At 49.0% G+C, this 105997-nt stretch overlaps 6 protein-coding genes, 2 long non-coding RNA genes and 1 pseudogene across 10 annotated transcripts; 7 read left to right on the top strand and 2 right to left on the bottom strand.

The window, feature by feature from the left end:
- The first annotated feature begins 5770 nt into the window (after positions 1 to 5770).
- Positions 5771 to 11196, top strand: LOC119237671 (signal-regulatory protein beta-1-like). Its single transcript, XM_054692977.1, has 7 exons — positions 5771 to 5850; positions 6031 to 6160; positions 6338 to 6383; positions 7771 to 8088; positions 8630 to 8959; positions 10209 to 10317; positions 10884 to 11196. Exons 1-6 carry the CDS (start codon positions 5771 to 5773, stop codon positions 10313 to 10315), a joined length of 1011 nt encoding a protein of 336 aa, XP_054548952.1. The 3' UTR covers positions 10316 to 10317; positions 10884 to 11196.
- Positions 11197 to 14974: 3778 nt separating this feature from the next.
- Positions 14975 to 18337, top strand: LOC119237670 (signal-regulatory protein beta-1-like). The gene is made up of 5 exons (XM_054692942.1): positions 14975 to 15075; positions 15899 to 16248; positions 16788 to 17117; positions 17516 to 17623; positions 18333 to 18337. Exons 1-5 carry the CDS (start codon positions 14975 to 14977, stop codon positions 18335 to 18337), a joined length of 894 nt encoding a protein of 297 aa, XP_054548917.1.
- Positions 18338 to 22572: 4235 nt separating this feature from the next.
- LOC119234818 (signal-regulatory protein beta-1-like) lies at positions 22573 to 31625 on the top strand. The gene is made up of 5 exons (XM_037497863.2): positions 22573 to 22704; positions 27018 to 27377; positions 29072 to 29389; positions 29934 to 30263; positions 31519 to 31625. The coding sequence occupies exons 1-5, from the start codon at positions 22635 to 22637 to the stop codon at positions 31623 to 31625; spliced, it is 1185 nt and encodes a 394-aa protein (XP_037353760.1). The 5' UTR covers positions 22573 to 22634.
- A 4359-nt stretch (positions 31626 to 35984) lies between these two features.
- Positions 35985 to 63719, top strand: LOC119234727 (tyrosine-protein phosphatase non-receptor type substrate 1-like). Its single transcript, XM_037497741.2, is given in 12 exon segments — positions 35985 to 36105; positions 45204 to 45263; positions 45266 to 45568; positions 47197 to 47514; positions 48055 to 48384; positions 48785 to 48892; positions 52894 to 53106; positions 57415 to 57774; positions 59470 to 59787; positions 60334 to 60663; positions 61933 to 62041; positions 63167 to 63719. Coding segments are annotated over 11 exon segments (2517 nt in total). The 5' UTR covers positions 35985 to 36035; the 3' UTR covers positions 62040 to 62041; positions 63167 to 63719.
- LOC119234828 (uncharacterized) lies at positions 44192 to 60045 on the bottom strand. Of its 2 annotated transcripts, XR_008552584.1 has the most exons (4): positions 59845 to 60045; positions 54574 to 54903; positions 54133 to 54279; positions 44192 to 46081 (listed from the first exon to the last, which is right to left on the bottom strand). It is a non-coding gene; the product is annotated as an uncharacterized LOC119234828 (long non-coding RNA). The 2 variants fall into 2 exon arrangements; XR_008552585.1 differs by lacking the exon at positions 54574 to 54903 and having other exon boundaries at positions 59845 to 60042.
- A 3139-nt stretch (positions 63720 to 66858) lies between the features above and the next one.
- Positions 66859 to 75586, top strand: LOC119234780 (signal-regulatory protein beta-1-like; annotated as a pseudogene).
- On the bottom strand, positions 69595 to 79625 carry LOC119234835 (uncharacterized). Its single transcript, XR_005122680.2, has 3 exons — positions 79466 to 79625; positions 79025 to 79171; positions 69595 to 70998 (listed from the first exon to the last, which is right to left on the bottom strand). It is a non-coding gene; the product is annotated as an uncharacterized LOC119234835 (long non-coding RNA).
- LOC119234812 (signal-regulatory protein beta-1-like) lies at positions 77930 to 87608 on the top strand. Its single transcript, XM_037497849.2, has 6 exons — positions 77930 to 77999; positions 82296 to 82664; positions 84464 to 84781; positions 85324 to 85653; positions 86911 to 87019; positions 87586 to 87608. Exons 1-5 carry the CDS (start codon positions 77930 to 77932, stop codon positions 87015 to 87017), a joined length of 1194 nt encoding a protein of 397 aa, XP_037353746.1. The 3' UTR covers positions 87018 to 87019; positions 87586 to 87608.
- A 3786-nt stretch (positions 87609 to 91394) lies between these two features.
- On the top strand, positions 91395 to 101553 carry LOC119234738 (signal-regulatory protein beta-1-like). Of its 2 annotated transcripts, XM_037497751.2 has the most exons (7): positions 91395 to 91509; positions 95833 to 96201; positions 97845 to 98162; positions 98706 to 99035; positions 99849 to 99950; positions 100292 to 100399; positions 100991 to 101553. In XM_037497751.2, exons 1-7 carry the CDS (start codon positions 91440 to 91442, stop codon positions 100993 to 100995), a joined length of 1302 nt encoding a protein of 433 aa, XP_037353648.1. In that variant the 5' UTR covers positions 91395 to 91439; the 3' UTR covers positions 100996 to 101553. The 2 variants fall into 2 exon arrangements, with proteins under 2 accessions (XP_037353648.1, XP_037353654.1); XM_037497757.2 differs by lacking the exon at positions 99849 to 99950.
- Positions 101554 to 105997: the final 4444 nt, after the last annotated feature.

Raw genomic sequence — 105997 nt, 5'->3', positions numbered from 1 at the left:
TTTGGGGGTAACTCTTGTAACATTAACCTAATGATTGAAAATCAGTTTTTACCTACAGATTAGGCTCATATGCGCATGGTTTGAAAGTCAAGTAGTTCCACAAGTTCTAATAGGAAAGCTGGAGTCACCTAATATGACCATGTCCTCCTCCCAGAAGCAACTCTTTTCAATGCTTTCAACTGAGTGTTTTAGATTTTACTGCCCTATCTCAGAGAGGATATACTTGTATTGCTATGTTTTGATTTCTCTCTCTTAGGGATTATTTATTGTCTCCCCACAAGGGGTGATGGAGATACACTGTTCAGTTACCCCAACCTCAAACCTCTCACATGCAAACTTTCTATCCTCGTCACCCTATATTTTTCTAAAGATTTATCTATTTATTTATGCAAGAATGGGGTACAGACCAGAGGTGTAGAAGGTGAGAGAATTCACCAAGGACAGAGCAGGGAGCAGAACAAGCAGATGGACAGAAAACACTGCTCGGGGAGCAGCAGGCAAGACAGGAGAGGTCTGCTGCGCCATGTGGGAATCTCCCTGGCTGACTGGGAATTGAACCCGTACTGCAGAGGCTGCAGACAGCTTCATGGCACTACATTCAAGCCCCCTGTTATACTTTTTATGGCCCTTTTCAGAATATTGCCTGAAGGAGTTACACTAGACCCAGTTAAAAGCAGACCCTCCGTATGATTACATTATACACCTTGTGAGGTTTTTGAACTTGTGTCAGGGACTGAAGGGAAATTTTATTCACTGTAAGGAAATCCTTACCAAAGCTTCAGTGACCCACAAGCTCTTGAAACCCATGAACCTTAGCTGGTCAGCCCTGGTCAGTTCAGTCTCTCCCAGGACAGCTTGCGCTGGTCACCTGTAGTGATGACATCTCCATGTTCTGGATCCTCAGTTACAGACACTGCAGGCAAATGTCTTCTTAGACACCTTTCCTAGTTTCTCACTATTGTAGTCCTCAGCAGGCCCTTGGCCTGTGAGCACGTCTTGGTGGAGGGGCACAGACTGGCTACCAGCCACTCACATCCTAGGTCCTGGCCATGGGCGTGTGGGACACAGCTTGTATCCCTGTGGGATTCTCTTTTCCTGGGGCTCCTAAATGGATAGTCACAGAGACCCCAAGAATGGGTAGCAAGCAAGTGCAGAGAGCTCAGGGCTCAAGGGTGAGGCACTATTTCTACGAGGCTACACAAGTCTCTGAACACATATGAGAAGCTCCTGACCTTAAACTTCCCTCCATCCCAGCTTCACAGTGGAAGTGTGTCAACACCTCGTCATTTCACCACCAATGTGAGCTTCCTCTTGTATCGCACAAGGGCCTCCTCTCCACAGAGCAGAGTCTGGACTCCCAGCACACACCCGGACAGAGCAGGCTCCTCCAGTTCCAGGATGCCTGCCCTTGTCTCCTGGACCCACCAGTCTCCTTGCCTGCTGCTGGCTTTACTGCTGGGACTCACAGGTGAGCATGGCCATGGGAAGATCCCCCCTCCCTGCCCTGAATGCCTCTTTAGCCAAGGAGTTGTAGGGCATTCAGGTAAACAAATGTAAGCCCACTGGGGCTACCACAGAGAGCCAAGGATTAGACATTACTTGAGAGCACAGAATCAGGGATCTGAGCAACTTTTCTGTGGCTCTGTCACCTGCAACTGTTATCAGGGACATCAAAACAGATGATGGTTTGACAAGTGTGTTAACTTGGCTGATCCTCACAGCATAACTGTTTATAACGACAATTATTGTCCCTGCTTTGCCGAAGGGGAAACCGAGGCAGAGAGCATAACGTACCCAACACCATCTACCCAAGTCTGTGGAGAAGCCAGTATTCACGTCAAGGGCCAATAACTTCAACATTCATTCTTTTTACCACGTTATGCTGTTGGCTACTTAGTGGAGGCTCTTGCAGAAAAGTTAGACATGTGGAGAAGGAAGTAGAGTCTAGATATAGGACAGAGAGCTAGGACAGAGGAACAGGAGGTAGGACAGGGTTGAAATTCTGCTTTGTGCTCACAAACTTTTGTTATGAATGATAGATCGTTACTATGTACCAATATTTTTAATGAGCATTTACCATACACAATCCTCAAACATACTCCTTGTATACTAGCAACTGGACAGCTCTTCATATGTATTTGCAAATGCATGTATGTTGTGGTGTATGTGCATGTATGTACACATGTGAGAAGTGTGCAGATACACACACACTCTTGTGGGATTTTTGAAAGGTTTTTTTCCATTGTTCTCTCCAATCATTTCTCAGTCTGCATGCAGTGCACATTGACAAAAATTTAGTTCTGAGTCTCTCTACTCTCTTCCTTCCCCTTCTACTTCAAATTTCCCCTTGTCCTTCTCAAAACTATTAGACAAAAAATTCTTCTCCCTTGGTCAGAGAGTAAAGTGTGTGCATGATTTTCTTGGAGTCCTGCCCTCGTGCTGCAAGGGGGTGAGGAGGAAAGAAGGGGATGGAAACACAGAGCCTCACCTAGACCGTCTCCATCTGTCCTTGCGCCCACATCTGGGTTTGCACCTCTCCCCATGCGCTGTCATCCAGCGTCCGTTCAGGCCTCAGGAAATCTGGGAGTGGAATTCTGTGCATTCCTCCTTGGAGGCCTCCTCCAGGCTGGATGGGCTGAGGAGACAAGAAGGGGGAGGTGCAGGTTCCTGAAGGATACAGAGCAATGATCCCCGTGTGTGATTCTAGCTGCACTCCTATCTCTGCCATCTATGTCCCCAGAAGCCTCTCAGCCTCAGGAAATCCGATGAGGAAAATCATTTCAATTTCTTGAACCCTCACCATGTACCAGACACAGCGGGAAAGGCCTGGAGGTGTCATCTCCTGTGACCATTATCTCTGAGGGAGCTAACTTATCCCCCTCCTTACAGGTGGAATAACGGAAGCACAGAGAGGTTCGAGGTCACTCACCCCAACTGGTAGAGCTGGATTTAACTCACACGGTCTGACTGTAGATTTCCCGGGTTAACCACCACCCTTCTCGGATGCGCATGACCCGTCTCCTCCCCAGGAGCTTTCTGCAGCTTCTGTGTGTGGGTGGGGGAAGTGAGAGTGTGGGAAAGAGGGTTTGTGACTTTCTCTCCTGGGTTCTTCCTCTTCCTGGAAGTTGTTTTTATCTTTGGCCAAATATCTCCATGGGAAACTCTGGGTATTACTGCTCAAAATAGATATCGGGTCTCAGGAAGGTGCAGTAACGGACAGTCACATGATCAACCATTTATTGAACACCTACTATGTGTCAGAAGCTGTTACAGGAATGAGAGGAGTGTTGCTGAAGAAACAAAGTTGTTGCCCTCTTGGAGTTATGTCTTAGTGGGAGAAATGACAGCAGACAATAGACACACTGAATAAGTACAAAATACAGTGTATTAGGGGAGGATCAGGGTTATGGGCAACAAATGAAATTATTCCTAGATAAGAGAACTGCAAATACCTGCAGCAAGCTATATTTTAAACAAGGCAGTGTGGTTGGGCATCTCTGAGAGAGAAACTTGAGCAAAGGTTAAAAGGTGGTGTGGGATGAGCCGGTGGAGTTTGGGGGGAATTGCCTTCCTGACAGGGAGCAGCACGGGCAGAGGCCCTGCGAGGAGACTTTTCTGTTCTGTTCAAGGATGTGGGCTCCCGTGAGTGGTGCCACTGCAAAGTCTAAAGAAAGACGTGATGATCTGACATTAGCTTTAATCACGCTAGCACTTGGACGAGAAGCAACTAGAACATTTAAGGGGTCATTTCATGGGGAAACAAGGAACACCGGTGCACGAGGACAGCTGCTGTAGAGACGGGCGAAGTCAGACCTTAGACACATGATGAAGCAGCAACAGATTCTGTGACCCGCAGCCTTTGGATGGGAGAGAAAGAGGCAAAGGTGTGGACCTGAGCCTCTGGAAGAATAAGGGGCCTCATGGGACATAGAGAGACCTGTCAACTGTGAGCTGTACTTTTCCATCCAGGCACCATGTCCAGGGTGCTTTGGCCATACAAGTCCAATTTCAGGGGAAAGGTCTGGCAGAGATGTAAATGCAGGAGCCACAGAGACTCTAATGACACTTCCCCACTTGTGGCTCTGGCTACTGTCTGACCTTCTTTTCCTCCACTTCTATTTCTCCATTTCTCCCTCCAGATTCATTCATATTTCTCCTCATTTTTGACTACACCACACCCCCAAAATCCTCCTTAATATTAACCACGCTCTCCGTGTTCCAGACACACCATAGGATCCTCCTCCCAAGAGCATGTCCCTCCTTGGCAGCATGTTCGCGATGAAGGGTACAAGGTAGATGGGCCTTCCCAGCTCACACTCCACAAATGTGAACCGCAAATTTTCTCTTAAGAAATAAAAAAAAAAAGTAGAGAATTGTTTGAGTCCAAGAACAATCTGCTCCTCTGATTTATAGTCCTGGCCCTGTCACTTGAGCCCATGCCTGTTTTAGGACAGTTTCAACACAAAGGAATCTTCTCTCATGTCTCTGGTGTCTCCAGAAACCGGCTGTTGCAGCTGCAGTGAACGTGAACTGCGAACTCCTGCACCTGCAGGTAGATGACCACGGGCCACTCCTGTCCCTACAGCTCACAATCCCGGGTCACCACACGAGCACCCCCCTATGGTTCTTTTCAAACACAGCCAGAGGTCGGCTCCCTCCTTGCTGTCTTGCCCACTGGTTCCATCTCCACTTTCTAGAGCAGGGTTCTCAAGTTCCCAATCTTGAGCCACTTAGTCCAGCTCAAAGGCATGAATCAGGGTAGTCACTTTGCCTGACCAAATATTTTTCATTGTGGCAAAACACACATAAAACATACCATTGAACCACTTTTTAGGTTATAATTCAGTGGCCGCAAGTACATTCACACTATTTCAATCTGTTAACAAGATGCACTTCACAATCTTTTTAACATCCTAGGAGAATACTTTGTACACATCCAACAATAAATTCCCTATCATTCTATCCCAGAAGCCCCAGATAGCCTCCATCCTACTACTTCTATGTATGAATTTGCCTATTCTAATTCTAGCCTATAATAAGAACTGTATATCAGTCCTATTCTGTCTGGCTCATATTTTTTTAGCAAAATATTGTTAAGATTTAGCTACATAAAAGGACATTACTCTTTAGGGCTGAGTAATATTCCATTATTTAAGCCACATTCTGTTTATGCCTCATCTGTTATGGAAATTCACTATTTTCAGCCATTGAGTTTTTGGGAAAAAATGATAGAAGTAATATACACTAACACACATGATCATGGCATTGGAAAAAAAATTCCAGGCTTAAAACTATGTTTTCCTTCTTTTTAAATACCTCGTTCGTTGTGTGTCGGGAGCTCAGCACCTCCTGGTCATTCAAGCACCCAGGCCAGGGAACAGCCCCTTCCATGAGCATGTGATCTCAGGAAGAGGTTGCTTCACCCACAGAGTTTCTTGCCGTTCAAGGACATCCTCCCAACACACCCATCACTGCCACTCACAAAACAATGGTCTCAAGACTCGCCTGGTCCATCACGTTAAAGAACTGAAAATGCAATATGTCCTGACACCACAAAGTGTCCAGCAAGTGTTTGGTGAATCATGACCCTTCCAGAGAGGCCTCAGGCACTAAATCTGCCACTTCATTTGGAACAGCCTCACATTACAGGCTCATTGTGGGGGTTCCCGGTGATAATATCCCCATGTGCTGAACCCAGGGGTCCCCTGAGGTGAGCACTGTCAGCGGGTCCTTGTGATAGTGCTTGAGAAAGCCTTCAGGGTCACGCAGGATGAACAAGGAACTGCTTTGCTTTCCAGCAGGAGCAGCCAGAGAGGAGGAGCTGCAGGTGATCCAGCCTGACAAGTCCGTGTAGGTGGCAGCCGGAGAGACGGTCATTCTGCGCTGCTCCCTGACCTCCCTGCTCCCTGTGGGGCATGTTAAGTGGTTCAGGGGGTTGGGACCAGGCCGGCAGTTAGTCTACAGTTACAAAGGAGCAGAAGACGAAGGACCCTTCCCCCGAGTAACCAATGCCTCAGATCCCACAATCAGAGACAACAAGGACTTTTCCATCCACATCAGTAACATCACCCCAGCAGACACTGGGGTCTACTACTGTGTGAAGTTCCAGAAGGGGAGCCCTGACACAGAGCTTAAGTCGGGACCAGGCATGCAGGTCACCGTGAGTGGTGAGTACCGTGGGGGCCCCCCGCCCGCGTGTGGCAGCAGGTCACTGTCACGCCCTCCTTTCTGTGAGCAACAGCTAAGAGTCAGGCGTGGTGGCGGGTGCTGATCTACATGGCTTGATTCACCCCTTCTACAGACCAGGAAAGTCGAGACTCAAGGTCGCATGGCTTAGAAATGGGGTGAGGTCTGGAACCTGACTTTCTGGTTCCACAGTTCAGGTGAATGAAGAAAACATACTTTTTTTTCCTACTAACAAGTATCTCCTGGGCTCCACTGTTCATGTGAAAAGCTTTCTGAGATGTGCTGCTTCTGAATGGCATTTAAATGGGAGATGAGGTGGCTGCCAATAGGGGCTGGCATCCCCAGACCCCTTCTGCCTGACCCCCAAGATGTCCCTGAGAAAATCTGTCCTCCTTCCTTTTAAAGTGCTGCAGCTTTCCGGAAAGAGAAATCTTCATGACAACACCTCGGATCTCATTTGTGTGTTGGTGTCATTCCCCCAAACAGCTCTCTAGCGGGCCTGTGACAAGAAGAAGCAGAGAATCACCAGCAGGCATTTCTGTTGCTTTTCTTAATCAGGTCTTCAGAGCAGAAGCAGGACTTGCCACTTTCCTGGGTGTTTGCCCTGCTGCTACCCCCCCACCCCAAGATGGGTGGTGACCGGGACGGGGACAGCAGCCACAGGAGCTGGTTGTCAGCACCTGCTGTGAACCCGCCCATGCTGGGCACATCCTCACTCCTCTGCCCAGGTGGGGCTTTGACCACTTTGCACAGAAACACACACGGAGGCTCTAGGATGCAGAACAGAGACACAAGGGGGTCCCTCATGAGGTCTCTCCTGGGTGGGGAGACTTGGGCTCTGCACCTCCCCAGTATGAGGGAGGCGCTTCTGCCTCTTTCTAGCTCTGACCACTGAGAAACGCCCGCCTTGGCTCCCTCAGGCTCACGGATCCTTGTTTCCAACCCAAAACTGACCCCAAGTAGAAGGAGAACCTCAATTCACAGCCCTCTGACCCCTCCCTTCAAAATCAGAGCTGGGCACAAGATGAGACCTACTTGAGAAATGGTTTAAAGAATGGAAAGTTTGGAGTAAATCCCTCCCCGCCCGTGGGGAGAGCTGGGAGACCAGACTTGTGCTTATTACTCATCTGAGTTTATCTTCTGAAACTGCCTCAGTGGCCTGCTTTCCTCATGCACCCCAGAGAGAGAGCCTGTCCCCATTTCACAGATGAGGAAGGGAGGTGCCTGGACCCTCTCCAGGGCTGGCAGGCAGGTGCCAGCCTCCATGGGGCCCCCATGTCCCGCATTCCTTCTGTGAATGCTTCTCTGACCTTGGAAGGTCTTCCGGGGTGACGGGCCCGGAACAGCTATAGACACTGAGGTCATGTAGTTCCTGAGCCCAGACTCTGGAAATCCCCCGCAACCCTATCACCCTGCCCCGATCCTGGTTCACCTCTGGGAACCTGGGTGTCCCTAAATGAGGGTGATGACCCCCCAGCACTACTAGAGACGAAACAATAACCAGGTGAAGTTATAAACAGCGTCACCCGCTTATCCTTGGTGGGAGTCACAGTCACGCTTATTGTTACAAATGCTCCTTCGCAGCCAAACCCTCTCGCCCTGTGGTATCGGGACCCACAGAGAGGGCCACCCCTGGGCAGACGGTGACCTTCACCTGCCAGTCCCACGGCTTCTCCCCCAGAGACATCAGCCTGAAGTGGTTCAAAAATAGGAAAGAACTGCCAGCCTCCCGGCCCAACGTGGACCCCCCAGGAGAGGCCGTTTCCTACAACGTCTCCAGCACAGCCACGGTGCAGATGGCGTCGGGGGACGTCCGCTCCCAGGTCATCTGCGAGGTGGCCCACGTCACCCTGCAGGGCGGCGGTCTTCGTGGGACAGCCAACTTGTCTGAGACCATCCGAGGTATGAACACCCCAGCCCAGCCCTGACCGAGACACAGCCTGCTCCTCCCCTCTCGCACCAGGCGCTGATGTCCCAGAGTCCAGTCCCACCATCCTTGGCCATCACCAGCCCTGCATGTGCGGGTTACTCCCCCAGTCTCCCCAGCAGCTGCCAAGGCAGCACCTCCCACATGCCTGGCAGTGACTGAGCAGCTTCTTGAACTTAACCCATTCACCACATCACTGGGCACCCTCTATAGCCCTGCCCAAGGTGCTTGGGGATGGCATTTATTTGCCACAGTGATTGTGATCCCACCGTTGCCTGCAGTGGCGGGGCCTGTTGATTTCCCTCCTATTACCCTCCAGTCCTTGCGCATCTATTATCGGCTGGGCACTCTGCTTAGTGGTCGCACACACATGCAGAGAGAGCCTCAGTGTTGGAGGCCGGCTGCCTGCCCAGCATGTCCCGGGTGACCCACCTGCTGCGGTGGGGGGCAAGCGATGGGGCCCCTTCCCTGGGATCTATGCCATAAGGTCAGAGCTTCTGCCCTGTGCTGTTACAGTCCCGCCTACCTTGGAGGTTTCCCAGTATCCCGCGGCAGGGAACCAGGTGAATGTCACCTGCCAGGTGAAGGAGTTCTACCCCCGGAACCTACAGCTGACCTGGTTGGAGAACGGAAACGTGTCCCGAACAGAAAAGCCCTCAACTCTCCTGGAGAACAAGGATGGGACCTTCACCTGCACGAGCTGGCTCCTGGTGAACGCTTCTGCCCACAGGGAGAATATGGTGCTCACCTGCCAGGTGGAGCATGACGGGCAGCCCGCGGTCTCCAAAGCCCTCACCCTGGCGGCCTCAGCTCACAAGGACAAGCAGGACACAGATGTAACTTCAGGTCAGGCCTCAGCTCCAACTGACCCAACCTTTTATATTTTATCTTATTTTTTTAGTGCCACCGGTAACAATTCATGTGTTATTGATAATCTAGAATGCACAGCTATGAAAAGAATATAAAGGAGCTGCCTCATCCCAATTTTCACACCCTGAGTGCCCACAGGTCAAGTGTTCAGAACCGAGCATTGCAGGTCATGGACGTAAGCATGAAAGAGAAAGTGGGGGTTGGAGGTGAAGCTCCCACTCTCAGTCCTGCTCTTACCATCTGCCCCCCATAGTGGCTGCAATAGCCAGGTCAGCCACCCCTCCTGGCTCCCCACAATCCACTGAATCTCCAGTCTGTGCTGGTCTCTACACCCCATTATTCAGCATCACCGGCTGATGCTGCGCCTCTGAAGTATTGTCCTGTCTCTGTGGGGTGTGAGTCTGGAGCTGACATGGGCCAGCAAACATCACAAGAACTCACTAAAATACACAACCTGCAAGATTCCTTCCCCTGTGACATCATGTCCACTTCAATACCCTGCGGTTTTAGAGTTATAGAGAATGGAGTCAAGGAGCAACAAGGTGGCGGGTGGGGTTTAATTTTGCCCTTTGAGTAGCTGTTGGCTGCAGAGACCATTTCTGGAGAGAAGCAGCTGCTCTCTGCACTGTCCTTGGCCGCCCCATTGGACAGAAGGGCCCCCAGTGATTTGGCCCAAGGGGCACACCCCACATCTCGGGTCCCACCAGGGCCCAATTACAGCCCCACCCAACATCAGGCCCTTTCCTCACCCACCAGGTGCTCCCCAGCCAGCTGTTCTCACAGGTCAGACACTGCAGGGCCCCCTCCACCATGGAGACCATCCCTGGGGAGCGGGAGGCCTGGACTCCCTCCCCTAAGAGCAGCCCGCACTCTCCTTGCACATGTGGTAGGTCACTCACGAGACCCTGAGGTTTGAGTCTTCTTGTGCAAAGAGCAAATCTGGCATCATCCTACCAGACAGTGGTGGATTTTCCTTATTTTGGTCACACTGCTCTTATAGGGCCCCCTCAACTCCCCGAACCTCACATTCATAATCAGTAGAGCACGGTCATCTCCCTATGGCACCTCAGGAAGCTCTTTACCCTGATTTCTGCCTTAATCTAGAGAAGGACGCAGGTTCAAGCTTCAGAGGATTGACGGACCAGCGGAGCCCAGTGGGTAGTGGAGGCCCAGGGAAGGGCTCCAGTGTGGCCCCTAATAGCGCCTCCTGTCCCTTGTCTTCCAGGCAAAGAGCAGTCCATGCCACTCCTCATCGCTCTCCTCCTGGGCTCTAAGGTGCTGGTGCTGGTGGGTGTCTCTGCCTCCTACATGCACAGGAAGCAGAGGCCCTGACTGTGAGTCCTGGGGAGGGAGGGCAGGCCAAGGTCTGTCCCGGGAGGGGCAAGGTCAGGTGGAGGGCAGCCCCCCGGTCACACGTGGTCAGGGCCCCCGGGAAATAAGAGAAGCTAACACACCTCCCTCAACACCCTCAGGAGGCTTAGGTCCCTCAAACATTCCCAGCATCCAGAAAGTGTTTGGTGAACTGCAGAGGGTGTTCCAGAGTGACTGGGGAGGCCTGGGTGGTGTGGAAGATACAGGCAAGGGCCTGAATGGAGGGCCTGGGTGGGGGGCTCCTTTGGACACAGTCTCTACATTATTTGAAAATGGGGGCCTCATTGGTAGAAAGGAATCCACAGTGAGGGGAGTGTTGAGCAGTCCCAGGTTTGCTGCTCTAGGTGTTTCTGGGGCTCTGCGTGATGCCCAGAACGGCTGGGCGTGAGCGCAAGGGCGAGAGCAAAGGCTGGGGTGCAGAGGCCTATCTCAGGGACTGCCCAAGAGAACAACTCCAGAGCCATGAGAGACACACAGGGAGTGCGTCCTGAACACGAGCAGGTCATTAAATGTGACATGTCTCCCGCAGCTTCTTCCCTCCTCCCTGCTGCCTGCGCCTCCAGCTCTGCAGCCTCCTCCCTTCCTAGACTCAACAAGAAATAGGGAGAGGACTCAAGTAACTACCATATAAATGGAAGAGGAGAAATTACAACAGGAACCACAGAAACACAGAGGCACATGGAGACTGTGCCTACACATATCAGCTTCACATAACACAGACTGGACAACCAAGATGAAAGAGATATATTCCTGCAAGCACACAGCCTGTCTTGACTGAACTATCAAGAAGTTTTCATACATATGTCCTGAGATCACTGGTTGAATACGCATTATTCTATTCTGAAATATGGAAGGATTTCTCTATAATTATTCATGGAGTTTCTGGTCTATCTTTGCAAAATACTAATATCATGTTCTTTTGTTTTTTATTTTAAGATGTATTTATATTTGCATGCAAGAGCTGGCTAGAGATACAGGAGGGTGAGAGGAATCACCAGAGAGAGAGTGGGGAACAGAACAGGCTGAAACACACTGTTGAAGGGAGCAGCAGGTGACACAGGAGAGGTCTGCTGCGCCATGTGGGGAGCTCCCTGGCCGGCTGGGAATAGAACTCGTGCAGCAGAGGCTGCAGATTGCATCATATTGTGCTGCTCAACCCTTGAGCCATAAGGGAGGCTCCCCAATATCGTGTTCTTTTGATCCTTTGTAGAAACACTACCCTGAATTTGGTGTTTCCTATCCTCAGATATGATTGTGCTTTTATAACATAGATACACATACTTAAGCAATATTTAATATTACTTTGCATATTCTAAATGTTTTATAAATGCAATTATCCAGTTTACAGCACTCGGGATGTTCTCCTATAGTTTATTGCTTAACACAGCTTGTGGGATTTATTCATCTTGATACATGCAGCTCCAGTGATTGATTTTTCCACTATTCTGTAGTCTTCAATAGAAGAATATCCACACTTTATTAATTCTTCTCATTCTGGATATTGAAGCTTTACCTGGTGCTTTGAAGTACAACTTCCCAATAAGACTCTTATCTTAGTGTCATCCCCCACACGGGACAGCACCCCTCGCCCTTCTAGCGTGGCCTGCAAAGCTGCATGTTGTGTCATTTGGGGGCCTTGTTGTGCAGAACAGTTTTCATTTTCTGATCAAGTGTTGCTTTTTTAATTCATGCTTTTGATCTAGCTACACTGATTCGCTCTGTGTGTGTGTGTGTGTGTGTGTGCAAGTGGTTTTCATGTTATAATTTATTATCAAGGCACACTGATCGGGGCCTCCCCTGGTGTCCCAGCGGTTGAGCACTGGGCTGCAAAGCTGCCCGCAGCCTCTGCAGTGCCGGTTTGATCCCCAGCCACCAGCGAGGGTCCCATATGGCGGGCAGACCTCTCCTGATGCCCGCTGCTCCCCTCAGCAGTGTATTTCATCAGTCTGCCTGTTCTGTTCCCAGCTCTGGCTCTGGTGAATTCGCTCACTCTCCCGTGCTTCTGACTGTACCCAGTGCCTTTATAAATAAATAAATAAATCTTAAAAAAAAAAAAAAGACTCACTGATGGTCACAGCCACCTTCACTTTATATCAAGTTTCCATATACTTGTGTGGTTCTTCCCATGAGATCTTTTTCCACTGAGCTGCTCATCTCTTAGTCAAAGCTACATGGACAAGATACGTCCATGTAATACGTTTTGAAACCAATTTGAGCAAAGTTTCCCACCTTTTCTTATTTAAAACTGTCATGACTCTTTCGGTCCAAGTGATCTTAGGATCACGTTGTCAAGTTTCATGAAAAACCCTTTTAGAATTATTATTTGATCACATTGAATTTACATAATATTTTAGTCAACTGACATCTTTCCAGGATTGAGTTTTCCCATTCATGATATGCATCTATTTTAGTTTTGCTTTGATGTCTTGTAATTCATGATTTTAGAGATGTCCCATGATGGTTTGATGAGTCTCTAGTTAGAGCTAGCTTTAACAATTTCCAGTCTGTGGACATAAAAAAAAGTATTATTACTGTTTTCAATGATTCTTGACCGTGGTATAGGATTATAATTGTGTTCAAGCATTGATCTTATGTTCAGGAAGAACCCAGAACACCTACTAGTATTATTAGTATGTTTTCTTTGGGGGTAACCATTATAACATTAACCTAATGATCGAAAATCATTATTTACCTACATCAAAGGTACATATGCACATGGTTTGAAAATCAAGTAGTTCCACAAGTTCTAATAGGTAAGCTGGATTTACCTAACCTCCCACCATTTCCTCCTCCCAGAAGTAACTCTTTTCAAGGCTTTAACTGAGTGTTTTAGATTTTACTGTCATATCTCAGAGAGGATATACTTGTATTGCCATGTTTTGATTTCTCTCTCTTAGAAATTATTTATTGTCGCCCCACTAGGGCTGATGGATATACACTGTTACCCCAACCTCATACCTCTCACGTGCACACTTTCTATCCTCATCACCCTGATATCACCCTGTTATATTTTCTATGACCCTTTTCAGTATATTGCCAGAAGGAGTCATACTAGACCTAGTAAAAAAAAAAAATAGCCCCCCCAAATGTTTACATTATACACAGTGTGAGGTTTTTGAACTTGTGTCAAGGTGTAACAGGGTGATCCCCAGGAAAGGGGGAGGTTCCAGGTTTCCTGCCCCACCCAAAGGAGGGTGGGGCAAAAGAAAAGAAGAAGCTGGAGAAGGGATGGAAGAAGGAATGAAACAGGATGGAGAGACAGGAGACCTGGTCGAGGCACATAGAGAGAGACGTGGGAAAAACTGTGCTTGCCTTTTGGTTATGGACTGGTTGAAACAGAGGTAGGTGAGAGACCCGTGGAGGATAACAATGGCAACTTTTATATTGGTTTTGATTTTGCTCTTTTCCTCCCAGACTTGTCTGGTTGTTTCTGATCCTTTTCTGTGGGTCCCCACTGGAAGGTGCTTTAGCTTGTGGCAGGCTTTTGGACCTTGCTTTGGGCCAATCCCATTTGGATGGACTTTTTCCCATGGAGGTATGAGTAATTATTTTTTTTTAAATAATAAATTTTATTTTTATATTCCCCATACAATTGCTTCCCCCCCCCATTCTGACCCCAATCCCTCCCTCCCGCCCCCGCCCCCTAAAAGTGTCTCTGGTTCATAATTTTTTGTTGATTTTGATTTTCACTTTCTTATAGTTATTCATTTTCCTGGTCCCTTATTTAAGTTTTCTAGATTCCTGCTATGAGTGAGACCATCCGGTATTTTTCTTTTTCTTTCTGGCTTATTTCGCTGAGCATGATCCCTTCCAGCGCCATCCATGTTGCTGCAAATTGCATGTGTTTATCTTTTTTGAATGCTGAGTAATATTCCATGGTATATATGTACCACATCTTCTTGATCCAGTCATCTATTTTTGGGCATTTGGGTTGTTTCCAAAGCTTAGCTATTGTAAACAGTGCTGCTATAAACATAGGGGTGCAGGTGTTCTTTGGAATTGATGTTTCTGTGTCCTTTGGGTAAATACCTAGGAGTGGAATTGCTGGATCCTATGGAAGCTCTATGTTTAGTAGGTCCAGAAATCTCCACACAGCTCTCCACAGTGGTTGGACCAGTTTGCACTCCCACCAACAGTGCAGAAGAGTTCCTTTTTCTCCACACCCTCGCCAACATTTGTTGTTGCTAGTTTTTTTAATATGTGCCATTCTCACTGGTGTAAGATGGTATCTCATGGTAGTTTTGATTTGCATTTCCCTGATGACAAGTGATGTTGAACATTTTCTGAATGGCATTTAAATGGGAACTGAGTTGGCTGCCAATAGGGGCTGGCATCCCCAGATCCCTTCTGCCTGACCCCGAAGTTGTCCCTGAGAAAATCTGTCCTTCCTTTTAAAGTGCTGCAGCTTTCCAGAAAGAGAAATCTTCATGACAACACCTCGGATCTCATTTGTGTGTTGGTGTCATTCCCCCAAACAGCTCTCTAGCGGGCCTGTGACAAGAAGAAGCAGAGAATCGCCAGCAGGCATTTCTGCTGCTTTTCTTAATCAGGTCTTCAGAGCAGCAGCAGGACTTGCCACTTTCCTGGGTGTTTGCCCTGCTGCTACCCCCCCACCCCAAGATGGGTGGTGACCAGGACTGGGACAGCAGCCACAAGAGCTGGTTGCCAGCACCTGCTGTGAACCCGCCCATGCTGGGCACATCCTCACTCCTCTGCCCCGGGTGGGGCTTTGACTGCTTTGCACAGAAACACACACGGAGGCTCAAGGATGCAGAACAGAGACACAAGGGGGCCACTCATGAGGTCCATCCTGGGTGGGGAGACTTGAGCTCTGCACCTCCCCAGTATGAGGGAGGCGCTTCTTCCTCTTTCTAGCCCTGACCACGGAGAGACGCCCACCTTGGCTCCCTCAGGCTCACGGATCCTTGTTTCCAACCCAAAACTGACCCCAAGTAGAAGGAGAACCTCAATTCACAGCCCTCTGACCCCTCCCTTCAAAATCAGAGCTGGGCACAGATGAGACCTACTTGAGAAATTGCTTAAAGAATGGAAAGTTTGGAGTAAATCCCTCCCCGCCGGTGGGGAGAGCTGGGAGACCAGACTTGTGCTTATTACTCATCTGAGTTTATCTTCTGAAACTCCCTCAGCAGCCTGCTTTCCTCATGCACCCCAGAGAGAGAGCCTGCCCCCCATTTCACAGATGAGGAAGGGAGGTGCCTGGACCCTCTCCGGTGCTGGCAGGCAGGTGCCAGCCTCCACGGGGCCCCCATGTCCTGCATTCCTTTTGTGAATGCTTCTCTGACCTTGGAAGGTCTTCCGGGGTGACAGGCCAGGAACAGCTATAGACACTGAGGTCATGTAGTTCCTGAGCCCAGACTCTGGAAATCCCCCGCAACCTTGTCACCCTGCCCCGATCCTGGTTTTCCTCTGGGAGCCTGGGTGTCCCTAAATGAGGGTGATGACACCCCAGCACTACTAGAGACGAAACAATAATCAGGTGAAGTTATAAACAGCGTCATCTGCTTATCCTTGGTGGAGTCACAGTCACGCTTATTGTTACAAATGCTCCTTCGCAGCCAAACCCTCTCGCCCTGTGGTATCGGGACCCGCAGAGGGGGCCACCCCTGGGCAGACGGTGACCTTCACCTGCCAGTCCCACGGCTTCTCCCCCAGAGACATCAGCCTGAAGTGGTTCAAAAATAGGAAAGAGCTGCCAGCCCCCCGGTCCAACGTGGACCCTTCAGGAGAGGCCGTTTCCTACAACGTCTCCAGCACAGCCACGGTGCAGCTGGCGTCGGGGGACGTCCGCTCCCAGGTCATCTGTGAGGTGTCCCACGTCACCCTGCAGGGCGGCAGTCTTCGCGGGACAGCCAACTTGTCTGAGACCATCCAAGGTGTGAACCTGCCCACCCAACCCTACCCGATACTCAGCCTGCTCCACCCTCCTCGCTCCAGGCGCAGATGTCCCGGAGTCCAGTTCCACTGTCCCTGGCCATCACCAGCCCTGCGTGTGCGGGCCACTGCCCCAGTCTCCACAGCAACTGCTTGGGCAGCACCTCCCACATGCCCAGCAGTGAGGAGGCAGTTTCCCAAACTTTACCCACAGCCACCCCAACACTGGGCGCCCCCTACAGCCCTGCCTGAGGTGCTTGGGGTAGGTATTGATTTGCCACAGTGATTGTGATCCCACTGCTGCCTGCAGGGGCGGGGCCTGTTGATCCTTCCTATTGCCCTCCAGTCCTTAAGCACCAACTGTGTGCTGGGCACTGTGCTTAGTGATCACACGCACTTGCAGAGAGAGCCTCAGTGTTGGAGGCCGCCTGCCTGCCCAGCATGTCCCGACTGACCTCCATGCTACGGTGGGGGCAAGTGATGGGGCACTTACCTGGGATCTGTGCCATAAGGTCAGAGCTTCTGCCCTGTGCTGTTACAGTCCCGCCCACCTTGGAGGTTTCCCAGTATCCCGCGGCAGGGAACCAGGTGATTGTCACCTGCCAGGTGAAGGAGTTCTACCCCCGGAACCTACAGCTGACCTGGTTGGAGAACGGAAACGTGTCCCGAACAGAAAAGCACTCAACTCTCCTGGAGAACAAGGATGGGACCTTCACCTGCACGAGCTGGCTCCTGGTAAACGCTTCTGCCCACAGAGGGAATGTGGTGCTCACCTGCCAGGTGGAGCATGACGGGCAGCCTGCGGTCTCCAAAGCCCTCACCCTGGCGGCCTCTGCTCACCAGGACAAGCCAGACACAGAGGTATCTTCAGGTAAGGCCTCAGCTCCAATGACCCAACCTTTTATATTTTATCTTATTTTTTTAATGTTACAGGTTACAATTCATGTTTTATTGATAATCTAGAATGTTAGCTATGAACAGAATTTAAAGGAGCTGCGTCATCACATTTCCTCCACCCTGAGTGTCCAGAGGTCAAGGGTGTAGAATGAAGCATTGCAGGTCATGGACATAAGCATTAAAGAGAGAAAGTTGGGGCAGGAGTTGATGCTCCCATTCTGGTCCTGCTCTTACCATCTGCCTTAATCCCAGGAAGGAAGCAGGTTTAAAGCTCGGACAATTGATGGACCAGGGAAGCCCAGTGGGTAGTGGAGGCCCAGGGAAGGATTCCAGTGTGGCCCCTAATGGCGCCTCATGTCCCTTGACTTCCAGGCAAAGAGCAGTGGATGCCATTCCTCATCACTCTCCTCCTGGGCTCCAAGGTGTTGCTACTGGTGGGTGTCTCTGCCTCCTACATGCACAGGAAGCAGAGGCCTAACTGTAAGTACTGGGCAAAGAGGGCAGGCCAAGGTCTGTCCTGGGAGGGGCAAGTTCAGCAGATCACACATGGTCAGGGCCCCCGGAAAATAAGAGAAGCTGACACACCTCCCTCACCCTCAGGAGGCTTAGGGTCCTCTAAACATCCCAGCATCCAGAAAGTGTTTGGGGACCTGCAGAGGGTGTTCCAGAGTGACTGGGGAGGCCTGGGTGGTGTGGAAGACACAGGCAAGGGCCTGAATGGAGGGCCTGAGTTAGGGCTCCCTTGGAGACCATCTCTAGATCATTTGAACATGGGGGCTCCATGGGTGGAAAGGAATCCACAATGAGAGGAGTGTTGAGCAGTCCCAGATTTGCTACTCTGAGGTGTTTCTGAGGCTCTGTGTGAGGCACAGAAGGGCTGAGGTGTCAGCGCAAGGGCGATAGCGAAGGCTGGGGTGCAGAGGCCTATCTCGGGGACTGCCCAAGAGACTAGCACCAGAGCCATGAGAGACACACAGGGAGTGCGTCCTGAGCACAAGCAGGTATTCAATGTGGACATGTCTCCCGCAGCTTTCTGCCTCCTCCCTGCTGCCTGCACCTCCAGCTCTGCAGCCTCCTCCCTTCCTGAAGGACCCGCCTAGAGGAGGAGGGACAAGAGCCTCCACAGATTCTGCTCCCCAGGCCACTCCCCCAGAGACCTGCTGCCCCACCTGGCTGTCCATTCTCACAGGCTGACCCCAGAGCTGGCTTCATCCAGGGGCCTCTCAGGAATGCACACCTGCAGAATTCCCAGTCAGCAGGTTTCGGTTCTCATCACATGGCCAAAATGCAGTCGGATGGGAACAAGGGGCTGCTGGGAGTAAGAACCAGAAAGAGATGATGCCAGTCACTGCATCAGAGCTGGTTCCACCATCATCGGCCACAAGCCAGGGAAGAAAACAGAAACTAGGGCAGATCATGCAATTTGCTCTAATGAGAAAACCACAGTGCAATTGGCTTTGACTCAATAACAAGCATGCCTTTATCTCATCCCGTGTAGCCCGTTAAGGACATTGTATAACTGAGGTGTGATAATTTCAAGTAAGTTGAGAATTCCTGAAGTGACATTTCAACTAGGAGCAGGTTCAACAGGGGCCCTCTGTGTAGCTGATCCACCCGTGACTGAGGACGCATCCAATGCATTCGTAAAAAGAAGCCATCTGGCTAAAGGTGAACATTCAGAGAAAAGAAAGACTCCATGTAACATCCTCACTCACACGAGAGTGGACTCTCACACGAAGTGAGCCCCACGTGAGCAGAGGGAGGGGCTGACAGGCATCAAGCAGAAATACTGAAATGGGGATTCCAGAGACATTTTTAAAAATCAGTGAAAAGTCTGTTTTTTGAAAGATAAATATAATAATAAAAACCATTAACTAGACTCAACAAGAAATAGGGAGAGGACTCAAGTAACTACCATATAAATGGAAGAGGAGAAATTACAACAGGAACCACAGAAACACAGAGGCACATGGAGACTGTGCCTACACATATCCGCTTCACATGCCACAGACTGGACAACCAAGATGAAAGAGATATATTCCTGCAAGCACACAGCCTATCTTGACTGAACTCTCAAGGTGTTTTAATACATATGTGCTGAGATCACAGGTTGAATACGCATTATTGTATTCTGAAATATGTAAGGATTTCTCTATAATTATTCATGGAGTTTCTCTTCTATCTTTGCAAAATACTAATATCGTGTTCTTTTGACCCTTTGAAGAAACACTACCCTGAATTTGGTGTGTCATATCCTCAGAAATGATTGTGATTTTACAACATAAATACACATACTTAAGCAATATTTTATTTCACGTTGCATATTCTAAATATTTTATAAATGTGATTATCCAGTTTACAGCACTCGGGAAGTTCTCCTATAGTTTATTGCTTAACACAGTTTGTGGGATTTATTCATCTTGATATATGTAGCTCCATTGACTGATTTTTCCACTATTCTGTAGTCTTCTATTGAAGAATATGCCACACTTTATTAATTCTTCTCATACTGGATGTTGAAACTTTACCGGGTGCTTTGAAGTACAATTTCTCAATAAGATTCTTATCTTGGTGTCCTCCCCCCATCCAGGACAGCAACCCTCGCCCTTCTAGTGTGGCCTGCAGAGCTGCATGTTGTGTCATTTGGGGGCCTTGTTGTGCAGAAGAGTTTTCACTTTCTGATCAAATGTTGCTTTTTTAATTCATGCTTTTGATAGTTACACTCATCTGCTGTGTGTGTGTGTGTATGTATAAGTAATAGTCATGTTATAATTTATTACAAAGCACTCACTGAACTTCACAGCCCCCTTCACTTTATATCAAGTTTCCATATACTTGTGTGGTTCTTTTTATGAGATCTTTTTCCATTGAGCTTCTCATCTCTTAGTCAAAGCTACATGGACAAGAATAAATCCATGTAATAAGTTTTGACACCATTTTGAGCAAAGTTTCCCACTTTTTCTTATTTAAAACATCATGGGGCCTCCCTGGTGGTGCAGTGGTTGAGCGCTGGCACGCAGACCTCTCCTGCCACACCTGCTGCTCCCCTCACCAATGTACTTCATCAGTTTGCCTGTTCTGCTCCTCGCTCTGGCTCTGGTGAATTCTCTTGCCCTCCCGCGCTTCTGACTGTACCCAGTGCTTGTATAAATAGATAGATAGATAGATAGATAGATAGATAGATAGATAGATAGATAGATAGATAGATAAAACGTCATGACTGTTTAGGTCCAAGTGATCTTAGAATCACGTGCTCTATTTTCCCATTCATGGTATGCATCTGTTTTAGTTTTGCTTTTATGACTTTCTAGTCATAATTTTAGAGTTTTCCCATAATAATTTGATGAGCCTCTAGTTAGAGCTATCTTTAACAATTTCCAGTCTGTGGACAAGAAAAGTATTATTACTGTTTACAATGACTCTTGACTATGGTATAGGATTGTAATTATGTGCAGAGCATCGGTCTTATATTCAGCAAGAGCACAGGACACCTGCTAGTACTATTAGTATGTTTTCTTTGGGGGTAACTTTGTAACATTAACTTAATGATCAAAAATCAATTTTTACCAACATGGAGGGTTGGTTGAAAAAGATGTGGGGGAGAGACCCATGGAGGATAACAATTGCTGCACCTCCCCTTGCAGTGACCTGCAAGGCTAATGGCTGTTGCCATGGTCCCTGAGGTCCGGCGTGGGCAAGGAACCATGCGCGCAGGGGGAGAACAGCAAACTCCCTAAGATGCAGAGAAGCCGAATGCCTGCCAAGAGATAACGACCACCAGAAGCTGCCACAAAGATGATTAAAAGAAATGCTGACCACCTGGAACCTTATCTCACTTTCTCAAGGCCCACAAACTTTATTCTTCTACAACTGTCTCTCTAAAATCTTTCCTTTTTCTGGTCATTGGTTGCTAATTAATAAATATACGTAATTTAATAATTAGGCTAATTCAAATGAAACATTACTAATCACTGTGTAATAATAGAATTGTTGGTTTAATAATCTTTCTATTATGTGCTTAACTTTAGTACCCTTGATCTTAACTGCATTATAAAATAAATTCACCCATGACAATTAATTATGAGTAAAAATGAGTAGGTAATAGTAGTAGTTAGTGCAACAAGAATATAATTACATAGAACAAAAGAAAGAGTTAATAGCCTGTCTACTTAGGAATGCGGCTAGGTCCAGATATATTTCGGACATAGATCACTGCCCTGTCAATGATAAGCCAAACCTATGAGCAAGCTGACTTCGTTCACTGATGTTCACTGTTCCTATGCTTTTAGAAAATATATATATACTGGTCACAAACTCAGAGAAAATCACACTCAGATTTTCACTCTCTTGAAGTGTGTCTGTGTGTCATTTATTCGCCCAATCCCTGACCACCCCGCGCAATCTCTCAACCCTGAGACGGCCTCATCGTCCATTGCTGTGCTGGTCCACGGCAAACAATGGCAAATTTTATATTGGTTTTGATTTTGCACTTTTCCTCCCAGACTTGTCTGGTTGTTTCTGATCCTTTACTGTGGGGCCCCACTGGAAGGAGCTTTGGACTTGTGGCAGGCTTTTGGGCGTTGCTCTGGACCAATACCATTTGGGTGGATTTTTACCCATGAGGGGATGAGTAATTTTGGGTGCTTGATTTAGAAACTATATTCTTTGCCTTTCCTGTATAGTTTGCTAATTGTATTAAAGTTCCTTCCCATTAAAGTCTTACATGTTTTGTGTTGCTATGGTGGATGGCAGAACCTATTTGGAGCAGGCAGGATTGGGGGCTCTGGGGTCCCCACTCCTGGCCGGGTAACAAAGGGACTCAAGGGTAATTCTACTCCTGCAAGGAAATCCTCACCTAAGCTTCAGTGAGATACAAACACTTGAAACTCATGAACTTTAGCTGGTCTGCCTTGGCCAGTCCAGTCTCTCCCAGGACAGCTCGTGCTGGTCACCTGTAGTGATGACATCTCCGTGTTCTGATGCTCAGTTACAGACCACTGCAGGCAAATGTCTTTTAAACACCTTTCTTAGTTCTCACCATAGTAATCCTCAGCAGTCTCTTGGACTGTGCTTGGACTGTTACTTTGGTGGAGGGGCAAGAATGGCCACCAGCCAGTCACCCTAGAGCCTTGGGCATGGGCCTGTGAGACACACCTTATATCCCTATGGGATTCTCTTTTCCTGGGGCTACTGAATGGAGAATCACTGTGACCCTAAGAGGGAGTAGCAAGCAAGTAGCAAGGAGAGACAAGGCTACCCCGACGGAAGAAGCACTATTTCTACGAGGCTGCACAAGTCTCTGAAAACATATGAGAAGCTCCTGACCTTAAGCTTCCCTCCATCCCAGCTTCACAATGGAAGTGCGTCAACACCTCGTCATTTCACCACTGGTATGAGCTTCCTCTTGTATCAAACCCCAGGCTCCTCTCCACAGAGCAGAGTCTGGGCTCCCAGCACACACCCGGACAGAGCAGGCTCCTCCAGTTCCAGGATGCCTGCCCCTGCCTCCTGGACCCACCAGTCTCCTTGCCTGCTGCTGGCTTTACTGCTGGGACTCACAGGTGAGCATGGCCATGGGAAGATCCCCCCTCCCTGCCCTGGAAGTCTCTTTAACCAAGGAGTTGTAGGGCATTCAGATAAACAAGGATAAGCACCCCCGCTGCTATCCCCCGGGCTACCACAGAGAGCCAAGAACTAGACATTATTTGAGAGCACGGAACAGGGGGTCAGAGCAACATTTCTGTGGCTCTGTCACCTGCAACTGTTATCAGGGACATGAAAACAGATGATGGTTTGACGAGTGTGTTAACTTGGTTGATCCTTATAACATAACTGTTTATAACAATGATTATTGTCCATGCTTTGCAGAAGGGGAAACTGAGGCAGAAAGCATAATTTGCCCATTTCCATCTACCCAAGTCTGTGGAGAAGCCAGAATTCAAGTCTAGGGCCAAGACCTCCAGAATTCATTCTTTTTACCACGTTATGCTGTTGGCTACTCAGTGGAGGCTCTTGCAGAAAAGTTAGACATACGGAGAAACTAGCAGAATAGAGATAGGACAGACATCTAGGCCACAGAAACAAGAAGTAGGACAGGGTTGAAATTCTGCTGTGTGTGCTCCCAACTTTTGTTAATAATGTGTTGCAATGTACCAATATTTTTAATGACCATTTAACATACACAATCTTCAAAACATACTCCTTGTATACCTGCAAGCCAGGACAGCACTTCACATGTATATCCAAATGCATGTTGTGGTGTATGTGCATGTATGTATAGGTGTGAGAAGTGTGCAGACACACACACTTGTGGGATTTTTGAAAAGGTTTTTTTCCATTGTTCTCTCCAATCAATTCTCAGTCTGCATGAAGTGAACATTGACAAAAGTTTAGTTCTCAGAGTCTCTCTACTCTCTTCCTTCCCCTTCTACTTCTCCAAATTTCCCCTTGTCGTTCTCGAAACTATTAGCCTAAAAATTCTTCTCCCTTGGTAAGAGAGTAAAGTGTGTGCATGATTTTCTTGGAGTCCTGCCCTCGTGCTGCAAGGGGGTGAGAAGAAAGAAGGGGATGGAAACACAGAGCCTCACCTAGACCGTCTCCATCTGTCCTTGCGCCCACATCTGGGTTTGCACCTCTCCCCATGCGCTGTCATCCAGCGTCCGTTCAGGCCTCAGGAAATCTGGGAGTGGAATTCTGTGCGTTCCTCCTTGGAGGCCCTCCTCCAGGCTGGATGGGCTGAGGAGACAAGAAGGGGGAGGTGCAGGTTCCTGAAGGATACAGAGAAATGATCCCCGTGTGTGATTCTAGCTGCACTCCTATCTCTGTCATCTATGTCCCCAGAAGCCTCTCAGCCTCAGGAAATCCGATGAGTAAAATCACTTCAATTTCTTGAACCCTCACCATGTACCAGACACAGCGGGAAAGGCCTGGAGGTGTCATCTCCTGTGACCATTATCTCTGAGGCAGCTAACTTATCCCCCTCCATACAGATGGAATAACAGAAGCACAGAGAGGTTCAAGGTCACTCACCCTAACTGGTAGAGCTGCGATCTGAACTCACACAGTCTGACTAGAGTTCCCGGGTTAACCACCACCCTTCTTGGTTCTGTGTGACCTGTCTCCTCCCCAGGAGCTTTCTGCAGCTTCTGTGTGCGGGTGGGGGAAGGGAGAGTGAGGGAAAGAGGGTTTGTGACTTTCTTCTCTGGGTTCTTCCTCTTCCTGGAAGCTGTTTGCATATTAGACCAAGTCATCTCCAGGGGAAACTCCCGGGATTACCCCTCAAAATAGACACTGGGGTCTCCGGGAGGTGCAAAAGTCTCCTCTGTGTCAGGCGCTGTTACGGGCAGGAGAGGTGAGTTGCTAAAGGAAAGAGACAAGGTCGTTGCCCTCTTGGGGTTATGTCTCATGGGAGAAATGACAGCAGACAATAGACACGCTAGGTAAGTCCAAGACACGGTGTGTTAGTGTCTGACCCGTGTGAAGGGCACAGAATGAAAGTATCCCAGGTAGGAGAACTGCCAGTATCTGGAGCAGGATGGATTTTTTTTAAAGGACAGTGTGGGTGGCATCTCTGAGAGAGAAACTTGAGCAAAGGTTAAAAGGAGGTGTGGGATGAGATAGGTAGATTCTAGGTTAGAGCCCTCCTGACAGGGAGCAGCACGGGCAGAGGCCCTGCGTGGAGGCTTTTCTGTTCTGTTCAAGGATGTGGGCTCCCATGAGTGGTGCCACTGCAAAGTCAGAGAGAGACGCGATGATCTGACATTAGCTTTAATCATGGTAGCACTTGGACAGGGAGGCAAGTAGAAAAAACGTATAAGAGGAGATTCCTTGGAGAAACAAGGAACACTGGTGCACGAGGACGGCTGCTGTAGAGACGGGCGAGGTCAGACCTTAGACACGTGATGAAGCAGCAACAGATTCTCTGACCCGCAGGATTTGGATGGGAGAGAGGCAAATATTTGGGTCTGAGCCTCTGGAAGAATAAGAGGCCTCAGGAGACATGGAGAGACCTGTCAACTGTGAGCTGTGCTTTTCCATCCAAGCACCATGTCCAGGGGGTTTTGGCCGTACAAGTCCAGCTTTCAGGGAGAAGGTCTGGCAGAGATGTAAATGCAGGAGCCACAGCGACAGGGATGATACTTCCCCATGACGCGGCTACCGCTGACTGTCTGACCTTCTTTCCCTCCTCCATTTCTCCCTCCAGAGTCATATTTCTTGCCATTTTTGTCTACCCCACAACCCAAAATCCTCCTTGAAATTAACCACTCCCTCTGTGATGGAGACACACCAAAGGCCCCGCCCTCTACAGCCTGTGCCTCCTTAGGGCCTGTTTGTGACAAAGGGTGGGAGGTGGGTGGGTCTTCCCAGATCACACTCTGCCAAGGTGAACGGCAAATTGTGTCCTAAGAAATAAAAAAAACTCAGAGGATTTGTTTGAGTCCACCAACAATCTGCTCCTCTGATTTATAGCCCTACCACCTGGGCTCATGCCTGTTTTAGGACACTTTGAACAAGAAGGAATGTTCTGGCATTTCTCTGTTTTCTCCACAAACCAGGTAGTGCAGCTGCAGTGAAAGTGAACAGCAAAGTGCTGCACCTGCAGGTATATGACCACGGGCCACTCCTGTCTCTGCAGCTCACGACCCAGGGTCCCAACACGGGCACCCCCACAGTTCTTTTCATACATAGGCTGAGGTCGCTCCCTCCTTGCTGTCTTGCCCACTGGTTCATCTCCACCTTCTAGAGCAGGGTTCTCAAGTCCCCCAGCCTTGAGCCACTTAGCCCAGCTCAAAGGCTTGAATCAGGGTAGTCACCTTGCCTGACCACATATTTTATATTGTGGAAAACACACATCACATAAAACTCACTATTGAACCTTTTTTAGGATGTAATTCAGCGGCATCAAGTACGTTCACATTATTTCAAACTGACACCAGGATGCATGTCAGAATCTTTTCAATATCCTGGGAGAAGTCTTTGTACCCACTAACAATAAATCCGCTATTAATCTTCCCCAGCAGCCCAAGGTTACCCTTATGCTCTTACTTGTCTCTAGGAATTTGCTAATTCTAACTACTTCATGAAATTAGAACTGTATATCAATCCTTTTTTTCTGGTTCATTTTATTTAGTAAAACGTTGTCAACTTTTATCTATGTAGAAGGACATAAATGATCTCATTCCCTCTTTAGGGCTGAGTAATATTCCATTATTTATTCCACATACTGTTTATGCCTTCATCTGTTAATGGAAATTCATTATTTTAAGCCATTGACTCTTAGAAAAACATTTATAGTGGTAATAGACAGAAATATACCATGATCGTGGAATTGGAAAAAAGCCCAGACTTGAGACCATGTTTTCCTTTTATTAAATACCTCGTTCACTGCTTATAGGGAGCTCAACACCTCATGCTCATGCAAGCACCCTGGGAACACCCCTGTCATGAGCACATGGTCTATGGAAGAGATTGCTTGACCCACAGAGGTTCTCGCTGTTCAATCCATCCTACAACACACCCACCACTTCCGCCACCAACCAATGGTCTCAAGACTCTCGTGTCCATGAATGTAAAGGACTGAAATGCAACATCTCCTGAGACCACAAAGTGTCCAGCCAGTATTTGGTGTAGCATGACCCTTCCAGAGATGGCTCAGGCACTAACCCTGCCACCTCACCCTCCCTGTGCCTCAGTGTTCTTATTAGGAACAGCCTCACATTACAGGTTCGTTGTGGGTGTTCCAGGTGTTGACACCCCCATGTGCTGAGCCCGGGAACCCCCGAGGTAAGCACTTGTCAGCAGGTCCTGGTGATAACCCTGAGAAAGCCCGCAGGATCACGCAGGATGAATGAGAAACCACTGTGGTTCCCTGCAGGAGCGGCCAGCCAGGAGGAGCTGCAGGTGATCCAGCCTGACAAGTCCGTGTCGGTGGCAGCCGGAGAGACGGCCACTCTGCGCTGCACCCTGACCTCCCTGCTCCCTGTGGGGTATACTAAGTGGTTCAGGGGGTCGGGACCAGGCCGGCAGTTAGTCTACAATTTCAGAGGAGGAGAAGGCCCCTTCCCCCGGGTAACCCAATTGTCAGATGCCACAATCAGAGACAACAAGGACTTTTCCATCCGCATCAGTAGCATCACCCCAGCAGACACTGGGGTCTACTACTGTGTGAAGTTCCAGAAAGGGAGCCCTGACACAGAAGTGAAGTCGGGACCAGGCACGCAGGTCACCGTGAGTGGTGAGTACTGTGGAGCCCCCGCCCGCGTGTGGCAGCAGGTCACTGTCACGCCCTCCTCTGTGAGCAACAGCTAAGAATCAGGCGTGGATGTGGGTGCTGGTCTACATGGCTTGATTCACCCCTTCTACAGACCGCGGAAGTCAAGGCTGCACAAGTCATGCTTTTGCTCAAGGTCATGTGGCTGGGAAATGGGAATGCGGTCTGGAACCCCAGACTACCTGGCTGCACAGCTCAGGTGTCTGAAGAAAAGTTGCCCCGGTCACCCCCACAGAGCTCACCTCACTGGGGTTGGATTCCCACCCTCTGGACCTGAGGAAGACACGAAACACCCAGTTTAGGACCCAGCTTCATTACTGGGAAAACCTCCCACCTCTAAATATTTAAAGGGAGCTGAGGTGGCTGTGAATAGGGGCTGAGATCCCCACAGGCTTCTGCCTGAACCCCAAGATGTCCCTGAGAAAGTCTGTCCCCCTTCTTTCAATGTGCCGAAGCTTCCCATAAAGAGAAATCTCCATGAAAACACCTCGGATCTCATTTATTGTGGGCGTCATTCCCCAAAATGGCTTCCTAGCGGGACTGTAACAAGGGGCAGAGAATCACCATCAGTGGTGTCTGCTGCTTTCCTCAGTGGGGTTCTTCAAGCAGCTGAGGACTTGCGACATTCCTGATGTGTCCGCTACCCGCTTCCCTCCACCCCAGACTCAGGTGGGTGGTGACCAGGACTGGGACAGCAGCCACAGGAGCTGGATGTCAGCACCTGCTGTGAACCTGCCTGAGTGGACACATCCTCACTCCTCTGCCCGGTGGGGCTTTGATCACTTTGCACAAAAACACACACGGAGGCTCAAGGATGCAGAACAGAGACCAAAGTGGTCACTCACATGCCGGTTCTGCCTGCGGTCCCCTGGGCTCTGCCCCTCCCCAGGATGAGAGAGTCGCTTCTGACACTTTCCAGGCCTGTGTCTGTCTCTTATTTAATGACACTGAGAGACGCCCGCCTTGGCTTCCTCAGGCTCAGGGATCCTTCTTTCCAGCCAAACCTGACCCTGTGGCCAAGGAGAACCCCTATTCACCATCATCTGTACCCTCCCTTTTAATCAGAGCTGGGCAGAGATGAGACCTACTCGGAAATTGTTTAAAGAATGAAAAGTTTGAATTAAATCCCTCCCCGCCCACGGGGAGAGCTGGGAGACCAGGCCTGGGCCCATCACTGATCTGCGTTTATCTTATGAAACTTGTCTCCGCGGCCTGCTTCCCTCATGCATCCCAGGAGCAAGATCATGCGTCCAGTTTCACAGATGCGTGAGGGAGGGGCCCGGCCCCTCTCCTGGACTGGCAGCCTGGTTCCAGCCTCCACAGGTCCCCTGCCCTGCTGCGTCCTCCTGTGTTGCTTCTCTGACCTTGGAAATGCTCCCAGGCTGGCAGGTCAGGAACAGCTATAGAGACCAAGGTCATGTTGTTCCTGAGCCCAGACTGATGGGAAATGCCCCAGAGCTAGAGAGGGGGACTCTGAACTCAGGCCTGCAACCCTGTCAACATTCTCTGACCCTGGTTCACCTCTGGGAATCTGGGTGTCCCTAAATGAGGGTGATGACACCCTCATTTAATAATCAGGTAAAGTTATAAACAGTGTCACCCACTTATCCTTGGTGGGAGTCACAGTCACACTTATTGTTACAAATGCTTCTTCGTAGCCAAACCCTCTCGCCCTGTGGTATGGGGACCCACAGAGAGGGCCACCCCTGGGCAGACGGTGACCTTCACCTGCCAGTCCCACGGCTTCTCCCCCAGAGACGTCAGCCTGAAGTGGTTCAAAAATAGGAAAGGGCTGCCAGCCCCCCGGCTCAACGTGGACCCCCCAGGAGAGGCCGTTTCCTACAATGTCTCCAGCACAGCCACGGTGCAGCTGGCGTCAGGGGACGTCCGCTCCCAGGTCATCTGCGAGGTGGCCCACGTCACCCTGGAGGGCAGCCTTCTTCGCGGGACAGCCAACTTGTCTGAGACCATCCGAGGTGTGAACCCCCCCAGCCCAGCCCTACCCAATACTCAGCCTGCTCCTCCCCACTCACTCCAGGCGCTGATGTCCCAGAGTCCAGTCCCACCATCCTTGGCCATCACCAGCCCTGCAGGTGCGGGTCACTCCCCCTGTCTCCCCGGCAGCTGCCAGGGCAGCACCTCCCACGTGCCCGGCAGTGAGTGGGCAGCTTCCTACACTTAACCCATAGCCACCACATCACTGGGCACCCTCTATAGCCCTGCCCAAGGTGCTTGGGGATGGCATTTATTTGCCACAGTGATTGTGATCCCACCGTTGCCTGCAGTGGCGGGGCCTGTTGATTTCCCTCCTATTACCCTCCAGTCCTTACGCATCTACTATGGGCTGGGCACTCTGCTTAGTGGTCGCACACACATGCAGAGAGAGCCTCAGTGTTGGAGGCCGGCTGCCTGCCCAGCATGTCCCGGGTGACCCACCTGCTGCGGTGGGGGGCAAGCGAAGGGGCCCCTCCCCTGGGATCTGTGCCATAAGGTCAGAGCTTCTGCCCTGTGCTGTTACAGTCCCGCCCACCTTGGAGGTTTCCCAGTATCCCGCGGCAGGGAACCAGGTGATTGTCACCTGCCAGGTGAAGGAGTTCTACCCCCGGAACCTACAGCTGACCTGGTTGGAGAACGGAAACGTGTCCCGAACAGAAAAGCCCTCAACTCTCCTGGAGAACAAGGATGGGACCTTCACCTGCACGAGCTGGCTCCTGGTGAACGCTTCTGCCCTCAGGGGGAATGTGGTGCTCACCTGCCAGGTGGAGCATGACGGGCAGCCCGCGGTCTCCAAAGCCCTCACCCTGGCGGCCTCAGCTCACAAGGACAAGCAGGACACAGATGTAACTTCAGGTCAGGCCTCAGCTCCAACTGACCCAACCTTTTACATTTTATCTTATTTTTTTAGTGCCACCGGTAACAATTCATGTGTTACTGATAATCTAGAATGTACAGCTATGAACAGAATATAAAGGAGCTGCCTCATCCCAATTTTCACACCCTGAGTGCCCACAGGTCAAGTGTTCAGAACCGAGCATTGCAGGTCATGGACGTAAGCATGAAAGAGAAAGTGGGGGTTGGAGGTGATGCTCCCACTCTCGTTCCTGCTCTTACCATCTGCCCCCCATAGTGGCTGCAACAGCCAGGTCAGCCTCCCCTCCTGGCTCCCCACAATCCACTGAATCTCTAGTCTGTGCTGGTCTCTACACCCCTATATTAAGCATCACCGGCTGATGCTGCACCTCTGTCTGTGAAGGATTGGCCTGTCTCTGTGGGAGTGTGTCTGGAGATGACATGGGCCGGCAAACATCACAAGGACTCACTAAAATACACAACCTGCAAGATTCAGTCCCCTGTAACTTCATGTCCACGTCAATACCCTGCGGTTTTAGAGTTATAGAGAAAGGAGTCAAGGAGCAACAGAGTGGCGGGTGGGGTTTAATTTTCCCCCTTTGAGTAGCTGTTGGCTGCAGAGACCATTTCTGCAGAGAAGCAGCTGCTCTCTGCACTGTCCTTGGCTGCCCCAGTGGACAGAAGGGCCCCCAGTGATTTGGCCCAAGGGGCACACCCCACATCTCAGGTCCCACCAGGGTCTAATTGCAGCCGCACCCAAACATCAGCCCCTTTCCTCACTCACCAGGTGCTCCCAGCCAGCTGTTCTCACAGGTCAGACACTGCAGGGCCCCCCCAACCATGGAGACCACCACTGGGAAGCGGGCGGCCTGGACTCCCTCCCCCAAGAGCCGCCCACACTCTCCTCGCACGTGTGGTCAGTCACTCACGAGACCCTGAGGTTTGAGTCTTCTTGTGCAAAGAGCAAATCTGGCATCATCCTACCAGACAGTGATGGATTTTCCTTATTTTGGTCACACTGCTCTTGCAGGGCCCCCTCAACTCCCTGAACCTCACATTCATAATCAGTAGAGCACAGTCATCACCCTCCGGCACCTCAGGAAGCTCGTTACCCTGATTTCTGCCTTAATCTAGAGAAGGACGCAGGTTTAATCTTCAGATGGTTGACGGACTAGGGGAGCCCAGTGGGTAGTGGAGGCCCAGGGAAGGGCTCCGGTGTGGCCCCTAATGGCGCCTCCTGTCCCTTGTCTTCCAGGCAAAGAGCAGTCGATGCCACTCCTCATCGCTCTCCTCCTGGGCTCTAAGGTGCTGCTGCTGGTGGGTGTCTCTGCCTCCTACATGCACAGGAAGCAGAGGCCCTGACTGTGAGTCCTGGGGAGGGAGGGCAGGCCAAGGTCTGTCCCGGGAGGGGCAAGGTCAGGTGGAGGGCAGCCCCCAGGACACTCGTGGTCAGGGCCCCCAGGAAATAAGAGAAGCTAACACACCTCCCTCAACACCCTCAGGAGGCTTAGGTCCCCAAACATTCCCAGCATCCAGAAAGTGTTTGGGGAACTGCAGAGGGTGTTCTAGAGTGACTGGGGAGCCCTGGGTGGTGTGGAAGATACAGCAAGGGCCTGAATGGAGAGCCTGGGTGGGGGGCTCCATTGGAAACCATCTCTACATTATTTGAATATGGGGGCCTCATTGGTAGAAAGGAATCCACAGTGAGGGGAGTGTGGAGCAGTCCCAGGTTTGCTGCTCTGAGGTGTTTCTGGGGCTCTGTGTGATGCGGGGAAGGGCTGGGCTTGAGCGCAAGGGCGAGAGCAAAGACTGAGGTGCAGAGGCCTATCTCGGGGACTGCCCAAGAGAGCAGCTGCAGAGCCATGTAGATACACAGGGAGTGGGTCCTGAGCACGAGCAGGTCATTAAATGTGACATGTCTCCCGCAGCTTTTTCCCTCCTCCCTGCTGCCTGCACCTCCAGCTCTGCAGCCTCCTCCCTTCCTAGACTCAACAAGAAATAGGGAGAGGACTCAAGTAACTACCATATAAATGGAAGAGGAGAAATTACAACAGGAACCACAGAAACACAGAGGCACATGGAGACTGTGCCTACACATATCCGCTTCACATGCCACAGACTGGACAACCAAGATGAAAGAGATATATTCCTGCAAGCACAAAGCCTATCTTGACTGAACTATCGAGAAGTTTTCATACGTATGTCCTGAGATCACAGGTTGAATACGCATTATTCTATTCTGAAATATGCAAGGATTTCTCTATAATTATTCATGGAGTTTCTGGTCTATCTTTGCAAAATACTAATATCATGTTCTTTTGTTTTTTATTTTAAGATGTATTTATTTATGCATGCAAGAGCTGGCCAGAGATACAGGGGGGTGAGAGGAATCACCAGAGAGAGAGTGGGGAACAGAACAGGCTGAAACACACTGTTGATGGGAGCAGCAGGTGACACAGGAGAGGTCTGCTGCGCCATGTGGGGAGCTCCCTGGCCGGCTGGGAATCGAACTCGTGCTGCAGAGGCTGCAGATTGCTTCATATTGTGGTGCTTAACCCCTTGAGCCAAAGGGAGGCTCCGCAATATCGTGTTCTTTGGATCCTTTGAAGAAACGCTACCCTGAATTTGGTGTTTCCTATCCTCAGATATGAATGTGCTTTTATAACATAGATACACATACTTAAGCAATATTTAATATTACTTTGCATATTCTAAATGTTTTATAAATGCAATTAACCAGTTTACAGCACTCGGGAAGTTCTCCTATAGTTTATTGCTTAACACAGCTTGTGGGATTTATTCATCTTGATACATGCAGCTCCATTGATTGATTTTTCGACTATTCTGTAGGCTTCAATAGAAGACTATGCCACACTTTATTAATTCTTCTCATTCTGGATATTGAAACTTTACCTGGTGCTTTGAAGTACAACTTGCCACTAAGACTCTTATCTTAGTGTCCTCCCCCACACGGGACAGCACCCCTCGCCCCTCTAGCGTGGCCTGCAAAGCTGCATGTTGTGTCAGTTGGGGGCCTTGTTGTGCAAAACGGTTTTCATTTTCTGATCAATGTTGCTTTTTTAATTCATGCTTTTAATCTAGCTACACTAATTCACTCTGTGTGTGTGTGTGCAAGTGGTTGTCATGTTATAATTTATTATCAAGACTCACTGATCGGGGCCTCCCCTCGTGGCCCAGCGGTTGAACACTGGGCTGCAAAGCTGCCTGCAGCCTCTACAGCGCCGCTTTGATCCCTGGCCACCAGCGAGGGTCCCATATGGCGCGCAGACCTCTCCTGACGCCCGCTGCTCCCCTCAGCAGTGTATTTTGTCACTCTGTCTCTTCTGTTCCCGACTCTGGCTCTGGTGAATTCTCTCACACTCCCGTGCTTCTGACTGTACTCAGTGTCTTCATAATAAATAAATCTTTAAAAAAAAAAAAAAAGACTCACTGATGGTCACAGCCACCTTCACTTTATATCAAGTTTCCATATACTTGTGTGGTTCTTCCTATGAGATCTTTTTCCACTGAGCTGCTCATCTCTTAGTCAAAGCTACACGGACAAGATACGTCCATGTAATAAGTTTTGAAACCATTTTGAGCAAAGTTTCCCACCTTTTCTTATTTAAAACTGTCATGACTCTTTGGGTCCAAGTGATCTTAGGATCACGTTGTCAATTTTCATGAAAAACCCTTTTAGAATTATTATTTGATCACATTGAATTTACATATTATTTTAGTCAACTGACATCTTTCCAGGATTGAGTTTTCCCATTCATGATATGCATCTATTTTAGTTTTGCTTTGATGACTTTTAATTCATGATTTTAGAGATTTCCCGTGATGGTTTGATGAGTCTCTAGTTAGAGCTAGCTTTAACAATTTCCAGTCTGTGGACATGAAAAAAAGTATTATTACTGTTTTCAATGATTCTTGACTATGGTATAGGATTATAATTTTGTTCGAGCGTTGATCTTATATTCAGCAAGAACACAGGACACCTACTAGTACTGTTAGTATGTTTTCTTTGGGGGTAACCATTATAACATTAACCTAATGATCGAAAATCAATATTTACCTACATCAGAGGTACATATGCACATGGCTTGAAAGTCAAGTAGTTCCACAAGTTCTAATAGGAAAGCTGGGGTCACCTAACCTCACACTATTTCCTCCTCCCAGAAGTAACTCTTTTCAGTGCTTTAACTGAGTGTTTTAGATTTTACTGCCAAATCCCGGAGAGAATTTACTTGTATTGCAATGCTTTGATTACTCTCTCTTAGAAATTATTTATTGTCTCCCCACTAGGGCTGATGGATATACACTGTTCAGTTACCCCAACCTCATGCCTCTCACATGCACACTTTTTATCCTCATCACCCTGATATCACCCTGTTATATTTTCTATGACCCTTTTCAGTATATTGCCAGAAGGAGTCATACTAGACCTAGTAAAGAAAAAAAATAGCCCCCCCTAAATGATTACATTATACACAGTGTGAGGTTTTTGAACTTGTGTCAAGGGGTAACAGGGTGGTCCCCACGAAAGGGGAGGTTCCAGTTTTCTTGCCCCACACAAAGGAGGGTGGGGCAAAAGAGAAGAAGAAGCTGCAGAAGGGATGGAAGAAGGAATAAAACAGGATGGAGAGACAGGAGACCTGGACGAGGCACATGGAGAGAGAAACACGGGAAAAATTCTGCATGCCTTTTGGTGTGGGCTGGCTGAAACAGAGGTGGGTATGAGACCTCTGGGAGGATAACAATGGCAACTTTTATATTGGTTCTGATTTTGCTCTTTTCCTCCCAGAATTGCCTGGTTGTTTCTGATCCTTTTCTGTGGGTCCCCAATGGAAGGTGCTTTATCTTGTGGCAGGCATTCAGGCCTTGCTTTGGGCCAATCCCATTTGGGTGGATTTTTACTCATGAAGGGATGAGTAACTTTGGGTGCATGATTTAGAAACCATATTCTTTGCTTTTCCTGTATTGTTTACTAATTGTATCAAAGTTCTTTCCCATTAAAGTCTCCCATGTTTTGTGTTGATATGGCAGATGGCAGAACCTATTTAGAGCAGGCAGGATAAGGGGCTCTGGCGTGTGCCTCTCCCTGCTGGGTAACAAAGGGACGGAAGGGAAATTCTACTCACTGCAAGGAAATCCTCACCTGAGCTTCAGTGAGCCACAGGCACTTGGAACCCATGAACCTTAGCTGGTCTGCCTTTGCCAGTCCAGTCTCTCCCAGGACAGCTCGCACTGGTCACCTGTAGTGATAACGGCTCCATGTTCTGGATGCTCAGTTACAGACCACTACAGGCAAATGATTTCTTAAACACCTTTCCTAGTTTCTCACTATTGTAGTCCTCAGCGGGCCCTTGGACTGAGAGTAGCTCTTGGTAGAGGCGGCACAGACTGGCTACCAGCCAGTCACCCTAGAGCCCTGGGCATGGGCATGTGGGACACACCCTTTACCCCTATGGGATTCTCTTTTGCCTAGAGCGACTGAATGTAGAACCTCCGTGACCCCAAGTGGGGTAGCAAGCAAGTGGAGAGAGCACAGGCCCCGAAGTGAGGCACAATTTCCATGAAAACATACGAGAAACTCCTGACCTTGAAGCTGCCCTCTTATCTCAACATGTCAGTGGAAGTGTGTCAACACCACGTCATTTCACCAATGAGGTGAGCTTCCTCTTGTATCGCAGGCGGGGCTCTGCTTCACAGAGCAGAGTCTGGGCTCCCAGCACACACCCAGACAGAACAGGCTCCTCCAGTGCCAGGATGCCTGACCCTGCCTCCTGGACCCACCAGTCTCCTTGCCTGCTGCTGGCTTTACTGCTGGGACTCACAGGTGAGCATGGCCATGGGAAGATCCCCCCTCCCTGCCCTGGATGCCTCTTTAGCCAGGGATTTTTAGGGCATTCAGGTAAATAAGGGTAAGCCCCCATGAGGCTACAACAGAGAGCCAAGACTAGACATTACTTGAGAGCACAGAATCAGGGAACTGAGCAACTTTTCTGTAATCTGTCACCTGCAACTGTTATCAGGGACATCAAAACAGATGATAGTTTGATGAATGTGTTAACTTGGCTGATCTTCACAACATGACTATTTATAATGACGCTGGTTGCCCATGCTTTGCAGAAGGGGAAACCGAGGCAGAGAGCATAACTTGCCCAGTGCCATCTACCCAAGTTTGTGGAGAAGCCAGAATTGAAGCCTAGGGCCAAGAACTCCAGCATTCATTCTCTTTACCATGTTATGCTGTTGGCTACTCAGTGGAGGCTCTTGCAGAAAAGTTAGACATATGGAGAAACAATTAGATGCTAGAGACAGGACAGAGACCTAGGACAGACAATAGGAGGTAGGACGGGGTTGAAATTCTGCTGTGTGCTCCCAAACTTTTGTTAATGATATGTTAGATGGTTACTATGTACCAATATTTTTATGAGCATTTAACATACACAAGCCTCAAAACATACTCCTTGTATACTAGCAAGCCAGGACAGCACTTCACATGTATTTGCAAATGCATGTTGTGGTGTATGTGCATATATGTACAGGTGTGAGAAGTGTGCAGACACACACACTCGTGGGATTTTGAAAAGGTTTCTTCCATTGTTCTCTCCAATCAATTCACAGTGCATGAAGTGCACATTGACGAATGTTTAGTTTTCAGAGTCCCTCCACTCTCTTCCTTCCTGTTCTACTTTTCTAAAATTTCCCCTTCCCTTTCTTAAACTATTGGACAAAAAAATTCTTCTCCCTTGGTAAGAGAGTAAAGTGTGTGCATGATTTTCTTGGAGTCCTGCCCTCGTGCTGCAAGGGGGTGAGGAGGAAAGAAGGGGATGGAAACACAGAGCCTCACCTAGACCGTCTCCATCTGTCCTTGCGCCCACATCTGGGTTTGCACCTCTCCCCATGCGCTGTCATCCAGCGTCCGTTCAGGCCTCAGGAAATCTGGGAGTGGAATTCTGTGCATTCCTCCTTGGAGGCCCTCCTCCAGGCTGGATGGGCTGAGGAGACAAGAAGGGGGAGGTGCAGGTTCCCGAAGGATACAGAGCAATGATCCCCGTGTGTGATTCTAGCTGCACTCCTATCTCTGTCATCTATGTCCCCAGAAGCCTCTCAGCCTCAGGAAATCCGATGAGTAAAATCATTTCAATTTCTTGAACCCTCACCATGTACCAGACATAGCGGGAAAGGCCTGGAGGTGTCATCTCCTATGACCATTATCTCTGAGGGAGCTAACTCATCCCCCTCCTTACAGGTGGAATAACAGAAGCACAGAGAGGTTCAAGGTCACTCACCCTAACTGGTAGAGCTGGATTTAACTCACACGGTCTGACTGTAGAGTTCCCGGGTTAACCACCACCCTTCTCGGATGCGCGTGACCTGTCTCGACCTCAGGAGCTTTCTGCAGCTTCTGTTCACGGGTGGGGGAAGTGAGAGTGAGGGAAAGACGGTTTGTGACTTTCTCTCCTGGGTTCTTCCTCTTCCTGGAAGTTGTTTTTATTTTTTTTTTTATTTATTTTTTTTTAATTTTATTTTAATCATAAATTTTATTTTTATATTCCCCATACAATTGCAGCCCCCCCATTCTGACCCCAATCTCTCCCCTCCCACCCCCGCCCCCTTAAAAGTGTCTCTGGTTCGTAGTTTTTTGTTGATTTTGATTTTCACTTTCTTATAGTTATTCGTTTTCCTGGTCCCTTATTTAAGTTTTCTAGATTCCTGCTATGAGTGAGACCATCCGGTATTTTTCTTTTTCTTTTTGGCTTATTTCGCTGAGCATGATCCCTTCCAGTGCCATCCATGTTGTTGCAAATTGCATGTGTTTATCTTTTTTGAATGCTGAGTAATATTCCATGGTGTATATGTACCACATCTTCTTGATCCAGTCATCTATTTTTGGGCATTTGGGTTGTTTCCAAAGCTTAGCTATTGTAAACAGTGCTGCTATAAACATAGGGGTGCAGGTGTTCTTTGGAATTGATGTTTCTGTGTCCTTTGGGTAAATACCTAGGAGTGGAATTGCTGGATTATATGGAAGCTCTATGTTTAGTAGGTCCAGAAATCTCCACACAGCTCTCCACAGTGGTTGGACCAGTTTGCACTCCCACCAACAGTGCAGAAGAGTTCCTTTTTCTCCACACCCTCGCCAACATTTGTTGTTGCTAGTTATTTTAATATGTGCCATTCTCACTGGTGTAAGATGGTATCTCATGGTAGTTTTGATTTGCATTTCCCTGATTACAAGTGATGTTGAACATTTTTTCATATGCCTGTTGGCCATTTGCATTTCCTCTTCAGAGAAGTTTCTTTTTAGCTCTTCTGCCCATTTTTGACTGGATTATTTTCTTTGTTGTTGTTGAGTCTCATCAGCTCTTTGCAGATTTTTGTGATCAGTCCTTTATCATTAGTGTTGGGTGCAAAAATGTTCTCCCAGTTGGTGGGGTTTCTCTTTGTTTTTGTTATTGTCTCTTTTGCTGTGCAGAAGCTCTTTAATTTGATGTAGTCCCAGCTGTTGATCTTTGCCTTCACTATCACTGCTTTGGGTGATGTGTCTGTAAAGATGTCTTTGATGTGCAAATCACGTAGTGTTTCGCCTATATTTCCTTCTATATATTTTATGGTTTCAGGTCTTATGTCTAGTTCTTTAATCCATTTTGAGTTGATTTTTGTGTATGGTGTGAGGTAGTGGTCAAGCTTCATTCTTTTGCATGTAGCGACCCAGTTTTCCCAGCACCATTTATTGAACAAACTTTCTTTGCTCCAATGCATAGTCTTTGTCCTTTGTCAAAGATTAGTTGACCATAAATCTGTGGGTTTATTTCTGGATTTTCTATTCGATTCCATTGGTCTGTATGTCTGTTCTTGTTCCAATACCATGCAGTTTTGATGATTATGGCTTTGTAGTAGAGTTTGAAGTCTGGGAGTGTGATGCCTCCATTCCCTTCTTTTTTTTTCAGGAGAGCTTTGGCTATTCGGGGTTTTTTGTGATTCCATATGAATTTCATCAATAATTGTTCTATTTCTTTGAAGAATGACATTGAAATTTTGATTGGAATAGCATTGAATCTGTATATTGCTTTTGGGAGGATGGCCATTTTAATAATGTTTATTCTTCCAATCCATGAGCAGGGGATGTCTTTCCATTTCTTTGTGTCTTCTTCTATTTCTTTTAACAGTGTTTTATAGTTTTCTTTGTATAGTTCCTTTACCTCTTTTGTTAGATTTATTCCCAAATATTTGATTTTTTTTGTTTCAATAAAAAAAGGGATGGTTTTTTTGATTTCTTCTTCTTCAGATTTATTGTTTGTGTATAGGAAGGCTACTGACTTTTGCATGTTGATTTTGTATCCTGCCACTTTACTGAACTGATTGATGAGTTGAATTAGTTTTTCTGTGGACTTTTTGGGGTTCTCTATGTATATTATCATATCATCTGCAAATAGTGATAGTTTGACTTCTTCTTTTCCTATTTGGATTCCTTGGATGTCTTTCTCTTGTCTTATTGCCCTGGCTAGGACTTCCAGTATTATATTGAAAAGCAGTGGTGAGAGTGGACATCCTTGTCTTGTTCCAGATCTTAATGGAATTGCTTTCAGCTTTTCACCATTGAGAATGATACTGGCTGTTGGCTTGTCATAGATGGCCTTTATGATGTTGAGGTATGTTCCTTGTATCCCAAGAATTTCAAGGGCTTTTATCATGAATGGGTGTTGCACTTTGTCGAAAGCTTTCTCAGCATCTATTGATATTATCATATGGTTTTTATATTTCTTTTTGTTGATGTGTTGGATAACGTTGATTGATTTTCGGATGTTAAACCATCCTTGTGTCCCTGGAATGAATCCTACTTGGTCGTGGTGAATTATCTTTTGGATACATTGTTGGATTCTGATAGCTAAAATTTTATTGAGGATTTTTGCATCAGTGTTCATTAGGGAGATTGGCCTGTAGTTTTCCTTTTTGTGTTGTCCTTGTTCGGTTTTGGTATTAGTGTAATGTTGGCTTCATAGAAAGTGTTTGGTATTGTCCCTTCCTTCTCAATTTTTTGGAAGAGTTTGTGAAGGATAGGCACTAATTCGTCTCTGAATGTTTGGTAGAATTCATTTGTAAATCCATCAGGTCCTGGGCTTTTGTTTTTGGGGAGGTTTTTGATTACCATTTCAATTTCGCTGCTTGTAATTGGTCTGTTTAGGTGTTCTATTTCTTCTTTATCTAGCTTTGGGTGATTGTAGAGTTGTAGGAATTTGTCCATCTCCTCTAGATTGTTAAACTTGTTTCCATATAACTGTTCATAGTAGTTACTGATTATTCTTTTGATTTCTGCTGTGTCCGTTGTGATTTCTCCTCTTTCATTGATGATCCTGTTTATTTGTGCTTTCTCCCTTTTTTCCTTTGTGAGCCTGGCTAGGGGTTTGTCTATTTTATTGATTTTTTCAAAGAACCAGCTCTTGGTTTCATTGATCTTTTGGATTGTTTTTTTAGTTTCAATTTCATTTATTTCTGCTTTTGTTTTTATTATTTCTTTTCTTCTACTGGTTTTGGGGTTTTTTTGTTGTTCTTTTTCTAGATCTTTGAGCTTCGAGATTAGGTTGTTTCTTTGAGTTCTTTCTTGTTTCTTGATGTGAGCTTCTATTGCTATGTATTTTCCTCTTATTACTGCTTTTGCTGCATCCCATACATTTAGGATATTGGTGTCCTCCTTGTCGTTCAATTCAAGGATTTTTTTAATTTCTTCTTTGATCTCCTCATTAGTCCAGTGGTCTTCCAGTAGTGTGGTTTTTAATCTCCATGAGGTAGGAAAGTTCCTTGCCTTCTTTTTATGGTTTATTTCTAATTTGATACCTTCATGGTCAGAAAAGATGGTTGATATGATTTCAATCTTGGTGTATCTGTTGATGTTTGTCTTGTGCCCCAGTATGTGATCGATCCTGGAGAATGATCCGTGTGCGCTTGAGAAAAATGTGTACTCCGTTTTTTGGGGGTTTAGTGTTCTATAGATGTCTGTTAAGCCCAATTGCTCTAGGTCCTTATTTAGAGCTTTGGTTTCTTTACTTATTTTTTGTCTTGTTGATCTATCCATTGTTGATAGTGGTGTGTTGAAGTCTCCCACTACGTATGTGTTTTCTCTGATGTCTGTTTTCAGAGAGGACAACAGTTGTCTGATATATTTTGGTGCTCCTTCGTTTGGTGAGTATATGTTAATGAGTGTTATTTCTTCTTGAAGTATTGTCCCCTTGATCATAATGTAGTGACCATTGGGGTCTCTTTTTATCTTTTTGAGTTTGAAATCTGTTTTATCTGATATAAGTATAGCTGTTCCTGCTTTCTTTTTTGGTCCATTTGCTTGTAAGATTGTTTTCCATCCTTTAACTTTGAGCCTATTTTTATCTTTTGTAGCTAAATGTGTTTCCTGGAGACAGCAAAAGGTTGGGTTTTGTTTCTTAATCCAGGCTGCAACTCTGTGTCTTTTTATTGAAGAGTTTAGTCCATTTACATTTAGAGTTAATATTGATATGTTAGCATCTGTATTTGCCATTGTGTTTGTCTTTCCTTTGATTTTATTTATTTATTCTTTTAATAACTTTTTTTTTTTTTGGCCTTCTTTCATTGTTATTCGTCCCTCTGAGGTTCTGACTTTAGGACTCCTTGTAGTATTTTTTGGAGTGAGGGTTTAGTTGTAATGAAATTCCGGAGTTTCTGTTTGTCTGGGAAGGTCCATATTCTTTCTTCAAAGAGGAAGGAGAGCTTTGCGGGATAGAGAATTCTTGGTTGGCATCTGTTTTCTTGGAGTCTGTTGACTATGTCCCTCCACTCTCTCCTTGCCCGTAGTGTTTCTTTGGAGAAGTCTGATGTCAGCCTGATTGGCTTTCCTTTGAATGTTATCTGTTTCTTCCCTCTTGCCAGCTTCATTATTTTTTCCTTGTCCTGGATTCTTGGGAGCTTTACTATTATGTGTCTTGCTGTATTTTTCCTTTCGTCGTGGAAGTTTGGTGTTCTTCTTGCTTCTTGTATATCAATTTTCAGCTCCTTCTTCACATTTGGGAAGTTCTCTTCAATTATCTCTTTGAATATTTTCTCTGTTCCTACATCTCTCTCCTCTCCTTCTGGTATTCCTATAACTCTTATATTTCCTTTCCTCATGGAGTCAGATAGTTCCCGAAGTCTTTCTTCGTTCTTTTTCCTTCGTACTTCTCTTTCCTTTTCTGTTTTGGTTCTTTTTATTTCTGTGTCTTCAAGATTACTTATTCGTTCTTCCATTTCATCTATTCTGCTTTCATTGCTTTTCCCAGAATTCTGGAAGTTGTTTTTATCTTTGGCCAAATATCTCCATGGGAATCTCTTGGTACTATGGCTCAAAATAGACCTCGGGTCTCAGGAAGGTGTAGTGACGGACAGTCACATGATCAACCATTTATTGCGCACCTACTATGTGTCAGAAGCTGTTATAGGAATGAGAGGAGTGTTGCTGAAGAGACAAAGTAGTTGCCCTCTTGGAGTTATGTCTTAGTGTGAGAAATGACAGCAGACAATAGACACACTAAATAAGTACAAAATACAGTGTATTAGGGTAGGATCAGGGTTATGGGCAACAAATGAAAGTATTCCTAGATAAGAGAACTGCAAATACCTGCAGCAGGCTATATTTTAAACAAGGCAGTGTGGGTGGGCATCTCTGAGACAGAAACTTGAGCATAGGTTAAAGGGAGGTATGGGATGAGCCGGTGGAGTTTGGGGGGAATTGCCTTCCTGACAGGGAGCAGCACGGGCAGTGGCTGGTGAGGAGACTTTTCTGTTCTGTTCAAGGATGTGGGCTCCCGTGAGTGGTGCCACTGCAAAATCTAAAGAAAGAAGTGATGATCTGACATTAGCTTTAATCATGCTAGCACTTGGACAGAGAGGCAACTAGAACATTTAAGGGGTCATTTCATGGAGAAACGAGGAACACCGGTGCACGAGAATGGCTGCTGTAGAGACGGGAGAGGTCAGACCTTAGACACATGATGAAGCAGCAACAGATTCTCTGACCCGCAGCCTTTGGATGGGAGAGAAAGAGCCAAAGGTGTGGACCTGAGCCTCTGGAAGAATAAGGGGCCTCATGGGACATAGAGAGACCTGTCAACTGTGAGCTGTGCTTTTCCATCCAAGCATCATGTCCAGGTGGCTTTGGCCATACAAGTCCAATTTCAGGGGAAAGGTGTGGGCAGAGATGTAAATGCAGGAGCCACAGAGACTAATGACACTTCCCCATCTGTGGCTCCGGCTACTATCTGACCTTCTTTTCCTCTACATCTATTTCTCCATTTCTCCCTCCAGATTCATTCCTATTTCTTCTCATTTTTGTCTACCCCACACCCCCAAAATCCTCCTTAAAATTCAACCCCCCTCCATTTTCCAGACACACCAAAGGACCCCCCCGAGTGTATGTCCCTGCTTAGGTGGCATGTTTGTGACAAAGGTTACAAGGTGGGTGGGCCTTCCCAGCTCACACTCTGCAAAAGCGAACTGAAATTTCTCTTAAGAAATAAAAAAAAATCAGAGGATTGTTTTAGTCCAAGAATAATCTGCTCCTCTAATTTATAGTCCTGGCCCTGCCACCTGAGCCCATGCCTGTTTTAGGACAGTTTCAACACAAAGGAATGTTCTCTCATGTCTCTGGTGTCTCCAGAAACTGGCCAGTGCAGCTGCAGTGAAGTGAACTGCAAAGTCCTGCACCTGCAGGTAGATGACAACGGGCCACTCCTGTCCCTGCAGCTCACGACCCAGGGTCACCACATGAACACCCCTCTCCCAAGGGTTCTTTTCAAACACAGCCTGAAGTTGGCTCCCTCCTTGCTGTCTTGCCCTCTCGTTCCATCTCCACCTTCTAGAACAGGGTTCTCAAGTCCCCAGCCTTGAGCCACTTAGCCCAGCTCAAAGGCATGAACCAGGGGAGTCACTTTGCTTGACCACATAACTTTCATTGTGGCAAAACACACATAAAACATACCATTGAACCACTTTTTAGTTTATAATTCAGCAGCATCAAGTACATTCACAATTTTTCCATCTGTTAACAAAATGCAGTTCACAACCTTTTCAACATCCTAGGAGAAAACTGTACACATCCAACAATACATTCCCTATCATTCTATCCCAGAAGCCCCAGATAGCCTCCATCTTACTACTTCTCTGTGCGAATTCACCTATTCTAACTTTTTCCTATAATTAGAACTATAGATCAGTCTTTTTCTTTCTGCCTTATTTTTTTTAGCAAAATATTGTCAAGGTTTATCTATGTAAAAGGACATTACTCTGTTTATGCCTCATCTGTTAATGAAAATTCATTATTTTAAGCCATTGAGTTTTGGGGAAAAATAATAGAAGTAATAGACACTAATACACATGATCATGGCATTGGGAAAAAAAATTCCAGGCTTAAGACTATGTTTTCATTCTTTTTAAATACCTTGTTCATTGTGCGTAGGGAACTCAACACCTCATGGTCATTCAAGCACCCAGGCCAGGGAACAGCCCCTTTCATGAGCATGTGATCTCGGGAAGAGGTTGCTTCACGCACAGAGTTTCTTGCCGTTCAAGGACATCCTCCCAACACACCCATCACTGCCACTCACAAACCAATGGTCCCAAGACTCGCCTGGTCCATCACGTTAAAGAACTGAAAATGCAACATGTCCTGACACCACAAAGTGTCCTGCAAGTATTTGGTGAATCATGACCCTTCCAGAGAGGCCTCAGGCACTAAACCTGCCACTTCATTTGGAACAGCCTCACTTTACAGGCTCATAGTGGGGGTTCCAGGTGATGATACACCCATGTGCTGAACCCAGGGCCCCACCCCGGGGGTGAGCACTGTCAGCAGGTCCTTGTGATAGTGCTTGAGAAAGCCCGCAGGGTCATGCAGGATGAACAAGGAACTGCTTTGCTTTCCTGCAGGAGCAGCCGGTGAGGAGGAGCTGCAGGTGATCCAGCCTGAAAAGTCCGTGTCGGTGGCACCTGAGAGACGGCCACTCTGCGCTGCTCCCTGACCTCCCTGCTCCCTGTGGGGACAGTCAGGTGGTTCAGGGGGTCGGGTCCAGGCCGGCACTTAGTCTACAGTTTCAAAGGAGTAAAAGACGAAGGCCCCTTCCCCCGAATAACCAGTGTCTCAGATGCCACAATCAGAGACAACAAGGACTTTTCCATCCGCATCAGTAACATCACCCCAGCAGACACTGGGGTCTACTACTGTGTGAAGTTCCAGAAAGGGAGCCCTGACACAGAAGTGAAGTCGGGACCAGGCACGCAGGTCACCGTGAGTGGTGAGTACCGTGGGGGCCCCCGCCCGCGTGTGGCAGCAGGTCACTGTCTCGCCCTCCTTTCTGTGAGCAACAGCTAAGAGTCAGGCGTGGATGTGGGTGCTGATCTACATGGCTTGATTCACCCCCTTCTACAGACTGGGAAAGTCGAGGCTCAAGGTCGCAAGGCTCAGAAATGGGGTGAGGTCTGGAACCTGACTTTCTGGTTCCACAGTTCAGGTAAATGAAGAAAACTTGCATTTTTCCCCCTTACAAGTATCTCCTGGGCTCCACTGTCCATGTGAAAAACTTTCCAGGGTGTGCTGCTTCTGAACAGCATTTAAATGGGAGCTGAGTTGGCTGCCAATAGGGGCTGGCATCCCCAGATCCCTTCTGCCTGACCCCCAAGTTGTCCCTGAGAAAATCTGTCCTTCCTTTTAAAGTGCTGCAGCTTTCCAGAAAGAGAAATCTTCATGACAACACCTCGGATCTCATTTGTGTGTTGGTGTCATTCCCCCAAACAGCTCTCTAGCGGGCCTGTGACAAGAAGAAACAGAGAATCACCAGGAGTCATTTCTGCTGCTTTTCTTAATCAGGTCTTCAGAGCAGCAGCAGGACTTGCCACTTTCCTGGGTGTTTGCCCTGCTGCTACCCCCCCACCCCAAGATGGGTGGTGACCGGGACGGGGACAGCAGCCACAGGAGCTGGTTGTCAGCACCTGCTGTGAACCCGCCCATGCTGGGCACATCCTCACTCCTCTGCCCAGGTGGGGCTTTGACACCTTTGACAGAAACACACTCGGAGCCTCAAGGATGCAGAACAGAGACACAAGGGGGTCACTCATGAGGTCTGTCCTGGGTGGGGAGACTTGGGCTCTGCACCTCCCCAGTATGAAGGAGGCGCTTCTGCTTCTTTCTAGCCCTGACCACGGAGAGACGCCCACCTTGTCTCCCTGAGGCTCAGGGATCCTTGTTCAACCCAAAACTGACCCCGAGTAGAAGGAGAACCTCAATTCACAGCCCTCTGACCCCTCCCTTCAAAATCAGAGCTGGGCACAGATGAGACCTACTTGAGAAATTGTTTAAAGAATGGAAAGTTGGGAGTAAATCCCTCCCCGCCCGTGGGGAGAGCTGGGAGACCAGACTTGTGCTTATTACTCATCTGAGTTTATCTTCTGAAACTTGCCTCAGCGGCCTGCTTTCCTCACGCACCACAGAGAGAGAGCCTGCCCCCCATTTCACAGATGAGGAAGGGAGGTGCCTGGACCCTCTCCAGGGCTGGCAGGCAGGTGCCAGCCTCCATGGGGCCCCCATGTCCTGCATTCCTTCTGTGAAGCTTCTCTGACCTTGGAAGGGCTTCCAGGGTGACAGGCCAGGAACAGCAATAGACACTGAGGTCATGTAGTTCCTGAGCCCAGACTCTGGAAATCCCCTGGAGAGAAAGAAGGGGAACTATGAACCCGGCCTGCAACCCTATCACCCTGCCCCGATCCTGGTTCACCTCTGGGAGCCTGGGTATACCTAAATGAGGGTGATGACACCCCAGCACTACTAGAGACGAAACAATAACCAGGTGAAGTTATAAACAGCGTCATCTGCTTATCCTTGGTGGGAGTCACGGTCACGCTTATTGTTACAAATGCTCCTTTGTAGCCAAACCCTCTCGCCCTGTGGTATCAGGGCCCACAGAGAGGACCACCCCTGGGCAGACGGTGACCTTCACCTGCCAGTCCCACGGCTTCTCCCCCAGAGACATCAGCCTGAAGTGGTTCAAAAATGGGAATGACCTGCCAGCCCCCCGGCCCGACGTGGACCACCAAGGAGAGGCCGTTTCCTACAACGTCTCCAGCACAGCCACGGTGCATCTGGCACCAAGGGACATCCACTCCCAGGTCATCTGCGAGGTGTCCCACGTCACCCTGCAGGGCGGCGGTCTTCGCGGGACAGCCAACTTGTCTGAGACCATCCGAGGTATGAACCCCCGCAGCCCAGCCCTGGCCGAGACACAGTCTCCTCCTCCCCACTCACTCCAGGCGCTGATATTCAGCAGTCCAGTTCCACTGTCCTTGGCCATCATCGGCCCTGCATGTGTGGGTCACTCCCCCAGTCTCCACAGCAACTGCTAGGGCAGCAACTCCCACGTGCCCGGCAGTGAAGAGGCAGTTTCCAAATTTTACCCGCAGCCACCCCAACACCGGGCGCCCCCTGCAACCCTGCCTGACCTGCTTGGGGTTGGTATTGATTTGCCACACTGTTTGTGATCCCACCACTGCCTGCAGGTGCGGGACCTGTTGATTTCCCTCCTATTGCCGTCCAGTCCTTGAGCACCTACTGTGTGCTGGGCACTGTGCTTAGTGATCACACACACATGCAGAGAGAGCCTGTGTTGGAGGCAGCCTGCCTGCCCAGCATGACCCAGGAGACCCCACTGCTAAGGTGGAGGCCAGTGAAGGGTCACCTCCCTATGGATCTGTGCCATAAGGTCAGAGCTACTGCCCTGTGCTGTTACAGTTCCACCCACCTTGGAGGTTTCCCAGTATCCCGCGGCAGGAAACCAGGTGAATGTCACCTGTCAGGTGAAGGAGTTCTACCCCCAGAACCTACAGCTGACCTGGTTGGAGAACGGACACGTGTCCCGAACAGAAAAGCCCTCGACTCTCCTGGAGAACAAGGATGGGACCTTCACCTGCACGAGCTGCCTCCTGGTGAACACTTCTGCCAACAGGGGGAATGTGGTGCTCACCTGCCAGGTGGAGCACGATGGGCAGCCTTTGGTCTCCAAAGCTCTCACACCAGCGGCCTCTGCTCACCAGGGCAAGCAGGACACAGAGGTATCTTCAGGTAAGGCCTCAGCTCCAATGACCCAACCTTTTATATTTTATCTTATTTTTTTAATGTTACAGGTTACAATTCATGTTTTATTGATAATCTAGAATGTATAGCTATGAACAGAATTTAAAGGAGCTGCCTCATCACATTTCCTCCACCCTGAGTGTCCAGAGGTCAAGTGTTTGGAATGAAGCATTGCAGGTCATGGACATAAGCATTAAAGAGAGAAAGTTGGGGCAGGAGTTGATGCTCCCATTCTGGTCCTGCTCTTACCATCTGCCTTAATCCCAGGAAGGATGCAGATTTAAAGCTTCAGATGCTTGATGGATGAGGGAACCCCAGTGGGTAGTGGAGGCCCAGGGAAGGATTCCAGTGTGGCCCCTAATGGTGCCTCCTGTCCCTTGACTTCCAGGCAAAGAGCAGTGGATGCCTCTCCTCATCACTCTTCTCCTGAGCTCAAAGGTGTTGCTACTGGTGGGTGTCCCTGCCTCCTACATGCACAGGAAGCAGAGGCCTAACTGTAAGTACTGGGCAGAGAGGCAGGCCTAGTTCTGTCCTGGGAGGGGCAAGTTCAGCAGGTCACACTGGTCAGGGCCCCTGGAAATAAGAGAAGCTGACACACCTCCCTCAACACCCTCAGGAGGCTTAGGTCCCTCTAAACATCCCAGCATCCAGAATGTGTTGGGGAACTGCAGAGGGTGTTCCAGAGTGACTGGGGAGGCCTGGGTGGTGTGGCAGATACAGGCAAGGGCCTGAATGGAGGGCCTGAGTGGGGGGTTACCTTGGAGACCATCTCTAGGTCATTTGAACATGGGGGCTCCGTGGGTTGAAAGGAATCCACAATGAAAGGAGTGTTGAGGAGTCCCAGGTTTGCTGCTCTGAGGTATTTCTGAGGCTCTGTGTGAGGCACAGAAGGGCTGAGGTGTCAGGGATAGCGAAGGCTGAGGTGCAGAGGCCTATCTCAGGGACTGCCCAAGAGAGCAGCACCAGAGCCATGAGAGACACATAGGGAGTGCGTCCTGAGCACGAGCAGGTATTCAATGTGGGCATATCTCCTGCAGCTTTCTCCCTCCTCCCTGCTGCCTGCACCTCCAGCTCTGCAGCCTCCTCCCTTTCTGAAGGGCCTGCGTAGAGGAGGAGGGACAAGAGCCTCCACAGACTCTGCTCCCCAGGCCTCTCCCCCAGAGACCTGCTGCCCCCACCCCCGCTGTCCCTTCTCACAGGCTGACCCCAGAGCTGGCTTCATCCAGGGGCCTCTCAGGAATGCACACCCGCAGAATTCCCAGTCAGTAGTTTCGGTTCTCATCGCATGACCAAAATGCAGTCGGATGAGAACAAGGGGCTGCTGGGAGTGAGACCCAGAAAGGGACTATGCTAGTCACTGCATCAGAGCTGGTTCCACCGTCATCGGCCACAAGCCAGGGAAGAAAACAGAAACTAGGGCAGGTGGTACAATTTGCTCTGATGAGAAAACCACAGTGCAATTGGCTTTGACTCAATAACAAGCATGCCTTTATCTCATCCCGTGGTAGCCCTTTAAGGACATTGTACAACTGAGGTGTGATAATTTAAGTAAGTTGAGAATTCCTGAAGTGACATTTCAACTAGGAGCGGGTTCAACAGGGGCCCTCTGTGTGGCTGATCCACCCGTGACTGAGGACGCATCCAAGGCATTCGTAGAAAGAAGCCATCTGGCTAAAGGTGAATATTCAGAGAAAAGAAAGACTCCATGTAACATCCTCACTCACACGACAGTGGACTCTCACGTGAAGTGAGCCCCACGTTAGCAGAGGGAGGGGCTGACAGGCATCAAGCCGAAATACTGAAATGGGGATTCTAGAGACATTTTTAAAAATCAGTGAAAAGTCTGTTTTTTGAAAGATAAATATAATAATAAAAACCATTAACTAGACTCAACAAGAAATAGGGAGAGGACTCAAGTAACTACCATATAAATGGAAGAGGAGAAATTACAACAGGAACCACAGAAACACAGAGGCACATGGAGACTGCTATCAGCTACACATGCCACAGACTGGACAACCAAGATGAAAGAGATATATTCCTGCAAGCACACAGCCTATCTTGACTGAACTCTCAAGAAGTTTTCATACATATGTACTGAGATCACAGGTTGAATACGCATTTTTCTACTCTGAAATATGGAAGGATTTCTCTATAATTATTCATGGAGTTTCTGGTCTATCTTTGCAAAATACTAATATCGTGTTCTTTTGACCCTTTGAAGAAACACTGCCCTGAATTTGGTGTTTCATATCCTCAGATATGATTGTGCTTTTATAACATAGATATACATACTTAAGCAAAATTTTATTTCACGTTGCATATTCTAAATATTTTATAAATGTGATTATCCAGTTTATATCTCTCGGGAAGTTCTCCTATAGTTTATTGCTTAACACAGTTTGTGGGATTTATTCATCTTGATAGACGTAGCTCCATTGATTGATTTTTCCACTATTCTATAGTCTTCTATTGAAGACTATGCCACACTTTATTAATTCTTCTCATTCTGTATATTGAAACTTTACCTGGTGCTTTGAAGTACAACTTCCCACTAAGACTCTTATCTTGTGTCCTCCCACCATCCGGGACAGCACCCCTCACCCTTCTAGCGTGGCCTGCAAAGCTGAATGTTGTGTCATTTGGGATCTTGTTGTGCAGAAGAGTTTTCACTTTATGATCAAATGTTGCTTTTTTAATTCATGCTTTTGATAGCTACACTGATCTGCTGTGTGCATGTGTGTGTATAAGTAACAGTCATGTTATAATTTATTACAAAGCACTCACTGAACTTCACAGCCCCCTTCACTTTATATCAAGTTTCCATATACTTGTGTGGTTCTTTTTATGAGATCTTTTTCCATTGAGCTTCTCATCTCTTAGTCAAAGCTACATGGACAAGAATAAGTCCATGTAATAAGTTTTGACACCATTTTGAGCAAAGTTTCCCACTTTTTCTTATTTAAAATATCCTGGGACCTGCCTGGTGGTGCAGTGGTTGAGCGCTGGCACTCAGACCTCTCCTGCCACACCTGCTGCTCCCCTCACCAATGTACTTCATCAGTTTGCCTGTTCTGCTCCTCACTCTGGCTCTGTTGAATTCTCTTACCCTCCTGTGTCTGACTGTACCCAGTGCAAGTATAAATAAATAAATAAATAAATAAATAAATAAATAAATAAAATAATAAATAAATAAAACATCATGACTGTTTAGGTCCAAGTGATCTTAGAATCATGTGTTCTATTTTCCCATTCATGGTATGCATCTGTTTTAGTTTTGCTTTTATGACTTTCTAGTCATAATTTTAGAGTTTTCCCATAATGGTTTGATGCATCTCTAGTTAGAGCTGTCTTTAACAATTTCTAGTCTGTGGACAAGAAAAGTATTATTACTGTTTTCAATGACTCTTGACTATGGTATAGGATTGTAATTGTGTGCAGAGCATCGATCTTATATTCAGCAAGAGCACAGGACACCTGCTAGTACTGTTAGTATGTTTTCTTTGGGGGTAACTTTGTAACATTACCTAATGATCAAAAATCAATTTTTACCAACATCGAGGGTTGGTTGAAATAGATGTGGGGGAGAGACCCGTGGAGGATAACAATGGCAAATTTTATATTGGTTTTGATTTTGCTCTTTTCCTCCCAGGCTTGTCTGGTTGTTTCTGATCCTTTACTGTGGGTCCCCACTGGAAGGTGCTTTGGACTTGTGGCAGACTTTTGGGCGTTGCTCTGGGCCAATCCCATTTGGGTGGACTTTTACCCATAAGGGGATGAGTAATTTTGGGGGCTTGATTTAGAAGCTATATTCTTTGACTTTCCTGTATAGTTTTCTAATTGTATTAAAGTTCCTTCCCGTTAAAGTCTTACATGTTTTGTGTTGCTATGGCGGGTGGCAGAACCTATTTGGAGTAGGCAGGATTGGGAGCTCTGGGGCCCCCACTCCTGGCCGGGTAACAAAGAGACTGAAGGGTAATTCTACTCCTGCAAGGAAATCCTCACCTAAGCTTCAGTGAGATACAAGCTCTTGAAACTCATGAACTTTAGCTGGTCTGCCTTGGCCAGTCCAGTCTTTCCAGGACAGCTCGTGCTGGTCACCTGTAGTGATGACATCTCCGTGTTCTGATGCTCAGTTACAGACGGCTGCAGGCACATGTCTTCTTAAACACCTTTCCTAGTTCTCACTATAGTAATCCTCAGCCGTCTCTTGGACTGTGCTTGGACTGTTACTTTGGTGGGGGGGCAAGAATGGCCACCAGCCAGTCACCCTAGAGCCTTGGGCATGGGCCTGTGAGACACACCTTGTATCCCTATGGGATTCTCTTTTCCTGGGGCTACTGAATGGAGAATCACTGTGACCCTAAGAGGGAGTAGCAAGCAAGTAGCAAGGAGAGACAAGGCTACCCCGACGGAAGAAGCACTATTTCTACGAGGCTGCACAAGTCTCTGAAAACATATGAGAAGCTCCTGACCTTAAGCTTCCCTCCATCCCAGCTTCACATGGAAGTGTGTCAACACCTCGTCATTTCACCACTGGTATGAGCTTCCTCTTGTATCACACAAGGGCCTCCTCTCCACAGAGCAGATTCTGGGCTCCCAGCACACACCCGGACAGAGCAGGCTCCTCCAGTTCCAGGATGCCTGCCCCTGCCTCCTGGACCCACCAGTCTCCTTGTCTGCTGCTGGCTTTACTGCTGGGACTCACAGGTGAGCAGGGCCATGGGAAGATCCCCCCTCCCTGCCCTGGATGTCTCTTTAACCAAGGAGTTGTAGGGCATTCAGATAAACAAGGATAAGCACCCCTGCTGCTATCCCCTGGGCAACCACAGAGAGCCAACGACTAGACATTATTTGAGAGCACGGAACAGGGGGTCAGAGCAACTTTTCTGTGGCTCTGTCACCTGCCACTGTTATCAGGGACATGAAAACAGATGATGGTTTGATGAGTGTGTTAACTTGGTTGATCCTCACAACATAACTGTTTATAATGACGATGGTTGCCCCAGCTTTGCAGAAAGGGAGACCAAGGCAGAGAGCATAATTTGCCCAGTTGCATCTACCCAAGTCTGTGGAGAAGCCAGAATTCAAGACTAGGGCCAAGACCTCCAGGATTCATTCCTTTTTACCACGTTATGCTGTTGGCTATTCAGTGGAGGCTCTTGCAGAAAAGTTAGACATACGGAGAAACTAGCAGAATAGAGATAGGACAGACATCTAGGACACAGAAACAGGAGGTAGGACAGGGTTGAAATTCTGCTGTGTGCTCCCAAACTTTTGTTAATGATGTGTTACTATGTACCAATATTTTCAATGAGCATTTAACATACACAATCCTCCAAACCTACTCCTTGTATACTAGCAAGCCAGGACAGCACTTCACATGTATTGGCAAATGCATGTTGTGGTGGATGTGCATGTATGTACAGGTGTGAGAAGTGTGCAGAGACACACACTTGTGGGATTTTTGAAAAGGTTTTTTTCCATTGTTCTCTCCAATCATTTCTCAGTCTGCATGAAGTGCACATTGACAAAAGTTTAGTTGTCAGAGTCTCTCTACTCTCTTCCTTCCCCTTCTACTTCTCCAAATTTCCCCTGTCCTTCTCGAAACTATTAGACAAAAAATTCTTCTCCCTTGGCAAGAGAGTAAAGTGTGTGCATGATTTTCTTGGAGTCCTGCCCTCGTGCTGTAGGGGGGTGAGGAGGAAAGAAGGGGATGGAAACACAGAGCCTCACCTAGACCGTCTCCATCTGTCCTTGCGCCCACATCTGGGTTTGCACCTCTCCCCATGCGCTGTCATCCAGCGTCCGTTCAGGCCTCAGGAAATCTGGGAGTGGAATTCTGTGCATTCCTCCTTGGAGGCCTCCTCCAGGCTGGATGGGCTGAGGAGACAAGAAGGGGGAGGTGCAGGTTCCTGAAGGATACAGAGCAATGATCCCCGTGTGTGATTCTAGCTGCACTCCTATCTCTGTCATCTATGTCCCCAGAAGCCTCTCAGCCTCAGGAAATCCGATGAGTAAAATCACTGCAATTTCTTGAGCCCTCACCATGTACCAGACACAGCGGGAAAGGCCTGGGGGTGTCATCTCCTGTGACCATTATCTCTGAGGCAGCTAACTTATCCCCCTCCTTACAGGTGGAATAACAGAAGCACAGAGAGTTTCAAGGTCACTCACCCTCACTGGTAGAGCTGCGATCTGAACTCACACAGTCTGACTAGAGTTCCCGGGTTAACCACCACCCTTCTCGGTTCTGTGTGATCCGACTCCTCCCCAGGAGCTTTCTGCAGCTTCTGTTTGCAGGTGGGGGCAAGGAGAGTGAGGGAAAGAGGGTTTGTTACTTTCTTCTCTGGGTTCTTCCTCTTCCTGGAAGCTGTTTGTATATTAGACCAAGTCATCTCCGGGGGAAACTCTCGGGATTTCTGCTCAAAATAGACACTGGGGTCTCCGGGAGGTGCAAAAGTCTCCTCTGTGTCTGGCGCTGTTACGGGCAGGAGAGGTGAGTTGCTAAAGGAAAGAGACAAGGTTGTTGCCCTCTTGGGGTTATGTCTCAGTGGGAGAAATGACAGCAGACAATAGACACGCTAGGTAAGTCCAAGACACGGTGTGTTAGGGTCTGACCCGTGTGAAGGGCAAAGAGTGAAAGTATCCCAGGTAGGAGAACTGCCAGTATCTGGAGCAGGATGGATTTTTTTAAAGGACAGTGTGGGTGGCATCTCTGAGAGAGAAACTTGAGCAATGGTTAAAAGGAGGTGTGGATGAGATAGGTAGATTCTAGGTTAGAGCCCTCCTGACAGGGAGCAGCACGGGCAGAGGCCCTGCGTGGAGGCTTTTCTGTTCTGTTCAAGGACGTGGGCTCCCGTGAGTGGTGCCACTGCAAAGTCAGAGAGAGACGCGATGATCTGACATTAGCTTTAATCATGGTAGCACTTGGACAGAGAGGCAAGCACTTGGACAGAGGAGATTCCTTGGAGAAACAAGGAACACTGGTGCACGAGGACGGCTGCTGTAGAGACGGGCGAGGTCAGACCTTAGACACATGATGAAGCAGCAACAGATTCTCTGACCCGCAGGATTTGGATGGGAGAGAAAGAGGCAAATATTTGGGTCTGAGCCTCTGGAAGAATAAGGGGCCTCAGGAGACATGGAGAGTCCTGTCCACTGTGAGCTGTGCTTTTCCATCCAAGCACCATGTCCAGGGGGCTTTGGCCGTACAAGTCCAGCTTTCAGGGAGAAGGTCTGGCAGAGATGTAAACGCAGGAGCCACAGAGACAGGGATGACACTTCCCCATGACGCGGCTACCGCTGACTGTCTGACCTTCTTTCCCTCATCCATTTCTCCCTCCAGAGTCATATTTCTTGCCATTTTTGTCTACCCCACAACCCAAAATCCTCCTTGAAATTAACCACTCCCTCTGTGATCCAGACACACCAAAGGCCCCGCCCTCTACAGCCTGTGCCTCCTTAGGGCATGTTTGTGACAAAGGGTGGGAGGTGGGTAGGTCTTCCCAGATCACACTCTGCCAAGGTGAACCGCAAATTGTGTCCTAAGAAATAAAAAAAGTAAGAGGATTTGTTTGAGTCCACCAACAATCTGCTCCTCTGATTTATAGCCCTACCACCTGGGCTCATGCCTGTTTTAAGACACTTTGAACAAGAAGGAATGTTCTGGCATTTCTCTGTTTTCTCCAGAAACCAGGTAGTGCAGCTGCAGTGAAAATGAACAGCAAAGTGCTGCACCTGCAGGTAGATGACCACGGGCCACTCCTGTCTCTGCAGCTCACGACCCAGGGTCCCAACACGGGCACCCCCACAGTTCTTTTCATACATAGGCTGAGGTCGCTCCCTCCTTGCTGTCTTGCCCACTGGTTCCATCTCCACCTTCTAGAGCAGGGTTCTCAAGTCCCCCAGCCTTGAGCCACTTAGCCCAGCTCAAAGGCATGAATCAGGGTAGTCACCGTGCCTGACCACATTTTTTATATTGTGGCAAAACACTCATCACATAAAACTCACCACTGAACCTTTTTTAGGATGTAGTTCAGTGGCATCAAGTACGTTCACATTATTTCAAACTGACACCAGGATGCATGTCAGAATCCTTTCAGTATCCTGGGAGAAGTCTCTGTACCCACTAACAATAAATTCGCTATTAATCTTCCCCAGCAGCCCAAGGTTACCCTTATGCTCTTACTTGTCTCTAGGAATTTGCTAATTCTAACTACTTCATGTAATTAGAACTATATATCAATCTTTTTTTTCTGGTTCATTTTATTTAGTAAAATGTTGTCAACTTTTATGTATGTGAAAGGACATAAATGATCTCATTCCCTCTTTAGGGCTGAGTAATATTCCATTATTTATGCCACATTCTGTTTATGCCTTCATCTGTTAATGGAAATTCATTATTTTAAGCCATTGACTCTTAGAAAAACATTACAGTGGTAATAGACACAAATATACCATGATCGTGGAATTGGAAAAAAGCCCAGACTTGAGACCATGGTTTTCCTTTTATTAAATACCTCGTTCACTGCTTATAGGGAGCTCAGCACCTCATGCTCATGCAAGCACCCTGGGAACACCCCTGTCATGAGCACATGGTCTATGGAATAGATTGCTTGACCCACAGAGGTTCTCGCTGTTCAATCCATCCTACAAACACAACCATTACTTCCGCCACCAACCAATGGTCTCAAGACTCGCGTGTCCATGAATGTAAAGGACTGAAATGCAACATCTCCTGAGACCACAAAGTGTCCAGCCAGTATTTGGTGTAGCATGACCCTTCCAGAGATGGCTCAGGACTAACCCTGCCGCCTCACCCTCCCTGTGCCTCAGTGTCCTCATTAGGAACAGCCTCACATTACAGGTTTGTTGTGGGGGTCCAGGTGTTGACATCCCCATGTGCTGAGCCCGGGAACCGCCGAGGTAAGCACTTGTCAGCAGGTCCTGGTGATAACCCTGAGAAAGCCCGCAGGTTCCCGCAGGAAGAATGAGTAACCACTTGCTTCCCTGCAGGCGCGGCCAGCCAGGAGGAGCTGCAGGTGATCCAGCCTGACAAGTCCGTGTCGGTGGCAGCCGGAGAGACGGCCACTCTGCGCTGCTCCCTGACCTCCCTGCTCCCTGTGGGGCATAATAAGTGGTTCAGGGGTTCGGGTCCAGGCCGGCAGTTAGTCTACAGTTTCAGAGGAGGAGAAGGCCCCTTCCCCCGAGTAACCCAAGTGTCAGATGTCACAATCAGAGACAACAAGGACTTTTCCATCCGCATCAGTAACATCACCCCAGCAGACACTGAGGTCTACTATTGTGTGAAGTTCCAGAAAGGGAGCCCTGACACAGAAGTGAAGTCGGGACCAGGCACGCAGGTCACCGTGAGTGGTAAGTTCCGTGGGGCCCCCGCCCACGTGTGGCTGCAGGTCACTGTTACGCCCTCCTCTGTGAGCAACAGCTAAGAGTCAGGCGTGGATGTGGGTGCTGATCTACATGGCTTGATTCACCCCCTTCTACAGACCGCGGAAGTCGAGGCTGCACAAGTCATGCCTGTTGCTCATGGTCATGTGGCGGGGAAATGGGTTGCGGTCTGGAACCCCAGACTACCTGGCTGCACAGTTCAGGTGTCTGAAGAAAAGTTGCCCTGGTCGCCCCCACAGAGCTCACCTCACTGGGCTTGGATTCCCACCCTCTGGGCCTGAGGAAGACACGAGACACCCAGTTTAGGACCCAGCTTCATTACTGGGAAACCTCCCACCTCTAAATATTTAAACGGGAGCTGAGGTGGCTGCGAATAGGGGCTGAGATCCCCACAGGCTTCTGCCTGAATCCCAAGATGCCCCTGGAAAGTCTGTCCCCCTTCTTTCAATGTGCCGCAGCCTTCCATAAAGAGAAATCTCCATGAAAACACCTCGGATCTCATTTATGTGTGGGCGTCATTCCCCCAAATGGCTTCCTAAAGGGCCTGTAACAAGGGGCAGAGAATCACCATCAGTGGTGTCTGCTGCTTTCCTCAGTGGGGTTCTTCAGAGCAGCTGAGGACTTGCGACATTCCTGGGTGTGTCCCCTACTGCTTCCCCCCACCCCAGACAGTCTCAGGTGGGTGGTGACCAGGACGGGGACAGCAGCCACAGGAGCTGGATGTCAGCACCTGTTGTGAACCTGCCTGGGTGGACACATCCTCACTCCTCTGCCCGGGTGAGGCTTTGATCACTTTGCACAAAAACACACATGGAGGCTCAAGGATGCAGAACAGAGACCAAAGTGGTCACTCACATGCCGGTTCTGCCTGCGGTCCCCTGGGCTCTGGCCCTCCCCAGGATGAGAGAGTCGCTTCTGACACTTTCCTGGCCTGTGTCTGTCTCTTATTTAATGACACTGAGAGACGCCCGCCTTGGCTTCCTCAGGCTCAGGGATCCTTCTTTCCAGCCAAACCTGACCCTGAGGCCAAGGAGAAACCCTATTCACCATCATCTGTACCCTCCCTTTTAATCAGAGCTGGGCACAGATGAGACCTACTCGGAAATTGTTTAAAGAATGAAAAGTTTGAATTAAATCCCTCCCCGCCCATGGGGAGAGCTGGGAGACCAGGCCTGGGCTCATCACTGATCTGCGTTTATCTTATGAAACTTGCCTCCGCGGCCTGCTTCCCTCAAGCATCCCAGGAGCAAGAGCATGCGTCCAGTTTCACAGATGCGTGAGGGAGGTGCCCGGTCCCCTCTCCTGGACTGGCAGCCTGGTTCCAGCCTCCACAGGTCCCCTGTCCTGCTGTGTTCCTCCTGTGTTGCTTCTCTGACCTTGGAAATGCTCCCAGGCTGGCAGGTCAGGAACAGCTATAGAGACGATGTTGTTCCTGAGCCCAGACTGATGGGAAATCCCCCAGAGTTAGAGAGGGGGACTCTGAACTCAGGCCTGCATCCCTGTCAACATTCCCTGGTCCTGGTTCACCTCTGGAAACCTGGGTGTCCCTAAATGAAAGTGATGCCACCCTCATTTAATCATCAGGTGAAGTTATAAACAGTGTCACCCGCTTATCCTTGGGGAGTCACAGTCACGCTTATTGTTACAAATGCTCCTTCGCAGCCAAACCCTCTCGCCCTGTGGTATCGGGACCCACAGAGAGGGCCACCCCTGGGCAGACGGTGACCTTCACCTGCCAGTCCCACGGCTTCTCCCCCAGAGACATCAGCCTGAAGTGGTTCAAAAATGGGAATGAGCTGCCAGCTCCCCGGCCCAACGTGGACCCCCCAGGAGAGGCCGTTTCCTACAGCGTCTCCAGCACAGCCACGGTGCAGCTGGCGCCGGGGGACATCCGCTCCCAGGTCATCTGCGAGGTGGCCCACATCACCCTGCAGGGCGGCGGTCTTCGCGGGACAGCCAACCTGTCTGAGACCATCCGAGGTGTGAACCCGCCCAGCCCAGCCCTGCCCGAGACACAGCCTGCTCCTCCCCACTCACTCCAGGCGCTGATATCCCAGAGTCCAGTCCCGCCATCCTTGGCCATCACCAGCCCTGCATGTGCCGGTCACTCCCCCTGTCTCCCTGGCAGTTGCCAGGGCAGCACCTCCCACGTGCCCGGCAGTGAGTGGGCAGCTTCCTGAACTTAACCCATAGCCATCACATCATTGGACACCCTCTATAGCCCTGCCCAAGGTGCTTGGGGATGGCATTTATTTGCCACAGTGATTGTGATCACACTGTTGCCTGCAGGGGCGGGGCCTGTTGATTTCTCTCTATTACCCTCCAGTCCTTGCGCATCTACTATGGGCTGGGCACTCTGCTTAGTGGTCGCACACACATGCAGAAAGAACCTCAGAGTTGGAGGCCCGCTGCCTGCCCAGCATGTCCCGGGTACACCCCTGCTGAAGTGGGGGGCCAGTGACAGCCTCCCCCCCTCCCCTGGGATCTGTGCCATAAGGTCAGAGCTTCTGCCCTGTGCTGTTACAGTCCCGCCCACCTTGGAGGTTTCCCAGTATCCCGCGGCAGGGAACCAGGTGAATGTCACCTGCCAGGTGAAGGAGTTCTACCCCCGGAACCTACAGCTGACCTGGTTGGAGAACGGAAACGTGTCCCGAACAGAAAAGCCCTCGACTCTCCTGGAGAACAAGGATGGGACCTTCACCTGCACGAGCTGGGTCCTGGTGAACGCTTCTGCCCTCAGGGGGAATGTGGTGCTCACCTGCCAGGTGGAGCATGACGGGCAGCCCGCGGTCTCCAAAGCCCTCACCCTGGCGGCCTCAGCTCACAAGGACAAGCAGGCCACACGTGTAACTTCAGGTCAGGCCTCAGCTCCAATGACCCAACCTTTTATGTTTTATCTTATTTTTTTCGTGCCACCGGTAACAATTCATGTTTTATTGATAATCTAGAATGCACAGCTATGAACAGAATATAAAGGAGCTGCCCCATCCCAATTTTCACACCCTGAGTGCCCATAGGTCAAGTGTTCAGAACTGAGCATTGCAGGTCATGGACGTAAGCATGAAAGAGAAAGTGGGGGTTGGAGGTGATGCTCCCACTCTCAGTCCTGCTCTTACCATCTGCCCCCCATAGTGGCTGCAATAGCCAGGTCAGCCACCCCTCGTGGCTCCCCACAATCCACTGAATCTCTAGTCTGTGCTGGTCTCTACACCCCTATTATCAGCATCACCGGCTGATGCTGCACCTCTGTCTGTGAAGGATTGGCCTGTCTCCCTGGGCGTGGGGTGTGAGTCTGGAGCTGACATGGGCCAGCAAACATCACAAGGACTCACTAAAATACACAACCTGCAAGATTCAGTCCCCTGTGACTTCACGTCCACTTCAATACCCTGCGGTTTTAGAGTTTTAGAGAAAGGAGTCAAGGAGCAACAAGGTGGGGGGTGGGGTTTAATTTCCCCCTTTGAGTAACTGTTGGCTGCAGAGACCATTTCTGGAGAGAAGCAGCTGCTCTCTGCACTGTCCTTGGCTGCCCCAGTGAACAGAAGGGCCCCCAGTGATTTGGCCCAAGGGGCACACCCCACATCTCAGGTCCCACCAGGGCCCAATTGCAGCCCCGCCCAAACGTCAGCCCCTTTCCTCACTCAACAGGTGCTCCACTGCCAGCTGTTCTCACAGGTCAGACACAGGTCAGACAGGTTCAGGGCCCCCTCCACCCTGGAGACCACCCTTGGGGAGCAGGCGGCCTGGACTCCCTCCCCCAAGAGCCGCCCACACTCTCCTCGCACATGTGGTCTGTCACTCACAAGACCCTGAGGTTTGAGTCTTCTTGTGCAAAGAGCAGATCTGGCATCATCCTACCAGACAGTGATGGATTTTCCTTATTTTGGTCACACTGCTCTTGCAGGGCCCCCTCAACTCCCTGAACCTCACATTCATAATCAGTAGAGCACAGTCATCACCCTCCGGCACCTCGGGAAGCTCTTTACCCTGATTCCTGCCTTAATCTAGAGAAGGACGCAGGTTCAAGCTTCAGAGGGTTGACCAGGGGAGCCCAGTGGGTAGTGGAGGCCCAGGGAAGGGCTCCAGTGTGGCCCCTAATGGCGCCTCCTGTCCCTTGTCTTCCAGGCAAAGAGCAGTCGATGCCACTCCTCATCGCTCTCCTCCTGGGCCCCAAGGTGCTGCTGCTGATTGGTGTCTCTGCCTCCTACATGCTCAGGAAGCAGAGGCCCTGACTGTGAGTCCTGGGGTGGGAGGGCAGGCCAAGGTCTGTCCCGGGAGGGGCAAGGTCAGGTGGAGGGCAGCCCCCAGGACACTCGTGGTCAGGGCCCCTGGAAAATAAAAGAAGCTGACATACCTCCCTCAATTCCCTCGGATGGCTTAGGTCACTCAAACATTCCCAGCATCCAGAGATTATTTGGGGGACTGCAGATGGTGTTCAAGAGTGACTGGGGAGCCTTGGGGTTCTGTGGAAGAAACAGGCAGGGTCCTGAATAGAGGGCTTCAGTGAATGGCTCCCTTGGAGACCATGTCTAGATATTTTGAACATGGGGACTCCGTGGGTGGAAAGGAATCCCCAATGAGGGGAGTGTTGAGCAGTCCCAGGTTTGCTGCTCTGAGGTGTTTCTGGGGCTCTGGCACGGAAGGGCCAGAGGCGTCAGCACAAGGGTGAGAGCAAAGGCTGAGGTGCAGAGGCCTATCTCGGGGACTGCCCAAGAGAGCAGCACCAGAGCCATGAGAGACACACAGGGAGTGCGTCCTGAGCACTAGCAGGTCATTAAATGTGACATGTCTCCCTCAGCTTCTTCCCTCCTCCCTGCTGCCTGCACCTCCAGCTCTGCAGCCTCCTCCCTTCCTGAAGGGCCCGCCTAGAGGAGGAGGGAGAAGAGCCTCCACAGACTCTTCTCCCCAGGCCTCTCCCCTAGAGACCTGCTGCCCCCACCCTGCTGTCCCTTCTCACAGGCTGACCCCAGAGCTGGCTTCATCCAGGGGCCTCTCAGGAATGCACACCCGCAGAATTCCCAGTCAGCAGCTTTTGGTTCTCATCACATGGCCAAAGTGCAGTGGGATGGGAACAAGGGGCTGCTGGGAGTGAGACCCAGAAAGGGACGATGCCAGTCACTGCATCAGAGCTGGTTCCACCATCATCGGCCACAAACCATGGAAGAAATCGGAAACTAGGGCAGGTCGTGCAATTTGCTCTGATGAGAAAACCTCATGAAAGCTCACTTTGACTCAACAACAAGCATGCCTTCATCTCATCCCGCGTAGCCCTTGTAGGATATTATATAACTGGTTTTTCCACTGCTCTGCAGTCTCTTATTGAAGACTATGCCACAATTTATATTTCTTCTCATTCTAGATTGAAGCTTTACCTGGTGCTTTGAAGTACAACTTCCCAATAAGACTTTTATCTTGTGTCCTCCCTCCATCCGGGACAACACCCCTCGCCCTTCTAGCGTGGCCTGCAGAGCTACATGTTGTGTCAATTGGAGGTCTTGTTGTGCAAAAGAGTTTTCACTTTCTGATCAAGTGTTGCTTCTTTGATTCATGCTTTTGATCTAGCTACACTGATCTGCTGTGTGTGCGTGTGTGGAAGGCGTAGTCATGTTATAATTCTCCCACAAGGGTAAGTTACCCAGCACTCACTGATCTTCACTGCCCCTTCACTTTATATCAAGTTTCTGTAGACACCTGTGGTTCTTTTTTGAGGACTTTGTGTCATTGAGCTAATCATCTAATAGTCTAAGCTACATGGACAAGAAGAATGGCCTTGTAAAAAATTTTGAGACCACTTTGAGCAAAGTTTCCCACTTTTCTTATCTAAAATTGTCATGATTCTTTGGGTCCAAGTGATCTTAGAATCATATTCTCAAGTTTCATGGAAGCTCATTTAGAATTATTATTTGATCGCATTGAATTTACATATTATTTTCATCAACTGAAATCTTCCATGTATTGACTTTTCCCATTCATGACATACATCTATTTTAGGTTTGTTTTATGACTTTCAATTCATAATTTTAGAGTTTTCCCATGATGATTTTATGAGTCTCTAGTTAGAGCTTTCTTTAACAATTCCCAGTCTGTGGATATAAAAGTGTATTATCACTGTTTTCAATGACTCACGACTGTGGTATGGGATTGTGTTCAGAGCAAAGATCTTATGTTCAGCAAGAGCACAGGACTCTGACTAGTACTATTGGTATGTTTTCTTTGGGGGTAACTCTTGTAACATTAACCTAATGATTGAAAATCAGTTGTTACCTACATCTTAGGTTCATATGCACATGGTTTGAAAGTCAAGTAGTTCCACAAGTTCTAATAGGAAAGCTGGGGTCACCTAATATGACCATGTCCTCCTCCCAGAAGCAACTCTTTTCAATGCTTTCAACTGAGTGTTTTAGATTTTACTGCCCTATCTCAGAGAGGATATACTTGTATTGCTATGTTTTGATTTCTCTCTCTTAGGGATTATTTATTGTCTCCCCACTAGGGCTGATGGAGATACACTGTTCAGTTACCCCAACCTCATACCTCTCACATGCAAACTTTCTATCCTCATCACCCTATATTTTTCTAAAGATTTATCTATTTATTTATGCAAGAATGGGGGTACAGACCAGAGGTGTGGAAGGTGAGAGAATTCACCAGAGACAGAGCAGGGAGCAGAACAAGCAGATGGACCGAAAACACCGCTCGGGGAGCTGCAGGCAAGACAGGAGAGGTCTGCTGCACCATGTGGGAATCTCCCTGGCCAGCTGGGAATTGAACCCGTACTGCAGAGGCTGCAGACAGCTTCATGGCACTACACTCAACCCACTGCACCACCGGGGAGGCCTCCTGTTATACTTTTTATGGCCCTTTTCAGAATATTGCCTGAAGGAGTTACACTAGACCCAGTTAAAAGCAGACCCTCCGTATGATTACATTATACACCTTGTGAGGTTTTTGAACTTGTGTCAGGGACTGAAGGGAAATTTTATTCACTGTAAGGAAATCCTTACCAAAGCTTCAGTGAGCCACAAGCTCTTGAAACCCATGAACCTTAGCTGGTCAGCCCTGGTCAGTTCAGTCTCTCCCAGGACAGCTTGTGCTGGTCACCTGTAGTGATGACATCTGCGTGTTCTGGATGCTCAGTTACAGACCACTGCAGGCAAATGTCTTCTTAGACACCTTTCCTAGTTTCTCACTATTGTAGTCCTCAGCAGGCCCTTGGCCAATGAGCACCTCTTGGTGGAGGGGCACAGACTGGCTACCAGCCACTCACATCCTAGGTCCTGGGCATGGGCATGTGGGACACAGCTTGTATCCCTGTGGGATTCTCTTTTCCTGGGGTTCCTAAATGGATAGTCATGGAGACCCCAAGAAGGGGTAGCAAGCAAGTGCAGAGAGCTCAGGGCCAAGGGTGAGGCACTATTTCTACGAGGCTGCACAAGTCTCTGAACACATATGAGAAGCTCCTGACCTTAAACTTCCCTCCATCCCAGCTTCACCATGGAAGTGTGTCAACACCTTGTCATTTCACCACCAATGTGAGCTTCCTCTTGTGTCGCACAAGGGCCTCCTCTCCACAGAGCAGAGTCTGGGCTCCCAGCACACACCCGGACAGAGCAGGCTCCTCCAGTTCCAGGATGCCTGCCCCTGCCTCCTGGACCCACCAGTCTCCTTGCCTGCTGCTGGCTTTACTGCTGGGACTCACAGGTGAGCACGGCCATGGGAAGATCCTCCCTCCCTGCCCTGGATGCCTCTTTAGCCAAGGAGTTGTAAGGCATTCAGGTAAACAAATGTAAGCCCACTGGGGCTACCACAGAGAGCCAAGGACTAGACATTATTTGAGAGCACAGAATCAGGGATCTGAGCAACTTTTCTGTGGCTCTGTCACCTGCAACTGTTATCAGGGACATCAAAACAGATGATGGTTTGACAAGTGTGTTAACTTGGCTGATCCTCACAGCATAACTGTTTATAACGACAATTATTGTCCCTGCTTTGCCGAAGGGGAAACCGAGGCAGAGAGCATAACGTACCCAACACCATCTGCCCAAGTCTGTGGAGAAGCCAGAATTCAAGTCTAGGGCCAACAACTTCAACATTCATTCTTTTTACCACATTATGCTGTTGGCTACTCAGTGGAGGCTCTTGCAGAAAAGTTAGACATGTGGAGAAGGAAGTAGAGTCTAGATATAGGACAGAGAGCTAGGACAGAGGAACAGGAGGTAGGACAGGTTGGAAATTCTGCTTTGTGCGCACAAACTTTTGTTATGAATGATAGATGGTTGCTATGTACCAATATTTTTAATGAGCATTTAACATACACAATCCTCAAAACATACTCCTTGTATACTAGCAACTGGACAGCTCTTCATATGTATTTGCAAATGCATGTATGTTGTGGTGGATGTGCATGTATGTACAGGTGTGAGAAGTGTGCAGATACACACACACTCTTGTGGGATTTTGAAAGGTTTTTTTCATTGTTCTCTCCAATCACTTATGAGTCTGCATGCAGTGCACATTGACAAAAATTTAGTTCTGAGTCTCTCTACTCTCTTCCTTCCCCTTCTACTTCAAATTTCCCCTTGTCCTTCTCAAAACTATTAGATAAAAAATTCTTCACCCTTGGTAAGAGAGTAAAGCGTGTGCATGATTTTCTTGGAGTCCTGCTCTCGTGCTGCAAGAGGGTGAGGAGGAAAGAAGGGGATGGAAACACAGAGCCTCACCTAGACCGTCTCCATCTGTCCTTGCGCCCACATCTGGGTTTGCACCTCTCCCCATGCGCTGTCATCCAGCGTCCGTTCAGGCCTCAGGAAATCTGGGAGTGGAATTCTGTGCATTCCTCCTTGGAGGCCCTCCTCCAGGCGGGATGGGCTGAGGAGACAAGAAGGGGGAGGTGCAGGTTCCTGAAGGATACAGAGCAATGATCCCCGTGTGTGATTCTAGCTGCACTCCTATCTCTGTCATACTGTCCCCAGAAGCCTCTCAGCCTCAGGAAAGCCGATGAGTAAAATCATTTCAATTTCTTGAACCCTCACCATGTACCAGACACAGCGGGAAAGGCCTGGAAGGTGTCATCTCCTGTGACCATTATCTCCGAGGGAGCTAACTTATCGCCCTCCTTACAGGTGGAATAACAGAAGCACAGAGAGTTTCAAGGTCACTCACCCTCACTGGTAGAGCTGCGATCTGAACTCACACGGTCTGACTAGAGTTCCCGGGTTAGCCACCACCCTTCTCGGATGCGTGTGACCCATCTTCACCCATGAACTTTCTGCAGCTTCTGTGCACAGGTGGGGGGAGGGAGAGTGAGGGAAAGAGGGTTTGTGACTTTCTCTCCTGGGTTCTTCCTTTTCATGGAAGCTATTTTTATCTTTGGCCAAGTCATCTCCATGGGAAACTTTGAGGATTACCGCTCCAAATAGATGTGGGTTCTCAGGAAGGTTAGCACTGGACAGTCACATGATCAACCATTTATTGAATACCTACTACGTGTCCGAAGCTGATACAGTAATGAGGGGTGTGTTTCTGAATAAAATAGACAAAGTAGTTGCCCTTTTGGAGTTCTGTCTTAGTGGGAGAAATGGCAACAGACAATAGACACATTAAATAAGTACAAAATATAGTGGATTAGGGTAGGATCCGAGTTAAGGGGGAAAAAAAGAAAGTATTCCTAGATAAAAGAACTGCAAATACCTGCAGCAAGCTATATTTTAAACAAGGCAGTGTGGGTGGGCATCTCTGAGAGAGAAACTTGAGCAAAGGTTAAAAGGTGGTGTGGGATGAGCCGGTGGAGTTTGGGGGGAATTGCCTTCCTGACAGGGAGCAGCACGGGCAGAGGCCCTGCGAGGAGACTTTTCTGTTCTGTTCAAGGATGTGGGCTCCCGTGAGTGGTGCCACTGCAAAGTCTAAAGAAAGAAGTCATGATCTGACATTAGCTTTAATCATGCTAGCACTTGGACAGAGAAGCAACTAGAACACTTAAGGGGTCATTTCATGGAGAAACAAGGAACACTGGTGCAGGAGGACGGCTGCTGTAGAGACGGGCGAGGTCAGACCTTAGACACATGACGAAGCATCAACAGATTCTCTGACCTGCAGCCTTTGGATGGGAGAGAAAGAGGCAAAGGTGTGGACCTGAGCCTCTGGAAGTATAAGGGGCCTCATGGGACATAGAGAGACCTGTCAACTGTGAGCTGTGCTTTTCCATCCAGGCACCATGTCCAGGGGGCTTTGGCCAAATGGGACTCCAATTTCAGGGGAAAGGTCTGGCAGAGATGTAAATGCAGAGCCACAGAAACTCTAATGACACTTCCCCACCTGTGGCTCCGGCTACTATCTGACCTTCTTTTCCTCCACTTCTATTTCTCCATTTCTCCCTCCAGATTCATTCCTATTTCTTCTCATTTTTGTCTACACCACACCCCCAAAATCCTCCTTAATATTAACCACCCCCTCCATGTTCCAGACACACCATAGGACTCCCCCTACCAAGAGTACGTCCCTCCTTAGGCGGCATGTTCGCGATGAAGGGTACAAGGTGGATGGGCCTTCCCAGCTCACACTCCACAAATGCGAACCGCAAATTTTCTCTTAAGAAATAAAAAAAAAAAGTAGAGAATTGTTTGAGTCCGAGAACAATCTGCTCCTCTGATTTATATTCCTGGCCCTGCCACCTGAGCCCAGGCCTGTTTTAGGACAGTTTCAACACAAAGGAATGTTCTTTCATGTCTCTGGTGTCTCCAGAAACCAGCTAGTGCAGCTGCAGTGAACGTGAACTGCAAAGTCCTGCACCTGCAGGTCGATGACCACGGGCCCCTGCTATCCATGCAGCTCACGACCCAGGGTCACCACACAAGCACCCCGCTATGTTCTTTTCAAACACAGCCTGAGGTCGGTTACCTCCTTGCTGTCTTTTTTTTTTTTTTTTTTTTTAAGGTTTATTTATTTATTTATACATACAAGCACTGGGTACAGTCAGAAGCGCGGGAGGGTGAGAGAATTCACCAGAGCCAGAGCGGGGAGCAGAGCAGGCAGAAGGACCAAAGCACACTGCTGAGGGGAGCAGCGGGCGGCAGGAGAGGTCTGCGTGCCATGTGGGACCCTCCTCCGGTGGCCGGCGAGCAGCCGGGGCTCGAACCGGGGCTGCAGAGGCTGCGGGCAGCTTCGCAACCCAGCGCTCCACCGCTGAGCCACTGGGGAGGCCCACCTCCTTGCTGTCTTGCCCACTGGTTCCATCTCCACTTTCTAGAGCAGGGTTCTCAAGTTCCCAATCTTGAGCCACTTAGCCCAGCTCAAAGGCATGAATCAGGGTAGTCACTTTGCCTGACCAAATATTTTTTATTGTGGCAAAACACACATAAAACATACCATTGAACCACTTTTTAGGTTATAATTCAGTGGCCGCAAGTACATTCACGCTATTTCAATCTGTTAACAAGATGCACTTCACAATCTTTTCAACGTCCTAGGAGAATACTCTGTACACATCCAACAATAAATTCCCTATCATTCTATCCCAGAACCCCAGATAGCCTCCATCCTACTACTTCTCTGTATGAATTTGCCTATTCTAATTCTTGCCTATAATTAGAACTGTATATCAGTCCTATTCTGTCTGGCTCATATTTTTTAAGCAAAATATTGTTAAGGTTTAGCTACATAGAAGGACATTACTCTTTAGGGCTGAGTAATATTCCATTATTTAAGCCACATATTAAGCCATTGAGTTTTTGGGGAAAAATGATAGAAGTAATAGACACTAATACACATGATCATGGCTTTGGAAAAAAAATTCAGGGTTAAGACTATGTTTTCCTTCTTTTTAAATACCTCGTTCATTGTGTGTAGGGAGCTCAGCACCTCCTGGTCATTCAAGCATCCAGGCCAGGGAACAGCCCCTTCCATAAGCATGTGATCTCAGGAAGAGGTTGCTTCACGCACAGAGTTTCTTGCCGTTCAAGGACATCCTACCAACACACCCATCACTGCCACTCACAAACCAATGGTCTCAGGACTCGCCTGGTCCATCACGTTAAAGAACTGAAAATGCAACATGTCCTGAAACCACAAAGTGTCCAGCAAGTATTTGGTGAATCATGACCCTTCCAGAGAGGCCTCAGGCACTAAACCTGCCACTTCATTTGGAACAGCCTCACATTACAGGCTCATTGTGGGGGTTCCAGGTGATGATACCCCCATGTGCTGAACCCTGGAGCCCCCCGAGGTGAGCACTGTCAGCGGGTCCTTGTGATAGTGCTTGAGAAAGCCCACTGGGTCACGCAGGATGAACAAGGAACTGCTTTGCTTTCCAGCAGGAGCAGCCGGCGAGGAAGAGCTGCAGGTGATCCAGCCTGACAAGTCCGTGTAGGTGGCAGGTGGAGAGACGGCCACTCTGCGCTGCTCCCTGACCTCCCTGCTCCCTGTGGGGTATACTAAGTGGTTCAGGGGGTCAGGTACAGGCCGGCAGTTAGTCTACAATTTCAAAGGAGCAACAGACGAAGGCCCCTTCCCCCGAATAACCAGTGTCTCAGATGCCACAATCAGAGACAACAAGGACTTTTCCATCCGCATCAGTAACATCACCCCAGCAGACACTGGGGCCTACTACTGTGTGAAGTTCCAGAGAGGGAGCCCTGACACAGAAGTGAAGTCGGGACCAGGCACGCAGGTCACCGTGAGTGGTGAGTACCGTGGGGCCCCCCGCCCGCGTGTGGCAGCAGGTCACTGTCACGCCCTCCTTTCTGTGAGCAACAGCTAAGAGTCAGGCGTGGTGGCGGGTGCTGATCTACATGGCTTGATTCACCCCCTTCTACAGACCGGGAAAGTCGAGGCTCAAGGCTGCATGGCTCAGAAATGGGGTGAGGTCTGGAACTTGACTTTCTGGTTCCACAGTTCAGGTGAATGAAGAAAACTTGCATTTTTTCCTACTAACAAGTATCTCCTGGGCTCCACTGTCCATGTGAAAAACTTTCTGAGATGTGCTGCTTCTGAATGGCATTTAAATGGGAACTGAGTTGGCTGCCAATAGGGGCTGGCATCCCCAGGTTCCTTCTGCCTGACCCCCAAGATGTCCCTGAGAAAATCTGTCCTTCCTTTTAAAGTGCTGCAGCTTTCCGGAAAGAGAAATCTTCATGACAACACCTCGGATCTCATTTGTGTGTTGGTGTCATTCCCCCAAACAGCTCTCTAGCGGGCCTGTGACAAGAAGAAGCAGAGAATCACCAGCAGTCATTTCTGCTGCTTTTCTTAATCAGGTCTTCAGAGCAGCAGCAGGACTTGCCACTTTCCTGGGTGTTTGCCCTGCTGCTACCCCCCCACCCCAAGATGGATGGTGACCGGGACGGGGACAGCAGCCACAGGAGCTGGTTGTCAGCACCTGCTGTGAACCCGCCCGTGCTGGGCACATCCTCACTCCTTTCCCCGGGTGGGGCTTTGACCCCTTTGCACAGAAACACACTCGGAGGCTCAAGGATGCAGAACAGAGACACAAGGGGGTCACTCATGAGGTCTGTCCTGGGTGGGGAGACTTGGGCTCTGCACCTCCCCAGTATGAGGGGGGCGCTTCTGCCTCTTTCTAGCCCTGACCACGGAGAGACGCCCACCTTGGCTCCCTCAATGCTCACGGATCCTTGTTTCCAACCCAAAACTGACCCCAAGTAGAAGGAGAACCTCAATTCACAGCCCTCTGACCCCTCCCTTCAAAATCAGAGCTGGGCACAGATGAACCTACTTGAGAAATGGTTTAAAGAATGGAAAGTTTGGAGTAAATCCCTCCCCGCTCGTGGGGAGAGCTGGGAGACCAGACTTGTGCTTATTATTCATCTGAGTTTATCTTCTGAAACTTGCCTCAGCGGCCTGCTTTCCTCATGCACCCCAGAGAGAGTCTGCCCCCCATTTCACAGATGAGGACGGGAGGTGCCTGGACCCTCTCCAGGGCTGGCAGGCTTATGCCAGCATCCACGGGGCCCCCATGTCCTGCATTCCTTCTGTGAAGCTTCTCTGACCTTGGAAGGGCTTCCGGGGTGACGGGCCAGGAACAGACACTGAGGTCATGTTGTTCCTGAGCCCAGACTCTGGAAATCCCCTGGAGAGAAAGAACGGGAACTCTGAACCCAGCCTGCAACCCTATCACCCTGCCCCGATCCTGGTTCACCTCTGGGAACCGGGTGTCCCTAAATGAGGGTGATGACACCCTCATTTAATAATCAGGTGAAGTTATAAACAGTGTCACCCGCTTATCCTTGGTGGGAGTCACAGTCACGCTTATTGTTACAAATGCTCCTCCGTAGCCAAACCCTCTCGCCCTGTGGTATCGGGACCCACAGAGAGGGCCACCCCTGGGCAGACGGTGACCTTCACCTGCCAGTCCCACAGCTTCTCCCCCAGAGACATCAGCCTGAAGTGGTTCAAAAATTGGAAAGAGCTGCCAGCCCCCCGGCCCAACGTGGACCCCCCAGGAGAGGCCGTTTCCTACAACGTCTCCAGCACAGCCACGGTGCAGCTGGCGCCGGGGGACGTCCGCTCCCAGGTCATCTGCGAGGTGGCCCACGTCAGCCTGCAGGGCGGCTGTCTTCGCGGGACAGCCAACTTGTCTGAGACCATCCGAGGTGTGAACCCCCCCAGCCCGACCCTGCCCGATACTCAGCCTGCTCCATCCCACTCACTCTAGGCGCAGATGTTCCGCAGTCCAGTTCCACTGTCCTTGGCCATCAGCAGCCCTGCGTGTGCGGGTCACTCCCCCAGTCTCCACAGCAATTGCATGGCAGCACCTCCCACATGCTCGGCAGTGAGGAGGCAGTTTCCCAAACTTTACCCACAGCCACCCCAACACCGGGCGCCCCCTACAGCCCTGCCTGAGCTGCTTGGGGTTGGCATTGATTTGCCACAATGTTTATGAACCCACTGCTGCCTGTAGGGGTGGGGCCTGTTGATTTCCCTCCTATTGCCCTCCAGTCCTTGAGCACCTACTGTGTGCTGGGCACAGTGCTTAGTGATCACACACACATGCAGAGAGAACCTCAGTGTTGGAGGCTGCCTACCTGCCAAGCATGTCCTGGGTGTCGCCCTGCTAAGGTGGGGGCAAGCGATGGGGCCCCTCCCCTGGGATCTGTGCTATAAGGTCAGAGCTTCTGCCCTGTGCTGTTACAGTCCCGCCCACCTTGGAGGTTTCCCAGTATCCCGCGGCAGGGAACCAGGTGAATGTCACCTGCCAGGTGAAGGAGTTCTACCCCCGGAACCTACAGCTGACCTGGTTGGAGAACGGAAACATGTCCCGAACAGAAAAGCCCTCGACTCTCCTGGAGAACAAGGATGGGACCTTCACCTACAGGAGTTGGCTCCTGGTGAACGCTTCTGCCCACAGGGGGAATGTGGTGCTCACCTGCCAGGTGGAGCATGACGGGCAGCCTTTGGTCTCCCAACCCTACACCCTGGCGGCCTCAGCTCACCAGGGCAAGCCGGACACAGAGGTATCTCCAGGTAAGGCCTCAGCTCCAATGACCCAACCTTTTATATTTTATCTTATTTTTTTAATGTTGCAGGTTACAATTCATGTTTTATTGATAATCTAGAATGTATAGCTATGAACAGAATTTAAAGGAGCTGCCTCATCACATTTTTCCACCCTGAGTGTCCAGTGGTCAAGTGTTTAGAATGAAGCATTGCAGGTCATGGACATAAGCATTAAAGAAAGAAAATTGGGGCAGGAGTTGATGCTCCCATTCTGGTCCTGCTCTTACCATCTGCCTTAATCCCAGGAAGGATGCAGGTTTAAAGCTCGGACGATTGATGGACCAGGGAAGCCCAGTGGGTAGTGGAGGCCCAGGGAAGGATTCCAGTGTGGCCCCTAATGGCGCCTCCTGTCCCTTGACTTCCAGGCAAAGAGCAGTGGATGCCTCTTCTTCATCACTCTCCTCCTGGGCTCCAAGGTGTTGCTACTGGTGGGTGTCTCTGCCTCCTACATGCACAGGAAGCAGAGGCCTAACTGCAAGTACTGGGCAGAGAGGCCAGGCCAAGGTCTGTCCTGGGAGGGGCAAGTTCAGCAGGTCACACATGGTCAGGGCCCCCCGGAAATAAGAGAAGCTGACACACCTCCCTCAACACCCTCAGGAGGCTTAGGTCCCTCTAAACATCCCAGAATTCAGAAAGTGTTCGGGGAACTGCAGAGGGTATTCAAGAGTGACTGGGGAGGCCTGGGTGGTGTGGAAGAAACAGGCAAGGGTCTGAATGGAGGGCCTGAGTTGGGGCTCCCTTGGAGACCATCTCTAGATCATTTGAACATGGGACCTCCGTGGGTGGAAAGGAATTCACAGTGAAAGGAGTGTTGAGGAGTCCCAGGTTTGCTGCTCTGAGGTGTTTCTGAGGCTCTGTGTGAGGCACAGAAGGGCTGAGGTGTCAGCGCAAGGGCGATAGAGAAGGCTGGGGTGCAGAGGCCTATCTCGGGGACTGCCCAAGAGAGCAGCACCAGAGCCATGAGAGACAACAGGGAGTGGGTCCTGAGTACGAGCAGGTATTCAATGTGGACATGTCTCCTGCATCTTCCTCCCTCATCCCTGCTGCCTGCACCTCCAGCTCTGCAGCCTCCTCCCTTTCTGAAGGGCCCGCCTAGAGGAGGAGGGACAAGAGCCTCCACAGACTCTGCTCCCCAGGCCTCTCCCCCAGAGACCTGCTGCCCCCACCCCCACTCTTTCTTCTCACAGGCTGACCCCAGAGCTGGCTTCATCCAGGATCCTCTCAGGAATGCACACCCGCAGAATTCCCAGTCAGCAGCTTTCGGTTCTCATCACATGGCCAAAATGCAGTGGGATGGGAACAAGGGGCTGCTGGGAGTAAGAACCAGAAAGGGACGATGCCAGTCACTGCATCAGAGCTGGTTCCACCATCATCGGCCACAAGCCAGGGAAGAAAACAGAAACTAGGGCAGGTCGTACAATTTGCTCTGATGAGAAAACCACAGTGCAATTGGCTTTGACTCAATAACAAGCATGCCTTTATCTCATCCCGTGTAGCCCTTTAAGGACATTGTACAACTGAGGTGTGATAATTTAAGTAAGTTGAGAATTCCTGAAGTGACATTTCAACTAGGAGCGGGTTCAAGAGGGGCCCTCTGTGTGGCTGATCCACCCGTGACTGAGGACGCATCCAAGGCATTCGTAAAAAGAAGCCATCTGGCTAAAGGTGAATATTCAGAGAAAAGAAAGACTCCATGTAACATCCTCACTCACACGACAGTGGACTCTCACACGAAGTGAGCCCCACGTTAGCAGAGGGAGGGGCTGACAGGCATCAAGCCGAAATACTGAAATGGGGATTCTAGAGACATTTTTAAAAATCAATGAAAAGTTTTATTTTTAAAAGATAAATATAATTAATAAAAACCATTAACTAGACTCACCAAGAAATAGGGAGAGGACTCAAGTAACTACCATATAAATGGAAGAGGAGAAATTACAACAGGAACCACAGAAACACAGAGGCACATGGAGACTGCTATCAGCTACACATGCCACAGACTGGACAACCAAGATGAAAGAGATATATTCCTGCAAGCACACAGCCTATCTTGACTGAACTCTCAAGAAGTTTTCATACATGTGTACTGAGATCACAGGTTGAATACGCATTATTCTGTTCTGAAATATGGAAGGATTTCTCTATAATTACTCATGGAGTTTCTGGTCTATCTTTGCAAAATACTAATATTGTGTTCTTTTGACCCTTTCAAGAAACACTACCATGAATTTGGTGTTTCATACCCTCAGATATGATTGTGCTTTTATAACATAGATACACATACTTAAGCAATATTTTATTTCACGTTGCATATTCTAAATATTTTATAAATGTGATTATCCAGTTTATAGCACTCGGGAAGTTCTCCTATAGTTTATTGCTTAACACAGTTTGTGGGATTTATTCATCTTGATATATGTAGCTCCATTGATTGATTTTTCCACTATTCTATAGTCTTCTATTGAAGACTATGCCACACTTTATTAATTCTTCTCATTCTGGATATTGAAGCTTTACCTGGTGCTTTGAAGTACAACTTCCCACTAAGACTCTTATCTTGGTGACCTCCCCCATCCGGGACAGCACGCCTAGCCCTTCTAGCGTGGCCTGCAAAGCTGCATGTTGTGTCATTTGGGGACCTGGTTGTGCAGAAGAGTTTTCCCTTTCTGATCAAATGTTGCTTTTTTAATTCATGCTTTTGATAGTTACACTGATGTGCTGTGTGCGTGTGTCTGTATAAGTAATAGTCATGTTATAATTTATTACAAAGCACTCACTGAACTTCACAGCCCCCTTTACTTTCTATCAAGTATCCATATACTTGTGTGGTTCTTTTTATGAGATCTTTTTCCATTGAGCTTCTCATCTCTTAGTCAAAGCTACATGGACAAGAATAAGTCCATGTAATAAGTTTTGACACCATTTTGAGCAAAGTTTCACACTTTTTCTTATTTAAAACATCCTGGGGCCTCCCTGGTGGTGCAGCGGTTGAGCGCTGGCACGCAGACCTCTCCTGCCACACCTGCTGCTCCCCTCACCAATGTACTTCATCAGTTTGCCAGTTCTGCTCCTCAGTCTGGCTCTGGTAAATTCTCTTGCCCTCCTGTGCTTCTGACTGTAGCCAGTGCTTGTATAAATAAACAAATGAATAAATAAACAAATAATAAATAAATAAAATGTCATGACTGTTTAGGTGCAAGTGATCTTAGAATCATGTGTTCTATTTTCCCATTCATGGTATGCATCTGTTTTAGTTTTGCTTTTATGACTTTCTAGTCATAATTTTAGAGTTTTCCCATAATGGTTTGATGAGTCTCTAGTTAGAGCTATCTTTAGCAACTTCCAGTCTGTGGACAAGAAAAGTATTATTACTGTTTACAATGACTCTTGACTATGATATAGGATTGTAATTGTGTGCAGAGCATCGATCTTATATTCAGCAAGAGCACAGGACACCTGCTAGTACTATTAGTATGTTTTCTTTGGGGGTAACTTTGTAACATTAACCTAATGATCAAAAATCAATTTTTACCAACATCGAGGGTTGGTTGAAATAGATGTGGGGGAGAGACCCGTGGAGGATAACAATGGCAAATTTTATACTGGTTTTGATTTGCTCTTTTCCTCCCAGGCTTGTCTGGTTTTTTCTGATCCTTTACTGTGGGTCCCCACTGGAAGGTGTTTTGGACTTGTGGCAGGCTTTTGGGCGTTGCTCTGGGCCAATCCCATTTGGGTGGATTTTTACCCATGAGGGGATGAGTAATTTTGGGTGCTTGATTTAGAAACTATATTCTTTGCCTTTCCTGTATAGTTTACTAATTGTCTTAAAGTTCCTTCCCATTAAAGTCTTACATGTTTTATGTTGCTATGGTGGATGGCAGAACCTATTTGGAGCAGGCAGGAGTGGGGGCTCTGGGGTCCCCACTCCTGGCCAGGTAACAAAGAGACTGAAGGGTAATTCTACTCCTGCAAGGAAATCCTCACCTAAGCTTCAGTGAGATACAAACACTTGAAACTCATGAACTTTAGCTGGTCTGCCTTGGCCAGTCCAGTCTCTCCCAGGACAGCTCATGCTGGTCCCCTGTAGTGATGACATCTCCGTGTTCTGATGCTCAGTTACAGATGACTGCAGGCAAATGTCTTCTTAAACACCTTTCCTAGTTCTCACCATAGTAATCCTCAGCAGTCTCTTGGACTGTGCTTGGATTGTTACTTTGGTGGAGGGTCAAGAATGGCCACCAGCCAGTCACCCTAGAGCCTTGGGCATGGGCCTGTGAGACACACCTTGTATCCCTATGGGATTCTCTTTTCCTGGGGCTACTGAATGGAGAATCACTGTGACCCTAAGAGGGAGTGGCAAGCAAGTGGAGAGAGCCCAGGCCACCCTGACAGAAGAAGCACTACTTCTATGAGGCTGCACAAGTCTCTGAAACCATGAGAAGCTCCTGACCTTAAGCTTCCCTCCATCCCAGCTTCACAGTGGAAGTGTGTCAACACCTCGTCATTTCACTACTGGTATGAGCTTCCTCTTGTATCACACAAGGGCCTCCTCTCCACAGAGCAGAGTCTGGGCTCCCAGCACACACCCGGACAAGCAGGCTCCTCCAGTTCCAGGATGCCTGCCACTGCCTCCTGGACCCACCAGTCTCCTTGCCTGCTGCTGGCTTTACTGCTGGGACTCACAGGTGAGCATGGCCATGGGAAGATCCCCCCTGCCTGCCCTGGATGTCTCTTTAGCCAAGGAGTTGTAGGGCATTCAGATAAACAAAGATAAGCACCCCCGCTGCTATCCCCCGGGCTACCACAGAGAGCCAAGAACTAGACATTATTTGAGGGCACGGAACAGGGGGTCAGAGCAACTTTTCTGTGGCTCTGTCACCTGCAACTGTTTTCAGGGACATCAAAACAGTTGATGGTTTGACGAGTGTGTTAACTTGGTTGATCCTCACAACATAACTGTTTATAACAATGATTATTGTCCCTGCTTTGCAGAAGGGGAAACCGAGGCAGAGAGCATAATTTGCCCAGTGCCATCTACCCAAGTCTGTGGAGAAGCCAGAATTCAAGTCTAGGGCCAAGAACTCCAGGATTCATTCTTTTTACCATGTTATGCTGTTGGCTACTCAGTGGAGGCTCTTGCAGAAAAGTTAGACATACGGAGAAACTAGCAGAATAGAGATAGGACAGACATCTAGGACACAGAAACAGGAGGTAGGACAGGGTTGAAATTCTGCTGTGTGCTCCCAAACTTTTGTTAATGATGTGTTACTATGTACCAATATTTTTATGAGCATTTAACATACACAATCCTCAAAACATACTCCTTGTATACTAGCAAGCCAGGACAGCTCTTCACATGTATTTCCAAATGCATGTTGTGGTGGATGTGCATGTATGTACAGGTGTGAGAAGTGTGCAGACACACACACTCGTGGGATTTTTGAAACGGTTTTTTTCCATTGTTCTCCCCAATCATTTCTCAGTCTGCATGAAGTGCACATTGACAAAAGTTTAGTTCTCAGAGTCTCTCTACTCTCTTCCTTCCCCTTCTACTTCTCCAAAATTCCCCTTGTCCTTCTCGAAACTATTAGACAAAAAATTCTTCTCCCTTGGCAAGAGAGTAAAGTGTGTGCATGATTTTCTTGGAGTCCTGCTCTCGTGCTGCAGGGGGGTGAGGAGGAAAGAAGGGGATGGAAACACAGAGCCTCACCTAGACCGTCTCCATCTGTCCTTGCGCCCACATCTGGGTTTGCACCTCTCCCCATGCGCTGTCATCCAGCGTCCGTTCAGGCCTCAGGAAATCTGGGAGTGGAATTCTGTGCATTCCTCCTTGGAGGCCTCCTCCAGGCTGGATGGGCTGAGGAGACAAGAAGGGGGAGGTGCAGGTTCCCGAAGGATACAGAGAAATGATCCCCATGTGTGATTGTAGCTGCACTCCTATCTCTGTCATCTATGTCCCCAGAAGCCTCTCAGCCTCAGGAAATCCGATGAGTAAAATCATTTCAATTTCTTGAACCCTCACCATGTACCAGACACAGCGGGAAAGGCCTGGAGGTGTCATCTCCTGTGACCATTATCTCTGAGGGAGCTAACTTATCCCCCTCCTTACAGGTGGAATAATGGAAGCACAGAGAGGTTCAAGGTCACTCACCCTCACTGGTAGAGCTGCGATCTGAACTCACACGGTCTGACTGCAGAGTTCCCGGGTTAACCACCACCCTTCTCGGTTCTGTGTTACCCGTCTCCTCCCCAGGAACTTTCTGCAGCTTCTGTTTGCGGGTGGGGGAAGGGAGAGTGAGGGAAAGAGGGTTTGTGACTTTCTTCTCTGGGTTCTTCCTCTTCCTGGAAGCTGTTTGCATATTAGACCAAGTCATCTCCAGGGGAAACTCTCGGGATTTCCGCTCAAAATAGACACTGGGGTCTCCGGGAGGTGCAAAAGTCTCCTCTGTGTCAGGCGCTGTTACGGGCAGGAGAAGTGAGTTTCTAAAGGAAAGAGACAAGGTCATTGCCCTCTTGGAGTTATGTCTCAGTGGGAGAAATGGCAGCAGACAATAGACACGCTAAGTCCAAGACACGGTGTGTTAGGGTCGGACCCGTGTGAAGGGCAAAGAGTGAAAGTATCCCAGGTAGGAGAACTGCCAGTATCTGGAGCAGGATGGATTTTTTTAAAGGACAGTGTGGGTGGCATCTCTGAGAGAGAAACTTGAGCAAAGGTTAAAAGGAGGTGTGGGATGAGATAGGTAGATTCTAGGTTAGAGCCCTCCTGACAGGGAGCAGCACCGGCAGAGGCCCCGCGTGGAGGCTTTTCTGTTCTGTTCAAGGATGTGGGCTCCCGTGAGTGTTGCCACTGCAAAGTCAAAGAAAGAAGTGATGATCTGACATTAGCTTTAGTCATTCTAGCACTTGGACAGAGAGGCAAGTAGAAAAAACATATAAGAGGAGATTCCTTGGAGAAACAAGGAACACTGGTGCACGAGGACGGCTGCTATAGAGACTGGCGAGGTCAGACCTCAGACACATGATGAAGCAGCAACAGATTCTCTGACCTGCAGGATTTGGATGGGAGAGAAAGAGGCAAATATTTGGGTCTGAGCCTCTGGAAGAATAAGGGGCCTCAGGATACAGAGAGAGAACTGTTAACTGTGAGCTGTGCTTTTCCATCCAAGCACCATGTCCAGGGGGCTTTGGCCGTACAAGTCCAGCTTTCAGGGAGAAGGTCTGGCAGAGAGGTAAATGCAGGAGACACAGAGACAGGGATGACACTTCCCCATGACGCGGCTACCGCTGACTGTCTGGTCTTCTTTCCCTCCTCCATTTCTCCTCCAGAGTCATATTTCTTGCCATTTTTGTCTACACCACAACCCAAAATCCTCCTTGAAATTAACCACTCCCTCTGTGATCGAGACACACCAAGTTCCCGCCCTCTACAGCCTGTGCCTCCTTAGGGCATGTTTGTGACAAAGGGTGGGAGGTGGGTGGGTCTTCCCAGATCACACTCTGCCAAGGTGAACCGCAAATTGTGTCCTAAGAAATAAAAAAAGTCAGAGGATTTGTTTGAGTCCACCAACAATCTGCTCCCCTGATTTATAGCCCTACCACCTGGGCTCATGCCTGTTTTAGGACACTTTGAACAAGAAGGAATGTTCTGGCATTTCTCTGTTATCTCCAGAAACCAGGTAGTGCAGCTGCAATGAAAGTGAACAGCAAAGTCCTGCACCTGCAGGGCCACTCCTGTCCCTGCAGCTCATGACCCAGGGCCCCAACACGGGCACCCCCACAGTTCTTTTCATACATAGGCTGAGGTCGCTCCCTCCTTGCTGTCTTGCCCACTGGTTCCATCTCTACCTTCTAGAGCAGGGTTCTCAAGTCCCTCAGCCTTGAGCCACTTAGCCCAGCTCAAAGGCATGACTCAGGGTAGTCACCGTGCCTGACCACATATTTTAGATTGTGGCAAAACACACATCACATAAAACTCACAACTGAACCTTTTTTAGTATGTGATTCAGCGGCATCAAGTACATTCACATTATTTCAAACTGTCACCAGGATGCATGTCAGAATCTTTTCAATATCCTGGGAGAAGTCTCTGTACCCACAACAATAAATTCGCTATTAATCTTCCCCAGCAGCCCAAGGTTACCCTTATGCTCTTACTTGTCTCTAGGAATTTGCTAATTCTAACTACTTCATGTAATTAGAACTGTATATCAATCCTTTTTTTCTGGTTCATTTTATTTAGTAAAATGTCAAATTTTAGCTATGTGAAAGGACATAAATGATCTTATTCCCTCTTGAGGGCAGAGTAATATTCCATCATTTATGCCACATTCTGTTTATGCCTTCATCTGTTAATGGAAATTCATTATTTTAAGCCATTGACTCTTAGAAAAACATTACAGTGGTAATAGACACAAATATACCATGATCGTGGAATTGGAAAACAGCCCAGGCTTGAGACTATGTTTTCCTTTTATTAAATACCTTGTTCACTGCTTATAGGGAGCTCAGCACCTCATGCTCATGCAAGCACCCTGGGAACACCCCTGTCATGAGCACATGATCTATGGAAGAGGTTGCTGGACCCACAGAGGTTCTTGCTGTTGAATACCATTCTACAACACACCCACCACTTCCACCCCCAACCAATGGTCTCAAGACTCTCGTGTCCATGAATGTAAAGGACTGAAAATGCAACATCTCCTGAGACCGCAAAGTGTCCAGCCAGTATTTGGTGTAGCATGACCCTTCCAGAGATGGCTCAGGCACCAAACCTGCCGCCTCAACCTCCCTTTGCCTCAGTGTCCTCATTAGGAACACCCTCACAATACAGGTTGGTTGTGGGGGTTACAGGTGTTGACACTCCCATGTGCTGAGCCCAGGAGCCCCCGAGGTGAGCACTTGTCAGTCGGTCCTGGTGATAACACTGAGAAAGCCGGCAGGGTCACGCAGGATGAACAAGGAAATGCTTTGCTTTCCTGCAGGAGCGGCCGCCGAGGAGGAGCTGCAGGTGATCCAGCCTGACAAGTCCGTGTCGGTGGCAGCTGGAGAGACGGCCACTCTGCGCTGCTCCCTGACCTCCCTGCTCCCTGTGGGGACAGTCAGGTGGTTCAGGGGGTCGGGTCCAGGCCGGCAGTTAGCCTACAGTTTCAGAGGAGCAGCAAAAGACGAAGGCCCCTTCCCCCGAGTAACCAATGCCTCAGATGCCACAATCAGAGACAACAAGGACTTTTCCATCCGCATCAGTAACATCACCCCAGCAGACACTGGGGTCTACTACTGTGTGAGGTTCCAGAAAGGGAGCCCTGACACAGAAGTGAAGTCGGGACCAGGCACGCAGGTCACCGTGAGTGGTGAGTACCGTGGGGCCCGCGTGTGGCAGCAGGTCACTGTCACGCCCTCCTTTCTGTGAGCAACAGCTAAGAGTCAGGCGTGGATGTGGGTGCTGATCTACATGGCTTGATTCACCCCCTTCTACAGACCGCGGAAGTCGAGTCTGCACAAGTCATGCTTGGTGCTCAAGGTCATGTGGCTGGGAAATGGGAATGCGGTCTGGAACCCCAGACTACCTGGCTGCACAGTTCAGGTGTCTGAAGAAAAGTTGCATTTTTTTTTCCCCTAATGAAAGTGTTTCCTTGTGCTCCTCTGTCCATGTGAGCAACATTTTGGGGTGTGCTGCTTCTGAACAGCATGGGCTCATGGAGGCCCTGGTCGCCCCACAGAGCTCACCTCACTGGGGTTGGATTCCCACCCTCTGGGCCCGAGGAAGATGCAAGACACCCAGTTTAGGACTCAGCTTCATTCCTGGGAAAACCTCCCACCTCTAAATATTTAAACGGGAGCTGAGGTGGCTGCCAAAAGGACTTGAGATCCCCACATGTCTTATGCCTGAACCCCAAGATGTCTCTGAGAAAGTCTGTCCTCCTTCCTTTCAAAATGCCGCAGCTTCCCATAAAGAGAAACCTTCATGACAACTCCTCGGATCTCATTTATGTGTTGGTGTCATTCCCCCCAATGGCTTCCTAGCGGGCCTGTAACAAGAGGCAGAGAACCACCATCAGTGGTGTCTGCTGCTTTCCTCAATGGGGTTCTTCAGAGCAGCTGAGGACTTGGACATTCATGGTTGTGTCCCCTACTGCTTCCCTCCACCCCAGACAGTCTCAGGTGGGTGGTGACCAGGACGGGGACAGCAGCCACAGGAGCTGGATGTCAGCACCTGCTGTGAACCTGCCTGGGTGGACACATCCTCACTCCTCCGCCCGGGTGGGGCTTTGATCACTTTGCACAAAAACACACATGGAGGCTCAAGGATGCAGAACAGAGACCAAAGTGGTCACTCACATGCCGGTTCTGCCTGTGGTCCCCTGGGCTCTGCCCCTCCCCAGGATGAGAGAGTTGCTTCTGACACTTTCCAGGCCTGTGTCTGTCTCTTATTTAATGACACTGAGAGACGCCCGCCTTGGCTTCCTCAGGCTCAGGGATCCTTCTTTCCAGCCAAACCTGACCCTGAGGCCAAGGAGAAACCCTATTCACCATCATCTGTACCCTCCCTTTTAATCAGAGCTGGGCACAGATGAGACCTACTCGGAAATTATTTAAAGAATGAAATGTTTGAATTAAATCCCTCACCGCCCACGGGGAGAGCTGGGAGACCAGGCCTGGGCTCATCACTGATCTGTGTTTATCTTATGAAACTTGCCTCCGCGGCCTGCTTCCCTCAAGCATCCCAGGAGCAAGAGCATGCGTCCAGTTTCACAGATGCGTGAGGGAGGTGCCCAGCCCCCTCTCCTGGACTGGCAGCCTGGTTCCAGCCTCCACAGGTCCCCTGTCCTGCTGCGTTCCTCCTGTGTTGCTTCTCTGACCTTGAAAATACTCCCAGGGAGGCAGGTCAGGAACAGCTATAGAGACCAAGGTCATGTTGTTCCTGAGCCCAGACTGATGGGAAATGCCCCAGAGCTAGAGAGGGGGACTCTGAACTCAGGCCTGCAACCCTGTCAACATTCCCTGGTCCTGGTTCACCTCTGGGAACCTGGGTGTCCCTAAATGAGGGTGATGACATCCTCATTTAATAATCAGGTGAAGTTATAGACAGTGTCACCCGCTTATCCTTGGGGAGTCAGTCACGTTTATTGTTATAAATGTTCCTCCTTAGCCAAACCCTCTCGCCCTGTGGTATCGGGACCCACAGAGAGGGCCACCCCTGGGCAGACGGTGACCTTCACCTGCCAGTCCCACAGCTTCTCCCCCAGAGACATCAGCCTGAAGTGGTTCAAAAATAGGAAAGAGCTGCCAGCCCCCCGGCCCAACGTGGACCCCCCAGGAGAGGCCGTTTCCTACAACGTCTCCAGCACAGCCACGGTGCAGCTGGCGCCGGGGGACGTCCGCTCCCAGGTCATCTGCGAGGTGTCCCACGTCACCCTGCAGGGCGGCGGTCTTCGTGGGACAGCAAACCTGTCTGAGACCATCCGAGGTGTGAACCCTTCCAGCCCTGCCCTGCCTGAGACACAGCCTGCTCCTCCCCACTTGCTCCAGGCGCTGAATCCCAGAGTCCAGTCCCACCATCCTTGGCCATCACCAGCCCTGCATGTGCGGGTCACTCCCCGTGTCTCCCCGGCAGCTGCCAGGGCAGCACCTCCCACGTGCCCAGCAGTGAGTGGGCAGCTTCCTGAACTTAACCCATAGCCACCCCATCACTGGGCACCCTCTATAGCCCTGGAAAGGTGCTTGGGGATGGCATTGATTTGCCACAGTGATTGTGATCCCTCCGTTGCCTGCAGGGTCGGGACCTGTTGATTTCCCTCCTATTACCCTCCAGTCCTTGCGCATCTACTATGGCCTGGGCACTCTGATTAGTGGTCGCACACACATGGAGAGAGAGCCTCAGTGTTGGAGGCCGGCTGCCTGCCCAGCATGTCCCGGGTGACCCACCTGCTACGGTGGGGGGCAAGCGATGGGGCCCCTCCCCTGGGATCTGTGCTATAAGGTCAGAGCTTCTGCCCTGTGCTGTTACAGTCCCACCTACCTTGGAGGTTTCCCAGTATCCTGTGGCAGGAAACCAGGTGAATGTCACCTGCCAGGTGAAGGAGTTCTACCCCCGGAACCTACAGCTGACCTGGTTGGAGAACGGAAACATGTCCCGAACAGAAAAGGCCTTGACTCTCCTGGAGAACAAGGATGGGACCTTCACCTGCACGAGCTGGCTCCTGGTGGACGCTTCTGCCCTCAGGGGGAATGTGGTGCTCACCTGCCAGGTGGAGCATGACGGGCAGCCCGCGGTCTCCAAAGCCCTCACCCTGGCGGCCTCAGCTCACCAGGACAAGCAGGACACAGATGTAACTTCAGGTCAGGCCTCAGCTCCAACTGACCCAACCTTTTATATTTTATCTTATTTTTTTAGTGCCACCGGTAACAATTCATGTGTTATTGATAATCTAGAATGTACAGCTATGAACAGAATGTAAAGGAGCCGCCTCATCCCAATTTTCACACCCTGAGTGCCCACAGGTCAAGTGTTCAGAACCGAGCATTGCAGGTCATGGACGTAAGCATGAAAGAGAAACTGGGGGTTGGAAGTGATGCTCCCACTCTCAGTCCTGCTCTTACCATCTGCCCCCCATAGTGGCTGCAATGGCCAGATCAGCCACCCCTCCTGGCTCCCCACAATCTACTGAATCTCTAGTCTGTGCTGGTCTCTACACCCCTATATTCAGCATCACCGGCTGATGCTGCGCCTCTGTCTGTGAAGTATTGGCCTGTCTCTGTGGGAGTGTAAGTCTGGAGATGACATGGGCCGGCAAACATCACAAAGACTCACTAAAAAAACAACCTGCAAGATTCAGTCCCCTGTAACTTCATGTCCACGTCAATACCCTGCGGTTTTAGAGTTTTACAGAAAGGAATCAAGGAGCAACAAAGTGGCGGGTGGGGTTTAATTTTCCCCCTTTGAGTAGCTGTTGGCTGCAGAGACCATTTCTGGAGAGAAGCAGCTGCTCTCTGCACTGTCCTTGGCCGCCCCAGTGGACGGAAGGTCCCCCAGTGATTTGGCCCAAGGGGCACACCCCACATCTCAGGTCCCACCAGGGCCCAATTGCAACCCCGCCCAAACATCAGCCCCTTTCCTCACCTACCAGGTGCTCCCCAGCCTGCTGTTCTCACAGGTCAGACACTCCAGGGCCCCCTCCACCATGGAGACCATCCCTGGGGAGCGGGCGGCCTGAACTCCCTCCCCCAAGAGCCGCCCAAGCTCTCCTCGCACATGTGGTAGGTCACTCACGAGACCCTGAGGTTTGAGTCTTCTTGTGCAAAGAGCAAATCTGGCATCATCCTACCAGACAGTGATGGATTTTCTTTATTTTGGTCACACTGCTCTTGCAGGGCCCCCTCAACTCCCTGAACCTCACATTCATAATCAGTAGAGCACGGTCATCTCCCTATGGCACCTCAGGAAGCTCTTTACCCTGATTTCTGCCTTAATCTAGAGAAGGACGCAGGTTTAAGCTTCAGAGGGTTGACGGACCAGGGGAGCCCAGTGGGTAGTGGAGGCCCAGGGAAGGGCTCCAGTGTGGCCCCTAATGGCGCCTCCTGTCCCTTGTCTTCCAGGCAAAGAGCAGTCGATGCCACTCCTCATCACTCTGCTCCTGGGCTCTAAGGTGCTGCTGCTGGTGGGTGTCTCTGCCTCCTACATGCACAGGAAGCAGAGGCCCTGACTGTAAGTCCTGGGGAGGGAGGGCAGGCCAAGGTCTGTCCTGGGAGGGGCAAGGTCAGGTGGAGGGCAGCCCCCAGGTCACACGTGGTCAGGGCCCCCAGGAAAAAAGAGAAGCTGACACACCTCCCTGAACACCCTCAGGAGGCTTAGGTCCCTCAAACATTCCCAGCATCCAGAAAGTGTTTGGGGAACTGCAGAGAGTGTTCCAGAGTGACTGGGGAGCCCTGGGTGGTGTGGAAGATACAGGCAAGGGCCTGAATGGAGGGCCTGGGTGGGGGGCTCCGTTGGAGACCTTCTCTACATTATTTGAATATGGGGGCCTCATTGGTAGAAAGGAATCCACAGTGAGGGGAGTGTGGAGCAGTCCCAGGTTTGCTGCTCTGAGGTGTTTCTGGGGCTCTGTGTGATGCGCGGAAGGGCTGGGCGTGAGCGCAAGGGCGAGAGCAAAGGCTGAGGTGCAGAGGCCTATCTCGGGGACTGCCCAAGAGAGCAGCTCCAGAGCCATGTAGATACACAGGGAGTGCGTCCTGAGCAGGAGCAGGTCATTAAATGTGACATGTCTCCCGCAGCTTCTTCCCTCCTCCCTGCTGCCTGCACCTCCAGCTCTGCAGCCTCCTCCCTTCCTAGACTCAACAAGAAATAGGGAGAGGACTCAAGTAACTACCATATAAATGGAAGAGGAGAAATTACAACAGGAACCACAGAAACACAGAGGCACATGGAGACTGTGCCTACACATATCAGCTTCACATAACACAGACTGGACAACCAAGATGAAAGAGATATATTCCTGCAAGCACACAGCCTATCTTGACTGAACTCTCAAGAAGTTTTCATACATATGTACTGAGATCACAGGTTGAATACGCATTATTCTATTCTGAAATATGCAAGGATTTTTCTATAATTATTCATGGAGTTTCTGGTCTATCTTTGCAAAATACTAATATCATGTTCTTTTGTTTTTTATTTTAAGATGTATTTTTTTATGCATGCAAGAGCTGGCCAGAGATACAGGGGTGTGAGAGGAATCACCAGAGAGAGAGTGGGGAACAGAACAGGCTGAAACACACTGTTGACGGGAGCAGCAGGTGACACAGGAGAGGTCTGCTGCGCCATGTGGGGAGCTCCCTGGCCAGCTGGGAATCGAACTCATGCTGCAGAGGCTGCAGATTGCTTCATATTGTGGTGCTTAACCCCTTGAGCCACAAGGGAGGCTCCGTAATATCGTGTTCTTTTGATCCTTTGAAGAAATACTACCCTGAATTTGGTGTTTTGTATCCTCAGATATGATTGTGCTTTTATAACATAGATACACATACTTAAGCAATATTTAATATTACTTTGCATATTCTAAATGTTTTATAAATGCAATTATCCAGTTTACAGCACTCGGGACGTTCTCCTATAGTTTATTGCTTAACACAGCTTGTGGGATTTATTCATCTTGATGCATGCAGCTCCACTGATTGATTTTTCCACTATTCTGTAGTCTTCAATAGAAGACTATGCCAAACTTTATTAATTCTTCTCATTCTGGATATTGAAACTTTACCTGGTGCTTTGAAGTACAACTTCCCAATAAGACTCTTATCTTAGTGTCCTCCCCCACAAGGGACAGCACCCCTCGCCCTTCTAGCATGGCCTGCAGAGCTGCATGTTGTGTCATTTGGGGGCCTTGTTGTGCAAAACGGTTTTCATTTTCTGATCAAGTGTTGCTTTTTTAATTCATGCTTTTGATCTAGCTACACTGATTCACTCTGTGTGTGTGTGTGTGTGTGCGCGTGCAAGTGGTTGTCATGTTATAATTTATTATCAAGACTCACTGATCGGGGCCTCCTCTGGTGGCCCGCGGTTGAGCACTAGGCTGCGAAGCTGCCTGCAGCCTCTGCAGCACCGGTTTGATCCCTGGCCAACAGCGAGGGTCCCATATGGCGCGCAGACCTCTCCTGACGCCCACTGCTCCCCTCAGCAGTGTATTTCGTCACTCTGCCTGTTCTGTTCCCGACTCCAGCCCTGGTGAATTCGCTCACCCTCCTGCGCTTCTGACTGTACTCGGTGCCTTTATAAATAAATAAAGCTTTGAAAAAAAAAAAAAGACTCACTGATGCTCACAGCCACCTTCACTTTATATCAAGTTTCCATATACTTGTGTGGTTCTTCCTATGAGATCTTTTTCCACTGAGCTGCTCATCTCTTAGTCAAAGCTACACGGACAAGATAAGTCCATGTAATTCGTTTTGAAACCATATTGAGCAAAGTTTCCCACCTTTTCTTATTTAAAACTGTCATGACTCTTTGGATCCAAGTGATCTTAGGATCACGTTGTCAAGTTTCATGAAAAACCCTTTTAGAATTATTATTTGATCACATTGAATTTACGTATTATTTTAGTCAGCTGACATCTTTCCAGGATTGAGTTTTCCCATTCATGATATTCATCTATTTTAGTTTTGCTTTGATGACTTTTAATTCATGATTTTAGAGTTTTCCCATGATGGTTTGATGAGTCTCTAGTTAGAGCTAGCTTTAACAATTTCCAGTCTGTGGACATAAAAATGTATTATTACTGTTTTCAATGATTCTTGACTGTGGTATAGGATTATAATTGTGTTCGAGCATTGATCTTATATCCAGCAAGAACACAGGACACCTACTAGTACTGTTAGTATGTTTTCTTTGGGGGTAACCATTATAACATTAACCTAATGATCGAAAATCAATATTTACCTACATCAGAGGTACATATGCACATGGTTTGAAAGTCAAGTAGTTCCACAATTTCTAATAGGAAAGCCAGATTTACCTAACCTCCCACCATTTCCTCCTCCCAGAAGTAACTCTTTTCAATGCTTTAACTGAGTGCTTTAGATTTTACTGCCAAATCCCAGAGACAATTTACTTGTATTGCAATGCTTTGATTACTCTCTTTAGAAATTATTTATTGTCTCCCCACTAGGGCTGATGGATATACACTGTTCAGTTACCCCAACCTCATACCTCTCACGTGCACACTTTCTATCCTCATCACCCTGATATCACCCTGTTATATTTTCTATGACCCTTTTTAGTGTATTGCCAGAAGGAGTCATACTAGACCTAGTAAAGAAAAAAAATAGCCCCCCCCAAATGATTACATTATACACAGTGTGAGGTTTTTGAACTTGTGTCAAGGGGTAACAGGGTGGTCCCCACGAAAGGGGGAGGTTCCAGTTTTCCTGCCCCACCCAAAGGAGGGTGGGGCAAAAGAGAAGAAGAAGCTGCAGAAGGGATGGAAGAAGGAAGGAAGCAGGATGGAGAGACAGGGACCTGGACGAGGCACATGGAGAGAGAAACACGGGAAAAACTGTGCTTGCCTTTTGGTGTGGGCTGGCTGAAACAGAGGTGGGTATGAGACCCCTGGGAGGATAACAATGGCAACTTTTATATTGGTTCTGATTTTGCTCTTTTCCTCCCAGACTTGTCTGGTAGTTTCTGATCCTTTTCTGTGGGTCCCCACTGGAAGGTGCTTTAGCTTGTGGCAGGCTTTCAGGCCTTGCTTTGGGCCAATCCCATTTGGGTGGATTTTTACTCATGAAGGGATGAGTAACTTTGGGTGCATGATTTAGAAACCATATTCTTTGCTTTTCCTATATTGTTTACTAATTGTATCAAAGTTCCTTCCCATTAAAGTCTCCCATGTTTTGTGTTGATATGGCAGATGGCAGAACCTATTTAGAGCAGGCAGGATAAGGGGCTCTGGGGTATACCTCTCCCTGCTGGGTAACAAAGGGACGGAAGGGAAATTCTACTCACTGCAAGGAAATCCTCACCTGAGCTTCAGTGAGCCACAGGCACTTGGAACCCATGAACCTTAGCTGGTCTGCCTTTGCCAGTCCAGTCTCTCCCAGGACAGCTCGCACTGGTCACCTGTAGTGATAACGGCTCCATGTTCTGGATGCTCAGTTACAGACCACTACAGGCAAATGATTTCTTAAACACCTTTCCTAGTTTCTCACTATTGTAGTCCTCAGCGGGCCCTTGGACTGAGAGTAGCTCTTGGTAGAGGCGGCACAGACTGGCTACCAGCCAGTCACCCTAGAGCCCTGGGCATGGGCATGTGGGACACACCCTTTACCCCTATGGGATTCTCTTTTGCCTAGAGCGACTGAATGTAGAACCTCCGTGACCCCAAGTGGGGTAGCAAGCAAGTGGAGAGAGCACAGGCCCCGAAGTGAGGCACAATTTCCATGAAAACATGCGAGGAACTCCTGACCTTGAAGCTGCCCTCTTATCTCAACATGTCAGTGGAAGTGTGTCAACACCACGTCATTTCACCAATGACATGAGCTTCCTCTTGTATCGCAGGCAGGGCTCTGCTTCACAGAGCAGAGTCTGGGCTTCCAGCACACACCCGGACAGAACAGGCTCCTCCAGTGCCAGGATGCCTACCCCTGCCTCCTGGACCCACCAGTCTCCTTGCCTGCTGCTGGCTTTACTGCTGGGACTCACAGGTGAGCATGGCCATGGGAAGATCCCCCCTCCCTGCCCTGGATGCCTCTTTAGCCAAGGAGTTTTAGGGCATTCAGGTAAATAAGGGTAAGCCCCCATGGGGCTACAACAGAGATCCAAGACTAGACATTACTTGAGAGCACCGAATCAGGGAACTGAGAAAATTTTCTGTAATCTGTCACCTGCAACTGTTATCAGGGACATCAAAACAGATGATAGTTTGATGAATGTGTTAACTTGGCTGATCTTCACAACATGACTGTTTATAATGATGATTGTTGCCCCTGCTTTGCAGTAGGGGAAACCGAGGCAGAGAACATAATTTGCCCAGTGCCATCTGTGGAGATGCCAGAATTGAAGCCTAGGGCCAAGAACTCCAGCATTCATTCTTTTTATCACGTTATGCTGTGGGCTACTCAGTGGAGGCTCTTGCAGAAAAGTTAAGACATATGGAGAAACAATTAGATGCTAGAGACAGGACAGAGACCTAGGACAGACAGCAGGAGGTTGGACCGGGTTGAAATTCTGCTGTGTGCTCACAAACTTTTGTTAATGATGTGTTAGATGGTTACTATGTACCAATATTTTTATGAGCATTTTACATACACAATCCTCAAAACATACTCCTTGTATACTAGCAAGCCAGGACAGCTCTTCACATATATTTGCAAATGCATGTTGTGGTGCATGTGCATGCATGTACAGGTGTGAGAAGTGTGCAGACACACACACTCGTGGGATTTTTGAAAAGGTTTTCTCCATTGTTCTCTCCAATCAATTCTCAGTCTGCATGAAGTGCACATTGACAAATATTTAGTTTTCAGAGTCTCTCCACTGTCTTCCTTCCTGTTCTACTTCTCTAAAATTTCCCCTTCCTTTCTTAAACTATTGGACAAAAAATTCTTCTCCCTTGGTAAGAGAGTAAAGTGTGTGCATGATTTTCTTGGAGTCCTGCTCTCGTGCTGCAGGGGGGTGAGGAGGAAAGAAGGGGATGGAAACACAGAGCCTCACCTAGACCGTCTCCATCTGTCCTTGCGCCCACATCTGGGTTTGCACCTCTCCCCATGCGCTGTCATCCAGCATCCGTGCAGGCCTCAGGAAATCTGGGAGTGGAATTCTGTGCATTCCTCCTTGGAGGCCTCCTCCAGGCTGGATGGGCTGAGGAGACAAAAAGGGGGAGGTGCAGGTTCCTGAAGGATACAGAGCAATGATCCCCGTGTGTGATTCTAGCTGCACTCCTATCTCTGTCATCTATGTCCCCAGAAGCCTCTCAGCCTCAGGAAATCCGATGAGTAAAATCATTTCAATTTCTTGAACCCTCACCATGTACCAGACACAGCGGGAAAGGCCTAGAGGTGTCATCTCCTGTGACCATTATCTCTGAGGGAGCTAACTTATCCCCCTCCTCACAGGTGGAATAACAGAAGCACAGAGAGGTTCAAGGTCACTCACCCTAACTGGTAGAGCTGGATTTAACTCACACGGTCTGACTGTAGAGTTCCCGGGTTAACCACACCCTTCTTGGTTGCGCGTGACCTGTCTGGACCTCAGGAGCTTTCTGCAGCTTCTGTGCACGGAGGGGGAAGGGAGAGTGAGGGAAAGAGGGTTTGTGACTTTCTCTCCTGGGTTCTTCCTCTTCCTGGAAGTTGTTTTTATCTTTGGCCAAATATCTCCATGGGAAACTCTCGGTATTACGGCTCAAAATAGACCTCGGGTCTCAGGAAGGTGTAGTAACGGACAGTCACATGATCAACCATTTATTGCGCACCTACTATGTGTCAGAAGCTGTTACAGGAATGAGAGGAGTGTTGCTGAAGAGACAAAGTAGTTGCCCTCTTGGAGTTATGTCTTAGTGGGAGAAATGACAGCAGACAATAGACACACTGAATAAGTACAAAATACAGTGTATTAGGGAGGATCAGGGTTATGGGCAACAAATGAAAGTATTCCTAGATAAGAGAACTGCAAATACCTGCAGCAAGCTATATTTTAAACAAGGCAGTGTGGGTGGCATCTCTGAGAGAGAAACTTGAGCATAGGTTAAAGGGAGGTGTGGGATGAGCCGGTGGAGTTTGGGGGGAATTGCCTTCCTGACAGGGAGCAGCACGGGCAGAGGCCCTGCGAGGAGACTTTTCTGTTCTTCTCAAGGATGTGGCTCCCGTGAGTGGTGCCACTGCAAAGACCAAAGAAAGAAGTGATGATCTGACATTAGCTTTAATCATCTAGCACTTGGACGAGAAGCAACTAGATCATTTAAGGGGTCATTTCATGGAGAAACAAGGAACACCGGTGCACGACGACGGCTGCTGTAGAGACGGGTGAGGTCAGACCTTAGACACATGATGAAGCATCAACATATTCTCTGACCCGCAGCCTTTGGATGGGAGAGAAAGAGCCAATGCTTGGACCTGAGCCTCTGGAAGAATAAGGGGCCTCATGGGACATAGAGAGACCTGTCAACTGTGAGCTGTGCTTTTCCATCCAGGCACCATGTCCAGGGTGCTTTGGCCAAATTGGACTCCAATTTCAGGGGAAAGGTCTGGCAGAGATGTAAATGCAGAGCCACAGAGACTCTAATGACACTTCCCCACCTGTGGCTCCGGCTACTATCTGACCTTCTTTCCCTCTACTCTATTTCTCCATTTCTCCCTCCAGATTCATTCCTATTTCTTCTCATTTTTGTCTACACCACGCCCCCAAAATCCTCCTTAATATTAACCACCCCCTCCGTGTTCCAGACACACCATAGGACTCCCCCTACCAAGAGCGTGTCCCTCCTTAGGCGGCATGTTCACCATGAAGGGTACAAGGTGGATGGGCCTTCCCAGCTCACACTCCACAAATGCGAACCACAAATTTTCTCTTAAGAAATAAAAAAAAAAAGTAGAGAATTGTTTGAGTCCGAGAACAATCTGCTCCTCTGATTTAGAGTCCTGGCCCTGCCACCTGAGCCCAGGCCTGTTTTAGGACAGTTTCAACACAAAGGAATGTTCTCTCATGTCTCTGGTGTCTCCAGAAACTGGCTAGTGCAGCTGCAGTGAATGTGAACTGCAAAGTCCTGCACCTGCAGGTAGATGACCACGGGCCACTCCTGTCCCTGCAGCTCACGACCCAGGGTCACCACAGGAGCACCCCCTATGGTTCATTTCAAACACAGCCTGAGGTCGGTTCCCTCCTTGCTGTCTTGCCCACTGCTTCCATCTCCACTTTCTAGAGCAGGGTTCTCAAGTCCCCAGTCTTGAGCCACTTAGCCCAGCTCAAAGGCATGAATCAGGGTAGTCACTTTGCCTGACCAAATATTTTTTATTGTGGCAAAACACACATAAAACATACCATTGAACCACTTTTTAGGTTATAATTCAGTGGCCGCAAGTACATTCACGCTATTTCAATCTGTTAACAAGATGCACTTCACAATCTTTTCAACATCCTAGGAGAATACTCTGTACACATCCAACAATAAATTCCCTATCATTCTATCCCAGAACCCCAGATAGCCTCCATCCTACTACTTCTCTGTATGAATTTGCCTATTCTAATTCTTGCCTATAATTAGAACTGTATATCAGTCCTACTCTGTCTGGCTCATATTTTTTTAGAAAAATATTGTTAAGGTTTAGCTACATAAAAGGACATTGCTCTTTAGGGCTGAGTAATATTCCATTATTTAAGCCACATTCTGTTTATGCCTCATCTGTTAATGGAAATTCACTGTTTTAAGCCATTGAGTTTTGGGAAAAAATGATAGAAGTAATAGACACTAATACACATGATCATGGCATTGGAAAAAAAAATTCCAGGCTTAAGACTATGTTTTCCTTCTTTTTAAATACCTCGTTCATTGTGTGTCGGGAGCTCAGCACCTCCTGGTCATTCAAGCATCCAGGCCAGGGAACATCCCCTTCCATAAGCATGTGATCTCAGGAAGAGGTTGCTTCACGCACAGAGTTTCTTGCCGTTCAAGGACATCCTACCAACACACCCATCACTGCCACTCACAAACCAATGGTCTCAGGACTCGCCTGGTCCATCATGTTAAAGAACTGAAAATGCAATATGTCCTGACACCACAAAGTGTCCAGCAAGTATTTGGTGAATCATGACCCTTCCAGAGAGGCCTCAGGCACTAAACCTGCCACTTCATTTGGAACAGCCTCACATTACAGGCTCCTTGTGGGGGTTCCAGGTGATGACCCACATGTGTTGAGCCCAGCCCCCCCCCCCCGCCCCCGCCAAGGTGAGCACTGTCAGCGGGTCCTTGTGATAGTGCTTGAGAAAGCCTTCAGGGTCACACAGGATGAACAAGGAACTGCTTTGCTTTCCAGCAGGAGCAGCCGGCGAGGAGGAGCTGCAGGTGATCCAGCCTGACAAGTCCGTGTCGGTGGCAGCTGGAGAGACGGCCACTCTGCGCTGCTCCCTGACCTCCCTGCTCCCTGTGGGGACAGTCAGGTGGTTCAGGGGGTCGGGTCCAGGCCGGCAGTTAGTCTACAGTTTCAAAGGAGTAAAAGATGAAGGCCCCTTCCCCCGAGTAACCAGTGTCTCAGATGTCACAATCAGAGACAACAAGGACTTTTCCATCCGCATCAGCAACATCACCCCAGCAGACACTGGAGTCTACTACTGTGTGAAGTTCCAGAAAGGAAGCCCTGACACAGAAGTGAAGTCGGGACCAGGCACGCAGGTCACCGTGAGTGGTGAGTACCGTGGGTACCCCCCGCCCGCGTGTGGCAGCAGGTCACTGTCACGCCCTCCTTTCTGTGAGCAACAGCTAAGAGTCAGGCGTGGTGGCGGGTGCTGATCTACATGGCTTGATTCACCCCCTTCTACAGACCAGGAAAGTCGAGGCTCAAGGCTGCATGGCTCAGAAATGGGGTAAGGTCTGGAACCTGACTTTCTGGTTCCACAGTTCAGGTAAATGAAGAAAAGATGCATTTTTTTCCTACTAGCAAGTATCTCCTGGGCTCCAGTGTCCATGTGAAAAACTTTCCGAGATGTGCTGCTTCTGAATGGCATTTAAATGGGAACTGAGTTGGCTGCCAATAGGGGCTGGCATCCCCAGGTTCCTTCTGCCTGACCCCCAAGATGTCCCTGACAAAATCTGTCCTCCTTCCTTTTAAAGTGCTGCAGCTTTCCGGAAAGAGAAATCTTCATGACAACACCTCGGATCTCATTTGTGTGTTGGTGTCATTTCCCCGAACATCTCTCTAGCGGGCCTGTGACAAGAAGAAGCAGAGAATCACCAGCAGTCATTTCTGCTGCTTTTCTTAATCAGGTCTTCAGAGCAGCAGCAGGACTTGCCACTTTCCTGGGTGTTTGCCCTGCTGCTACCCCCCCACCCCAAGATGGGTGGTGACCGGGACGGGGACAGCAGCCACAGGAGCTGGTTGTCAGCACCTGCTGTGAACCCGCCCGTGCTGGGCACATCCTCACTCCTCTGCCCGGGTGGGGCTTTGATCACTTTGCACAGAAACACACTAGGAGGCTCAAGGACACAGAACAGAGACACAAGGGGGTCACTCATGAGGTCCGTCCTGGGTGGGGAGACTTGGGCTCTGCACCTCCCCAGTATGAGGGGGGCGCTTCTGCCTCTCTCTAGCCCTGACCACGGAGAGATGCCCACCTTGGCTCCCTCAGGCTCACGGATCCTTGTTTCCAACCCAAAACTGACCCCGAGTAGGAGAACCTCAATTCACAGCCCTCTGACCCCTCCCTTCAAAATCAGAGCTGGGCACAGATGAGACCTACTTGAGAAATTGCTTAAAAAATGGAAAGTTTGGAGTAAATCCTTCCCCGCCCATGGGGAGAGCTGGGAGACCAGACTTGTGCTTATTACTCATCTGAGTTTATCTTCTGAAACTTGCCTCAGCAGCCTGCTTTCCTCATGCACCCCAGAGAGAGAGCCTGCCCCCCATTTCACAGATGAGGAAGGGAGGTGCCTGGACCCTCTCAGGGCTGTCAGGCTTATGCCAGCCTCCACGGGGCCCCCATGTCCTGCATTCCTTCTGTGAATGCTTCTCTGACCTTGGAAGGCCTCCCAGGGTGACCGCTATAGACACTGGGGTCATGTTGTTCCTGAGCCCAGACTCTGGAAATCCCCTGGAGAGAGAAGGGGAACTCTGAATCCGGCCTGCACCATGTCATCATCTCCTGTTCCTGGTTCACCTCTGGGAGCCTGGGTGTCCCTAAATGAGGGTGATGACACCCTTAATTGTCATGTCTTCCTGCACCCAGCATCACTAGAGACTAAATGATAATGAAGTGAAGTATAAACAGTGTCACCCGCTTATCCTTGGTGGGAGTCACAGTCATGCTTATTGTTACAAATGCTCCTTCGCAGCCAAACCCTCTCGCCCTGTGGTATGGGGACCCACAGAGAGGACCACCCCTGGGCAGACGGTGACCTTCACCTGCCAGTCCCACGGCTTCTCCCCCAGAGACATCAGCCTGAAGTGGTTCAAAAATGGGAATGAGCTGCCAGCCGCCCGGCCCAACGTGGACCCCCCAGGAGAGGCCGTTTCCTACAACGTCTCCAGCACAGCCACGGTGCCGCTGGCGCCGGGGGACGTCCGCTCCCAGGTCATCTGCGAGGTGGCCCACGTCACCCTGCAGGGCAGCCGTCTTCGCGGGACAGCCAACTTGTCTGAGACCATCCGAGGTGTGAACCCCCCAGCCCAGCCCTGCCCGGGACTCAATTTGCTCCTCCCCTCTCTCTCCAGGCACAGATGTCCCTGAGTCCAGTTCCACTGTCCCTGGCCATCACCAGCCCTGCATGTGCAGGTCACTCCCCCAGTCTAGCCGGCAGCTGCCAGGGCAGCACCTCCCACGTGCCTGGAAGTGAGCGGTAGTTTCCCGAATTTTACCCACAGCCACCCCACCACCCGGCACCCCCTACAGCCCTGCCCCAGGTGCTTGGGGGTGGCATTTATTTGCCACAGTGATTGTGATCCCAGTGCTGCCTGCAGGGGCGGGGCCTGTTGATTTCCCTCCTATTACCCTCCAGTCCTTGTGCAACTACAGTATGCAGGGCACTGTGCGTAGTGATCACACACACATGGAGAGAGAGCCACAGTGTTGGAGGCCGGCTGCCTGCCCAGCATGTCCCGGGTGACACCCCTGCTGAGATGGGGCAAGTGACAGGCCCCCCCCTCCCCTGGGATCTGTGCCATAAGGTCAGAGCTTCTGCCCTGTGCTGTTATAGTCCCGCCCACCTTGGAGGTTTCCCAGTATCCCGCGGCAGGGAACCAGGTGATTGTCACCTGCCAAGTGAAGGAGTTCTACCCCCGGAACCTACAGCTGACCTGGTTGGAGAACGGAAACGTGTCCCGAACAGAAAAGCCCTCGACTCTCCTGGAGAACAAGGATGGGACCTTCACCTGCACGAGCTGCTTCCTGGTGAACGCTTCTGCCCACAGGGGGAATATGGTGCTCACCTGCCAGGTGGAGCATGACGGGCAGCCTGCGGTCTCCAAAGCCCTCACCCTGGCGGCCTCAGCTCACCAGGACAAGCAGGACACCGGTGTAACTTCAGGTCAGGCCTCAGCTCCAACTGACCCAACATTTTACATTTTATCTTAATTTTTAGTGCCACCGGTAACAATTCATGTGTTACTGATAATCTAGAATGTACAGCTATGAACAGAATATAAAGGAGCCGCCTCATCCCAATTTTCACACCCTGAGTGCCCACAGGTCAAGTGTTCAGAACTGAGCATTGCAGGTCATAGACGTAAGCTCAAAGAGAGAAAGTGGGGATTGGAGGTGATCTCCCACTCTCAGGCCTGCTTTTACCATCTGCCCCCCATAGTGACTGCAACAGCCAGGTCAGCCACCCCTCCTGGCTCCCCAAGCTCTGTTGACACTCTAGTCTGTGCCGGTGTCTACACCCCAATGATCAACATCACCGACTGAGCTGCGCCTCTGTCTGTGAAGTAGTGGCCGGTCTCCCTGGGCGTGGAGTGTGAGTCTGGAGCTGACGTGGGCCAGCAAACATCACAAGAACTCACTTAAATACATGACGTGCAAGATTTAGTTCCCTGTGACTTCATGTCCACGTCAATACCCTGCGGTTTTAGAGTTATAGAAAAAGGAGTCAAGGAGCAACAGAGTGGCGGGTGTGGTTTAATTTTCCCCCTTTGAGTAGCTGTTGGCTGCAGAGACCATTTCTGCAGAGAAGCAGCTGCTCTCTGCACTGTCCTTGGCCGCGCCAGTGGACAGAAGGGGCCCCAGTGATTTGGCCCTGAGGTTCCACCCCACATCTCAGGTCCTGCAATTCCCACCAGGGCCCAATTGTAGCCCCACCCAAACATCAGCCCCATTCCTCACCCACCAGCTGTTCTGACAGGTCAGACACCGGAGGGCCCCCCAAACTGTGGAGACCATCCCTGGGGAGCCGGTGGCCTGGACTCCCTCACCCCGGAGCTGCCTGCACTCTCCTTGCACCATGGTCAGTCACTCCCGAGACCCTGAGGTTTGAGTCTTCTTGTGCAAAGAGCAAATCTGGCATCATCCTACCAGACAACAGTGATGGATTTTCCTTGTTTTGGTCACACTGCTCTTAAAGGGCCTCCTCAACTCTCTGAACCTCATGTTCATAATCAGTAGAGCACGGTCATCACCCTCCGGCACCTTGGGAAGCTCTTTACCCTGATTTCTGCCTTAATCTAGAGAAGGACGCAGGTTCAAGCTTCAGAGGGTGATGGACCAGGGGAGCCCAGTGGGTAGTGGAGGCCCAGGGAAGGGCTCCGGTGTGGCCCCTAATGGCGCCTCCTGTCCCTTGTCTTCCAGGCAAAGAGCAGTCGATGCCACTCCTCATCGCTCTCCTCCTGGGCTCTAAGGTGCTGCTGCTGGTGGGTGTCTCTGCCTCCTACATGCACAGGAAGCAGAGGCCTGACTGTAAGTCCTGGGGAGGGAGGGCAGGCCAAGGTCTGTCCCGGGAGGGGCAAGGTCAGGTGGAGGGTTGCCCCCAGGTCACATGTGGTCAGGGCCCCAGGAAATAAGAGAAGCTGACACACCTCCCTCAACACCCTCAGGAGGCTTAGGTCCCTCAAACATTCCCAGCATCCAGAAAGTGTTTGGGGAACTGCAGAGGGTGTTCCAGAGTGACTGGGGAGCCCTGGGTGGTGTGGAAGATACAGGCAAGGGATGAATGGAGAGCCTGGGTGGGGGGCTCCCTTGGAGACCATCTCTAGGGACTCTGTGGGTAGAAAGGTTCCACAATGAGGGGAGTGTTGAGCAGTCCCAGGTTTGCTGCCCTGCGGTGTTTCTGAGGCTTTGTGTGATGTGCAGAAGGGTTGTGGTGTCAGCGCAGGGGCAAGAGCAAAGGCTGAGATGCAGAGGCCTGTCTCGGGGACTGCCCAAGAGAACAGCACCAGAGTCATGAGAAGGGCCCACCTAGAGGAGGAGGGACTAGAGCCTCCACAGACTCTGCTCCCCAGGCCGCTCCCCCAGAGATCTGCTGCCCCACCCTGCTGTCCCTTCTCACAGGCTGACCCCAGAGCTGGCTTCATCCAGGGTCCGCTCAGGAATGCACACCCGCAGAATTCCAAATCACCCACTTTCAGTTCTCATCACATGGCCAAAGTGCAGTGGGATGGGAACAAGGGGCTGCTGGGAATGAGACCCAGAGAGGGACGACGCCAGTCACTGCATCAGAGCTGGTTCCACCATCGTCGGCCACAAGCCAGGGAAGAAAACGGAAACTAGGGCAGGTCGTGCAATTTGCTCTAATGAGAAAACCACATTAAAACTCGCTTTGACTCTACAACAAGCATGCCTTCATCTCATCCCGCGTAGCCCTTGAAGGATATTATATGACTGCTTTTTCCACTGCTCTGTAGTCTCCTATTGAGGAATATGCCACAATTTATATTTCTTCTCATACTGGATATTGAAGCTTTACGTGGTGCTTTGAAGTACAACTTCCCAATAAGACTCTTATCTTGGTGTCCTCCCCAATCTGGGACAGCACCCCTCGCCCTTCTAGCATGGCCTGCAAAGCTGCATGTTGTGTCAATTGGGAGCCTTGTTGTGCAAAAAAGTTCTCACTTTCTGATCAAGTGTTGCCTTTTTAATTTGTTTTTGATCTAGCTATACTGCTCGGCTGTGTGTGTGTGTGTGTGTGTGTGTGCAGTAGTAGTCATGTTATAATTTATTACCAATACTCACTGACCTTCACAGCCACCTTCACTTTCTATCAAGTTTCCATATACACCTGTGGTTGTTTTGATGCAGACTTTGTTCCATTGAGCTACTTGTTTCTCAAGAAGAATGGCCTTGTAATAAGTTTTAAGACCCCTTTGAGCAAAGTTTCCCACTTTTCCTATTTAAAATTGTCACGACTCTTTGGGTCTAAGTGATTTTAGAATCTCTTTGTCGAGTTTCAAAAAAACCCTTTTAGAATTATTTGATCACATTCAATTTACAGATTTTTTTAGTCAACTGGTATCTTTCATGTACTGACTTTTCCCACTCATGATATACATCTATTTTAGTTTTGTTTTTATGACTTTCTATTTATAATTTTAGAGTTTTCCCATGATGGTTTTATGAGTTTCTAGTTAGAGCTATCTTTAACAATTTCTAATCTGTGGACACAAAAAATGTATTATTACTGTTTTCACTGATTCTTGACTGTGGTATGGGATTGTAATTGTGTTCAGAGCATCGATTCAGCAAAAGCATAGGATACCTACATCTTAGGCACATATGCACACGGTTTGAAAGTCAAGTAGTTCCACAAGTTCTAATAGGAAAGCTGGGGTCACCTAACCTCACACCATGTCCACCTCCCAGAAGCAACTCTTTTCAATGATTTAACTGAGTTTTTTCGATTTTACTGCCATATCTCAGAGAGGATATACTTGTATTGCTATGTTTTGATTTCTCTCTCTTAGGGATTATTTATTGTCTCCCCACAAGGGGTGATGAAGATACACTATTCAGTTACCCCAACCTCTCACATGCACACTTTCTATCTTCATCACCCTGATATCACCCTGTTATATTTTCGATGGCCCTTTTCAGTACATGCCTGAAGGACTCACACTAGCCCCAGTTAAAAACAGACCCCTCTACATTCTACACCTTGTAAGATTTTTGAGCTTGTGTCAAATGACTAAAGGGAAATTCTACTCACTGCAAGGAAATCCTCACCTAAACTTCAGGGAGCCTTGGCCAGTCCAGTCTCTCCCAGGACAGCTCGCTCTGGTCATCTGTAGTGATGACATCTCCATGTTCTGGATGCTCAGTTACAGACCACTGCAGGCAAATGTCTTCTTAGACACCTTTCCTAGCTTTTCACTATTATAATCCCCAGTGGGCCCTTGGAATGTGAGCAGTTCTTGGAGGAGGGGCACAGACAGGCTCCAAGTCAGTCACATCCTAGGACCTTGGGCAGGGGCGTGTGGAACACAGCATGTATCCCTGTGGCGATCCTCTTTTCCTGGGGCTCCTGAATGGAGAATCATGGAGACCCCAAGAGGGGGTAGCAAGCAAGTGGAGAGAGCACAGTCCCCAAGCTTGAGGCACTATTTCTACGAGGCTGCACAAGTCCTGAACACATATGAGAAGCTTCTGACCTTGAAGCTTCCCTCTCATCCCAGCTTCACAGTGAAAATCTGTCAACACCTCATCATTTCACCAATGACATGAGCTTCCTCTTGTATTGCACGCCGGGCTCCTCTCCACAGAGCAGAGTCTGGGCTCCGAGCACACACCCGGACAGAGTAGACTCTTCCAGATCCAGGATGCCTGCCCCTGCCTCCTGTACCCACCAGTCTCCTTGCCTGCTGCTGATTTTACTGCTGGGACTCACAGGTGAGCATGGCCATGGGAAGATTCCCCCCTCCCTGCCCTGGATGTCTCTTTAGCAGTGCAGTTTTAGGGCATTCAGGGAAACAACGGTAAGTCTCCTGCGGCTACTACAGAGAGCCAAGGACTAGACATCATTTGAGAGCACAGAATCAGGGATCTGAGTAACATTTCTGTGGCTCTGTCACCTGCAACGGTTACCAGGGACATGAAAACAGATGATGGTTTGACAAGTGTGTTAACTTGGCTGATGCTCACAACATAACTGTTTATAACAATGATTATTGTCCCTGCTTTGAAGAAGGGGAAACTGAGGCAGAGAGAATAACTTGCCCAATGCCATCTACCCAAGTCCGTGGAGAAGCCAGAATTCAAGTCTAGGGCCAAGACCTCCAGAATTCATTCTTTTTAGCATGTTATGCTGTTGGCTACTCAGTGAAGTCTCTTGCAGAAAAATTGGGCATATGGAGAAACAAGCAGAATAGAGATAGGACAAAAAACAGGAGGTAGGACAGGGTTGAAATTCTGCTTATGTTCTCACAAACTTTTGTTAATGATATGTTAGATGGTTGCCATATACCAATATTTTGAATGAGTATTTAACATACACAATCCTCAAAACCTACTCCTTGTATACTAGCAAGCCAGGACAGCTCTTCACATGTATTTGCAAATGCATGTTGTGGTGTATGTGCAAGTACGTACAGGTGTGAGAAGTGTGCAGACACCCACACTCATGGGATTTTTGAAAAGTTATTTCCATTGTTCTCTCCAATCATTTCAGTCTGCATGAAGTGCACATTAACAAAAGTTTAGTTTTTAGAGTCTCTCTACTCTCTTCCTCTTCTACTTCTCTAAAATTTCCCCTTCTTCTTCCCTAAACTATTAGACAAAAAGAATCTTTTCCCTGGTAAGAGAGTAAAGTGTGTGCATGATTTTCTTGGAGTCCTGCCCTCGTGCTGCAAGGGGGTGAGGAGGAAAGAAGGGGATGGAAACACAGAGCCTCACCTAGACCGTCTCCATCTGTCCTTGCGCCCACATCTGGGTTTGCACCTCTCCCCATGCGCTGTCATCCAGTGTCCGTTCAGGCCTCAGGAAATCTGTGAGTGGAATTCTGTGCATTCCTCCTTGGAGGCCCTCCTCCATGCTGGATGGGCTGAGGAGACAAGAAGGGGGAGGTGCAGGTTCCTGAAGGATACAGAGCAATGATCCCCGTGTGTGATTCTAGCTGCACTCCTATCTCTGTCATCTATGTCCCCAGAAGCCTCTCAGCCTCAGGAAATCTGATGAGTAAAATCACTTCAATTTCTTGAACCCTCACCATGTACCAGACACAGTTGGAAAGGCCTGGAGTTGTCATCTCTTGTGATCATTATCTCTTAGGGATCTCCTCTAATCCCCCCCTCCTTACAGATGAGCAGCACAGAAAGGTTTATGTTCACTCAAACTAAATGGTAGAGCTGCAATTTTAGCTCACACGGTCTGACTGTAGAGTTCCTGGGTTAACCACTACCCTTCTCGGTTCTGTGTGACCCATTTCCACCCCAGGAGCTTTTTGCAGCTTCTGTGCATGGGTCCAGTAAGAGGCAGTGAGGGAAAGAGGATTTGTGACTTTCTTCTCTTGGGTTCTTCCTCTTCCTGGAAGTTATATATGTCTTTGACCAAGTCATCTCCATGGGAAACTCATGGGATTAATACTCAAAATAGATATTGGGGTCTCAGGAAGGTGTAGCACTGGACAGTCACATGATACAAGCAATTATTGCACACCTACTATGTGTCAGAAGCTGTTACAGGAATGAGATGTGTGTTGCTAAATAGAAGAGACAAAGTTGTTGCCCTTTTGGAGTTATGTCTTAGTGGCAGAAATGACAGACACAATAGACACACTAAATAAGTACAAAATATAGTGTTTTAGGGTAGGATCAGTGTTAAGGGCAACACATGAAAGTATGGGTTCTCCCTGATGGTGCAAGGGGATAAGATGCAACCTATGAAGCTGTCTGCAGCCACAGCAGCACGAGTTCCATCCCCAGCCAGGGAGCTACCCACATGGCGCAGCAGACCTCTCCTGACTCCCCCACTGCTTCCCTTAGCAGTGTGTTTCAGTCAATCTGCCTGTTCTGTTCCCCACTCTGTCTCTGATGAATCCTCTCAGCCCCCCAAATCTGGCCTGTACCCCAGTTCTTGTATGCATAAATACACAAATCTTAAAAAAAAAAAAAGTATTCCTACATATGAGAACTGCAAGTATCTGTAGCGGGGTGTATTTTAAAAGACAGTGTTGGTGGGTATCACTGAAAAGAGAAACTTGAGCACAGATTGAAAGGTGGTGTGGGATGAATCAGGTGCATTTTGGGGGAAGAAACTTCCTGACAGGGACCAGCATGGCAAAGACCCTGTGAGGAGACTTTTCTGTTCTGCTCAAGGATATGGGCTCCCGTGAGTGGTCACCATCGCAAAAATCTACAGAAAGAAGTGATGATCTGACATTAGTTTTAATCATGCTAGCACTTGGACAGAGAAGTAACTAGAACATTTAAGAGGTCATTTCACGGAGAAACAGGGAACACCAGTGCACGAGAATGGCTGCTGTGGAGACAGGCGAGGTCAGACCTTAGCCACATCATGAAGTGAAGCAACAGATTCTCTGACCTGCAGCATTTGTATGGGAGAGAAAGA

The sequence above is a fragment of the Talpa occidentalis genome, unplaced genomic scaffold (assembly GCF_014898055.3).
Source record: "Talpa occidentalis isolate TD23 unplaced genomic scaffold, MPIMG_talOcc4v2.1 talOcc4.10, whole genome shotgun sequence".
In the NCBI taxonomy this organism is placed as follows: domain Eukaryota; kingdom Metazoa; phylum Chordata; class Mammalia; order Eulipotyphla; family Talpidae; genus Talpa; species Talpa occidentalis.
The sequence above is the reverse complement of the archived record's forward strand: the minus strand, read 5'-3'. Positions and strand labels throughout refer to the sequence as shown.

What these genes read in the sequence shown, in the direction of transcription:
- LOC119237671 (XM_054692977.1), top strand. Translation starts at nt 5,771, where the DNA reads ATGAACAAGGAACTGCTTTGCTTTCCAGCAGGAGCAGCCAGAGAGGAG. An exon ending in ATCCAGCCTGACAAGTCCGT is followed by an intron (nt 5,851 to 6,030) that starts GTAGGTGGCAGC and finishes TCCCACAATCAG; the next exon opens with AGACAACAAGGACTTTTCCA. An exon ending in CTTGTCTGAGACCATCCGAG is followed by an intron (nt 8,089 to 8,629) that starts GTATGAACACCC and finishes GTGCTGTTACAG; the next exon opens with TCCCGCCTACCTTGGAGGTT.
- LOC119237670 (XM_054692942.1), top strand. Translation starts at nt 14,975, where the DNA reads ATGGGTGGTGACCAGGACTGGGACAGCAGCCACAAGAGCTGGTTGCCA. An exon ending in CTTGTCTGAGACCATCCAAG is followed by an intron (nt 16,249 to 16,787) that starts GTGTGAACCTGC and finishes GTGCTGTTACAG; the next exon opens with TCCCGCCCACCTTGGAGGTT. An exon ending in AGACACAGAGGTATCTTCAG is followed by an intron (nt 17,118 to 17,515) that starts GTAAGGCCTCAG and finishes CTTGACTTCCAG; the next exon opens with GCAAAGAGCAGTGGATGCCA.
- LOC119234818 (XM_037497863.2), top strand. Translation starts at nt 22,635, where the DNA reads ATGCCTGCCCCTGCCTCCTGGACCCACCAGTCTCCTTGCCTGCTGCTG. An exon ending in TTTACTGCTGGGACTCACAG is followed by an intron (nt 22,705 to 27,017) that starts GTGAGCATGGCC and finishes GGTTCCCTGCAG; the next exon opens with GAGCGGCCAGCCAGGAGGAG. An exon ending in GGACACAGATGTAACTTCAG is followed by an intron (nt 30,264 to 31,518) that starts GTCAGGCCTCAG and finishes CTTGTCTTCCAG; the next exon opens with GCAAAGAGCAGTCGATGCCA.
- LOC119234812 (XM_037497849.2), top strand. Translation starts at nt 77,930, where the DNA reads ATGCCTGCCACTGCCTCCTGGACCCACCAGTCTCCTTGCCTGCTGCTG. An exon ending in CACGCAGGTCACCGTGAGTG is followed by an intron (nt 82,665 to 84,463) that starts GTGAGTACCGTG and finishes GTTCCTCCTTAG; the next exon opens with CCAAACCCTCTCGCCCTGTG. An exon ending in GGACACAGATGTAACTTCAG is followed by an intron (nt 85,654 to 86,910) that starts GTCAGGCCTCAG and finishes CTTGTCTTCCAG; the next exon opens with GCAAAGAGCAGTCGATGCCA.
- LOC119234738 (XM_037497751.2), top strand. Translation starts at nt 91,440, where the DNA reads ATGCCTACCCCTGCCTCCTGGACCCACCAGTCTCCTTGCCTGCTGCTG. An exon ending in CACGCAGGTCACCGTGAGTG is followed by an intron (nt 96,202 to 97,844) that starts GTGAGTACCGTG and finishes GCTCCTTCGCAG; the next exon opens with CCAAACCCTCTCGCCCTGTG. An exon ending in CTTGTCTGAGACCATCCGAG is followed by an intron (nt 98,163 to 98,705) that starts GTGTGAACCCCC and finishes GTGCTGTTATAG; the next exon opens with TCCCGCCCACCTTGGAGGTT.